Source organism: Amblyomma americanum, chromosome 10 (genome assembly GCF_052857255.1).
Source record: "Amblyomma americanum isolate KBUSLIRL-KWMA chromosome 10, ASM5285725v1, whole genome shotgun sequence".
Taxonomy (NCBI): domain Eukaryota; kingdom Metazoa; phylum Arthropoda; class Arachnida; order Ixodida; family Ixodidae; genus Amblyomma; species Amblyomma americanum.
Window position 1 is genome coordinate 19,130,379 of NC_135506.1, and position 144,179 is coordinate 19,274,557.

At 44.7% G+C, this 144,179-nt stretch overlaps 1 protein-coding gene across 2 annotated transcripts; it reads left to right on the top strand.

Moving 5' to 3' along the window:
* The first annotated feature begins 30,636 nt into the window (after positions 1-30,636).
* Positions 30,637-109,053, top strand: LOC144106611 (glycine receptor subunit alpha-3-like). Of its 2 annotated transcripts, none has more exons than XM_077639458.1 (9): positions 30,637-31,496; positions 82,108-82,244; positions 94,632-94,738; positions 96,100-96,167; positions 98,375-98,601; positions 100,436-100,518; positions 102,388-102,522; positions 103,179-103,555; positions 105,589-109,053. In XM_077639458.1, exons 2-9 carry the CDS (start codon positions 82,165-82,167, stop codon positions 105,772-105,774), a joined length of 1,263 nt encoding a protein of 420 aa, XP_077495584.1. In that variant the 5' UTR covers positions 30,637-31,496; positions 82,108-82,164; the 3' UTR covers positions 105,775-109,053. The 2 variants fall into 2 exon arrangements, with proteins under 2 accessions (XP_077495584.1, XP_077495585.1); XM_077639459.1 differs by having other exon boundaries at positions 94,635-94,738.
* Positions 109,054-144,179: the final 35,126 nt, after the last annotated feature.

Consider the following 144,179-nt stretch of genomic DNA (forward strand, 5'->3'; position numbering starts at 1 on the left):
TGAATTGCCATGGTAGTCCGCACAACTGCAGTGATCTAATGCCAACGGCATGTTGTTCAATTTCTATTGCGGCTTTATATTTTGCTTTGCTAGGCCGCTACACTGACATCAAAACCAAATTATTCATTTTCGTGCTTAACTCCAAGTTATCGTATGCTGCATTACGAAGCGCATCAAAGTATCTTGCTGGGTGAGTTGGTTACTGGACATCTTAGAAGAAAAAGAGAGCAAATAGCGCTCGTGTGTGTGAGCCCAATGCTTCTTCCTCCCGCCTTTTTCCGCTGGCTGTCTTTCTTGTAAGATGCATTAGGAAGGGTGTTTCTCAATGTTGAACATATTTTCAACCCTTGCTATCTGCCAGAAAAGTTTATATTCAAATGCGCCGTTCTGAAAAACGGCGCTATGGAATATAAAATTTTGCAGCAGACGGTACCTCTGCTGAAGGTTTTGAGTCAGTAGCTACTTTTTGCAAATATTTTGGCCATGTAAGGTTCCAAGGAAACGTTCGAAGGAAAACAGCAAGCTTTTTATCTTTTTACATAATGTCATGAGATACATTGTATTTGGGAAGTTGGGAGCGCAACATTAACTTCAGATTACAAGGAATACAAGCCGGATAGCTTTAAGACAGTTACTAAAACGGCAGCAATTAGTGGTGACTTAGATGTGGCAGGTGCGAACTAAGAAAGTAAGAAATATGCAATGTTATAGGCGCATTATCTTTCCTTGCATGGAGGCTCCGGTAATAAATATCCACTTTAAGCGCCTGATTTATTTTTTAAACGGCTAAAAGATGTCAAATAGAATGATATTTTTAGCTCGGTTTGTAGAAAGCTCTCTCTTTAAAGTTGTAGCATCCACTACTGAATTGTTCGTGAAACGCACCAGAAAACAGTTTTTAGGCGTGTGTCGATCTACGGGATTTTTCTTGCAACGTACCCTCAACTTAAATTTCATATGAGATGAGACAATCTCTTCAATATTAAAAACGCACTTTCTAGCGCGTGAAGAAATCATAGGAGAGAAAGTGAATTTTGAGAAAGCGCTGAAAATCACAGCTTCATCCAGATGGATATAAAGTTAGCTTCTGCAATTGCGGGTTTTTTATAGCCGTTGACGAGTGTAGCCTACTGCTGTTTCACTGAAGCATATAGCGAAGGTCAACGACCCATCTTTTTCCCTAAAACCAGCACGAATCCCGTGAAGGATACGGTATCGGTCTTGACCCGAAGCCCCGGACGGCGCACAGGTTTATGTGTGGGGTCATAAAACGTAATTCACTGAAAAAAAGAAACAAAATAAAGTGACCGATACTTGTTTCCTGAAAGCAAAGTTCTTGCTGTGTCTGTGCTATCTCAATGTTCACTCATGCATGATCGGCCGTCCACGTCTAGGTTGGGCCTATCACAGCTTGCGTCGCTTACTCGTTCTGGTCCAAGAGGAACGACTTTCAACCAACGCCGCAAGTTGAGGCACACACCAAATGGAACACTTCTTTGAAATCAAGTTCACCACTAGAAAACACAATTATAGTGGTCGGAAGATATGTAATGGTGCCTCTGTGGTAACAAATCACCGATTATATAAGCGTAAGGTCGTCGTCATTGGTCACGGGAAAATAATGAGATCCATATATATACCCCGAATCACGGACACTGCTGCTACTGGCTTTCTAGGTCTCAAGAGTGTCTCTATAAAAGAAACTATATCTCAACAAAAAGAGGTTTCAGCGAGCGAAAAACTGGCTTAAAGCTTAAAGGGCAAGTGGCCACGAATCGAAGTTGGCATGTGTAGAGGGTTGCCGCATTATAAGAAAAAAATATACTTTGTTCAAAGGGAATAGAAACTCTTCAGCCTATAAAGATAAAAAGCAAAATACAGGTATTGCTACTGCCGAAACGTTATTTCAAGCAAACGCCAATCTGTAAAAGCAGTTATGGGCACATCAATTCTGCACCATATTACAGCATTCCAGCTCGCAGAAAAATACCATATATGTTGGAAAATTTGTCCTGCAACGTGAGATCTTATATTTTTGTTTTTACCTTAATCCGAGGGTCAAAACCTGCTGTTCTGCATACACACAATACAGACTGGAGTTAAGTCTGTTCAGGGCTTAAGTGAACTATCTGGTTGCGCATCACTAGAAAACACAAGCATTTTCAGTTTTTGCATACACAGAAAAAGCCGAGAAGCGCATTTTTTAGCGGTAAATAGTTTACGAACACAATTTTTCTAAATATAACTAAAGATTCCACAATAACAATCAGCATATCCACAGATCTCTCTTCACCTGGCTTGCATTTTCTCTTTGCTATGGACGTTTTCTATCACCAAAACGTCCCCTATAGGTTTTCTTTACAAACTTAACTACTCGATGAGAGCGGTATACAAGGTTTAAAACAAAGAAAGAATGAACCATCATCATCAATATTTTTATAATGTTACCCTACAATATTCCAGAGTGGTCTTCGAAACCTATATATCGTTTGTGTCTGAACTTTCATTAGCACTCCTCGCATGCAAGGTTTTCTTTGAAAGCTCGTTCCAAGCTGGTGTTTGCAGGGCGAATATTTTTTCACATAACATACAGACAACAATGCTTGTTCAATGTCTTCAGATTCTAAGTAACCGGCTCTCGGTCCGTTCGCATGAATTAGGCAAGTGACTAAAGAACCCGCATCTGAGTGGTCTCTATTACAATCCAAGAGTTGTTCTACAGAGAATTTGGCTTTGCGTGTCTCGATTCAAGCTGATCCTGTTAAACAGCCACTTGCCCCATGTTTCGCAGTATTGTGGGTTTTGAGGATGAAAATTTAAAGAGCGAAACGCGATGTTCAGTGAGCTTAATTTCTTATTTTGTTCGGAAGTGCTGATAGAAAACACTTTTTGCTGACCAACTTTGTCATATAGCGGCTGTAAACTGATGTAAGAAAATGCATCAAGAGAGAGACAGTTTATTGACGGGAAAGGAAGAGAGGTTGGACGGAAAAATGAATATCCGGTCCGCTACTCTGCACTGGGGAAAGGGAAGAGGGGAAAAAAGAGGGTCACGACGCTGATGGTAGGAGGCAGATGAAGAAAGACAAGTCACATTTTCTAACATTATAAACGCGAGTCAAGGCCGATGTCGCTTAGAAAGCATGAGAGCGCCCGCGTTCACTGTAAAATTTTCGAACTCTCTGGCAAAGCGCCTAGGACCAAATCATTCGAGAGGGGCCTGCTATCAAAATACTTAAAAATGCATCGTTATTTAAATCGTAGAGGCGATCATAGGTATGCTTGTTATAATACGTTTTGCGCCAGTTATTGAAAAGAGAACGTGCGCCCAAATGAGAGTGTTCAATCAGAAATTGTTGCTATTCGTACTTTTCCCACCAGGAAGGTACGAAAGAGGCACTAAAATCTATACATAAGGGCAGATCATCAGCCGCTATTCGTCTTTTAAGTGGACGCTATCTCTTTTGTTAGAACCAGCAGCTTTTTTCGCGTCGCTTTGCGATGCCTACGATATAAAGACGTCTTCCTAAAAATTTTGAAAAAATCTATAGAAAAGTTTTATAAAATAAGACTCGAGATATAAATCAGACAAGGCAGATAACATTAAAAAATGGCTGCGGCTTAGCTCAGCTAACCCTGGTTATGCAAGCGAAAGCTTAACCGTTCACAGATGTTGCACACACATCGAAACTGATTAGACATGAAAGGTTCTCGTGGCCGAAGCACAGTCTGAATGATGGACCATGTGGTTCCTTGCGCGTTCCGCATTACGAGAACTCACTTCCGGCGGCTCGTCAGTCTCCGCCGCGGCTGCCTCCAAGGATCGTCGCTGTTTTCTTTCGGCACCTTTCGCTCTCCGTCGAGCCAGGCGAAGCTCCCGCTCTTCACTGGCTTTGGCTGTCCGTTTAGCGTGTTCACGCTCCCTATCGATTGCTAAATTCCTTGCACGGTTAGCAATGCCGACCGCGTGATCACACTGGGCACAACATCCCCGAGTACCCACTCTCCTGGACGTCGGCTCCGGCTGACTTGCTTCGTCTATGGCGAGACACTTGATAGGCAGCGTGCAGCGGCCGCGAGTCACGTGGTACGTCACGTGGTTACTTGCGCAGCTGCGCTTCTCCTGTAGAGGTCATTCGTGCAGACACGTCAAAATCGGCGCCACTAGGCTAGTAAAACTTTCGCTTTAAAATTCCACTCAATACAAAAAAAGTAACTGATTTCGTAAGAGTGTCTTGGAGAAGGAGTCAATTTTTTTATCAACGGAGTCTGCACATAATAGCTAAGTTAATACATTTTGTGGAGACGCGAACACATTGAACGAGCCAAGTGAGCCTTTGAACAAAGCATGCTAAACGTTTAGATTCTTATGTACGGAGTCGGTCACACTTGTCTAGAGCGCTTGAATGGTGTGCTGTGGAGAAAATTAAATTGAACCTTATCGCAGCCGCTTTGCTGGGGATAAGGCACTGGTGCCTGAGCGGTTCACAACTCTATTAGGCTGCTCTCCAACGCAATTATTATCAGTGAAAGTCAATACCTACTTCAGAATTTCGCTTTTTTTTTCACCGGGTGGCATCGCTCGAGCGTTTTAAACAAGTTTAATCGACTCTGTACTTGTAGCCGCCGCGGTGGCTGAGTGGTTATGGCGCTCGGCTTCTGGCCCGAAAGACGCGGATTCGATCCCGGCTTCGGCGGTCGAATTTCGATGGAGGCGAAATTCTAGAGGCCCGTGTTCTGTGCGATGTCAGTGCATGTCACAGAACCCCAGGTGGTCGAATTTTCCGGAGCCCTTCTCTACGGTATCCCTCATAGCCTGAGTCGCTTTGGGACCTTAAACCCCCATAAACTAAACTAAACTATCTTATGTACTTGCGAGCGAGTGATGCAGGCTACGAACGAACGCTAACGAAAGCTCGTATTGTATGCCTGCACTGACCACTTAGCGACTCCGCGATGCCCGATGATTAATGGGGCGCTGAAGGCGACAAAACTTCCAGCTGCGCCCACTTGGCCCTTCACCATAATCTCTACGAACCTATGCGGTCATCTGAGCGTATTTCGGAAGGTTCCGCAATATGCGGATTCGTCGCTGAGAATGCGAGGAACGCTGCGTTAAATCTGCGAAAGTTGTTTCACCTCGGTGTTTTCCTCTACGATCAAAGGGGCGACGTACGGTTGGCGTCTACGATTAGCTAACAAAACGGCACGTGTGCTGGAGAGAATTAGGCTTGATTACATACAGCTATAAAGTCTACTCTGAAACAAAGAACGTGAAAAGAACGTGCAATGAATACAAAGAAAGTGCAATGATTACAGGTCTGGGCTGCTTATCGCTGGAGCTTTGCACGAACATGAGCTGCGTAAGAAGGCTTGGGCTGCGTTTCGGCACTTTCTGAGAGAACGTGACACCATTTCGCGCAAAAAAAATAATTGCTCAGCACAAAACTGTACCTTGTCTAGACACATTATGGTGTTTGGCTGGCATGTTGAAATGTTCGACTTGTGAAGACATCGGATTTCTTTGAGCTCTGAAATAGCTCTTAATCAAGCTATACAAGCAGCTACCCAATCCAACTGTTGTTTATAGGTAAAACAAGCTTATGGCAGAGCGAGAGCGAAGTTATGACTCACGCTATTCGAGTTACTGATAAATTCGCTCTCGCCCTACCATGAGCTTGCCATCCCAGTTAGCTCAGTTGGTAGAGCAACTGCTCCGGTAAAGCGGTTGTCTCGGGTTCAAACCTTGGACCATAAGAAATCTTTCTCCAACTAAGAAGTTTCTGAGAAATTTGCATAGTTTTCCCTTGTAGCCGTACGGCTGCACTTGGGTGGATTCAGTGGTTAAAAAGTTCGCTTCCATGAGTTGTATCTCCCCCCAACGGTGTGTTCCCACCGCTCTTCGTTGTCGTTCGTGCATATATTACAGTTTCCCGGTAAAGCGCATGCAGCCTTCATTTTCATATTGCCTTTTAAATTTGAGGCAAAATCTAGCTCCATTGCATGCGTAAAGTATCGTTGAAGCTATGATGTGAAACTACGTTTTCAGCTTGTTACAGCCTAGGTCTTATTCTTGGTGTCGTCGCGTTAGCGCATCATAAGAAAAAAAGCCGTCTAAAATGCTAGCTAACGCCTATAGCGTAAGCGCTGCTTTGATTTTGAGATTCAAGCTCAAGTATTTCCTTTTTTGTGTGTGTGTGCCGTTTAGAGTGCCATAGAGAGCAGGCAGCAGTAGGCAATCCCCAGGTTGTCTCTACTAGTCCAGTTCTAGTCGCGACGTCTACTTTGCGTCATTTACGGGCACCTTGCACTTATTTCCTTCGTTGTTGGAAGCAGAGTCACACAGAAAGATATCTCTTTTTTCCTTATTTGAACCGATGTTTCTTTTACCTATTAGCAGAGCCGGTTCTAAGTCAAAGGAGAGCCAACGCAATCTTGCTCAGCCTTGCAGAGGGACTCGGTCCTATTGACGGTGGGATGAGTCTCATTTTGTCTTTAATGACCCTGCTAGCTTCCAATTCCCACATTACAGGAGCGGGTTCAAGCCGTTGTCTGAAAAGAGCTGTGCCCCAAATAGCCCCATTTTCTCTGATATCTGCTTTAAGCGCCTGCTTCTACACAACCGTTGAAAAAGAGCACTACCTTCATTAGAAAGCTCGCTTCAAAAGACACGGTGAGAATAAAGAAATACCGGAGAATTTTTAGAGAACTGGGCAACGATTTCGTCCATGAATGGTCTTAAGGCGGGTAACGATGATGGTGATGATACGGATCTTTCGTACCACTCTAAAGTTTCGTTGTGGCCCAATCTTCTGCAGCAGAGCATGGACTGGGTAAACAAACTTTGGTTAATGGCAGGTGCACAGCATACGCCCCGAACAGCTTAAATGGCTTTATTCTCGTCAACTGGAGAGTAAAACTGTTTAGAAGCCATCAATTTCATAGCCAAAAGATGGTGTCACTCACTGCCGTAACACTACTCTAATGCACAGTTCTGACTAGGAAGCATCCTGGAAGAGTTGTTAATTGCTCATTTCTATTTTCGCAAAACCTTGCGTCTACACTTTGAGTTTTTGTTTTCTTTGATGTTTGATCACAGATACTCAATCCACTCTTTCTGAACATGAATTCTCCGGCACCCACGCAGTGGAATGATCATTTCTAGTAAAACTACTGTAGTTAAATTATAGCAACGAAAATTCCTGCTTTTGAATGAGCACACCTTCGAGGGAAGTACGCCTGGTTGGGTCTTGAAACAGACACTTGAGAAGTACCATTAACCAATATATATTTTTAACCCAACGTTGCGAGACCAACTCGGTCATTTCTTCAGTGATGACTGAAGTTGCAGCCAGCAGCACCAGGGGACGCCCTTCACTTTCCTTTTTGTTAACACGTGGTGAAGTCCATTAACATGACTGTAGAGAAGCGTTCCTGGAGTCCTATTCACCATCGCCTTTGTGAGCCGGATGTGTCATTTCTCAGCATGACGTCTCTTGAGTGTATTATGCTTCATGACCAAGACACTGTCCTCTACGAAGACGAATCTGTGGTCATCGCTCTCACAGTGTTCAGCGAGGGGGTTGCCTTCAAAATTCGTTCACCGGACGTCATTCTTGTGTGGGCTGATTCTGTGATAGAGAGGTTTTCGTCTCACTGATGTATGAGGCCGGACACTTGGAGCATGTGATTCTGTAAATCATCCCGTTTTGCCTATCTCTGGAGGCGCGTTCGGTGGGACGTGTTAGAAAGCAGCTTATCGTTGAAAAAGGATTGTGAGACCAGCAGATGTGTTTTCGTAGAATGCGTGCCAGCGCCCCACTGGCGCGCTTCCCGTATGGAAGCACAATTCCAGCGCGTTTCTTTGCTTCCGTGATGACTAGCCTCCCTGTCTTTCAAGCCTAATGGCGGGAAACGCAATGAATAAGCCCATTCTAATGTGGAGAGCAAAGTCCCTCTGCTTACAGAAGCGGAGAGAAAAAAAAAGAAGCAACCATGCTCGCCAATCTGCAGAAGAATGGCTGCACACGTGGTTTTATTCAACGCTTTTTCCACCAAGCTCGGAGGACACGAAGGCCAGTCATAACGGAAGCAACGAAGCGCGCTCACATTGTGCTTCCATACGTGAGGGGTGCCAGCGTAGCTTTGGCCTGCATTCCTCGAAAAGAGGACATGACGTGTCTCACAAATCTGTCTCAACGATCAGCCGTTTTATACCACCACCCTAATACTGCGCCTCCAGAGAAAGACAAACGGGTGCCATTTACAAAATCACATTCTTCAAGCGCATAGCCTTATAGGCAGAGCGCGGACGCTCCTTCTTCTAGTTGCCTGACTTAGGCTGGTTGGCACATGCGCCCCAAATTTCCCTCAAGGTGCTCCCTTTGCTCGGGGCTACAGAGAACCAGCGCCACACATAGAATACCATAAAATTTGCGTAACTCACAACCCCTTTCCCAGCCATTGTGTGTTCTCATTCTGGCATTCAGTGTTTTGCTCTGGTTACTTGTAGCGGTGAGGTAAGTAGAAAAGTCCACCACGAACTTAAAAAAGATGAAACTAGCAGTATAACGACGATTATTGCGGCCTTATATTACCAACTCTCGCATACGTCATCAGATAGATGGATGACGTGAACTAGTGAAGTTGCCAAGTAAATATCAATTCTGTGAGTAAACTTTGTCTCCATTACTCATAGGCGCCGTTTCGAATTTGGATATTTGTAGCGGGGCCATTAGTACTAGGCATATAGGTTTGTTATAAATACGAGAACGCGATTAGCCTCGGGGCTGTGGTCGAAAAAGTGTGACCTTTTCTACGCAATTTCAATATTGAGTGTATGTGGTGTGCTCAGAGCAAGGTCCACTTGTGCATGTCACGTGGTGGTGCCCGTGTGACATCATCTTCACCGCCCCTGCAAAAGGCGTACCAAACAGTGCCTCTTCCTTGAAGGCATAGTCGTTGCGCCATAGCTTGTGTGTTTACTTTGTGGACGCCCTTGCTTAACATTATATAATTTTGATCCACCCATTTTTCTTTATCTAAGAACTTTCTGTTATCTTTCTCCCAGTGCATGGTAGCAAATCCAAACCTTCTTAACATCATTCTATTTGTTTCTGCACCATCTCTAATTCACTGTAGAGATATTTATACTCATAATGTAACAGCTAAAGGCGAAAATAAGATTTAAATGAAGATGAAACGTCCAAACACTAGGATAGATATTGCTGTAGGGTAGAAATCTTGTGCAAGTATTGCCCGTAGGGAACTTTCTACTATAAGAAGCCGTTGCTTTATTATTTCTGGCTTGTCCCTTGCTGTTTGTTTATGTCTGAAGCGTTATTGATAACCCAATAGTATTGTATGTAAAAAAGATTTGAAATTGTTGACCGCGAATTCAGGCAGAGCCAGCACAGAATTAGTGGCAGTAACTCTTCGCAAGCGACACTCTACAATTTCGAGCGTAGAATCAGTTCACTGATGCTGAAGTAGGACAGCTCCGTATTGCTGCAGATAGTTCTTTTTTTGATTTCGGATGATCTGTCTGGTTCATTTATAACTTCAGCAATTTAGGGGAGTTTTGTTCGAGCTGAGCATTTCACAGTATTTAAAGTTGAGGCGTTTCCTTCGCGTGTTTCACTGAGGGCAGCAAGGAAAGTAATGATGTAAAGAAGCAAACGCGAATAAGAAAAACAAGTAACCACTAGAAACGAAACACCGTCAAATTTATACGTTAAAAGAAATTCATTTCTTCCACAGACAAGAAATCTCGAAGTCCATCGGTTGACCAACGTGCTGCTAGATTCATGCTTTTCGTCGGTCGCATCAGACATTAAATATATAGTTTTATTATTGTTTTGAAATTTAAGCAGTAGTTTTGAAATATCTGATTGATATTATCTTCATCAAGAGGCATTGATAATGCCTGCATGATTTAAGGCGGGTTGCTATTTATTTTTTTGTATAAGCGTTCCAACGAATCATTAGACCGAAATGAGATAATGGTAACTCATAGGTTAGTTTGAAAAGAATCGTTTAGACAGCTCACAAAACCGGAACAGCTGTCATGTAAACATTGTGCCAGGCGACTACATTCCCTCACATTCTTTCTGCATTTCGAAGCAATCTCAGTTCATTCTTTCGAATGCTTTCTTTTTTTGTGTACGCTAAAAAATACATTCAGCTAAAATGGGGGCATGAAACTGCTGGTGCAAAACAGGAACTATCCTGAACATGCGTTTAAGGCGTCGGCATTCTGTTGCTTACCGTTTTTTGCTTCGCGCACATAAAAGCTGGTTGCGTATCAAATGCTGCAGAACCTCAAACTGGCATTCCGCGTATAAATTGCGATTTGCAGGCAATCTTTCAGTCCTGTGTGGTAGTAAAACTGACGGGCGACGGTGCCACCACTCAATCTATTTTTTATTGATCTGATAACAACGCTTTCGGAATATCCTGCATCACTCAATCGATTGTCTACTCTTTCAGTACACGACGTTTTTTTTGTTTCATTGTTATTATAAAAAATACGCAGTTCATTTGCGTGTCTACTGCCATTAGAGGCGCCTTTATCGCGATAGAACAAGATTGATCGACGTATTGTCCCTACTGCCAAAAGCTGCAGCACGAAATCACCGTTCTCGCCCATGAAATAAAGGCCCTGGGTGATGGATGAAGTATAGACAAACATTTGCGTCCTAAACAGTCGGCGACACCAGCTTCAGTTACCGTCACATCATTCAAAAGCAAGCTGTAAGCTGTAGGAACTTTTAAAGTCGATGCGTACAAGAAATAAAGAAAATTTTTCGATGAAGTTGATAGATAGCCCTCAAGAATACACCTATGGATGCTGCTGTGACCTTAGCACATGTCTGCTCGCTGTCTATATTTAGATATTAGTTTGGCGATGTTTGCCTTCAAAAAGCAAATTCCGTGGAGTAAGATAGCAGAGACAACAACTTTTGAAAAAAGGGTACCAAAACAATTTTCCATGTCTAAGCCAGTCTTTGTTTTGTGTACCCGGAACCAGGATATACTGGGCGGTTCACCTAAGTGGTTCTGCAGATTTTAAACATTCTTTTTGATTTTTAAGAATGCTTTTATCCACATAACTTTGATAGCGATGTAATGCATCAGAATATAGTTAAGACGTGCTAACTAGTAGGCTTGTTAAATAATGTTGAGTACTTAGTTTTTTCATTATTACTGTTAGTCTCCTTATTCATTGAGAGGCGTGTAGCCTACTGTAAGTTGAACAGAGGCACTGTAGTAGGTTGCAGGAACATTATGCGTGCTGTAACTGTTTTAATCTCGATGGACAATGCAAAATACGTTGGTGTGTTGCGTGAACTCTGTACTGTGTGAAGATGACCCCATGTGGCTGAAATTATTCGTGAGCCTCTCACTAAGGGCGCTCTTTATCATCAAATCTATCCTGATTCCCTGATTGCATCCTTCGAAAAAAATTTCATTTCGCTCGATTGCAACGGTAAACCTACCGCCAAGATTCTATTTTGCGCAGTTCTGACATATTGTTCCTGAAAAGCAACAGAAAGTCATAACAATGAAAAATAGGAATGCGAGATTCGGATATGGCTTGCTCTTTAACCCAAAGTACCATGCAAAGTTCTTTTTAATATTTTGAAAACACATATCTTGAAGTGCGCAGACATGTGAAGAAAGGAAACATTCATTTTCATAATGCATCGACATCAAATCCCAAGATCAACAACTAATATTCGCTGAAGGAAAGGCCACGTTATACATCTTAGACTTCGAAAGTTTTATTGCCGTTGACATATGCTAGCATACTACGCTATCAGTGAACCACCTGAGTTGAGCTCAAAAAACCCTTCTCCATAAAACCAGGATGTATGAAGTGAAGTTGATGGAAGCACTCAGACTCCGAATCTTCATCCGAGGTTCCGCTGGCGGTCGTAAAACCAGCGTTAAATCTGAAACAAAAAGTGAAAAAAATTCAGCTACCTGGCCTATGGAACCTGCGGTTGGGATGACTGTGTTCGGTCAACCCTGAGTGATGCATGAACGGCACGCTACACACGCGTCTTATCGATTATAGCGTGCCTCGTATTCGTGTGCTGGTCCGAGAGAGACTAGCGAAAAGCTACGCTAGAAGTTGATGCACGTTCGAAATGTGAGGCTTCTCACGGAACATCTCAGGTGACAAATAAAATACAGCATGTCATCGAAGGACCTGATCTATCAAAACACGTGGGCCCCTAATGGCTGCCACATACGAATTATGTGCTTCTTTCCATGCAACGTACCCTAGAAGAAAATCTTCCCTTTGTCATAAGGGCCCGTGTAGGGCGCCTGATTGGTTTAGATGATTGGCGTCCATTTCTCTGAGAACAATATACAGTCGAGCATAAAATGATGGAAATTATATTTGTTGACTTTACAATTCACAAGCATTCGCTTTTTATAGCCATATTACGTCGAACACGTGCGATGGAAAAAAAAGTGGCAAGACTTGTACATTTCTTTTGCATACATTATGCACAATCGCTCGATTATCTTCTGTACTGCTTGTTAAATTATATTCGTGGCCATAGTGCCGAGAGAGAATATTCTAGTAGCGACGTTACGGCTCTGCAACATAATTTTGAATTGAACGATGAATTTTGGGGTGTATCAAAAGAATTATACACTGCGCAAGTTGAGGCCAAGTGGTGCATATTTATTTCAAAGTGTGCGATAACATATGAAATGAAAGTAAGAAATTGAGTTCATATTCCTTATATTCTTTTTTAGGGCGCAAGGGTATCACTCGGTTAGCATATTATCCAAACCGATCATTTATTCATTATTATTTGTTATGTAGGTTACTCTCTTAAACCTGATAACTTTGATAAGCTGATTTTCAGCATTTGTTGGAAACCGGCCATCTTGACAATATATGTAAGCTTTCACGATGTCTGAAATATACGAGTTGAATATTGTTACGAGCTGAGTTTCATTAAAGTGACACGACGATCGTTGGTGGCCTCTGAAACTACCACAAACCTGAACATCGCCTTCCTAACATTGCTGCGAAGCTTGGTACGTTTGTTTGTTCACGCTTAAAGCCGCCGGCACGCTACTTTATCAATTCCTTTGTGGCGCGAGGTGCGACCAGTTTAAATCTGGAATGACTTTAACAACACGCAACTGTTTTACATGGATCGACACCCTTGTAGCTGCTTTTGTCGCATTATCTCGAATGCCTCAGGCAGCTTCTAAGAAAGAGGTGGGGGAATCCAAAAGATATCATTTAGGCTCGTTTGGACTTTACTTGGCTCGTCTATCCTCTACGTATTTGCCACCTCTATGTGGCGTCTGATGGAGCTGCTGGATAACGGAAGTCCTTTTGTACCTAATGCCCTAGGAGCCACCGAAGGAGCCAAAAACGCCCCAAGAAGCGAACACAGGGCAAGCCACCAAAGCCGCTTCGACCGAAGGCAACCTGCCAATCAGCCGCCGTCTACAAAAGCTCCACCCTGAACATGAACTCCTACCGGACTGTACGAAAACCCAAAAGGAAGGCTGCTTCACAACGACAATAATACCACCAACAGCGTCACCTCTGGTTATCTTGCAGCGTCACTAAATGCCGCTCGTTTTGAACGGCACCCCAGGCGAAGCTGCAGGTCTCTGAGTTGAACTCTGCGGGTGAGTAGGGAACTTGAACAACCGGGACGATGCTATGAAGCTTGAGAAAATTTTATTTGCACGTCATGGAGCTGCTCATGCGAGGTACGGGAACTACCAAATGTGCGTCATGAGTTTGGACATATTGTCACGGGTCGTTCTCACGACGCGGGTCGAAGGCACGATGGGGGACCAGGACCACAGGAGCAGGCGCCAGAAACAGGCCAAGCGGTCGCGGCAGGCTCATGAGCGAGTTCTCCCGAGCTTCTGCCTCTTCACCGTCGATCGGCACCCAGCTGGTTGAAGATGACGTTAAGTGAAAAATGAGGGAATAATATTAACACACACGACAATATTCGCGAATGAGCTCTTGAGGGGTTTTTGCGGCTTGCTGTGCAAGGAAAGAGCTCAGCTACAGCTCCAAGCTCGGGTCCAGCACACGAATGAGACAGTTAAAACGTACAGCCGGCTAATCTTACGCTGCCGTGCGTGACTGCCGCGTTTTCCATGCTCCCGCTGCCTAAGACGGAGCAAACATACGAATATATCAAATCTAAACGCAGGCTCACAAAGTCCATGGTTACTATTGTGCTTTCCGAAATTTTGCTTTGTCGTAAAGCTCAGGAGCGCAGAAAAAAAAATTAGCAGTGGTTAAGCTCTGGTTAATCCTGGAATGACGCGATAGCTACAGCTGGCCGAGTGGAACTTGGTCACGTGACCAACCACGTGACGAACCATGTGATCAGCCACGGCGCCGCGCCGCCGGCAGCTGCTCCGCACCACATGCCCAACCACGTGACAGCTTGGCGGCGCCGCCACGCTGGAGGCTGTAAATGCTACCGTAATGTAGCTATCGCTACAAAAGCGGCCGTCGTGCACTGTAGCTAGAGATTTGTCCGGCTGTACTTCGAAGAAGGGCGCGCCTGTTCCATCGCGCAGATCCTGGAACGACAGAAGAACAGAAAGTTAACCTCGTGGTATGGGTGTCACAGAGCAACTTTCTGCCAGAGAGAGAGAGAGAGAGAGAGAGAGAGAGCCAACCTTTACTAAGGAAATAGCGAGGATGCCGACATCTTGGTCCGCGTCCCTAGTCCGGGATGCCGCAATATCCCGCCGCCTCGCGAGCTCGGCGCGCGAGGGCAGCTTGTGTCGTCGCACTCAAGCACTTGAGACCGAAGGTCTCTCAAGCCTCTTTAGGAGAGGGGGGGAGGTCGGGTGAGGAGGCAAGTGAGGACTGTGTTGAAACGTCCACATCAAGGGGGATAGAGAACAGAGCTCGCCACAGTGTGGGCACAAAGGATTCACTTTCGGGTCATAACGAACAGCCATGGTGGGACACCAGTAGTTGTTCTAGCTGTCCCAGAATGCGTTCTTCTGCCTTCGACAGCCCCTTTGTCGGTAGAGGGAACTGGCCATGCCAGTGTTTTTAATGGTCGACGATTTCTCGAAACCACAGGAACGGTCGGCTCGACTCTTCTCTGCCCGACTCGTGTGTGGTCCCCCTACCATGGTCGCATATTTTTCCACGGAAGCAATTATTCTCTCAAAAATCCTCAGAGCTTCGGACGCGCCAATGCAACCACACAGCCCTGTGCTCCTCAGACCACCTGCTAACAACACCTACCATGAAATGCAACTTGAGGGAAATTATACGTGAGGTCGTTCTAGAAGAACTTCGCCGTGACCTGTCGGCACCAGCGCAACTTCAAGTCGTAATCCTGACGGTTGCTATCCGTGAGGAGCTACAGCAGGGGATAGCTTTGCTCACCTGATGGCCAGGACCCAAGAAACCATGGTCATGACGCGCGCAGCCGCGGTGCGCGCCCAAAGCAGTCGCGTCAGCCTGTACCAAGAGCTTAACGACCCACTCCGACGACCACAGCAATCCAACCACCCTGTCATGCTTTGTAAGTATAAATTCATAACCTGTAATTATAATTCTTGTCAGTACATTGTAGAGCCAGGCCTGCACCTGTATTACCGAAATACAATTGGATTTTTTTTTTATTCTTTGCGCTCCCGTGTGAGGGCCGACTAAGTTTGTCAGTAGCTTTATGTGCTCTCAAATTTTGCATAGATACTTTTATCCGAAAAATAATAATAGTGTTACTGAATAGCAGAGATGATTGTTTAGCGGGAGGGGATTGCCGACCCACGCCACAATCAAACAGATGGGTGAAGGATATACGTGGCGCGAGGTGCCAGCTTGCCGTTATGATGATAAAGCAGTCTCTTTTCTTTAGCCCCACCGCTTGGTGGGGCTGACTCCACCAAGCATTATGGTGACATTGTAAACAGTAGGCTGACAGGAAACCATGCCTTCACTATTACGAGTAAACAGACGGAGGGTGGTGGAATGCTTGTTAATCTTTATTTCTGGTAGACATTAATTTAGCTGCGTTTTTTTTCGCGCTTTTCTCGCGTGATTTTAAAATATTTTCTCAATGACACACACACACGCACACGCACACGCACACACACACACACACACACACACACACACACACACACACACACACACACACACACACACACACACACACACACACACACACACACACACACACACACACACACACACACACACACACACACACACACACACACACACACACACACACACACACACACACACACACACACACACACACACACACACACACACACACACACACACACACACACACACACACACACACACACACACACACACACACACACACACACACACACACACACACACACACACACACACACACACACACACACACACACACACACACACACACACACACACACACACACACACACACACACACACACACACACACACACACACACACACACACACACACACACACACACACACACACACACACACACACACACACACACACACACACACACACACACACACACACACACACACACACACACACACACACACACACACACACACACACACACACACACACACACACACACACACACACACACACACACACACACACACACACACACACACACACACACACACACACACACACACACACACACACACACACACACACACACACACACACACACACACACACACACACACACACACACACACACACACACACACACACACACACACACACACACACACACACACACACACACACACACACACACAAAAAGCCACCGTCTGGCTGGAATCCTTTGCCGAAAATGAGTTTGCTCTTGAGCAAGTCAGCAAATAAAAAAACATGGACTTCACTCTTTCCACCCCTTAAAGTAGATATGAAGCTAAATAAAATGTACTTATCACCATCACCAAACTCTAAGAAGTCTTTGCAGGCCTCGCGACGGATCAAAATTATTTGATGCCAACTTGACAAAAGGCAGGGAGGAAAACAGGCGATCCATAAGATGGGGACTAAGTAAAAAAAGAAAAACACGAGCTAGAACTGGTAAATAAATGCTCGGAGGACGCAGTGGTAGCGAGGAGGCTCGTAATAATATGGTAATTTCGGGAAGCCCAACATGAGCGCATTGCTTTGGCTTTGCGAGTGAATCCTCTCGTCGGGGCATCACGCTCGCTGCTGTTGTCATCTTGCTGTTGTTGTTGTTGTCATCTTGCTTCCGCTTCTGCCAACTTGGCGGGAGACGCTTCTTCCTTTTTTCTGAAACCAGCGGGAACCATTTTCTCTACTAAGCACAGTAGAGGCATTTTTCTTAGCTTTTTCCGCCGTTTCTGGGCTCTTGTCACGTCCTTTATCCCCTGCGCTGCTGTAAAACTATGTCACACCGACTTGCCCAAGCTTCTACAGTATTTTTATTATTGCTTACTTGACTTCTCGCCTATATCATAGCCCCTGTGCTTCGAAAAGATGAGCAAATGCTGCCTTCCCATAACAGAGAAGCATGCCGTGCACATTCCAGCCAGAGAAACTTTCCACACCCAACGAAAACAGAATTTCGACGCACCTGGTTTCGAAATTGACTGAAATTTATTGTGGAAATGAAGGGATCAAAACGTATGCATCATCATATTTACTGCGTGCTCAGGTCCAGGTTGGTGCATGATTATACGTTATACCAAGACCTCGCACGATGCGAATACAATCCCAGCTTTTACATCGTGGGGAAAACTAGCTATTCAGCGAAAGAGATGCGCACACAGGACCGAAAAAGGGGACTACTATAAGGTCGAATGAAGCACAAAGACTTGTCGGTGATTGATATTTTATCACCTGTGCAATATTTCGTCTAACACAGGCCGTTGAACTCTTATTGAATTCTTAACATTATTTTTGAACTCTTACTGAACACATTATTGAACATTATTGAACTCTTAGCACATAACGCTGTTTTGCCGAATAGCTCAAAGCATTTTTTTTCTGAATCCCACGCCCGCAGAAACCTAATCCTCAGCAAGTTAACTTTTTGTTTTACACGACTGCCCTAAAAGCTCGTATATTTTTATTTAGGCAGGCACTCGACTTCTGCGAGCCACGGTAGCGCCGGAATTCTTGAACCTAACACGTTAAATTAGTTAAACAAAGAACAAAACGGCCCCTACAGCTATTGATAGTAAGCCTGCCAACCACGGGAAGAAATTTGAGTTCATAAAGTCTTGGGTATTAGTATTCGGGATTATATTCATAGCTTTCTGGACCTCTAGATTGAATTTCTCTATGGGCAATAAAACTATATTGCTGTCGTGATTCATGACATTATAGCCGCATACCGCCGGCTCATAGAGGCAGTGCATTCTCGGGAGCTTGGAATGTTTGGGGCTCTACGGAATAATCCTAGGTTGTTCGTGCCGCAACGGCGACAGGTAACCATGACAATTAGTAGCGGGTAATTTGGGCGTTCCGCCAGCGCCGTGCGGTATGAGGCCTGATAGACTTTACGCATTCCAGGTGGCTATACGAGGCACTGCTGCTATCCTCTTTCACGCACAGAATACTTCCGACATAGTTTCGTTTACGGGCCCGGAAACATCCGCGCGGAAATGCTCCCTAAGGGCGGCCTAACTATACTCGTTGTACTTGCGCCATCTTTCGGAGAATCACTGCATTTTTCCTATAAGTTGGCCCGCAATGAAATGTATGCAGCAATTAGCATCACTTATCAAGGGCCGCAAATAATTTCGCATTTGTCGGTTTCATGAAATGTATAATCACAATTTACCTAAATCCACCAAGTAAATTCCACGAGCACCAATTCATTCCCTTTCTGATGACCACCCTCACAAAGTCAGAATTAGTTGATCTGATACTGTAACACCAAGTAATATAATCCTGAGACTTGCACAAAAAGGAAGCGGGTTGTTTGATCAGCGATGAGCATACACGTCACAGTTGTTTTGAAAATGCTTTAACGAGTTAATATAAAGGCAATTTAACAAATTTCTCAAAATAAAATGTGATGTGTAATACCATTTTTGTCATGTTTGACGCATGATAGCTTTAGCTGGTTACGTGTCGTAAACGCCAGCACCCCATCACTGCACAAAACTCGTCATTTTGTAACACAGCGAAATTTCGGCACTTGCAGCACTGATAATTCCCCGTTTGCATTCGCAAGTCCCGCTTTCTCGGGAAAAAATTTTGAAAATTGGAAAATTGTAAAATCCTCTGACGGAAAAATTAAAGGTCATGGTCATGATTCTGATGTGTAGCAAAATCTTTCGTTTGAAGTGCTTCGATCAATCGCATCTAACAGATAAGGCTGCCATAGAAAACAAATGGGGTACGTTTTTGGCGATAGCAAAACCGTGAATAGAAAAAAAAATACAAGACTGCCGTCGGGTGATGGGCAGATATATTGACTGTTTAGTTAAAACTTACATTATATGAAAAAAATTCATTAATAGAAGATTTCGCGCTCGAAAATGCTTATGTCCAGAATTGCTGTGCATGTTCCTGTGCACTTTGCGTGGTGTAGCATCTAACGTAAAATTCTGGGAAGGTTTTCCTTTCCATATCGGACTCTTTTTTCGTTACTGTAATATTTTTGTTATATGTGCCTTGCTTGTGGCAAGTACGGCGTTCAACCCACAGCGCCTACATGTATCCGCCGACTGCTTTCAACAAGTGCCCACTTTACACGCTTTTACTCGACCTGGTGATCAGTTTTATACAGATAAAGTGCTTTAGGAAATCGGTCATTATCACCATCTCCCTACCCCCCCCCCCCCCCCCCCCTCTATCGTATTGCCGGCTAGTCTAAGGGAAAATTTTGGATTAGGACACTAAAGCGAGCACCAGCTATTTAGGCTATAATAATAATAATAATAATTGGTTTTTTGGGGAAAGGAAATGGCGCAGTATCTGTCTCATATATCGTTGGACACCTGAACCGCGCCGTAAGGGAAGGGATAAAGCAGGGAGTGAAAGAAGAAAGGAAGAATAGGTGCCGTAGTGGAGGGCTCCGGAATAATTTCGACCACCTGGGGATCTTTAACGTGCACTGACATCGCACAGCACACGGGCGCCTTAGCGTTTTTCCTCCATAAAAACGCAGCCGCCGCGGTCGGGTTCGAACCCGGGAACTCCGGATCAGTAGTCGAGCGCCCTAACCACTGAGCCACCGCGGCGGGGCTAGGCTATGTGCAAATTCAGAACCCATTTCGCTTTCCTTGACACATTGGAGAGGAAAAATTAAGTTCTATGGCCTCACTTTTCAGGACTGTTTCAATTTTCGCGATGCGGACAAGCCTATAACGTTGCTCTTATGAAAAAAGAGGCAAGTGCGATGTTCTCTGTGCGTGGTTTTGGCTGAGACCATAAGTCAAGCCTTTGCAATTTTTCGAACGATTCAATGGGACGATCATTTTGACGATAAATAAAGTTTATAATTCACCCCAAAATACAAAGCAGCTGCTCCACGAGAACGAGCGACATAGAGAGAGCAGCGTTCGTGCTTCCTCCTTGAGTGGAATTCATTGTTTCGACCTTGACCTATGCAGTGCACAAAGAAACAACAAACAGACCGGCTTTGAGTAGATGCAGGGAAGAGAGCTTCGGCGCATGCACAGTTAAACCGCCCCATATCTTGAGCTTAAACTTGCGCGACATTTTCCAGGCGAGCCCCCTAGATGCCAGCGTTTCTGAATTATGTCCACAAAGATTCATTTTGAGTGGAAACTTTACTTTGTGAATATATTGGCCTGGTGCTTAAGATTCACCGCGAGCACTGGCGTTTTTAATGTTGCAACATTTTTAAAGAACGCGATGCGGACGCAGCAAGAGGCGCGCATTTGCTATAGAGAGCGCTGTGTTAGCTAAGTGCTGCATTTTTTCCCCAACACCGTCTTTGCCGAGATAAAAAAACACAGTCGAGCTAAATTTTTTGACATCAAACAAAAGGCACATTGCAGCCTAGTATTGAGAAAAACGTCGGTGGGAGCGAAAGAAGAAAAAGAAAGAAAAATCCGGAGGTTAGAAGGGCATAACCTTTTATTTACCATCATTCAGGGAATGAAAGAAAACAGATAGGAGACTACTTAATTCTTCTCCATAGATGATTTTACGTCAGTAGCAAAAATAATTTTAGGTTTGCTTTTGAGGAGGTGAATGCAGACGTCTAGGACTTACAAGGCGCTCCTAAATGATGGATACGATATTTTATCTAATATCCAACGAAATTCATTTAGCTAGAGACCTCAGCATTAGAGTTAGTTGTCGGTCATCTTCTGGGCGCTCATCTGAGGCGGAGGTGGACAACAGTGATATCTAGCATCGAAAGATTTTTACTGAATCATTGAAAGAATTGGGAAGGAAAGAAAATACTTTGTGGAATCAATGCAGTGTGGCATATACAACTTATGCAATCAGACTAGGTGAATAAACTTGATAAAGAAATCAAATAAAATATACGCAGAACCTGTTCCTGTTACCACTGCGGAGAGAAAGGTTTCTTGCAACATATGAGTTTATTTTTATTCTATAAGTACCGGATATTGTTTTTCGTTACCTTAGTACTTTCCGCCATTTAACTCACCACGTGCACTATTTTTAGCCCTTAACAACGCCAACATCTTGGCTCTGAGCACCACTTTTGCAAACCTGAGGCAATTATGCGCATATTAATTTCTATAAATTTTGTCGACTCAAAAGGCCTGAGAGCAAAAAGAAAAAAATTCTCAGGCAAAGCGACTAATTATCAGCCCCGTTATGTCTGGCATTTCAGCCGAATAAATTAATTTGGCATACTCGGGCCCACTTTCTTGCTCAAAATAAGAAAGAAAACTGTGCCGGTTTACATTAAAAAAAAAAAAACGTTTTTGAATACCGCTTGAACTGTGTTTTATTATCTGTGATAATTCCTTCATTTTGTTCGACCTCTCGCCTTTTCCACCTCTTCCACTGTGGCAGTTTGAACGGATTTTCGCCCTAGAAAACGAAAATTACAACGTTGAGGGTATTTTCTTACAAAAGAGCGGTGCTTGTGACTGAGAATCAAACTTAGACGTAAGAAAATTATTTTATTGGAGGGTAGTGTGGTAGCTTTGGCTTGATTATTTTTCTCTTACTCATTTATTTTACCTCACCTTGGTAGCTTCGCGAAAATTTCCCGAATTGTGCTTTCCTACTGCAGAACAGCAAGGCAGAAACAGTCACATGTCCAACAGAAATAGTGTCGCGAGGAATTCAAGACGAATGCTAACTCATGCCACTCAGGTTTGCGGCTTGTGCTGCTTGAGTGGGAAAAGTCGCGTTTTTAGTATCACGAATTGCACATCTAACCGGCTCAGATTTTACAAGCCTTTGCATTTAGAAGCTACCTGCGTTCTTCTTTACATATCTTTTGTTACTTCGTACCAAGAAATTATTGCTAATTTGTCATGTGTGTGCACCCCCAAACGGTAGAATCCCAAGCGTTCTTTAGACAGAACTTATGTTGAACTTATGTAATGCTGAAAATGTGATTTGCCTAATTTACTCAGGGTTCTTTTTTTGAAATGGAAGACCAGTTTTTTATGTAGAGAAATTCTAACGTCTTTGAAAGAAACCTACTTCATTTAGCGTTCTCTGTCTGAATGAGCTGTTTTTTTTCGCATTCGTCAGCGGGGAAGCCATAAAATGGTGTTCAAGCTGTTGTTTGTGCACATGCCGTATATTTGAGTACGAACGATGATTACAAATTTTTAGGCTGGCCCTTTTGTCGAAGTCATGCTTCCAAGCGGCACGTCTGTTGAGGTTTGTAAATTTTGAACTTTTAACACGGTGAATAATGAAAAATGTTTCGATTGCTTTTCCGCCAAACGTTTTTGGTAGCCAGGCAGATTATTGTCCACATCACGGAAAGTAGTTTTTCGAGTTGATGCATGACTATTTTCAAAATCAGAGCGCAAGTACCCAGAAAAAGAAAAGAAGACACAGACGCAGCCACGCTTCTTCTGGTCGCCGCGCAGTGCCACATAAATGCTGCGGAATACAGTACATTCTGTTTCTCTCTTTCTGGGGAAGAGAAATAAATAAGAGGAAAGGTAGGGAAGGTATGTGCCATCACTTTTGAGGCAACAACAACGACAACAACAACAAGACAGCACCGCATTAGCCACCATTTTCACTGCAAAGAGAATGAAGGAAGGAGAGATGGAAAAAAAAAACAAATTTAATCCGTGGCGTCAAGGCAACGTACTTATGGTCTCTCATGCTTGGTTAACAATATAAAAGATTCGCTGTGCCCTTTCATAATCCTGTCACACGGCATTCCTCGAAGGCCTTTCCAGCAAAGGCACCTTTTTTCACCAAAGGAGTGAAAGCTTAAAGGAGCAGCGGCTTAGCTACACGGTACAGCCCAAAGGTGAAACAGTCGTTCAGGCTTAGCACCCGTTGCTGTGCTCGAGCCGGCTGAAGTGAGTGTTTTGAAATTAAGGCGGGGAATTCTGTTGATTCGATTACCTCAGACAGTTTTTTTTTATTCTAATTGCTTGCTTGAAAGAACTGCAACAGCTACTCTTATCAGCAGCAACAGGTTTTGTGTATTGCCTGGGCCACCAGGGGCACTCGGTGTGGCTGCAACACTTTCACTGTCTTGAAATCTGGGCATAAAATATAAACTCCCGCAGAAAAAGCAAAGCCAGACACACGCTTCGTGTTTTTAAAAGATGTTTTCAAACATTGTTGGCTGCATATCTTTTTAATTGCTTTTACTTTTTGGCGTTGGATGGCACTGCGATGGCAGGTTCTCTAAGGCCGCGCCTTTGGGCTACAAAGGTCTCTGGCGAGCGCCTTTGCCTCCAAGGCCCTTAGCGGCACGCAACATTTGTACCGTGTAGCCGCACTCCTTACGCCTTTGGCTATAAGGACCTGATTCTTAAAGGACTTTGCGGTGCCCCCGTGACAGGGTTATCAGACAAGGGCTCAGGACTGTTGGCATTAAATATCTAAATAGCGCTTTTATTGGGTTCTGTAAGCAAGAAGGATATTTCAGCTCCAAACAGAATCTTCATGTTTGTTAGAAGAAGCCGTACTGCCTTGAGCGAAACTTCCTGTCAAAAAGGGGGCAGTGGCAAAACGCAATCGCACTCAATTCTTCGCATAGCAACTGTTACAGGGAATGTTACAGGCACAACACATATTGCATTATGCGTTCGGGAGAAAGAGAAAAATAACTCTGCTTCGAGTCAGCTCTACGCGTGGAGGATATCTGGAGACAGAGCCATCTAGGTTAGCCTGTGCATAAGCGGTTCCGATGGTTGCCAGGCTTCCATGCTAATGGGCAGGTCACAACTTCCTTGTGTTGACAAAATTTGTAAATACAATGAAGAGCTCATGGGTCCTGTTTCATAACCCGTGGACTGTGCGGTGCCAGTGCAATTATTCCACAGCCGTTCATTACAGCGGCCCTCATAGCCCATGGCGATGTGTGACGTTAAGCCTCATATACCATATACAAAAAATACGGTGTGACAAGAAATAGTAACAAGGAATTACGTCAGGCCACTGGCAAATTTCATACGAAAGACTCTATGAGAGAATGACACTTTTGCGTATGTTTATATTTGCAATAGAAGTTTTAGAAATTATAACGCGCATTTTCATTGAAAGATTCACTAAAGTACGAAATGAAGTTGTAGTCGAGAAGAAAACGAACACAGTGTTTTAGTACTTTCTGGGAGCCTGTCTCAGCAGAACTATTTTAAAATTCTTTTTTATTGATTCTAAGATCGGTCCTCTTTGGCGTGCTCATAGTAAATCTTTCGCAGGCTTAACTGTTCGCTGGAGATGAATTGTTCTAACTTTTTTTAAAAGGAGGTAATTCAACGCACAATAAGAATAACGAGAAGTACATTTCAGTGCTCGTGAACCTCGATTTCAGCTGGTCCCTCTTTTGCTGCCTGAATTTCTTCTGTGGCAGTTATGACAGACAAATGTGTGAATGTAGATCTCTGTCAAGTTTTTTTTAATTTTTTGTTTCGTGTAGATACTACACAATAGCAAGAAACTCTGGCTCCTACTTTCTTTTTCAAAATACATCGAGCAGATCAGGCGATCGTTGGTACCGAACTTTCAGGCAAGAGATTGCGCAGTTCATTGGTCGAGAGTAGTGTGAACGTTGGCTAGCAATTCGCAGATGCTGCACTTTGATCGGAAGAAGAAAAGAAGTGGAACAGGAAAAGCTATAAAATATATTTTGCTTTCATGAAAACATGTAAAGAATAAGCTAGTTCAGTACATTCCCTGTGAGCCACTTAAAACACAAATCGCTCTTGACCCCGAAAAAAATTACGCCTTGGTACTGGTGCAGGCTAGCCAAAACCGTAGTGTAGAGATTTAGCTAATGTCATCAGGACTCTTTGCCTTTAGAACAGGTACAGTAAATCACTCGCGACACTCTTAAATGAGGCAAGGAGTGTGAAGGAGGCGGCGAGAATTCTCCGCATCCTACCATAACTCATAGCGTCAAGAATATCTAGAAGGTCATTACACTGCTAAAAAACACATCGTATGACCAATAGAATTTTTTACTAAAGCTGTACTTGATTTCTTAGCTTTATTGGGGACCACGCTGACAGGAACATTCCGGTCGAAGTAGCGATCGTCGGTTGTTTACGTATTTTGCTTGTAGTTAATGATTGACTGAATTTATTTGCGTAGAATAACTTTGGATATCAGGCTTATAATATGTGCACGTGAAATGCAAGACACACTTAAATACGAGTGTTCGTCCTGCGGCCATCTCAAAAGTATTTTACACGATTTGTTGAATGGCTGTTTTTTGATACCTGTGAAGTATCTGGCCGCAAAGCGCTTCTTTGCGTTAACTGTGCAAGACCCGAGCATAAAAGCTTGTTGGGCACTGAATTGAAGTAAGCACTTTGCGGCACACGGATTTTAAATCTGCGCAGAACATTGACGCCGGCTATGTTTCGCGACAGCCATCGGGAATGCAACGTGGCTAAAGCTCCAATGCGACAAATTGAACACCATTGTCTCTGGTGTCAGGAAACTGTTTGCCTAGTCAAAAAAGTATTCTGTGCGGTGGATTGGTTTGCCCATACTAATATTATAATCACTGTTAATTTGCCTGGCTGCCTATCAACTTCTTTTTGTATTTTCTGACGTCATGCAGAAACGTGCTTCTAAATATGAACGTCTGCAGTTGGAGTTGTGACAACCAAATTTTTCTTTCATAGCCCAAATTTCTGTGCTTACGTATTCTGCGACAAAACAAAGAAAAAAGAAAAATATTTTATACTTTTATAATTACCACTGCATGAACGCCTAAACACCCCGCCTAGCCAGGAACTATTCACTCTAAATGGCACCGCTTTACCAAAATTGCCTGCTTTTCAGACTGAATGAAACGGAGACAAATAGTGTGGATTCCCAATATCCTTCATTTAGAGGGGGTCACAGCTGCCATTTATCTGCTTTTGGATTTTTTTTGCATATCTATAATACTACTAAGCCAAGGCGCACAGATGGCAGGAACTTTTGACGATGTAAATTACGCTAAAACGACGTTTCCTAATGCATCTCAAGCTTTGCATAATAACCTCTATCGACTGAATTTTCTGCTAAAAGGCTAAAGCTGCAAGCAGTTTGGAGTGAAGCGCTTAGGATGTTATGCCTGAGGGGTTCCTTCCGTGCAATTTTCAGAAGGTTCGCACTTGGACGCGAAACGCAGATGGCTTCGCAGTTTAGGTTTCTGGTTTCTTAAAAGGCTTTCCTAAGCGGATTCGGGTATTTTAGCACTTGCAGGTGCATACTAAATGTGTGACTTGAAACTGCTGTTGAGTGCACTGCCTCTCTCTTTTGCTTTGCTCTAGGTTTTGAAGGGGAGCTTCTGTCAGTGAAAGTTGCTTTAGCAAAACATGTTTAAAAAAATCAATACTTCCCTGTATGTGGATAACAGGCCTCATGCGAAACGAAAAAAAAAAGAGTGCATTTTACTCACTTACGAATTTTGAATCAGGAGTCCAGAACTTAGTTTTTAAGTTAGATAAACAATCGCATGGAAAAAAAAAACCAGTTTTGCTCAATCTGAAGAGTGTAACCCCAAAAAACCTCACTGGATGTTTTGATAATGCAGAGCCGATGTTTTCCGACATGCTCACGAATGACTTGAACTAATGCGAGGTTCTCTACCGCTCTATGTTCCTTAAAGAGGTTGACGATTTGACGCTACATTTATATAGGCTGATTAGGCAGTCCTGTCAGATGCCATCGTTACCAAAATTCTTGCAGTGGGTGCGTACTTCGAAAAATCAAGCATGCATTAGCAGCCCGGAGGCATTCAGTTTCCGTCATAACGAGGTAGCAAATGGTCTTACGTTTTCGCCAAGTAACCCTGGCGGTGGTTTTTAAAGCGTTGACTCTATATGCTCCTCATCATCAGTGGTAACAGTAATGAGGTGTGGTCCACAACTCTATACTGCAAACTTATCTTCCCTAAATTTACAGTTTGGAGCCTTCAGCTCCACCCCTCGTAGAGGTCAGTGTAATTCCTAGTTCAGGACGATATTTATTCCTTTTCCAACAAACTGAACATATATATGCAAAAAATATGTTACAAAAGTAGCCGCACTAACTGTCGAGAGTACCTGTCATAACATCATAGGTCTGGCAAAATGCAAAAACTACCACGTGCAGTAAGGGTCGGAGTTTTTGGGGTCTTTTTTTGCGATACTACTCTTAGTGAATATGGTGTTCCTTAGTTCAATTCTTTTATTATGTTTAGGAACAGCTGCTTTAATATAACATAGAGCCTTAAGCTCTATCAAGTGCCTAGTAGCAGCTGTCCTTAACGACTTCCATCGCTACCACTGCCACCGGTGCTCGGACCCGGTTTCTTACCACCATTGTAAAGAGGTTATCTTCGGTTCCATTATTTTTTTTTATTTTTTTTGAAAAGTTTGAAAAGTATTTATTTGAAGTGTGTTTCATACACTTCAGGAAGGAGGCCAAAAGGCGTGGTGCCTGACGAGGGCCTTCCTCCCTGGGGGTAAGCAAACTGCACTCGGCACATACACACACAAAATAAACAAATACAATAAATGTAGCGGTCGCCATTACACTTGCTGGCATGTTAAAAGAAAAACAAAGGAAAAACTGTACAACAATGTTAAGGTATTTGCATTTGCAATTCCAGGAACTTCAAAGCTTCTAACAAGGCAAGCTGAAGATATGTTTTTATCTGTCCTGTCGGTGTGACTTCAAGGTTGAACATTACAGTCCGCTTCAAAAACAGGCCTCTGAATTGTGCAGTAAATAGCTCGCAGTTGCAAAGTTATGCATGCTGGAAGATGGATATTTTTATGTAGGAAGACTGCTGTCGTCATTTGGCAGCCACTCAAGGAGCGTGCCGCTGAATAAAATTGATACACACGTGCGTTAAACGCTGGTGCTATATAGAACTTTCTTATGCAAAATATTATCTCGCAATTTGGGGGGTGGAGGGGGGAGAGGAGTAGGGCAGCTCATACATTAGAGCTACCTTTAGTCGATTGCACATGGTATGACGCTGCGCATGACAATTTCGGTTTAAAATCTCTAGATATGAAAAACACGCGTCGAAAATATATTAAGAGAAAAATCTTAGGTTTTAAAAAACGCTGGTTTTGAAAGCTCCTGCTTAAAGCGGGTGCAAGTGATTCTCACAAAGGCGTCAAGGTATAGGATTGTTTCTTTCGGCAACGTTTTTCTATTTGCACTCACGTTGGGAAAGGTGCATGCCGAAATCGATAAACCATTGACAAAGAGTCAGGCCACCTCTTGGCGCCGTTCTTAGACACCTACATTCCCGAACCCGGTTGTGCGTAGTCTTTATTATCCGGGACAATATTCAAATGAGTGCAAGTTATGTCACGACAAAGAGGATCTCAACCATATTTTTTTTAAAATGCCCTCTTGCCCCCCTGGAGGGAAAGAAAATAAAGTCGATTGACCATTGGGTGGCTCTTCTACTCAGCTCCGATCCAGAGATTCAGACAAAGGTCGTCCAACTGGCCGCAGACGCCACCAGAAGCCAGGATCTGCTGGGCGTCGCTTAGGCGAGGGGCCTACAGCCCCTCAAACTGTTCGAAATAAAATTTTACATTCCAATAGGCATTTCTCTCCACACATCAACGACTGCCTTCTGTGCTGACAACGTTCCTAGGCTTTCGGCCACCTAATCAAAGCAAAGTTTCATTTAGCTCGATATTGAATACGTTTGAAAATTTATATGTGCTACAAGGATTTCATTAAGTTCAAGGCACATTCAGTAGTACTAGCTTTATAGCTGTAACCTTAGAAATAAGTGATGATGTCGAACGATGACAGAATAAAAAAAAACGCTTAAGGTGTCCTTACTATCGGTAATCAATGCAAAACAAATATTGGTAAGGACTAATTCAGTTCTTTCTCGATTATCATGTTACTGCCGAGCCTACTCATCTCGTAGGCAGTTGCCTGCCAGGGTGACCAACAGAGACCAGCGCCAATACACCTCATGCAGGTTCCATCTGCAGCGCCGTAGGCTGAAACACATTTAAACTAGTATAGACGAACACTTGAACTGCATGTAACGAATTTAAAAACTGTAGCACGTGCTTAGAATTTCGCTTTGGAATTTCATCTGGGCACCACGAAGAAATGGCTGTTTCGCATGCCGAACAATAAGTGACGAAGAAATCCACATGAAACTCTTTACTTGTGGAAAGCACGGTGTTTTGCAAGAACTGCCACCGTTGTTATTAGCGCAGCTTCGTATCAACCGTTTCGTAAACCCAGTTACAAAATGAGACCGAGTCGAGGAAAATCTCCTTACTATTGTTTCTGACGCATCAGGAATAAATTGGACAGCAGAATAAGTTAATATCTTCTACCGCCTTCCACATCTGCCGACGCACGAAGGAAACTCTATGTTATAGCCGAGTGCACGACACGAATGTAAACGGCGAGCGTGGGAAGAGGAGAAAAATTATGTTGCGGAGACCAGGCGTGGTTCTCTAGACGTGAGCTACCGCCCTGACCAGCTTCTGCTAGACATTCGCACAAGCTGTTGCTATTCTCCACAAAAAAAGAAAAAAAATCTGTAGTGCTTCCCATCGCTGGAGTGGTAGCACCACCAGCGGTATATGGGAGCCGTCGCTGAGCCGTACCTTGCCGTAATTAATCGCCGCGCCACGCACTCCCATTTCATTTCTCCTCCCGCGACGCACCGCAGCCGACTCACCTCCGCTTGCTAATGTCTCGCAAAGCGCAAGCGAGACTTGGCCTCGGAGTGTACAAAGAGCAAAAAAGGCCACCGTCACACGGCGAGAGGAAAATTCACTGCTCCGCATCTCCTTTCCCTTTCCTTTTCCTTCCTTTCCAAGTGCTGTTTCCTCCTTCCGACTGCTTCCCGCGGACCGCTGCGACAGCGCGCTCCTCTACCTTCCCAACCATCCCTCTTTTTCCGATTGCGCCGTTCCCTCTTTCCCGACTCTCTCTTCCCTTTCTGCCCTCTCCTCTCCCCTGACGCTGAGCGAAGCGCCGCGCGCTGCGGTGATCCAGTCGGGACCGGAGGCGAGTGCGCTCATAGTCGGTCCGGCGGCGCAACAGTGCGGAGGGGCTTCGATTAACTCCTCTAGAACTTAGCATTTGGATATCGTTCTGTGCTGCCGCTTGTCGCCGGACGTTTTGAAGCTCACATTTTGGATACTTTGGATGTACTCCTTGCTTCCTCCTCGACTTTGTCTACATTCTACTTAGTGTGCGCTGCCTGACCGACTGGATGTTTGTTTGCAGTGAACACTTGTGTCCGCTATCTCCTCGTTAGACGTTCAAGCATCGACCGCACCACTCGCTCTGCGGAGTGTCAGGAGCCAAGCTTTCGTTGCACTTTTGGCAGCGCGGCATTTACATTGTGAGTGGGAAGATTAAGCTCCTCTCTTCCAGTTACGAAACTCAAAGCTCAGCATAGCTTTTCTTTCCCCTCTGCATTCCCGGGAATGAAGAAGAAGCCCCCCTTGACCCATCCTAGATATCCCAGGAAGACCCCTTGAGAAAGACCGGCATTCGAGAAAGACTACGGAACTCTTCTAGCGTTGAAACCTGTTGCGGACGGGAGACGCATTAGTCGCTTCTATCTGTGCTCTTCGGTTTGGATTTAATCTCACGGTACTGTGCCGTAGTGAAACATAGTTCGAGACTGTAAACCATAACCACCTATACGTGGATGCAACCAACCTCGTTACGCGCCCTGAGTGAAAGCGTTACCAGTGAATAATGAACTGTGTTTCGACGTGCGAACTGTCCCGGATTTCGAGGCTTCCTCGGTTTTCTATTGAAGCCAGCTTTCCGGTTGAAAAAGCAGCCCCTGTGTGAACGCTTTGAAGAGTGCTGGTGGTTTTTGCAAGTGTTCTCGGGAGGGTAAGCACAAAATTTTTCTTCTCCGCTATTTCGATACTGTCCGTGCATTTTGGTGTTCAAACAAATGCCAAAATTTGATAGAGCTGATCTGAACTATTTGATGTACTGGTGTGGATAGGAATAAAAATTAAAGACAAATAATTTTATGTGATAAATTATACGACAAACAAGACAGTATCCCGAAAGTTAGAGAGACGTGAAGTTTTTAATTCAAGTAATACGTGACGTGGCTTGGCCAACATTTCTCAAGCTATGTTGGCCGAATGCACAATGGACGGCAATGAAATAAACTTGGTTTCTCCAGGCAAACTTCAGAAGGTCGTCGTGATATTCTTTAGGTAACCATGATGAGGTTCCGCTTGAGTTTGTTGGGCTTGCAGTGAAATGCGAATATGAAGAATGATATTGTTTCCTTGAACCCTCTGCCTAGATTCTAACTTCAGCTTTGTTGAATGTTTTGTCGACAGCTAGAATAAAGACTTAACTTGATGTCAGGATTGTAATTTATGTTCAAATCAAGTTTTAGTCTGTAGATAAGTGCCGAACAGAAACATTGCAAAAAGTATCGTCTATGTTACTCCTTCGTGTAGTCGTACTTTATTAGTGCGCTAGAACTTATAATGACAATTAACCATATTTCAGCGTTGTGTATTTGTTTGTCTGCAGCCGGTATTGTGGCAGGCTGTTCATCTGCCCACCGTGTCAGACGGCAGTTCATTAAATCTTGAGGTCTTCGGGAAGCGCAACGTGCACAGCACCTAACTCAAGTCCCACTGGTATCAGCACCTGCCATAGCACTTGTTTTGCGCCAAGGCTCACATGCCCATCGGGTGGCTTACATGCCAAAGTGTTGCCGGTGGGCAGGTGAGCAGTGGCACAAGGCAGGTGGTATGGCAGGTGTTGACATGTCCTCCTCTCACTTTTCCATGAAAGAGCACACCCACCAACAACCACATTAACCTAGCAGAGCAGCGCAGCACCGACACATCATCCCAGAGCGCACATGCGAATTTGGCCGAGTTACCCAAACCGATTAGCATTTGTTATGCTTGTCCTCAGGTTCTTACGTTCAGGTCCTTGAAAAAAATTACATGAGATTGAAAAAATAACTATTTTTGGTAGCCGATGCCAAGCTGTGATAAAATTTTATGCATGACCATCATTGATTGAAAATTTTATCCCCCACCACATGCTAATCAGTATTTAATATATCCCATGCACATCAGCGTATTTCAACCATTCAGTATGCTTTAAATATTCCCACAAGCAAAGTTATTTTTATGTCTGTCGCTAAAATGAAACAGAACAATTTCTGGATCTATTTATTTTTATCTCCAGATCAGGTAAAAGAAGGCTTAAATCAAAACTTCTTTCAAAGCAGTTACAAATGGTAGTACTTTTTGTGAGCAACTGGTCCGGTACAAATCCCTGCATTGAATGAGTTATGATAACACATTTCGTTTGCTAGATATCTTAATCACAAAATAGGCCTGGGTTCTAGTTTTAACTCGCCGTAAAACAACCAAGAATATTTGCATCTTACACAAACCAAAAAAAAAACATAAATCTTTACATGACATAATACATTAACGAATTGTCAGTTTATTTCATCCACGGATGGGAAAAATACTACCCTGACTTGAAAAGCACTTCCTGCAAAAACACGTTAGTCGTGGTCGACAGAATTGGTAACGTTCGTTCGGCATCTTATGCTCTTTTTTTCCCACAACGAAAATTTCAGGCCGAATTGGAGAGGTTAAATACCAAGCACTAAACTGTACTACTCCCGAGCATTTTGCTCCTTCTAAAAATATTAATACGTGCCTTTTGTTTTTCCTGTCTCTTTACCTTCACACATTTCGCGCACTCGCGTTGCAGGTGGTGCCAATTGAAATAACACAAGCAAGAAGAAAACCTTTCGTGAGCGGTGAACCCCACGCTAAGCCAGCCATGTTTATATTACAGTGTTAAATTCTACTTACTTTCATTAAAAGGTGTATGGTCTCATGAATACTTCCAACATAGCTACAAGGCCGCTTTCAGAATTATGCGTGAGTAGTGAAACGCGCCCATTTTTTAAACTATCAGAGCATTAGTTACATACCCAGAAATTGCGGACAAGCGCGTTTTTTATCGGGAGGTTTCATATGAATGCAATTTTTCGCATTTCGTAAAATTGCACTATGGCAAACAACATAATCTCTGATCCATCCTCTGGGCATTGGTAGTTTTATGATATTTATTGTAAAAAACGCACCCGATTGGCTGAAAAAGCATTAGAGGAAGGTTTTTGCTACATGTCGGAACGCTGGCCTATTCCCATCATTATGTTCATAACAGTATCTTAATATATTCCCCGGTTGCCTCAGAGTTAAAAGTGACGTCCAAGAAAGATATGTCATGGACATAGGCGTTAACTTCAGAAATTTATTTACAAAGCTGCAAGATCACAAGCTGCAAGATTAATCGCGATAGTATTAGAAGCTTTGCTTAGCACTCTGTGTGTAACTTTCAGCAGATCGTCAAGCTTTTGAGCAATACCCGGCTTTTGTGAGAACAAAATTCCGGGTACAGCCTGTCTTCTCAACTCAGCCGTTTCAATGCTTGCTACGAAACTGTAGATTCCACAGCGAACGCCCGTGTCTTTAATCGCAGGATTAATTACGCCACACACTTAAGTACAAAGACGACGCTCACGAGTCAGCTGTTGCATCTAAGAAGTTCAATGGCGCTTTGTGTACCGGGTTGTCATTCACCGAAGCGCACTTCAGGAATTTGAATATTAACGATGATGCGAGAGCACCACGACGCTTTCGAGTAAGCTTCCTAAGAACTCAAAGGAGTATTTGCATATGCAAAGGTTCTGGCTCGGTAATGTCATCACCGTGGCTTCATACTGATGGCACGCCGTCTTGTGAAATGTGCGCAGATATGTCGCAGGATAGGGGCTCATGTATTGATCCCGAAGGCTTTTTCGTATGCGCGTGCATCGCGAAACGATGTAATTAAGGGCACGCCTAGCCTTTGTAGAGATTATTCCATATTTTTAAAAAGCAGAGCGATCTGGGAAACATTTTCGCGAAAAATTGCTCTTAGATTGCAGGTTTGTTGACAACCATGCCAAGGCATTCTCATCAAGATCATCAACTTCCCACTTAAAATATGTTCATTGAAAGCGTGCCGGTGGAAGTTAGTATGTAATAGAAAAGAGACATGTTATTAAAATAAACCAGCCAAATTGACGCACAGAGGAAAAGTGAGAAGAAGATATGAAAGAGGCAGCCTCCTTCCTATCTTGACAGTTCTGTTGTGTGCATCGTTTTAGCTGGCTTAATTTCTTAATACAATGCACGAACTAGCAAAACAACGTGTATTACAAAAAATATACGCTTAAACCACTCTCAAACATCGCTGCTGTAATGCTGATGTGAATAGCGACGTTTAAGGCGCAAAGTTTACATTTTGTCTACAATAAGCTCTCCGTACCACTCGCTCCAAACAATGTGCAACTGCCCGTCGGCGCACCAAATGTAGAAACTGGCCTTAAAAAAAAACAATTATCTGAAAACTGACTCCAGGGTTGCCCTCTGTATATACTTGTTCTTTTCCTCACTCTGTTGTGTCCCTTCTATTACGATGCGTCACAACCCTAATGGCTCCTTAAAATTTACGTTGATCTGGTTAATTCTTGTCACGTACACATGAGAAACTGCACTGTACAACTATTTCGTAGCTTTTAATGAGATCTCCTATAGGACCCATTTTCTTTGCAAAATGTTAAGGCAATATAAATATAAATGAAAGAACATGACAGGCGGTGGTCTCTAGAAGAGAATTTATTTCCTCCGCGCACCCGAAGTTTGGTTCACTACACACGTGGTATAAAGACTAACTTGAAATAATTATATTGCTTTCTTGTTTATGGTCACACACTCAAAAAGTCCCTGCATTTTCATTCACGAGTCTTGGCGGTTGCAGAGCAAAATTCGCATGCACGAATCTTTGAAAACTCTTCTGGCAAATTTGCGTTGGGTTGGTTTGGGTGGCGATTCTTGCGTTCCTAACAATCAGATCAACTACGTGGAAGTCGTTCCCTTACACTTGGGTGGCAAGATACTAACCGTCAGAAACAATATACTAGGCGTCACGTACACTGCTTATTTATCGCTGTCATCCTGAATAGCTTAATATACCTGACGCAACGCGTCAACTCAGATACAAAAGGTGATGTGTGGAGCTTTTCCTCCTCGCCAGATCTCTCCCTGCAGCGCCGCGAGCCATAATCAGCGATGCAACGAACCCTCAGCGGCGTTGCAGAGATTGCACCATGTCGTCGTACCCAGGAATCAGTACAGCTGAGCCTCTCATGCCGAGAGCGGGGCCTCGCGCTCGGTGTCATAAATCAAAGAAGGTTCCTGCGGCAGCTTACGACACGAGGCTCTTCTCGCGTGGAATCTTGGAAGGGAGATAACGCGTATGCGCTCCCGGACTACGCTCTCTTAGCACGCACTGCTGAAGATGCCCTTTATGCCGTTGACTCTATGCTCTCGAGCATCTCCTGCTTTTCTCTCGCCCCTCGCACTCACTCATCGCATATTCCAAGCGCATGACCTCTATACTCACTGCAAGCGCATTCGCTGGAAGTTGGGCCGGCGAACTTGCAAAGTTGAACGCGAGCGGTAACAGTGCCGTTGTGCAGAAGTTATGAATATGCATTTTTCCGACCCGGTGCGGGCTTGTAACAGCGAAGTAGTCGCGAGCTATGGGCGGCACACATTAGCAAAGTGCTTGGCTAGGCGCAAGTTGCGACTTCAGTACGCGAAAAATGTGATATCGTAAGCAAATTGAAACTAACGCACATTTCGCCCGAGGGAGTGCAGAGAAATACGCGCTTGACTAATTGAATTGCCATCGGCCAACTACAATCCTATTACGACGGTTGGAGAGATGCAAAATGAAATGCTCTCGAAATAGGTGGGAGTTAATTATGAACACGAGCTTTTGGGCAAGTTGGGTGCTTCGCTTGGACATAACTGCAGTGGGAGAAAAAAAAAACCACATAGGGAAGAAAACACTCAAGGCACAGACAAACGCTGCTCTTTAATCTATACAGATGGTGCAATCCAGTACTTGGGCCTTTTGATGAGCGTTCCACGAATGTTCTGAGGCAAGTCGGCCTCACCTAACACCGTGAACAGTAGGGTTTTTCCGTCCTTATGTGGTTGCCTTCTTTGGCGCTGCAGTTATGTCCAAGTAATTGATGAAACCTCGCCATCGCATCCTAGACGTCATACGCGGTATTTGACAGTCATCATGCCAGAAAAAAAGAAAGTTACGTCGCTTTATGCGTTTACGCAACCACCATGAACCAGGCAGCTAGGTGGTGCTTGCAAGTTACGACATCTAAGTTACACCGTAGTTTACACAAGCAGGAAACATAAAACATGTGTCCCAGGAAATATAAAACTCGGTAAGTTGCCTAAATTACTAATGTAAGGCACTATATGCGCTGGCTTTCGGTTTGCTTTCGGTTTGGCTAAATCTGCAATATCAATGCCAGCAATTTAATGGATACAAAATGACAAATGGATTAAGACCCCTGTTCGCGGTGACGTATAAGGCACATGCTTTAATAGGCTTTTCCTGTGCTCCTCAGAGCATCATTAGAGCATTGTCAACGTTTTGCCTCTCATTCATCAACCACCTTGTGAGTGATGATAAAAGAAGAGAGTTTTCGAATTGCATTAAATAAAATCGAGTTGTTGTTGTGGTTAAATGTAATTTTGAGAACGCTAAGTTATTTTCGGTAGCATTCCATATGTCTTGCGCCGCCGCATTGGCTCAGTGGTTATGGGGCTTGGCTGCTGACCTGAAAGACGCGGGTACGATCCCGCCCGCGGCGGTCGAATTCTGATGGAGGCGAAATTCTTGAGGCCCGTCTACTGTGAGATGTCAGTGCACGTTAAAGAACCCCAGGTGGTCCAAATTTTTTGAGCCCTTCACGACGGCGTCCCTCATAGCCTGAGTCGCTTTGGGACTTTAAGCCCCTATAAACCATGAATCATAAATAATAAAACAAATGTCTTCTTGGCCCCCTTTGCGCGCAGTTGCATTGTTTTCGCAGTGAGTCGAGAACAATTCAATACGTTTCAATAGTTTTCTCAGTGCTGCAGCAGAAAGTCTGTTTCATATTGGTTTCCAAATCCAATTCTCCGCCATCGTTGCCTTTTTTCGCCGTCAAGTGACAGTTTCTTATTTCAGTGCTGCTTTTTTGGCCACAGGAAAATATTAGTCACGAGAAATTTTGCTAAACATGCAGCTTCATGCCCTAAGGAACAATTTCAAAAACTAATCCTATATTGGAACGCCAATCATTCATATGCGCATATTTCCATGTTTCTCGGAAGAACTAACAAATATCGGTGAGTATCCTCAATCAACGTTTTACTTTTGATAAATCGCTGTCTTCATTTTCACATTTATACCTAGCACTTTTTCAAAGTACACTGTCCATGTAGTCGAAGAAATTATCCTCACATGAGGAAACACGATAAAACCTAAATAACAGAAGTGCTCATAATTGGGAAAGCATACTCTTCAAGCTCAGTTCAGTATAGCAGATTCTCAGAAAATACCCATGATGTCTTTTCATGGTACATCGTTGTGTTTTTTTAACACCCTGGAACTACTGAGATAATAATTGTTGATCATGTGCTTGCTGCTGCAATTATTCGTCTATACTAGTGTACATAATGTAGTGAGAGCCAGATTCGCATTTCTTTAGGCTTCGTTAAGAACCAAAATCTATGTTGAGGTGCTACAAAATCTGGCTCAAAGTGCACAGCAGTAGGCCACGAAATCAGCCGAGGAGTGTCAAGAACAAGTGCGAATAGTTAGAAAGAAAAGGGGTATTCGACGCAGGGTTGTTTATCAGCATCTGAGAAAAACAGCGCTCGCAGACAACGGAAGAGAACAAGGACACAGAACTGCGCTGACTAACAACTTTATTTTGGGAAGGTAGCCGATACGCACCTTTTATACAGAAAGAAACTGGAGGGAGTGATACAGCGCAGATATCAGCAAAGTGCAAACACGGAAAGAACACATCACATACGCCACATATTCATATCGTCACCCACAACCAAAACCGCAGCCCAGACAAGCGAAAAGACTGCTTGATCAACAGTCACTAAAGAAGAGCACGCTTAGAAGAGTGCAGGTTCCGCACTGTACGAGTCCGAAAGAGACTCCATCGGAAAGTCATTCAGACTGACGTCGTCTGCGCGCCTTAGCATCCAGGGTATTATTCCCTCGAAAACCACCTCGACGTCCAGCACCATTAGCGCGACGTTCCAAAGGATAGGAGTGAGTCACCACAACCCACAAGTCTTGGCGCAAGTCCGGGCCGCGACGTCCGAGACGTATAGAGAACACTTCCCCTTAACCTGACAAACCGCAGCCGTAAGGTTTCTTTATTTACTCTTCTTGGTAGAAGCGCCGTTCCCCAGCAGAACCAAAAGAAGCGAATGCAGCGACAGAAGAGAGAACGTCTACAGAAGGTATCTGCCAGGAATGGTGAAAAGCTTGAGTTGTCGGAGTGGGTCTCTTAATGCTGCCGGAGGCGACATCAGCGCGCGGGATTCAGGCGACGTGGCCACATGGCGACGATGGTTCGTTGATGGACCGGAAAGTTACGGCACACAAAACGAACAGAAAGAACCGAACACTTTGGCGCACAGTGTCTGGGCTGCCACTGACGTGAGGCATTCGCTCTGAGGGACCACTGGTGCCGATTCAGGAGGCAAAGATTTGATTCATTTTCTCTTGAACCAGCGCAAAGGTAATGACGTGAACGCGTAAAGAACTCAAAGTAAGAGCAGTCTGGACGTGAACAGTACGCCGTTCATTGTCGCATCGGAGCGCGTTCTTTCTTTGTGCCTTTGTCATTTCGGACACGAGCCATTGTGTATTGCGAACATTAAAAACCGTGACAGTTCCGGCGCCAGCGTCTTTATGTCGACGTGAATGACCGCTTGTGAAAGTGAGTTTGGGTTCAGTTCGCGTGACACAAGAACCAAGATAGAACAACAATGCTCTGGAGCTTGTTTGACCGACCAATAATATCTACGCCGTCAGTCATTGTACCAGCAAGAAAGAGTTAGAAAAAAAGATTCCGGAATTGCAACAAATAGCACATCGTTCAAAAAAGTGATTACAAGGTTGCATTGATTTCATAAAGGCCGCGGACAACCCCGGAAAAGGGGAAGGTGAGAAAAGCGGTCCGCAGCAAAATTTAGTGACTGTCAGCTCCACCAATCTTAAAGAGAGCCAAGAGTGATCATTAACCGCGCAGTGAGAAAGATCCAAACGGTATTTTTGTCCCGCAAAAACGTTGCTTACGATTCTACTATTCCGTTAGTACATCGATCTGGTATCGAACCAAGGGAGCCAACGATGGGTAGTCCAGCTCCTCCTGATATAAGACCATGATTACTGGTTGAAAATAGAGCGGATGTGATTTAGATGGTGGTCAGGAAGAGGAAGCACGTTCCCAACAAGGGATGAACCCGTCAATTGAGCATTTCTTTTCTCTCTTCATCTGGGCAATCTCGTTTACTTTAATCGCAGACCTAGGCTCTTTCACAATTCCACATTGTCCTACACTTTTGCGGGGTTTATTCAAACGGGATAAAAATACGTTTTAGCTGCAAAAAGCCGCTAATGATACACACAAAGTGTCTACCAAAATATCGATTTCTAGACGTGGCCCCGGAGGACTCAATACAATGGCGCGAACGATGAGTCCCCCAAGAAAGAGAAGCCAAAAGTTCCCCGTACCACAGTAGCGAAAGTTCATCTATCCCCATGAGATTTTCACCTCACGTTTCCATATATATATAAAAATAAAACAAACAAACAACTTCGCGCTGATTTCTCTCATTTTTGGCGCAAGGGGTGTTTGTAGCATGGAAACAGGTAAGCGATGTTATAAGCCATTAGGTTTGACAGGCACTGTATACGTAGATTACAATGGGACTAACAAAAAAGAAACAAGAAAAATGTTTCCCAGCCCGGGCACTATATATAGGAAAATTCGCATTGCCTAGTTTTTTCGCGAGAGTAACGTATGGAGGTAGCTGGATGTCTGGAACTATCGTTTTCTGGATGAGGGGGACGTTTCCCCGCAGCCTTAAAATGTTTTGCAGCACGCATCCGCCCTGCACCGTACCCAGCGTCTTTTCACATCACAATTCATGCATATTTTCTCGAGCGAGCGCACATTGTGCATTGCCCGGGGATTCGCCTCCCTTACCGCATTATTCGAAACTGGAGGGTTTCCGTGGTGTTCCATGCAATCTAGGTTTCTGAGTCGCTCGGCCCCAATGTTCTACCGAGAATGTTCCGTTTCATATTCCCCCGCCAGTCCCCAGACAAATCAACATGGTTTCACATAGACTACGAAGGAAACTCGCTTTTTCGCTGTTTCCTCAGAATCTCTTTTTATAGGACGCAAGCCTTGGCGGCAATTTGTATCGCAAAAAGTTATTTTTGGTTTGCAGTTGCTACCTCTTGCTACTTATTTTGGCGTTGTCGCCGCACTCCTGGAAGAGATTCTTTTTCCGCCTTTACATTCAGTACTATAGATAATACACAAAGATTTTTTGAAGCGAATACCCGGATGTAGACAAAAATGTTTCTCTCCCAGTTGAGGCATATTTAAGTTGCGGCATTCTCTCATTTTATTACCAGCTGTCGTTTCCGTTTGTTAACTGTTCGCTGGGTATGTTTTTGTTGAATAAAGAGAGCCGTTGTTTACACTCGCGGTATTCAAGGTTTAAAAATGAGTACCATGATCAAAACGTTTTTGTGTGAATATACGTAGTGCCAGTTTTTAGAGCAGTGACCTTCACAGTAGCAGTTCAGAACTTAGTGGTCGAAGTTAAGGGCCAGTAAACTTTATATATCAGCCATTGTGTTCGAGCGACATATCCAAGATTTTGAGGCCGTCGCGGTGGCTTAGTGGCTATTGTGCTCGGCTGCTGACCGGGAAGACGTGGGTTTGATCCTGGCGGCGGTGGTGGAAGCCCGTGAATACGGAGGCTCGCGTTTTGCGCGATATTAATGCACGTCAAAGGACCTTTGGTTGTTGAAATTATCCGGAGCCCTCCACTACGTCGTCCCTCGTAGCCTTAGTCGCTTTGGGACGTTATGCCCCATAAAACCAAAGCCATGCCAAGTTTTTGTGCGGTTTATTTAAGCAAAGCTTCTACTAAATTGCGTTTGCCCCGAGCGAAGCGACTATGATTTGCGAGCACAGTAAATAACAAGGGTAGCTTAATCAAACGAATCTTTCAAGGATATAATTGCATCAGAATTTTTTTATTTCGTAACGGTTAAAGCGACTAAGCCTACTTCTCTGCACGCGCAATAGGTCATTCGATTAAACGTTTGTTTGTGACCTAGCGCTTCCACGTCTTAGGCAACCACCCTTATTGAGCTCTATTTCCATTTTAGTGCCTCCATTTTTACGTACAGATGAAATCAATCTTGTACTGAAAAGCACCTCGCATGTTCCCGAGTGATAAAACGAGGTTTGTTATGGTTTGGTTTATGTGAAGTTAACGTCTCAAAGCGATTGAGGCTATGAGGAACGCAGTAGTGAAGGGCTCCGGAAATTTTGACCGCACGGGGTTCTTTAACATGCACTGATATCTCACAGTACACGAGCCTCTAGAATTTCGCCTCCATCGAAATTCGACCGCAGCGGTTGGGATAATGAATAATATTAACTGGTTTTTGGGGAAGGAAATGGCGCAGTATCTGTCTCATATATCGTTGGACACCTGAACCGCGCCTTAAGGGAAGGCATAAAGGAGGAAGTGAAAGAAGAAAGAAAGAGGTGCCGTAGTTGAGGGCTCCGGAATGATTTCGACCACCCGGGTATCTTTAACGTGAACTGACATCGCACAGCACACGGGCGCCTTAGCGTTTTGCCTCCATAAAACGCTGCCGCCGCGGTCGGGTTCGAACCCAGGAAAACCGGGATCGAACCCCCGTTTTTCGGGTCAGCTGCCGAGCGCCATAACCACTGAACCACCGCGGCGGCTTAATAAAACAAGGAGAGCTGTTCTGTTAGAAAACTGTTGTAGAAAGGTTTAGAATCCCAGGATGAATCAATTTTAAACATGGAGCGTCGAAACGATAATGTTTTAAGGCGAAAGCTTTACTGGCCACGAGCTTGCGATTTCGCCTTGGCGGTGCTTTGAGGACGCATATGACGTCAGAACGCGCCCCTCGCCGCGGATATTTCTCTCTATCTCTCGCTCCCTAGTGACTGCTGCGCATGCGCCACTAGTAGCACCAAGCCACAGGTGTTCCGCCGCTGCGCAGCACAGCACCTTTCCTCAAAAACCAACTTTCAATTTTCAGTTTTCTCTTTCTTCTTTCCCTCCCTCCTTTATCCCCTCCTTTACGACGCGGTTTGGGTGTCCATCAAGATATGCGAGACGGTTACTGTGCCATTTCCTTTCCTCAAAACCAAACAAACAAGTGAGCCGACGGCGTTCATAGAGTTCATTGGTGCTGACAATTTTGCAAACGCCGTTCATTTTCACGAACGGAAAGACGCACAGCCTGCTCCGTGGGTCAGTGGAGACCTCAATCTCGCTTTCATGTACGTGGCGTTGATGTCCAACTGCAAAAACCTGCTTCGATCGCGTTCCGTACACTGGCTAGGCAGCGCGCCCTCCCTGCCACACTGAGAGGTGGCATGAAGTTAATGGTTGATTGCGAGAGATTGATCACCAAATGAACGCTGAAGTCTAGCTATTGCTGCAGTGCCACATGTCAGCCGCAAAGCTTACAGCGTTAATGCGGTCAGGCTACATCTCTCTCACCACCGCCACATATATGAAAGCAAGAATGAGGCGTCCGAATATCCAGGGAGCCAGTTATGCACCCTTTCTTTCCTCCAAGCCACCGCCGTCTAGCACATTGTCAACGCCAACGCAAATGAACGCCGACATCTTTCGCTTTGTATATCCTGGATTAGCTCAGCTAATCCATATTAACTTTTTCCTCCTCGATTTTGTGCATTACTGAATTTTACGAGAACCACTGAGATATTTCATATCCACTATGAGCAAGAAAAAAAGGCCAAAGTCCACTCGCCCGTCCCGTCTTCCTTTTTGTGCTTTTAATTACCGCTTAAGAATGAATTACCAACATTGATTTGTTTGGTTGGCTTCGGGCGAAAGGAAATAGCGCAGTATCTTTCTCACATATCGACGGACACCTGAACTGCGCCGTATAAGAAAGGTTAAAAGAGGGAGTGAAAGATAAAAGGAAGAAAGATGTGCCGTAGTGGAGGTCTCCGGACTTATTTCGAACAACTGGGGATCTTTAACGTGCACTGAAATCGCACACCACACAGGCAAAAGGAAATGGCGCAGTATCTGTCTCACACCTCACTGTACACCTGAACGGCGCCGTAAAGGAAGAGATAAAAGAGGGAGTTAAAGAAGAAAGGAAGGAAAAGGTGCCGTAGTGGAGGTCTCTGGGATGATTTCGAACACCTGGGGATCTTTAACGCGCACTGACATCGCACAGCACACGGACGCCTTTGCGTTTCGCCTCCATCGAAACGCACCCGACCGCGGCGGCCGCGTTTCCATGGAGGCGAAACGCAAAGGCGTCCGTGTGCTGTGCGATGGCAGTGGATGTTAAAGGCATGCCCAAACATATTCTCTGCAATGTGGATAGTCGAGAAAAACTGTCTGAACTATTTCATTTCATTGTATTTTATTACGCTCTAACGCAGAATCAATACAGTGGGCAGGGGAGTGGAAACGTAATGTATAGCAAGATTGAACGAAGCACAACAATCCTAAACCATAGCAGAAGTCAATACGGAACACCAAATTCAAGCGCAAAATAAACAAATTCATGTAATAGCAGGACGAACCCAATACAAGAATAAACGGCGAAAGTAAACAGACTGGTGGAACACCCACAAGCGGAGCCAAGAGGGTTCATCAAATAACTGCCCATGCTCTATGTAGCCATGTTTGAAAACAGTATTCAGCAATTGTGCGTGTAAATCAAAACTCGGTATCTAGTCCAGAAGGTCATGTAGGAGGCTGAATTCGGAAAAATATGTCGATGCCGACGACAAAGCTTAACACGCGACCAGGCTACCTCTTTGTGAGGGAATAGAGTTTATAACGCTTTTAACCTACCTACTCTCATCCTTCCTCTGATAATTTTTTTCTGGCATCTAATATAATGGTCAGAATGCGAACAAATTTTCTCTGTTCAACGTACAAACAGCCATATTTCAGTCGTCTTCTCAGGCAACATATGATGGCTAGCCGCCATTGGGGTTTACCTACCTCCTTATACTTCCGTATATCGCTCCTTTGCAATTGGCCGCACTCTTTCCAGTCATCATACACCTTTTCAGTTGCCTATCCTCGCTGAATGTGGACTTTTTAAATACTCTAACACATTAACATCCGCTAAAATAACCTTTCCCTATTCGGTCGTACATAGAACATCGTGTCGCCAGCGCCGGTTGTCGGTGGTATTGACGCTTTTCTGTCCTATCGAAGGTGGAAAGCATAGCGAGGCGAAGCACACATAAAGACCGAGTGTAGTATGCCAGGTTTCGAGGGGGCTCAGATGACGTGGACGACGGCCAGATCTGTCGCGAACACCTGTAAGAGAGAGCAGCTTCGGTCGGTTTAATCCGGGCATTATTTGTCACCGTATAACGCTGGCGTGCGGCCCACTCCACGGGCATGCCTGCTCTCGGCTGATGGCAGCCAGCCGTGCACAAAGCAATAACGACACCGCTACGCTCCACCGTCTTGTGTACGGTGCAGCACCGCCGATACTAAAGGAAATAATTTGGCCGCTCGTTGTTGGAGGTTCCCGTAATGGTACAAGTACATGCCTAACTATGGTTGGTAAACGCTAAGCCCCGTTTAGACATTCTCGTCTCATATAATGTTTACTCTACGCGAGAAATCTATGCAATAATACATTCTGGAAGAGCTGTTTCATGAAGAAGGTGTGACACAACGCCAGCTCCGAGGTTTTTTCTGTACTGCACTCTACTACCAAGACACAAAGTGTCTAGCCGCCGCGGCAGGTTAACGTTCTCGCAGCCTGCATTTCGAGCTCTAAATTCGCAGATAAAGGACTACAAGAAGTGTGACGCAGTCGCGACTTACAACAAAAACAATGAAGCGCTCGAGATTGAGCATGTTTGCGCTTTGACGCTTTGTGCCTTAATTTTCGTACGTTTAGCGCTGCCTGGCATTAGCACGTGCGACGCGCTCAAGAGGCGACGCGCACATCATCGAGCTTCGCTAGTGTGCTTTTCCTTTTGTTCATTTCATTTTAGAGACGCGTTTCCGTCGGGTTAGAGCCCAAGACCCAGAACGCGGAGCACAACCCTTGCGGAAAGCAGTGAAATGCAGTGCCTCTTCTTGACGTATCCCAAGGCACATCTGCCGATGGCAGTTCACTGTCCCGCAGAAAAAAACATATTCATGAAAAAAAGGACGAATGAAGCTTGCGCACAGAACTAAAGGTACATTAAAGGATAGTAATACTGCACGGTCTATCTCATTCTTGTTCGGCTGTTTTTTATTTGTCCCTCAATATGCTCAGTCTTGGTCAAACGTCTTCAGCCTACACGATCTATTTTGAGATCTATAGGGGGACATTCATTGCACCACAGGAAACCAAATGGCATTGAAAGCTATGCCCAGTGTTGTCTCGCCTCATATAAATTACACAGGCTGATGTCTTCTGGAATTCCGCTAGACCGCTACCGCTACCGCTTCTGCTAGTCCGCTACCGGACTAGCAGTCCACCTTGTAGCCTGAAGTCTTTGGAGGTGTGGTGTACAGTGGGGGCCATAATAATACGCAGAAGACTTCTGCACTAAAAATCCTATTCTGACTTTTGTAGCAAAACGTTGAATGTTTAACACAGCTGGTAGGCTTGCGTACAAGTCTAAGAAGCCTTCACATTTCCTCCACGCTGCGCGGTAATAAAGTTGAAGTGCAGACGCGTACTCTATGATTTTGACAGAAGATTTATGTTGAAACTGGCCCTCTTCGTTTGCTCGCACTCAGTTCACTTCTACTAACCGCCCTATAAACGACTTAATCATTCATACAATATCTCTTGTTGCGTTCAGTAACACCTTCGAGCTGAGAACAGAAATATAGCAGCGATTCCCCATGGCGTGTACGACAACAAAACTTGCAACTGCGTGACACCAATGCGGAAACCTAACTAAACCTGTAAATTTAACAAATCTCGGAAGGAGAGGAACTGGCACCTTCCTGTATGCCCGTCCGGTTGCCCAGTACTTCAGCAAGCGACATTTCTTTTCGGCTCTTGAGGAGTCCTTCCGTAATCTGTGAAGATTGGAAAACATTCTTGGCCTCCCGGGCATCGGTTCCCAACTCCTTGGGAAACTCACTTCCCGAGGAAGAATGAGAAAAGCTACAGCGAAATTCTTAGGCCCCTCACGAGAGCCATGCGCAGCAGGTTCTCCAAGATAACGAAAACCACAACTGCAGACCCTGGCAGCAGAGGAAAGTGGTTGGCCGGAGCAGGTAGCTGGGACACAGATGGTCAAAAATTGTTTCTAAACGGAAGTCCCCGACTCCCAAGGGTAATCAGTGGGATTAAACATTTCGGTCTTTCCATTAGGTTTCTCTTTCGCTCGTCTTTTTTTGTAACTCTGGGAATAGCTTAACGATAACCTCAGTAACCAGCTTGTTTATGTAGAACGTTCATTTGGGCGAGTTGGTATAGTTGCATCTTTAGTAAAACAGCGCGAACAACGTAGGACAAGATGAAGGAGGACACAGGACGGGCGCCCGTCCTCTGTCCTCCTTCATCTTGTCCTACGTTGTTCGCGCTGTTTTACTAAAGATGCAGCTTGTTTATATAGGGCGTCTGCTTCCTCTTTTGGGGCTAACTGCACAAAAAGGCCTGTCTTGTAAAGACGACATATGCGGTCTTTTGAAATTATAAATTATTTATTGACTCGAGTGCTGGACTGGAAGAGTGCTGGAACGATCTTCTCACGTGGAGAAAAAAAAGGACAAGATGGCCCCCGAAAACTAGGTATAAGAAGTTACTCGGTGTCATGGTAACAAGCTCACAACATTCAAGTTTTTTTCTTATCGAAGGTCAAGAGACCGAATCCAATAATTCGGTCCTCGAAGTAGGTTTAATGAAATTTCGAATGTCACGTCGCTGAATGAATGCCTTCTTTATCCCGTCAAGACCATCTTATGTGGCCTATCTGTTGTCCTCTACCTTGCAACCGGAAGTACCAAAAAAGTTGATCTGAAAAACTTTTTCATCATGCAGTAATGTTTAGCAGACTTTTTTTTTCCTCTGAATTGCTGTTTCGTGTCTAAAGGGTCTCCTTTAAGTTTTTCTTAAATGCAATAACCACTCGACTTTTAAACAACGTAAGTCTTAACAAAGGCACTTGCTGGCAGTATATACGGTCAGTTCAGAAAAAAAAACAGTCGCAATGTCATGTTTCTCACCTCTCTAAAAACACTATTTCTTTCTGTGTGCTGCAAATGAGATATTTTTGTTCGCAGATACATAAGACATGTTCAATGTCTATTTCGTCCTCTAGAACAGATATAAGCATGAAATGCATCTATGAAAAGCTATCCCGCATTCTTGAATGCCTCAGAAATTAGTAGCCGCAGTCTCGGGGTCGGCGTTATCACCCACTTTTCCTGTCTGTTCAAGCGAACAACAGCGTGCTCAATTACCTCAAGTACAGCTTTCTCCGACACGGCCTTTAATTGTGAGGCCATTGTGAAATATTCTAAGACACTGCTATATACATAGTAGTAATGATGTGAAGAGTCTAACATTCCTGTGCGTAGCGAAATCTTGCTTGCAGTTTTTTTTTTGGCCTCGCACCGTATACTCAAGACTGCTGTAAGATACTGTTATGAAGATATACATGTGCTATGAAGATATAGATGTGCTTAGCGAAATCTTGCTTTTAACGTTTGCCCTGCGTTCTCACGGAGGAGGTAATCCCTCCATATCAACCACGGAGTACGTTTTGAAAAATAGAAGAGAGCTACAAGTGTGCCAGCGAGGGATCTGCTTATATAGCTATGGTCATAGTGTAATCCTAAGATATGAAAAGAAAATGAATTTATAGCGAAAAATGCGTTTCTCCCAAATTTCTGAGTATGTCGTCGAGTATGTTCTAATGACGATCCTCGTGACCAGCCTCTGCCACCTACTGAAGGAGTGGAGGTGGCGTTTGTAGAAGTTACAGATCGTGATCGCGGACAATTGCGCGACCGCAACCACATTTATGACCGTTACATCGACGTGGCATCATAGCAGCAGTAGCGGCGATGACGTCTGCATTTCAATGTGCACGAAGTGCAGAAATGCCCGTGTAATGCCTGTGTATTGTTTACCCGCCCCAGTGTCTCAGTGATTAGAGCGCTCGGCAGCTGAGCCGAAGTACCCGGGTTCGAACCCGACCGCGGCAGACGCGATTTGCTGGAGGCGAAACGCAAAAAGGCGCCCGTGTGCTGTGTGATGTCAGTGCACGTTAAAGATCCCTAGGTGGTCTAAATTATTCCGGAGTCCTCCACTACGGCACCTATTTCTCTCTTTCTTCTTTCACTGCTACTTTCCTTCCTTCTCTTAGCGTGCGGTTCGGGTGTCCACGGACATATGTGAGACAATTACCCCACCAGTTCCAATTTGCATTTTTTTCCGTGCACTGTTAGATGTCGGCGCATGGTAATAAACCCCAAGTAGTCCAAATTAGCCCGAATTCCTCGACCGAGGCATGCTCTCTACCTTTTTTCTTGAACTTTCTTTCCCATCCCTGCCCTCACGGCACGTTGGAGGTGTACTGCGACAAGTTAAACAGATACTATGGCTTTGCTTCCTCAACGCCAACTAATAATGATAATTGGGTTTGAGGAAAGGAAATGGCGCAGTATCTGTCTCAAATATCGGCGGACACTTGAACCGCGCCGTAAAGGAAGGGATAAAGGAAGAAAGAGGTGCTGTAGTGGAGGGCCTCGGTACAATTTCGACCACCTGGGGATCTTTAACGTGCACTGACATCGCACAGCACACAGGCGCCTTAGCGTTTTGCTTCCATAAAAACGCAGCCGCCGCGGTCGGGTTCGAGCCCGGGAACTCCGGATCAGTAGCCGAGCACTTAACCACTGAGCCACCGCGGCGGGTAAAACTTATTTTTCTCTTTGCATCAGCGGTGACGAAATAACGAAAAAAAGGTGACGAAGATATTGAAAGCATAGTACGATATGACCATCGCCGAATCGAGTCTAAGTGAGCTGAAAACGGAGCTCATCTTGTGGCGACACTGCCGGTTCAAATCCCGCTGTGTTGAAGAATTTTTGACGTGAAAAAAACCAGCGAGAAAAGACGCAGGACCAGAGGAAGGCGCACACAGACTGTCGCCGGACTTTCAACTGAATTTATTAAGGTTCCACCACATATTTATAGCCACTACTGGCGCAGGCGCACATACATGCCACATTGAACAAAGTCCGGACGTCATTACTAGCCAGATAAAAAATTCCATTCTTTGTCAGTGAGAATAACAGATGGGTCGCTGATACAAACACGCTCGTTCTTTTTTTATTAAAAACGCTTCTAACAGCTCGCGCTCGTGCCTGGACTTCCCGCGGCCGATAATGGTAGCATTGTTCTGCAAAGCTCAGCAATTTTGGCACTCCTTGACATGTATGGCCAGGTTGCTCCCTGTACCTAAGCGCAGCGTTCTGCCATGTTCCCTGAGTCGCTCGTTCAAACATTGCCCCGTCTGCCCAATGTAAATTTTCCCACAAGAAGTAGGGATAGAATATACTACCCCCACAGCACACTTCGTGAACTGTGTTTGGTGCTTAGTTTTGCAGGCAGGTTCTCGCTTGGAGCCGGAGATTCGGACGCAAAGGCTGGAAAGCTTTCGGGGGGGGGGGGGGGGGGGCGAAAACGCCAAATTCACTCCAAATGTTTGGGGAAACCTTTTTCAGTCCATGCGAAATTCCGTAGTGGTAGGGAATCACCTCAAAGTTCCTAGTCCTCTCTGTTGGGTGCTTTCCAGCCTTTGCGTCCGTATCTCCGGCTCCAAGCGAGAACCTGCCTGCAAAACTAAGCACCAAACAAAGTTCACGAAGTGTGCTGTGGGGTAGTATATTCTATCCCTACTTCTTGTGGGAAAAGTCACATTGGGCAGACGGGGCAATGTTTGAACGAGCGACTCAGGGAACATGGCAGAACGCTGCGCTTAGGTACAGGGAGCAACCTGGCCATACATGTCAAGGAGTGCCAAAATTGCTCAGCTTTGCTGAACAATGCTACCATTATCGGCGGCGGGAAGTCCAGGCACGAGCGCGAGCTGTTAGAAGCGTTTTTAATAAAAAAGAACGAGCGTGTTTGTATCAGCGACCCATCTGTTATTCTCACTGACAGAGAATGGAATTTTTTATCTGGCTAGTAATGACGTCCGGGCTTTGTTGAATGTGGCATGTATGTGCGCCTGCGCAAGTAGTGGCTATAAATATGTTGTGGAACCTTAATAAATTCAGTTGAAAGTCCGGCGACAGTCTGTGTGCGTCTTCCTCTGGTTCTGCGTCTTTTCTCGCTGGTTTTTTTAACGTCAACATGTACCAACTCGCCCAACAATTCACGCTTCTGAAGACTTTTTGTTCTTGATATTATAGGGACTGGAAGTTTCTTAACATTGCCTATATGTCAGTGCTCATGTTCAGCGTAAGGTTCTTAATTATGTTTGGCTTCAACTTTCAGACATTGTTCACCTTAATTTGCGGAGAATGAGAGCTAAAAGTAGTTTGTGCCTAAAATTCAGGCATTGTATACTGTCTTTCACATTAGCATTAAGGTCCGCATGTTGAGAGCTCTCACAGTGATGTTGGGGTGCATTTTTCGGTGACTTTCTGCGTTTCACCTCCACGAACGTAGCGACTGTTTTGCCGAATCATAAGCATTGTACTACAGTGGTGGTTTGGGCTTGCTGTTCATGTTGCATGGCTAGAGGGATCATTAAGTTGGAAGGAATTATTTTTTTTTTTACTGCAGATGAAATTAGCCGGTTATTTTTTAAAGATGGAAACATCGGCGATGCCTGAACGAGAGATCCAGGGCTAGAATGGTCAAAGAAATTACCGTTATGTTCTGAAATTTTTTTCAGTATTGTGTGCACGGGCTGGAATGCAATTGAGTAGATTCAGAAAGGTCAGACTATCAAGTACGAGTAAGGAATGCAGTTTCCGGTAAACCCTACGCCACGCCACCCAAGAGCAAAAGCCTTCAAACGCGCCTCAATGGCTTAACGATGCAATGCTGTGTTTTGAAGTGAATGAGCTCCTCTTCACAAGCTTTTTCTATGGTTTTGAATGAAAACGCCAGGTAGCCAAGTGAGTCATTTTTGTTTCTTTTTATTTTTGACAGCGGACAACTTTTTGTGGAACAATGAGTGCGCAAATAATGTACTCGTAGCAGTGTACGCTATTACTAACAAATGTAGAAAAGCTCCTACAATGTTTTTTGTGTTGTAGGTTTACTGTGTTCTGTGTTCTTGTGAAAAGCGTGCAAACTGGAAGGGCATAAAACAAATAAAACATCGGTACGGCGTTCGAATTTGAATTTTTGAAGTGCACACACATGCCAGAAGCTGATTCGGGCAAATGGGGGACTGATTCGAAAACAGTGAAGTGAGCGGTCTGCGATTATTCTGGTTTCAACTCGGCTTTGATACAGGTATCATTATTGGACGTATTATGATACTCTCAGGCAGCTTGAACCTGAAAAACTTATTTTTTTTTTGCTATTAGGTCTCGGCACAAACATCAAAATTGGCCTTTCCTTACTAGAGTAGGGAGCCCAACGCCACGGTAATGTGGTGTTTCCCACAATAAATCAGCCTTGTTTTTGTGCGCGGAAGCGATATCATAAAAGCATCATAATCTTGGACACACCACTAAGGTATTGACGATATTGCATGAGCAACATGTGTAGGCAGGACAAAAATTCTCATCGGATTTAGTGCTACGTGGAGACTGCGCATGTCCACAGATGAAGACTGACGCTACCTTTTTTATGTGCAAGTGACACGGCCTGGCAGGAAGGAGACGCTTAGAATGTTTCGTGTATTTTCGAATCAACAGTAAAGGTGCTGATATAAGCGAACTCTGTCGCAATGTAACCCGGTTCTCAAAGTGTTTCATGCCAAAACGGTAGGGTTTTTCATACTTACTCCAATTAACCAGGACTTTAATTTCTACTGTTCTCACGGAGAGCAGAATAGCTGTGTTATAGCGCCAAAGGTCTGTTTTCTTCAACGAACAAGATTCCCGGCTGCGTAGCCCTACATAATGGTGACTGTGAATTAATTTTAATTGAGCAAAGAGAGCTTGAATAAATAGCCCTGCAGGTAGCGTTAATAGTCTGCATGGGGTGCGCTTAAATATCGACAGGGGTTTACTGCAAAGACGAGCCCCACGCCAGAGAAAAGTTTGTACCCGCTGAAAATAGTGGTTACCTGACGGCCCTTGGAATCGATCCCAACACCTGCCCCACATTATACGAGCCGCTGCGTTGGCTCAGTGGTTGTGGCCATCGGCTGCTGACACGAAAAACGCAGGTTCGATCCGAGCCGTGGCAGTGGAATTTCGATAAAGGCGAAATTCTTGAGGCCCGCGTACTGTGCGACGTCAGTGCACATTAAAGAACCTCAGGTGGTCGAAATTTCCAGAGCCCATGACTAAGGTGTCTCTCATAGCCTGAGTCGCTTTGGGAAGTTAAACCTGCATAAACTAAACCGAATATTTGCGCTTCTTTTATTTTTTTTGAGGGAAGGAAATGAGGCAGTTACTGTCTGTCTTATCTTGGTGGACACCCGAACCTCGTTGTGTGAGAAGAGATAGAGGGAGTGTCAGTGCAGGTTAATGAACCCCAGGTGGTCGAAATCTGCGGAACCTTTGACTAAGTCGTCCCTCATAGCCTGAGTCGCTTTGGGACGTTATACCCCATAAACCATAAAACAATATTAGACGCATGATCGAACAAGTAGGCTAATGCTACGGTTGAGCCTGACCATGAATATGAAAAAAGTACCCCTCATCGCACAGGTAGCGCTACGGCCGTATCAAAGCGCTTCTTCCCTCCTTCGGTTGAAGCCTTCGCCTGCACTTTGTAAAGCGTAAACCGAAGGCGCCCCATAATCTTCCTGCCTTGCTTGGCTTCCGCGCACTTTCAGAACGGTTCATTGCGCGTCAGCATCTGAGGAGAAAACTTGGCGTCTGGCCACGTAAGCAGGTGTGATCGATGGCAGCCACTCCTTAAGCTGCTTGGGCGATTTCAGGACGTCGTGTTTGCTTGGCAGCGTTCTGTCCAGGCGCCAACATAATCCGCCTGAAAGTGCTCGCTGCGACGCAATTTGCATAAGCTTGGTTGCTTCCTCCAGGCTCGGTCACCCGTAGGAGCAGCTTTCGTCTTGAGCGGAGACCGCCAACTTTCACGCTCATCTTGTGCTCTGTAGGCTGCATCCTGCCCTCCATCACGGGTTTCGCCTATATCCTTTCCCTGCGCCGGTCCACGGAGGGCCGACGTGTTTGTTTACTCCCGCCAGCTCATATCCTCCTCGGTCTGTTTTGGCTCGCTATGGTCCTGAAAGAAACTGGATCCGAAAGATATAGTCCCTTCTATATGCAGTGGAGCTACCCAGATGCAATACTTTTATCGTAAGATCCGCCGTTGCAACGCTCCAATCTGCAAGAGACATATCAAGAATGGCCGAAAAAATGGCCTAAGTATTGTACACTAGATACTCAAATTAAGAAACTCATCTAAAGGTTATCTGCAGTAGATTTTTCCTACAATATTCACAGGCAATGAAAGGCTTTAGATGGGATATAATAACAAAATGGCAATTGTTGTAATGCCCCTTATCGCTAACTGGTCAGGTTACCTCAGGACACTTGCAAACCTTCCTTTAGGGCGCAAAACATGTTCTCGCTTTGAGCGGCTTGCTGTGTAGCACCTAAAATTAACGGTAATGAATATTGTCTGTTACTGTATTTCATTGTGGAAGCCTTTGTAGAACACTAGGTCATATATTAAACGGGTCCTGAAGTGATTATGATGGTGATATTCTAGTGCTACAGATGAGTAGAAGCGGCCTTTGTGGGTATTCGTGTCAGACATAAAATCCTTGCGTGGACCTGATAATTCGTTATGAAGTTTGAAATAATACAGCCAGTATTAGCTCACAGCCGATCAGGGCGACGCTTAATCGTGAGTTATAAACCGATCAAACCCGATGACGCCAGTGGGCAGTATGTGGGATTAAAGGGACTCGTTGGGGTGCTGTCCAATCAGCTTTCTTCATTTTCTTTTCCTGGCGCGTCGGCGTGTTTAAGTTTATGAGGGCTGGCAGGGATATTGTTTTAAATATCTGATGTCTTCTGTACTAATAAGGTTGGCCTAAAAAATTTCTTGTAGCGCGGTGATGATAGAACTAAAACCGATCACTCGTGCTCTGCACTTTTACTAACCTGAGTAGATATCATTTTACTTTCTGTTTAAGTATTTACTTCAAGAACAGCATGATTTGCGACTTTTGCAAACATCTCGAAAGCACACAGCCCTTTTTGTTTGACTTCAGTTTTCAGTAATCATTACCGCACGTATTTTATTCCACGCTGCTTTTTTGCCTAGTCTTCTCGCCAAGCATTGGCTACGAAAATGTGAAAGAAATTAAGGGTGTAGTTTTCGTTATCACTGGTTCCCCTTCCCGCCTAAAAAAAGAATCCGCCATAAAATACATTTTTTGTTCTTCGTACGAGAACGTGTAGGCAGCTACCAGGACAAATATAAAGAAAAACGATACTGAAGATTCGTGAAAGCCTAAAGTACCTGGAAGGGAGACCTCAGGGTTTTCAATTACGGCGCAAGAACTCGCGTACGCTCGCTTCTGCATAAAGACCAAGACAAAACATCTAGACAATAGGATTATATGAAAAAAGGTTAGGCCGCGCGCGTACGTTTATTGGCCACCTGCTCAGGCAACCGTTTTACGACACCTGCCATACTTCAAATGATCACCGAGCCATGGGTGTGGTCTGGGGCTAGCACCGGTTAAAGGTAGCTGTTAGGGGAAGCAATTCGATGTGAAAGCGCAAAAAGGTACGGTACTTTTGAAAAAGAAAGGCATGCCGTCTATATCACAGTGTTTGGAGCTTTTGTGCCAGACTCCTCGTTAAAACCATCGTAAACTTTGACCTTACGATGTTTCGCTTCAGACTTGCCGGCATGGTTTTCTTTTTCAGAGTTGGCTAACTTTGAACCGTCTCATCCCCATGAAGTCCAAAACTCCAGCCCCCAGTACAGCCCGGCGAAAAAGGAATACTTTTTCTTCAAGACGCTACGCAACAAGTGCACACCCGCTAAGCCAATCAATCAATCAATCAATCAATCAATCAATCAATCAATCAATCAATCAATCAATCAATCAATCAATCAATCAATCAATCAATCAATCAATCAATCAATCAATCAATCAATCAATCAATTTATTTTTCGCATGGAAAAATACAGCCGGCCAGGACGGCAGAATAATGGCGCGCGCAATCGTGTTACTAGAAGGGAGAGCTCAGTTCTTTTATAGCAAACAGCTGAGCGGAAACCTAGCATTCTTCGGCGCTAGTAGTCCGTGGTTCATGCTCCAATTCTCTGTTACCTAACCTGGTCGTGATCAGGTCAGTGCCCGTCCAACAGAACACAAACAACCGACTTCAACACACCGCTGTTTGATGCCATTCTTGCTTAACTATCTTTAGTTTATTTCTGTTCTCTACTCTTACACTCTCTGTATCCCCCTCGTCAAGTGTAGTTAACCACATAGGCCACTGACTGCTGGACATTTTTGCCCTTTATTTTCTTTTCTCTCTCTCTCCGTCATGCATTCCGCTGCCAAATTTTTGGTAAATCGGTTCAAGATATTCGAAATCTCATTTGAACATCCTCGGGCATTTTGGGGTCGCCACTCTTACAATCATCCATGAGCTGACTGCCATGTGGCTTACGAAAAGTGTAAAAAGTTAGTGTCCGGAGCTTCGCTATACAAACTGAGAGAAGGTGTGGTTTCAACGTAGACCATCGTCAAAAACTTGCCTGTTCTGCATGCTACACAAACGCCTTTCACAATTCATTCCTCCCGCGTTCGATTAATGAATGGAACCACCTTCCCGAGGCTCTACTGTATATAACACATATTTCGCTGTTCAAAAATTCTCTATTAGCTCATGCTGATGTTCCCAATTATTCATTTTTTGCACGGCTTAATATTTTCTGTTCGTTATATTTAAGTTTGACACCGTAGTATGTATGTCACTGTTTTTCTTTTATTCCTGTAATTTTATGCATTACACTCCCGTCTGTAATGCCCGATTCAGGTACTGAGCATAATAAAACTAACTAACTAAATAAATAAATAGAAACTGTGGATATCCACTTTTGACGCACACTGGGGAGGCCGCATAGACTTGTCTTTACTCCAGCGACGTCGAATCTAACGTATTAGTTTTTGAATGTAGTCTTTTTTATATACTTGGCTCACATATTTAATTAAAGTTCGGGGATTTAGAAAGTTTTTCTGTAATCGCTAAAAATTCATTGATCCATAGACGGAGAATGCTGTTTTCTTTTCGTTCAAATCAGTGGTGCTCAACTTCCTTGTGCTTCTAATACAAACTCGCCCTCAAATGCTAAATGCTGTCGTGGAATTCGTCTGCTCAAGGAACCAGTTATTTTTCTGTATAGTTCGAAACACATTACGCGTCACACCTAGTTATTTTTTTAAAGTGGAATGTTCTATCTCACATCCAACGAAAAGCGCACCATTCTTCTGGTAGCAGAAAACTATTTGCCCGCTAAAATCGCTCCCATTACTCGAAGGCCAACTTTCTGCTAAAAGAGTTTCATGATTACTTTTCTTTTTCAACCTTGGCGGGAGTCTCATTAGGCAGTGTTCACGGCGCTATGCATAAATCGAAATCGCGTATGACACTGCTTTCCATCGTTTTTCACCGATAATGCAGACGCTTTCTTCGTCCCTACTTCTGTCTCTCTCTGCCCGGCGGTGCGGGCTGGAAATTTAATTTTTTGTTGCTATCTCCCAGTCCTCTCTATTATATGTGTCCCTGTGCTTGCATTTTACTACCTCCGTATGTCGATGCGGTGAAAGAGATAATTTGCTCGTTCTACTTTTTCTGTCAGTGTTATGTGCTGTGGTTTGAGAAGCAGTCGCCGCCGAGGGAGGGCCAGAACAAATGGAATTTCGAATGAAATGCCAATAGAGTTCACGTTCACTTTATATCGAATGTTAAAAACGTCAGTTTTAGAAAAGCGGTAAAATAATCCTGGGTAGTATTTGCAGCGCTTCTCCTTTCTCTAATACGTTCGGTTTTCTTCTTTTCACCGGGGCTGTGATTCGCGTATTTGAAATTAAGAGAGGTTCATTAGTCCGTCTTAGACCATTCAGGGAGTGTACTCAATCTGTTCGTATTTAGGCGCAAAAATCTTTTGAAGTGAGCCCACAATTTCAATATCGCGTCGTCGCAGGGCTCACGCGGTACGCTATATTTGCTCTTATAGAACACAAACCAGACAAAGTAAAACTAGTCTTGTCATTCTAGGATTTCGACTAAGAAACTTGGTTTGATATATTTCGATCGATAGTTATTTGAGGGATTTTCTACGGGAATAAATCAGAGCCCTTCGACTATAGCAGTAATGAACTTTACTCTTGAATTCGTGTAGCTAAAATCTGGCGATCTTAGGCCAAAATGTGGAGTGCATCAGATATTCATGCCACATGTGGTGTTCAGAAGAATTGCTCAGCGCAGCTCAAAGTGACAGTATACTCAAGGCGTCAATGGCTGGTTGTCCGGCTTACATCTGGAGCTACTCTTATAAAAATGGTATATAGACAATCTATGGACTTCTTATAAACACTACTGCGTTCCTATAGATATTTCTTTTTGTCTATTCATAGTCTATACACTGTCTATAGACAAAAGTCTACTAAATATGTACGGCCATAAATCTAAGATCATCTATAGACTGTCTATAAGATTTGTATTGCCATTAGACTTTTAATTTGTCTATAGGGACTCTATCGAATTTATAGACAGAAGTCTTCGGACAGTCTGTAGACTGTGTAAAAAATTTTTGTAATGGTGCAGTGTGTTAGGCTCCGTTAAAAGACCACTGCAACAGAAAGTTATAAGCCAGAGCTTCGTGGCTCTTCTGACAGAGTTCTATGTTTGGAATACAAGTTGCGCCACCATAAGTTTCAGGAATAGGCCAGTAGTTTGTTAGCAATTAGTTTCCTATGCAATCTTTCATTTTTGCAAAGGTCATCATGAATCAAAGAACGATCTTTAAGTAATATTGTTAGATGCTGCTTTTAATACCCGCAAGGTTTCAAAGATATCTATTTCTGCAAAAGTTTTCTGAGCCCCTTTGCCCGAGTTGTAATGTCGTCGTTGTAGCAGCCTTACATCTGTCATAAACAAAAGATCAATGGCACGACGTGATGAGCTAAAAAGCGAAATTAAAACAAATGTGCCATTTCTTATGCAGTGAACCGGGCTGAGGGTTCGCCTTGTACAGTCAGCCTAGAATTAAACGAAAACAAGACAACAGAAGTGGCAACACAAGTGCACCAACACATTATCCCCTGAAGAGAACATACAACTGAGGTTGATTTACACTTCTAAAGGACCGTTTCCGCGCCTTCGATATGAGATTAGCCTCACCCAATATTGTGTTTCCCCTGGTTAAGAGCTTCCTAATTTGCAGCTCGTTCTTCAGTTGTCTTCTTCGCGTTTTATTTGTTGCTGGTAGTACGCAACATAGAGAGTCTGATAAAAATCGTAGTTTTGAGCGTTTATAACATAATGTCGCGTGTTTTTAGCTTGTGTGGCATAAATTTTTGTTAAATAGAAGTTTGCTACCACTAAGAGCTCCGTCAAAAAACATTTGGTTTATTTGGAATGGACAGTTCTTACAAAAATAGAAGCAGTAGTCAGAGATGGCCGCCATGGTAAAACTTTTGCAGAGCCCAACAGTAATAGTTTAAGATGCTGACAACGTGCGGGTATCACTTTTCTATGCCAACCGAGATGCGTTACTCACATTGAACTATGCGCTGGCATAGCTCCAAAGAACGAGCTGATTGTCCAGAGTTTAACCCGTTTAAAACTACCTGGCTGCCTCATACATTATTGAAAAATATGATTTGATAGTAGTCTTCAATTTTTGTCATTTGGCTCTATCTATACAAGCGTTCGTTCATTTAGATTTGCTCCATTACGCCACGGCCACCTTAGTATTTCGCTGAAGGCAGTTACGTGAAAAGAGAGAGGATGGAGCTTAAGGTTTATTTCGGCAATCACCAAGAGGAAAAGAAAATTAACAAAACACTTATTCGCCATTATATAGCGGCATCAAGGCTGCAATTTCAACTTAGTAATCGCGCAAAGTTTATAGAGTCAAGGCAGTGAGTTTCAGCTTCAGAATTGAGACTTGCAGAGTTCTTAATTCGTGTAAATTTGCGATATCGCTAGTTCAGTGACAGAAATAGTTTTTGAATTGATTCCTAAAACCTCATTTCACGAGCAGTGGATTCCTGGCTGAAGAATCACGGAGCAGCTTTTGGTTATCGAGAAAAAAAGAGCGCTTGTTCAGAGTAACAATCGGGTCGATAAAAAAAGGGCATCACTGCCCAACAAAACAAACATCAAAAACAAAATGCCGACTCCGGTTGAAGGCGCGTGACTTCAGAGAACTCAGGTTTCCCACAGGTAATCCAGCGCAAAAATGGCGCTTTATACTTATATTTGGTACAAGCTGAGGCAGTCTTATCAACTTCATCAATCTTAATCACGTGACTTCGCGTCGCTCAAATGTCCCATGGGCCGATTCCTTCCGGGTGGGAGACAGTGCGTGTCTCATGATCGTTCTTCTTCTTTTAAAGATGGCAGGTTCAGGAAGTGTTTTGCTTTCTAACCGTTTCCTCTCCTGCAGGATAAAAAACGGTGCCCCGAATTGCTTATTCCTTTTAAGCCATTGTCATCGTGCTTGCTGTTTTAGGGAGCCGGAAAACCTGAGGCTTTTTCCCGGGCGCTTGGGTAGATTTAGTTTGGAGCAAGCTTAGCATTCTTTATTATACTGGAAACGTTATCGGCGCTTTGGTCGAAGGTTGTCATAAACTAGAGTAAAACGACTCTAGGGACAACATCGCTATAGTGCAGAACCAACTTGGGTCGCGACTGTTCGAGAAAGCAAACTTATTATAGGGCGCCTTTCTTTATAGCCTCTATTTCTAAGGTTCAACCCCAATATTACGCTTGCTCATAGAGCTAAACTGTGGTCCTTGTTTCACTTGCACAGTGGCATCTCTTAGCTTCATTATGCTCGTTTGCATATTACGATTTTTCATAATGTGAGTCTATAAAATGGGTCCAAAAACGGAACAGTCAATCATAGGTATGGAAGGACAAAGCGAACGCTGAAAAAGAGGCAGGGGAAAATAAAATTTTATCTCATAATCAAAAATAAAAGGCTTGCCGGTAAGATAACCATCCCATGGTTGGACAAGCGGAGACGTATTCATCTGATTTTAATCAAGGCATATACTGTAGATATTGACACACACTGCGACTATACAGCTGCGATCCAGACTGGCGAACAAATATCTGCCTAACGGCAAGGTACTAATAAGAAGGCGCGTTGTCCGATGGGTGTGAGGCTACTTTCTGCGGTACAACAAATAGCATCACTTATTTGGCTCTAAGAATGGCAGAAAATGACTGTTTTTGCCAGAGCCGATATTTCAAAATGTTGGATTGAAGCTAACTGAATTGCATAATATGTAGTTGAAAACACAGTATGTTATCCTTTGAGTGCTTCTGAATACAACCTGTCCTCCCAGTGGCAGCGTTTGTCACGACTACATCACAATATACCCCACGCGCACGTTGCATTACCAGACAGTACTGCTGTACCCCACGATGAATGCGTGATGATGCTACTGCTATCGTCTCCATGGCAAGCTGCGCTCTAAAGCTTCAGGGTGATAAATTTGCCTCATCGCACAAGGTACGCCATGTTTTCTGAGGCAATTAACTCACATACAGAGTTATTGCCTTCTTGATTGCCTTACTACGTAAACGCGCCTAGTCAACATCGGTCGCATTCTTGCTTGATTGCTCTTTACCAACGACGTTATTGCTAACGCCGAATTTCGCTGGAGCACTGAGAAAAATTGCGTTTGTTCAACCTGTTCTGTGATCCAACTGAGCCAACTAACTCTTTTCGTCGCCAGGTACCTCCAGAGAGAGAGAGAGACGTCCTGCCATTACCATTTGCTTTTCTAGAGAGTCGCAGTTGTTTGCGTGCGTGCAACCGAGCATCTCCATTAAGCCTTCTTTGTGCCCCGCACTCTCTCGCTCACTCGTAGCTGCTTTGAACGGCGGGTGCTCCCTCCAATAAGCGGCGACCATCGCTGCTTACGACACAGTGTCTCGCTTTATAGCAAATCTATGTGTATTGCACTTTGATGAAAAAAACAAAAGCACATGACGGATAAATGCTGAGGAGGAGAGACAGCAGACAAAATTTAGTCTTTTTTATGTTCTGCGTTCTGTTTTTATTTGAAGTTCTGTTATCTTCCTCCCAAACTGGTCTACAGTATTATTCACAGATCAATCCCCGCCACCCCCCTGAAATAACGCAGCCGGGTTTAGTAGGCATACAGGCAAGTAGCAGCTGAAATCTTTTTCGAGATTTCAGCTCACAATTACATTATTTAGTATTGAAGGTTCGGTGCCGTGTAGTAACAGACAAAAATGAGGGCAAACTACTGATACACAAATTTATGATTCTCCAAAAGGTTCTATCTCTTGTCAAAAAGAAGGAATTTCGCTGACAAGCATCGAGCTAGAGGTTGTAATTTATTATTTAACATCAAAATTCGAACCCAAATGTCCGATTCTTATCTTTATATCCTACCTGGTTAAATACCGTTCATACAATGCCTACCAACAGGGTTCAAGGTTCAGCTCCGGAGCTGAACCTCTAGTGGGGAGTGCTACACTGACCATTTTATTTTTGAGCTCGACATTTTTACGCTCAACCGATTCCAGGAGGTTACCAGGGAACGCGGATAACGAGAATGAGTGGTGTCCGCAATCTAAAGATGGAGGATTGTTGACGTCTTGCACGGAAGGTTACAAGTAGTTGCGTGTATCTACGCGTGTCTTTCAGTTTACTTCGATATGTTCTTGAGTTTATTCATGTTTAATTTAAGAAGCACGTCTGCGGCTAGTGAAGAAGCTTATATATAAGAATGCTCAATGTTAGAGTGCTTGAAAGCATTTGCAAATTTTCTACGTGTACTGTGATTTGACGAAAGTGTACGGCCCAGGGGGGTCTGCTTCTGAGCCCTACCGCACGGGTCCTCTGATATTTTAGGTGACCTAATCTCAAGAAGGTGGAATGAACTTAAGTCCCCAACCCTCCCAAGCTTAGGACTGTCAAATATGCTTAACAGTCCCAATACATGGCTTGGAAGCAAACCCTATGAGCTGTATCTTTTTTGACGAAGACTGTACATTAATAACATTTGAATATTTTGAATATTTAAATACAGAAAACAATTATTACAGGCGAACACCGTAGGGTTTTTGCAGTGCAGCCGAAAGAAGCCACTGTGGTAGCTACTACCTCTTAGCCACGCAGGCCACAGTGCATTGAAACCGCGCAATAAACAGTACTAATTCTGAAATTGTTTCTACACACAAAAGCATCTATATGTGCGCTAAGCAGCGTATTTATTGTTATCTTGCTTCAGTAGCACTCACTACACTGCCTCACCTCGTTTTTTCCCGAAAGGACGACAGCACAAACACGAACGCTGCAGGCTCAGCAATAACCGAGTGTAAGGCGGCCACCCGCATAGCGCAAACTGAAAACGTGTACACAGTTGTCCGCCGGAAAAGAACTCGATTTTTGCACGAGCTCCGCCCGCATTTCCCTCTGGCTCCGCATCGACGCCTGCGCTCGGAATTGTTTGGAGCAACCACTCATATGCACCGCCAGCGAAGATTCAACACATGAGAAATGAGAACTCGATCCTGAAAGGGTCTCACGTTTGCAGCACTTAAACAAGCGTCATACTGTGAGCTGAGGTTGAGCAAAAAAAGGAAACGAGTGAGGAAAAGAGTAATCGGCTGTCTTGCGCACGGCGGAACCAACCACGGGCAGTCCAAGGGTTCTGCAGACCTCAGGTAATTAGGGCAACGCGCCAAAGCGAAAGGCCCCGTTTTCTTGCGCCGCCGTGTGGCCCACACAAAAACTCTGCATGAGTGGGAATGACAGTTAAAAGAAGATGGATGTGCGACCAATTGAAGGGTGTGCATAGAGGAAGGTGCAGCAATGGAAATACTGAAAAGCAACGTTTTGAAGGAAGAGGCGTCTGCTTTCTTCCTATTTTTTTGCCTTCTTAACACCTTCTGTTACATTCTGTTTATGTATTTGAGTTCGCATTTCGGAAAGCTATTTGCCTGGATAAGTGCAGGAACTGATCGCAAAATCGAAAAGAAAACAAGTCGGAAGAAAATTCGACAGAGGCACTTAAGACTGCTTACTAGTGGGAGTGCGAAAGAATGCCGTGGACACAAGACGTTTTGGTGAGGTTTGCGAACTGGGTTTATTTCAGGCGATCAGTCTTTTTTTTTTTTGGGGGGGGGGGGGGGGGGATATGACACCACCCACAACAAACGCAGGAGTATAACACCACCCGGAACGCTCTTCTACGAACGAACTAGTAATTTTTTTTAGGGAAGGAAATGGCACAGTAACTGCCTCACTTCTTGATGGACACCTAAACCGCGCTGTTGCATTACAATTTTGGCACGAAAGTCAGAGAAGTCCTACAACTGAAGGCTAACATGTGGCCGGTTCTAACCTCTTTCTCAAGCTAGCCTGCAACTTGACTAGCACATGTAAGCTATTTGCAAACAAGCAAATAACTTAAGTGTTAAGAAGAGAATCACGTGCGACATCCGGTATTTTTTGCCAGTAAGAAATTATCGGCTAGCGAACGCAACTATTCTTCTGTTGAAAAGGAATGCTTTTCATCGATGGAGAATGTTTTTCTCTGTGACGAGGAGGTAAGGAGGAAGAAAGAGGAAAGGGCGCAAGCACGCGCAGACGCTCGCGAGGCAGAAGAGCGGGAGGATAAAAGAGCTCGCGAGGCAGCATAACGGGATGAGTCTCTTTTGTGGTAACAGGCGCATGTCGCGGGAGGATATGAGGAGATTGGAAAAAGCCGAACGCTAGTAGACTGGGCGTTCACGGGTAGTGTGTATTGGTAGTCTTTGTGTTAGGTTTGTTTGTTAGTTTAGTGTGCTAGTGTTTGTGTCACGTAGGGTGCATTAAATCTGCGTCAGTGTGGGTACACCTGTCGCCTAGTCCATTATTTCGGTCTGAGTGTTTTCCGGGGATCCGTTACCGGCACACGTGATACGAGCTAACAGAGCGTTTAACGCCTCTGTAAACACCTGGCCAGAAGAACTCCTCGGTGATTCTAGACACCGTTTTGTGATCACCCTGGTGTCCGTCCATAATGACGTCATGTCCTTAGCGTAACACGGTCTCTCGCATATCTTTCGGTAACACCAGCTGTTGGACCGGCCTTCCCGAGCTAAATATGCCCTCCCTGTGCACAGGACCGTTTACCAATTGATATTCGAAAGATGTACGACTCCTCTTTCGTTTCACTTTTTCCCCAACTCTTTCAAAGCAGGCTTTCAAGCTCGGGTCTTCTTTTTGGTTAATTGCAATTTCGCCCGGTGTTACACTCAGGCACATCGTAACGAGAGTAGAGAGCGGACGCTGCGTTGTTCGGGCTTTCCCTTGAGCTCTTGTCTCCACTGCCAACGAGAAACTGAGTTCCCATCACCCGCCTGAGCTGTCGCGGGCCTTTCCTCCTCTGGATGTTCTTCAACGTCGAGCATCCTCCACTCAGGATCGGGGTCTTCGACACTTCTTGCACCCGTAATGTTCCCCAAGATGAGATCGTAGATGGGTTGGTCTACGCACTTTGCCACTACCTGCCCAGTATAATATGGCGTGGACACTGGAATCCTGGCTTCGGGAAGGTACCTTACTGTGCTATCTACCAGGGTGACGACCGACGCTTCCCCTGTAAGATCCTCGTCCTTCACCAGGCTTCTCCGAGCCAAAACCGTGTTGGCTCCGCAGTCTCTAAGCACCAATATAGGATGGTCCCCTATTTGCCCAACCACAACCGGCATTGCTGCTTTCGACTTGGGTGTTCCACTCACCGCCTCATTTTCCAGCGGCGTTTGCTCTCCTTTTAGCTGTGGAACTTCAGGTGGTGTGACAAGTTCTACCCGTGAGTCAACAATGCATGCAGCTCGGTCCTGCGTTCTATATAGGTACTCATCCACAGTATGTACTCTCATCTTACAACCTTGACACACAACCTCTGTCATTTGGGCAGCGCTGCAAGTCCGACAGTCAACTGCATGGTGTACCACCTTGCCACAGAGGAAACACCTCCATAGGCTCTTGGTTTTGTCGCATCTGTCTTTAGGGCCTTTTGAGTTTCCTCCTTTGCCTTGCTCATATTTCTCACCCCTTGAGCCTCGAGGAATTCGGTCTGCAGTGTCGGCAAACTCTTCCAATGAACACAACTTTCTTTCTTTCAAGGGTAGCGCATGCTCTTGACTGCAACATGCTAAAAGCTGCTCTGCCACCAGTTTGTCACGCACCCCTTCAAAACTCTTTTCTGTGTTTGACATATCAAGCCACCTGTCAAAATAGTTGGTCAGCGTGATGGAAAACTACTTGGCGGTTTCACACTCTTCAGGATTTTGCGGTGCGAAATCTGTCGCGAAAACCCTCTGCCGTAAGCCTGAATCTTTGGAGGAGCGCCTTCTTGACTTTCTAGTAGTACATATAATCAGCAGCAGGCATCCTCCGAAACACATTCAGCGCCTCCCCGACTAAGCACAAGCTCAAGGCCGTGGCCCATTCACTGCGCTGCCAGCCTTGCTCCAAAGCTATCCTCTCGAATCGTTGCAGATATGCGTCCAAAAAATCATCTCTTTTGTCATCAAAAGAGGCCATCAGCTTTCTTGAACAAACTCTGGCTGGTCTTGGAATATATTGTATCCACTAAGGAACGCTGTTCATCGTCCGTGATCTCCTCATATCCACTCACGACATGCGCCTGTTTATACAAACGAAACTCCTTCTTCCGTCCTATCCTTCTTTTCTCCCGTTTATCTCCTTTAGCCTTCCGCTCTTATGCCTCGCGAGCGTCTCCGCGTGCTTGTGCCCTTTCCTCTTTCTGCCTCTTTGCCTACTCGTCATAGAGACGCATCGCCTCTTCCTTGTTTAAACCTAGCTTGAACGCCAGTTCCAACTTTGCTGCCAAATCCATACTTTCTGCCGTCGAGAGTTCGGAAAGGTCCGGGACAAAACAAAAAGAAGCAAGAAAATGAATCTGGCACAGGCTCGCCACTTAACTACTCTGCCATCTGCGGAGTGATACGCAGATCAAAGAGTCCACACGTATTTTTATTTCCGTGGACCTATTTGCGGCTATGCTGTCTACGACTTAAACTACTTATTCACAGAAACCTAAAAACAAAATAAAAGCGAAAGCGAAGCCGCCACGGGACTGGCTGAAACGCACTGTACGCACTGGTTGATTCCACCTACCTCCAGCATTGAGTTCAAAAAAAAAAAAGAAAGGCGGGAGCCGGGACGTTTAATCCGATTTAAATTAGGGAAATCGGCCTCACAGGTCAATAAGTCGAGGTTTCCAAGGATGCTCGTGTCATGTATATCGAGTTTCCGCGGTAAAAATACGAGTTCTGATTCCTCTTTAGTGCACCGTTGAAGTGCACTAACATCGCACAATACACAAGCCTCTAGCATTTCGTCTCTATATATCTAAAGGAAACCAACGCGCCCGCAATCACACACATCCCCGCGCTTCGGGTCAGCTACCGAACACCATACCCACCGAACCAACGCGGCGGCTGAACGCCTGCATATGTTTGTATTTGTGTACGTCAACTTATGAAGGTTCCCCGGAGTCCCCTATATATATCTTGCGACACATCTCGTCGAATAGAAAAGTTACTAAGCGTACACATTTCATGACAAATCGGAGCGCTATGAGCACCAGCTCCACAGCTCAAGGTAGAACTGGGTGAGTAAGAGAGGCTTTCAGCTTTGTTGGCAGCATAGCGCTGCTAAAGATGTGTGACAAGGGCTTTTCAGAAACCTCTTCTGCTGTCCGCCAAGAGCTTCGCAACAGAGCAGGAGTAGGCTACTCTGACAGCGCCACTGTAAACAGATCGACTTCAGTGTCGCAAACGCGGAATGGCCTTTTTTACATTTGGAAGACCTAGAAGGCTCAGCGCATCGAGGCGAGAACAAAAAGGAGTTCTCCAAGGGTGGTTATAAAACATCCTACGCTTACGCAAGTTCTCAGTGTACGGTCTGATGTGGAGGGCCGATCTTAGAGCGTCTCCTGACAAAGACACGGACAGTGGAAGAAATGTTCGGGCGGTAGGCAGACAGCACGCAAAGCGTTCAGTATATGGACGGCTGAGTGGAATCTCAAGTTGAAAGCCGACGCTGTAGAGCGCGAGGGCATTCAAGAGCTCAGGAGAAGAGGTATTCTGGCGGCAAAGCTTTCGCACGACGAGGCTCGTAGGAAACAGCCATGCTCAAATAGAACGAATGGGATCTCTCCGATGACGCAACATTAAACTTGCCTTCTTTATAGTTTTTTACGTATATATCTTTCTCTCTTGCTGCTTACTTAGTGTCATGGGCTAATTTTTTTTTTGTTGCAGGTGAATCACATTCTTTGCAGTTTTGTCTACCGTTTCCCTATTATTGTTCAGGATACCGTGTTTTTTTTACGGTCTAGTGAACTGTTGTTCACCTGCTTTCCGACGTCAAAGCTTCTACATGAGGAAGGTCTATATTTCAAGGTGCTTCGCATTAAGTATTGTAACCCGCTTCGCATGGTTTAATGAGAACAGGCTTAACAAAGAGCCACTGAGATATCTCATATGAGTGACATGGTTTATGGTTCTTAGGTTTGTAGTTTCTGGGGGCTTGACGTCCCAAAGTGACTCAGACTATGAGGTACGCCGTCGTGAAGGGCTCCAGAAATTTCGACCACATGATGTCCTTTAACGTGCACTGACATCGCACAGACCACTATCTTCTGGAATTTTACCTCCTTTGAAATTCGACTGCAACGGTTGAGATCGAACCGGCGTCTTTTGGGTCAGCGGCCGAGCGCCATAAGCACCGAGCCACCGCGGCGGCCAGTCGCATGATATATTGAAAAATGTATCTGTAATAATTGCTGAAGGCAAAAATAAATGGCCGTATATGATAGCCAAAGAAAAACAAAAAGGAGTACCTACAAAAGCTTGGTTTCTTTCAACGTATGCGATGATCTACAACAAAGTCCTGCGCAGAGAAAAAGTGTAATGTGGCAAAAAATAAAGCAGAAAAAAAGAATACAAAGGGCATTTCGCACTCGCACAGAAAATGGCGCCGCGTGTGGCTTCAGAGTGTGGAAAATATCAATAAAGTTAAATTAAGGTATTTCCCTAAGTGATGCTGATTTGATATCGCGAAGTAATTATTTATTCAAATCCGGTCACCATTTACTGCACACCATTTACTGAAATATATTCACGTAAGAAACATTTCGCCAGTTCTCGAGAAATCGAAATGCGTGAAGACTAAAAATCTCTTTTTTCTTAAATATGCGTCAACACTGCCTCGAGCGGCTTCACTATGCGATTTTGCTGTGGAAAAAAGGGCAGTTGGGCTGTCCTGAGTGGCACATTAAAGAGAAATATTTTTGTTATATTCGTAAGTGTATGGTGGCAGATTAAGCAGAATAGAAACGAAGAGCCAAGCAATATGAGAACCTTATATTTCGCTATTGAACACAAGTCATTCTGACGAAGCACAACAAAAAATATTGGCAAGCAATTGCAACAGATAAAGCAATGAATCATGATGAGCGCTTCGACCCAAAACATCCAGCTCTAGGTGAAAACTTTCACAAGCCTCAAGTTAGGAAGTGTAATACTTTTGATGAGAAATACTTTTTTTTTTGTGCGGGAGCGTTGCCAACGACCCTAAAAATAGCAAAGCGAAAGCTGGCACGCAGAACAGTAGCGTTGCTTAATTTTGATTATTGTCTTTTTTCTCAGCTTTCTTTTTTTAAGATCAACTTTATTGCTTCCTTAAAAATTTAAACCTAAAGAGCAATGTTGATTCAGTTAGAAACGGCTGCAGACCGCTACATTCTCTTGTTGTTTGAAAAACAAAAATATGGCGGGTTCTTTTTCAGTTCGGCGGCACATCGTACGCATGCTAGTAAATGACTCTGGACGTTATTTTGAGGCCATATTGTTTATTTATGTGCGACTTGCTGGCCTTCTATTTCGCGTCTGAGCGCGTGTCCTTCGAGCGTGGAAATCTGCGCTGATCAAATCTCACCCATTTATCCGCTTTCCAATCGATTGTGCTTTGTTTCCGGGTCTTCAACAAATACGTCGCCGCCGGCACGTGCTTGTCATTCCGGCCGAGCTTCACTGAGCCAAAGGAAACAAGATTACCGATGAGGTATTCTGCGAGTGGGCGAAGTAGATAGGCAGCAAGGCCTGGCTCGGACACAAAGCTTCTAGCCTTCACTGCGCAAAAAAGGAATTAAAAGCGAAAGTAAAGAAACGCGGGAACAAGACATTTGGATGCTGCTGTAAATCTGCTCGCCCAGCCGTCGTAATGTGGAAGCGCTCGTGAGAGCGAATCCGCCCAACGTCGCTAGAGTAACAAGAAACCGGGACAGAACGACAGAAGGATAGAGACGGCTAGGAAAAAGCATATAGGCAAAACAAAGTAATATTAAGTGAAGTGATCAGACAAAGATAAATATGAAGATATTCGCTATGAAAACGCTCCACGCGTTATCCCCTGAAAGATTTACACGCTAATAACCTCATAATATCCTCGAAGAGCGATGGCTTGAGGATGAGAGTAACGACCCTTATCGGTGACGGTTCTTTCGATTGTTTTCTTCTTTTTTTGCGCACTAGCTGCGCGTGGGACGACGGGATGAGCAAATCGTTTCGGGAGAACAAATTACCCCTCACGGCATTCAGAGAAAAGGTATCGAGCTGAGCATCCTTCTCACCCTAACGGCTTTTCGAGACTCTGAGGGGCAGTTATGGCAGAGAGCCGGCCAAGTGTGAAGGTTATCGGACTGCATCCCATTGCTCAGCTCGCGGGGATCCTAAAAGAATTCCTTAATAAGGGTGCCTTGAGTCGTCCATCTATGTACTTCTTAGGCACACTAACTGGGTAGCGGATGGCGAGGGCTGCTCATTACTCGGCTCATTGCGCGGATTCGGTAACTCTGCTTCTTCACGGCTTAAGAAATTGGTTAGCGCACGGTCGATCTTTTAACGCGGAATATATTTTTTTATGTTCAGAGTATTAAACAGTATAAAAAAAAGAACAAAGAAGATAAATTGCTCCCCCCCCACCAAAAAAAAAGAAAAGAAAAAAAAACCCTCGAAGACAGGATGGAAGGAGAAAGCGCGAAGACAAAGCTGCAATGTGTGTCTATAGCGCTCGCAAATCACACTGTATACTTGTACTGAGCAACCGAAGCCGAAAGTACTGGCTTGCAGACCAATCAGGCACATATCATGGAGGTCGCGCGGAATAAACCAAGGTCCAGAGATGCTGCAATGATGCTGTCGCAAATGCTGCGTTGCCATTTTTTATATGATTTCAACTCATGCATCCTTGACTTTCGAACTTCTGGCCTGCTGATAATATGGTTTCTTTCGGAATGATTGAAGTAATCTCTGTAATGCTGTAGTTTATTTAATATTTCAATTTAAATATTGGCGTTTAGTTTATATATAGCATTCTATAGGGTCTGGTGAGGATGAACCATTTCAGTAAGACAATGTCCAGGCTTCTCGTCAAGTTAAAAGCGAGTGAATTAGACTTTATCACTCACAAGCGGCCCCCTTGTTCCCAATAAAACTGCCAATCAACATTCAAGAAAGAGGGTTATATTACGGTTGGCAGTGCTCTTTATCGTTGGCCAAAGGCTGCAGATTGTATTTGTAATGTTTATTTGTTCATGCTCAGTGCCACCGACACGCGGCCTGTACATTCTGTCTGTGGCGCGAGATGCACCCAGCTTTCTTTTCAATGATCATGTCCACGCGCAAATGGTTCTGCGTTTGTGATTCGCATAATTGCTTTTTGTGCCTTATCTCAAAAGTTCTTATTCAGCTAGAAATTGAACGCGCTTTCGACGATCAGCCTTGTTTCTACGCCACCGCCGAGCTGTTCAGTTTTTTGTGCGCTAAATTCGGCCCAATAGTTTGTTTCACTACTGCGTTAGTGTACTGGTATGTTACTGACGGCGTCTGCACCAGTTCTTAATATGACGAAGTCTGCCATAAGTCCTGTGCAGCACTTCAGGCATCTTTTGGGCGATTAAAAACTGCAGGTGCTGTCGTGGGAAGGTGTTCTTTTCGCTTGGCACTATCACTGCATGTGCCGAATTTATCTTATGTTAGTGGTGTGCACACGTCCCAGTGGACACTAGGGCTTCATACGCAACCAGAAAAATTCAGAGGGGGGGGGGGAGGCAATTTGTTGGCCTAAAGTGCGGTGAGGCGAAAGCCTTTAGCGCCGTGTTGCTGCTTGTGTCATTGATGTATGGTTAAGATGTTAAGTACAGAATTGTGTGTGAATTATAAATGCTGGAGACACTGGAAGGCGTTTGGGAGGCAACCGTACGTCTGATTCGACGCCTTTCCGGAAACAATCTCCAGCGCCCTAGACAAGGATAACTACATGCGCATTGGCAGGAAGTAGCGTAGTCGTTAGCACCCTCAGCTGTGGAATGGTAGGATGGTGGTTCGAATCCCATCATGCACGATGATTTTTTTCTTATCCAGTTGCTAAGAGCGTAACGGACGGACGGACAGGCTCGTGGCCGCTAGTATGAGCCATTAAAGTCTTTCGCGTTCAAAATCAAATACGTTGGCTATTGTTTTTGACTGTGACCAACACTTTCAGGTGTTTAACAACGTACTCTCAGAAATACGGCTCATGTGATTTCAGTTCATTCAGCTGCTACCTCGGGGCGTACGCCTCAGAAAATTGAAATCATAATTTGAATTTTGAATCCGTGGTACAACAAACTGATTTTCTCTGGTCGTCAGAAGTAGCGAAAGTTGTCCTACGAACCACTGCAGAAGTGATATTTTGCGCCTAGTACGAATAATAGGTTATCGCAATCCCCATGCTTCCAGAGCATCCTGGGGTCGTGGCCACAGTATTCGACTGCCCTGAAGGCCAAGAAGGCACTGTTCAGATTCCTGAGAACAATTGGCTTGAGGGACCATCTGTGGCTGTCTCCCTGGCTCCCTATCTCTTTTCCTTTTCAATCCCCCATCCCACTTCCCCAGTGCACGGTAGCCATCCAGAATGCCCTTCTGGTTAGTATCCCTGCCTTCCCTCTTCCTCTTTATCTCTCTTTTAGTTGAAAACATTATGAGGACGCTTAAGCCACCTTAACAGTGCATCGCGATAGCGGTGTGTTCCAGATTCATTACAAACACTTTTGGTTCGAGCTCTCGGACGCAGCCCGTTTATGCTCAACCAGGGGCAGCTCCCAACCCATGCGGGAGCCGCCACATCTTCATTTAACCTTTGCTATTGTACTATGCAAGGAAGCCATGCGTTCTAATTCAGGCTTTCTCCTGCGGTTGCCCACGTGCTCTTGGTTATATACTTACTTGCGCAGCGATAGAAGTTGATGACGACATCTAAAGCACAGCGCCAGAGACTGCCGGTTAAACGCGTGGGATGTTCGGCTGCGCAGTGGTCTAACACAGCGGCCAGAGAAGCTGATCTGTTCGTACTGCAGCGGGTTGGAATTCCGCTCGCAGCGAAAAGTGTTTTAAACCAACTTATTAAGTCATCCATCCAGCTGACACACTCAAGCCCTCTGCTACCCTTGCCCGCTCGGGTTGCGATGTAGATATTGTCACAGCCTCCGAGCTTCTGTGGTCAGGATGGATTTTCAAATCTTGTCGCGCGCTTTCATTCGTCCTTGAATGTCGCGAGGCAACTGTGACGTGATAACTGTCTCGATCTATCAGAGAACTTCTCCGACATTGGCGGAGTTTTTGTGTGAAGACAACTTTAGCGCTATCCTATTATTATCGCCACGAAATTGTTTGGTGTTTGTCCAGGATACACAGCGCTACCTGGTGACGTCCAGTATGCCTGCCAACGAATAAAAAACCACTACGATTCCCTGTGCACATCCATGCACGCTAAGTACCATAAAATCTGGATTGTCTAGTGCTTGGTCCTGATAGAACGAGATGGCGTAAATACTCTGCCCGTTCCCTGTCATCATGCCGTTGGAGTGAAAGGTACCTTAATTATTTATGTCGCGAACCACCCGCACCAGTACTACCACCTTTATTAGTACTGTAACTAAACATGCAATACGTCCTGCCACCGATGTATGACAAAAAAAACACACTTTGCTGGCTGATGCGGATTTTTTTTCTTGATTGAACGGGTGGTTGGGGATGCGAACACTGCTCTCGAGTTCAGTATTTTTATTTATTTATTAAAAAACTGCCAAGTTCGGTTGAAGGAGTTGTGGCTCCTTCGTTGCAGTGGAGTACGCTTCTCTTGCGAATTCCTTAGGCTGTATCGCAGAACATTTCATTTCAGGCTTTGCTCTCGAGAATATCAACACACCACAAAATCCAGTAACACGGGGTACATATAATCCTATCGGGTTTAACAGTGTCGTGATTAATTAAACTTACTATCGCGCTTTACTTATAAGGGAACCGCTAGGCACTAGGTCATGCAAATAAACGGGACCGGTGGGCTCTAGTTTCACCTTGACGCTTTCTTTTATTCTACGTACATCATCTGCCTGGCCCTGGAAGTTCTTTTAACCGCACAAGAGATGTAGGTTGCGCACCATGACACTGTTTCCGCCCTTGTTTTGACGACAACCCCAGACGCATGTATGCTAAACTGCCATGACTCTGTGCGAAACGATGTGCAACAAGTAAATTCACCGGTTTGTAGATTAATGCACCTCGCTGAAATCTTTACAGACGGCGCTTGCAAAGACGCACAGCGCACTGATTCTTTAATCGCAAGGATCGCACTGCCGCAGAGTTCATGCTGATGGTGAATAAAACACTGCAGAAGGGTACGTTCTTCTCCAAAGCACTGCTGTCCCTTGGCACGAAAATAGGCTTGACTCCAAATCCCTCCGCTCACCCGCTATGCGACGTTTGTTGAAGAAAGCACTAACCTGTTGGCATCCATATGTGCACGGCACAACTATTTAATCGATGAATAAACTGACACTGTCGATGGATAAATCCTGAGCACGGAAAATCTCACTGAAAAAGCAACCCTTGAAGCACACTTCAACACACATTCTTCGACGCACCCAAAGGAGTGCCAGCCGCAGTAGCCGCCGTAACGTGTCGTTGTTGACGTCATGGCAAATTACGCAAACTTGGTGACTTTGCTCTAGTGAGACGTAGAGCCCTGGGGACCATGGGTTATGAAAATGACGTAAATACTACCCTATTTGGCAAGAGATTTGAATGCAAAAGCTGCGGAAATTTTATTGTGATTTTCTAGAAATTTGACGACCTTTGCATTCAGAGACATACATTTCAATGGTGTTTCCGATGAAAGATCAATCCATACTTATTAATTAGGAATTTCGATTTAGTATCTCTATGGAGGTGTAATATAAAGGTATAAAAGCACTTTCTTGCAGAAAACTGCAAGAAACAAGCGACTAATCGCCTAGCCGTAGCCATAAAACTTCGCAGGATTATTCGAAGGGAAAATTGGAAGCCGTAGTAAGATTCTTGTGCGCAAGGCTGCTGATTACCTTGATGCGACACATTTTAGGAGGTTGTGTTTCGCCTGCCGCAAAGTTATTCATCTACCCTTGGGTACACCCTTCAGGCAACTTCCCATCCATCTCATTCCGTGTTGCCTGAGATTAAGGTATCACAAAGTTTCTAAATTACTTTCAACACTTTTAAGGCCGACAGGCTGAATAAGTTATCAGTATCAACAAAAGAGAGATCAGTCTGTATCAAATAAAGGCGTTATAAACTTTGCGCACGTCACTGAAACAAGAAAGGCATTAGAAAATTTGTTCTGTAGAGATTAGCACGCTGTAGAGATTAGAACGTCATGGGTTATGATTTTTTCACGTTTATCTTGACAGCTAATTACACTGATGCACAAGAAGATTCGTGCTCCCCTCTTAATCTGGTATGAATTTTGTATGTGTCTGGAGCTGGCTTTAAAATCCTTAAATAAAATATATGCACGATACAGCATTTACCAAGTGCAGTAAGATATGACAGAGATATATGAATAATCTTCGACCTTCCTAACAGCAAGAAATGAATACCCGAGCTCCGGTGCTCTCCTTTTTTGTTACCACTGGAAGTAAAAGAAGTATAGACACCCAAGTTTTGGGCGCGTGTTTTTTTGTTTGTAATGATGCGTAATGCATTAATTAATATACCTGGATTACCACATGGTTTTCTTCTACGACAACTAAACAATTTATTATCGCATTTCTTTCTTTTGCTGTGTCAGTCTTGGTTTCAACAGCCGAATTACGGCTGTGACGTCAAAGTGTGCTTACAGGTCACGTGACGAATAAAAAAACTGCGATATAATCGTTGCTTCCACATTCGTTGTCATTCTGGCTCTTGAGCAAGGCTGGCTTGAGCATTGCAGTAAATTAAAACGATGAAGCAGAGGTTATATGGACATTTTTTTATGTCTCACGTGACACAAAAGTACACTCTGACGTCACAGCCATCGTTCGGCTGTTGAAACCGAAATCAAAACAGCATGGCAGAAAAATTTCGATTATAAATTATTTAGCAGTCGTAGGCGAACATCACATGGCAATTCATACGCAGCAGACTACTCCGCATCATTGCAGGGAAGAAAACATTCCACCAAAATTAGGCGTCTATACTCCTTCAAGCAATGAAGGCAATATTATTCACTGACAAGAGACTATCTCATGTCATTAATCGTAAGACGGACGTGACGCCTTCTTGTGAAAAGATGTCGCCTTGCAGATGAGGCATGCAGTAAAGGCAATATGGCCTGGTTGTTAATGTAGTCACCGCCTTGCAGATACGGCATGTAGTTGTGTGTTGTTTGTGACTTCATTGCGTGCCCAGTGACTATATACGTCTTCACGTTCCAACAGGCGCCAACGTGACCACTCATAGGTATCGCATGCGTAACTCGTAGATTTCGGGACACAGCGATGTCATGTGTTCTAGTGTAATAGACTGCCTTCACCGCACCTCATGATGCGGCACTATGTTGCCGTGCATTCTTACTTTGAGGCGGGTAACTCCACTTCTTCGAGCCTCCGCGGTGGCTGAGTGGCTATGGCGCTGGGCTGGTGGCCCGAAAGACGTGGGTTCGATCCCGGCCGCGGTGGTAGAATTTCGATGGAGGCGAAATTCTAGAGGCCCGGGTGCTGTGCGATGTCAGTGGACGTTAAATAACCCCATGTGGTCGAAATTTCCGGAGCCCTTTACTACGGCGTCTCTCATAGCCTGAGTCGCTTTGGGACGTTAAACCCGAATAACCAAACCACTTCTGTGTGGCTTAAAAGATTTCTTTTTATGATGTCACAGTTCCCTCCATAACCTTTGTATGCTGTGTAGGAAAGGAAGTAGCGTATGCATCAAAACTACTTTTTTATTCATGTGGCTCACAACAGAGTAATGTTACAAACGTCGTGGTTCAGCCGATGGCATTGAAACAGAAGCCTATGAAAAGGCCTGCAGAGCTGGAAGAGAACAGCCCGATCTTATGGTAGCGAAATGTTGTGTAAGAAAGTTGGAAGATGAGAACGCAGGTAACAATAATGAAAGAATACCAAGTGTAGGTTCCTATTGTTTGTTGCGCTTCAAATTAGTGCTTCAAAGAAGCGAAGGAGATCACAAGCTATCATTTACCGCTTAAATAAACAAACGAAGAGAGGTGATTCCTCCACCGTTTCAAACTCTCTCGCGATGCCAAAGCAGAGAACAAAATCGTCCCAGTGTGTTTTCAAAGCTTCGCACAAAGAGGGGCGTGCGTCTGACAGTGGCCTTTCAGCTTCGATGGCCCTTACGAAAGAAGCTGTTGTTGCAAGAACCCCTGAAGGAGTAGGGGGCCTGACATACTGCCTCATTTCCAGAACTTGTGGTTACGACATGCCGAGAAGAGTGAATATTCAGTATGCTTCGATGCGTTTTTAGTCTTCTGTGAATGGCTGCGATTTGAGGAGTTCCCGCAACTAGAGCCCTCAAAGTGTTTCAATAAACCTGTCTACGCAGCTTTTTCCTCTTAAATTTTGCCGCAATAACAATGCAGTGACTCCGTTTTTAAACAACTATTTCGAAACTGGGTACTCTGTGGCAAATACTGCCTTTTCCTCAAAGCAGAGACATTTGCTTTAAAAGGTCGAAGCATAAACTCTTTAACGGATGTTTGCCAAGGCAAGATAGGCTACCTTTAAAATCGGCCTGTGTGGTTTAGTATTTAACCTTGTAGGTAGTAAGTTGGGCTATCTTAAAGCATAGCTGCACATCTTCCGAGCGATCGCGTCTTTGCACATTTAAAGCCCGTAGTAAGGGTAATTTTATATGAGGTACGCCGTACACAAGATCGTTTTCACGAGCACAAGCTATAAGTAATGACTATAAGTGGCTTTAAGTAGTAGTGATAAGTAATGGCGCACCATTTGCCTGTTATCTCCTATCCATATTGAAAGCTACTACCTTCGATGGCATGTTTATGTCTGGTTTTATAACTGCTGTTCTTTCAGATCTTTGAAGTATTTTCAATCATGCATACTTACACTGCGTTTCGTAACTATACATTACACGGAAATTGTCTTTCACCAATTTTAGTGATGTATAAAATATCCATCAAAACGTGTTTTTTTTGTGTTTGTGTGTGTATGCTGATCAGTATATGTATATTGTATGAGCTGCTGTTGCCTATGTAAACAAGGGGGATGCGAGCCTGTCAAGTTGCTGTTCAGTAGCTTTTTCTTCCATCTCCCCATGTTTTGTACAAACATGAAAATAAACCGTATTCGTATTCGTATGTCTAAAACAACTCACGTTGGAAACATTTACCACTGATAGCAATATCAAATAAATTGTTTACTAGTGCGAACTTCTAATAATCGTCATTTATGCAACATCAAAAGCATGCAGCCCCGTCTATTCTAGTAACTTCCTGGCGCATATCTAGCCTGACGTGGAGTGGTGGAATGCGATACCGAACTAAAGGAATTTTTATGCCTAGGGTCGCAATTCACAGCACTTCGTGGAAAACACGCGAATAAGAATTTATTTCTTGAGGAATGAGAGAATTTCCTTGCTCCACCGCAACGTTCAAAATGAAATTTTGGCGCTTGATGTATATCAAAAAGACCGCATCGGTCTCAATATTGAAGGCTTTATAACGGAGCGTGGAACGCTATATCCGCGTTCCCGAGTATAGCCCTTCGTTCGTTTTATTGTTGAGCAAGCGAAAAGTTTTGTTTTTTATTGCAATTTATGCAGTTACTATGTGTCCTGTGCATATTCTGACTGCCGGCATAATCTTGTTTTGGAGTTCCAGTATAGCATTTCTTTATACGGTTGTGCTCAAAGGTTTTCCAATCCAAAGAAATTGCAGTAATAATGAGCCGATATTTCAACAATAATTTCACAATCTACCTTCATAGCTGAGCTGATTCTCTATGACAGTAATTTTTTATAGCGTTGGCAGGGCACCGACAGCAGCCGAGGAAAATTAGTGCACGGGGAATTAAATTCGTTCCCCTCAATTGTTCGTAGATTATCACAGTTAGAATTTTCGCACAAAGCTATCAACGCAAATAAGCTTATTTCACCACATCTTTCTTACCCCGCTCTAAATTTTGTCGGCCTCAGTTAGTGAGAACAGATAAAGTAGCTGGCAAAACCGTTTTGTGCCTAGATGTTCGCACTCTAGAAAACGAAGTTCATTAATCCTTTAAGCAGCTCGTATCTTCTAGATGCGCGTCTTTTAACGACGCTGTCGCAAATGCCTCTCTGCTATTAGAAGGTATCGTTTACACCTCTGATTGTTTGGCGGTTCCTCTTTTATCCACTTCAACGTAGACGGGGATTTGAATCCTAGACAAATTTTCAAGATGACCTTTTGATTGAAAGAAGGAACCTGAATTAATAACTGTTTTCGGACGTCGGCAACTGACGAGTCATTTTCCGCCAGAATAAAATTCTGCTTAATAAGTTGATATTATGGATGCTTTAATAAAAGCCAGCAGAGCCTTTTGTGAGCACATAAATTTTGGTTCTAATAAATTTCTAAAAGTCAACTAGTCAAAAGATAGAAAATGACTAATTCGAAATGGGCTTCTTGGTGGTGCTGCCGTCGTTGATCATCTGTTAAGAAAATAATGTCTTTGAGTATCATTATGTGAATGGATTTCGTCCATGAGTCAGTCCTCCTGCGTGATTGTGGAACACCCAAATGGCTACGCAAGACTCCCTCCTTGCTTTCGCCAGGGAGTGTAGTCTCTGGCACCACGTATAACCGCTGACTCTCCCCCTCACCCCCTTCCCCCGCTTCTCATATTCCCTTTAGGACAAAGAGCGATCCAAGAGAATGAGCATACACCTATAAGTTTCATTCATTTTGTGCTCTAGCGCTTCGCGAGCATTAAAATAAGTCTGGGTAACTAGAATATTCGCAGTGCACTGCACACTTGTCGCTTTTAAAAATTTTGCACCCGTTCTTGGTATCTGTTGTAAACAGCGCGAAAAAGAGGAAACAACAAGGGCCAGAACATTAGGGTTTTTTGGTATTTACAATATTAGTGAGCATTTATTACTTTTCCTCGGCTTCAAAATGCTGATTTAAAAGTTTGAGGGCGTCGACGACTATTGAGAAATTTTATCAGTGTTTAGTAGTTTCTCCACGCAGTGTATAAAGCTCGAGCCTATAAAAAAAGACGATAGCATTCATTTCTGTATTGATCAAAGTATAAAAATGAGATTTCCAGCCAGTCTCTCAGTAAAAGCAGAATTACAGCGTAAAACAGAATTTCAAGCAAAAAAGAAGGCCCAATATAGGAGCACGGCATGAAGTGAAGAGAGAGACGACGAGAGAATCACTGTGTGGAGGTCCGTTTCCTACGTTTGCGGAACTGCTTTCGTTGCGAACAGCTCTCTGAGGAGGACATCACGTCGCGAGCATGTCGCAGACAAGCTGTGCCCACCCAGAATTCAGGAGAAGGCCCAACTGAAACATTCACGCGCCATTTGCTGCACACAACTTCGAATGCCTGATTGAATATTGATCTTGGCAGGACTATACGACGCAATGTCCACCCGCTCATTTCTGTTATCTTCTGCAAGCCACAGACATTAAAGAGCACTACTAATTTAGCCGAATTCGGACCGTCTCTTGTCTTTGTCACGGCGAGATTAAGTCCTGGAAACTGTGGCTCGGTCTCTGTATTGAAATCTTAGAGCTGGATGTTTACGTCAGAATTCTGGTTTTGAGTGAAGTTCAAGCGCTTGCTACGTTGCTCTTGTGCCATCCTCGGTAAAAAGTAGTTGCTGATGTAAAGGCGTTTTCGTTTCGCTTATAATACGACGAGGAAAAAAAAAGAGAAGAAATCGTATCTAAGAAATCGCCTGATGTAACGCCGCTCTTGTTTCGCTTATAATCTGATGAAAAGAAAGAAGAAATCATCACTTGAGCGTTACACGAGAAACGAAATAGCTGAAAAGACACGATCAGGATACATGTAATATCGCGATACAACTTTTACGTGAACAGAGTCTCGGGAGAAAAATTTAGTTTGGCATGGTCATTGAAATAACTTGCCTGAAATGTGCCAAATTATGAAATCGTTTTTCCATTGGTAACAACACCACGCGACTGGGTCAAGTGGGAGGGTTCATTGATATCATTAGCCTACTTAAATCCACTCTAGGATGAGGCTTTCTCCACACCCCTCCAAATAACCCCTTCCCGTGACAGGTGCGGTTTTCTTATCCCCGAAAACTCCCTGTTATCACCCGACCAACTCACTTTCTGCAGCCCCATTTTGTGAAATGTTTATCGCTCTCTTATTGGCTGGCAAATTTACGCCATAAAATTTTCCAATAAGACAGCGATAAGCATTCCACCCTTCTTGAATGACTCACGCGCCAAATGTTACTCCGTTTTTTTTTCCAATGTGCCGCAGGATGAGGCCAAATTCCAGTGCGCCGGCCGAGCCAGATGCGGCCCCCCTCCGGGAGACATGAGCCATCCTGGTCGCCTTCCTTGGAACGGGACACTCGCACTGTTCATCGCCGCAGCAGCAGCAGCCTCGGTCTCGGCGTGAGTATCGGACGTGTGTCGTTATCGGGAGGCTGCCGTGTTAGGCGCAACCTTGGCAGGCCTTGACAGGGGGAGACGAGTGGTTAGAAAAGCGGGCTACCACGAATTCCGTGTTCCCAGATTCAGCAGGGCTCGAGCCATAGGCTGATTTAGAGTTTCCGTTGAGAGAATAACGTTCGCGCTTGCCTTTCTTCCGCGCATACAGCTCATACGCTCCAGCCTACACTTTGTGACGTCACGGAGCGACCATTAACGTCTTCAGAGTCTAGTCCCTGATGCCTGTGTACGGCTCCACGTCTATCTCGAATGGCACCTCTCCCCCTCCGCAGTCGGTTGCCTGTCCACGTGCCTGAGAGCAGGAGCACATACGGCGGTTTTTAGCCGCATGACATATCACGTGGTACAGCTGTTACAGCTCTTGCTGCAGAACGATTGCAGCATTGAAAAGAGAAGTGTTCAAATTTACTGCTAACTAAAGTAACCGTGGCCTGTGTTTTGAAAACTCATCGCTAAAATTAGCCAGTCACTTAAATTAACTAAATATCCCATCGCCATTTTGAGAACGATTGCTAGCATTAACTGTCATCGTCAGAGGACTGCGCGGCAAAAGAATGTGGTGATTCAGTTCAATTCTATTTATTTTCCAGATAATTCTGGCGGCTGCCTGGACTAAAAGCTGTAGGTATACAGCTTGACGAGGCCCAGGCAGCCGTTACACGGCATAGAAGCAGACTTTGTTGAGAACATTTACATACACACAAGGGAAAAAAAAATACTTTTTCAGAGCTACATTAGGGGAGCTTTCATTATGCGAGGATGTTCATTTCGCTAGGAAATAAGGTTACTTTAGCTAGACCCAGTAGTCCACAAGATGGAACTCTGATATATCCGTGTGCAAGTTTTGAAACCAGTTTGAAGGGTTCGAGGTGAACATAATTAGCTTTATAAAGCAACTAATTTATTGAGTACCTACTTGTACCACTAAGAGCGCATATTACAAATTATGCGGCTAGCAGAAAAAGCGCATATTACAAAGTACGCGCTTAGAAGAAAGGGACTACTCGAAAACACCTCCCGGACGAAATGACGGTGCTAATCTAGTATTTAGTTTAAGAGATATGCAGGCCACAGTTTTGAAATTTTGTACGTGAAAACTATCTTCTCATCTATAAAGCTGAGGTGAGCAAAAGATAAACAGTGTTAATAATAAAAAAATAAATAGCTTTTTGTATTGAGCTTGTATACAATTGCCTCTCTTTTGGTGGCAGTCTTTTTCACATAAGAACCAATGAGTGCCTTAATATGTATTGTTTTTCACTAATTCCTTTTAGTGAGATATTTTAGTGCATCTAGAGCAAATGTGATCGATTGTCATGAGATTCGCAAAAATTCGCTTTGGATATGATTGTAACGTTCAGCCTGATGTTTACACTTCGCTGAATTATTTACGCTCAGTGCGTCTACAAATGCGTTCAAGCTCTTTCAACAACAATATATACTTCAGGCTACTGGGATTCTCAATAAATGATGCAGCGAGATGCTTTCCCGCAAACATTTTCGCCGCATCTTCTCTTCACCTAGTACAGCAACGCAGCAAGTGTTCGAGAATAAGTATGTCAGTAAAGTTTACGAGCGCCTACTTGTGCGAGAAAAACACAAGCGGACGAAGAAGGTCTAAGTTACGTGTGTCCCATTCTGGCGGACCCATTCTCTGAAGGCATTTTTCCTAGTATTATCATTGCCGCTTGCGTTCAAAATGCGCCGACGTGGAGAAAAGTGCGCGTGGGATTGGGAAAAGCTTTTCAGGAGCGGTGCCATTCCTCGCCTACACGGCTGTGTTCTCTTCCTCGATAAACAACCCTTCTTCACATCATTCTATTTATTTCTCATAACACTATTGTTGCGCCCACTCCATCTGCGTATGTGTACGCATACAAAAATGCCCTAAGGCCGGCTATAGGATTTTGGCCCAAACAGCTATAAACCTTTCCTATTTCTATCTATAGCTGTAGATACAGGCAGATATATTTTTCTATAGAGAGCTTAAGACAGTTGTATGGTTCCAATGCTATATCTTTAGTGGCATAGATTTTTCAATAGCTGGCAACAAGCACCTCTATGAGTGCTTATAGACGTTCATAAAAGGCCATAGACGGACATAGCTATTTCCACAGACGCCCATAGGGCGTTTTTCTATGGGTAGTACATTGATGCACACAACTTTATATAGAATTTTTGAGAAGAAATTGTGAAATGCGCGAAAATTTTCTAGTGATAGAATGGGATAACGTTGCTTTTCATGAACGCTTTCTGTTTTTGATATATTGACCAATAATTCTTACTTAATCATGACGACAACATTGACTATAAGAAAGACACGAGAAGAGATAACGTGTGATAATGAATTCTTCAATTTTTAGAAGAAGCCCTCAAGACTGAGCAGGTTTGGATTGTTTTGTAACACATCATCTTTCATAGCCACAAAGGCACAAGCAAGAGCAACACCGACAGTTGTGCGAGAAATGTGGTAGCGTACCCGCTCACTCAGAACGAAAGGAAATGTTGTTTCTAACTTGACACCAAGGTCTGTTTTATGGCAGTATAAAATGCAGATGCTTCTTGTTTATCTCGGTACGACCAAATATTACGAGGTCAATGCAAAAATAAGAAATAAAAATATTGCAAGCTGTTGGTATGAGTGTCCACCCTATCTCCAGGTAATACCAAAGTAGCCTGGAACATTGGCAGTGCTGACGCACAAACATAAGACGACCCAGCTATCTCGCGTATTAGTCAGAAATCATAATTTTTCTGCATTACATTATATCTAGAATTAAAAAAAACATGCATCCCACTTAGATATGCTAGCACTCGATCAGGCCATGCCAAGATCCAACACAAGACCTGGGCACCTGCAGCTCAAAAAGAGAGCCTGGCAGAGTGAAGAGAACCAGCTCTATCCAGAAGTTTTTGTACATCAGCACTGTTTCACCAAGCCTCCGAGAATTCTTTTTCTGATGATGCCTTCACTGGGGACATCAGAAAAGGAATGATTTTTATCGACCCGCATTATGGGTAATGATAAATAGAAAACTCTGAACTCAGCGCCGGTTCAAAGAACGAAAAAAAAGAGGACATTTAAGAGCTACTAACAACTAATGTTTATTGTAAAAGAGATGAATAATATACACTCGGTCGGCAACCAGGAGCGCATGCGCCTCCCAACACGATGCAGAATGCGTTACTGATACAAATTCAGACATCATGGATAAGAACAAGCATTGGTATCTGTTACCTATCATTGTCTTCTCCAATAAACTTCCGCTTTTAGCAGCGCTTGTCCTCCTTCTTCGTCCCTTATCGCGGTGCTGTGTTTATAGTCGAGAAATGTACCAACTAACTCGACTGTCCGTTTTAATATTAATTGGTTTTTGGGGAAAGGAAATGGCGCAGTATCTGTCTCATATACCGTTGGACACCTGAACCGCGCCGTAAGGGAAGGGTAAAGGAGGAAGTGAAAGACGAAAGGAAGAAAGAGGTCCGCAGCGGAGGGCTCCGGAATAATTTAGACCACCTGGGGACCTTTAACGTGTATTGACATCGCACAGCACACGGGCGCCTTAGCGTTTTGCCGCCATAAAAACGCAGCCGCCGCGGTCGGGTTCGAGACCGGGAACTCCGGATCAGTTGTCGAGCGCCCTAGCCACTGAGCCACCGCGGTGGGTACTCTCCGTTTTGCTAAATAGAAAATGTGCGCTTTCACGTCACGGCACTTTCACGTCAAGGCGTCTCGCCACCAGCCTCTTACAGCATCAACAATGCTTCGTTAGCTCCGGTTACCTCGTATAAATACCTCGGTGTTCATCTGACATCAAATCTGTCCCGGAACCAGCATATTACATACATTACTGGAAACGCTAATCGTATGCTTGGTTACATAAAAAGAAACTTTTCGAATGCACCCATTTCAGTCAAACTACTTCTTTATAAAACATTGATCCGTTCAAAGCTTGAATACGGCGCGTCGATATGGGACCCTCGAGCTAAGTCCCTTATATCTATTTTGGAAGCTGTTCAGAACCGTGCCGCTCGTTTTATCATCCACAACTTGTGGGGTTTGACATGGGGAGATAAGTAATTTCTCCCCACTCAATCGCGGCTGACACGGTTCAAAGCCGCCCGGACCCCACCCCGTGATCGCGTACGCTACCGAGCGCTCGCCGACCACGGCGGGCCTTGCTCTGGGGGAACAAAGGAACGACACATTGGCTGACACAAACAGGCATTTATTGCTACAGAAACAATAACGCCAGCTAGCAACAAGGTACGCTAATGAATCGAGGGCGTCCGACTCACCAGCAAGGTTCCGAGCGAATGTTCGCCCGCGCTAGGGCAAGGGATATAAACTCCGCAGGCCGGACGGGACGAGTACGGGAGCCTGTCTCCCCGTCGCTTCTTCGCCCCGTCGGCGAAGAGCGGAGCCCCGAGCGACGCGTCCGCTCAGGCTCATTATCCCGGCCGAAGAGAGGCCATCTCCCGCGGGCGGGCTTCAGCAGTCTCCCGCGCAGCGACGCTGGCGCCCTCTCTTGCCAGTTAATGTAACTGGCAAGGGAACGCGCTCATCCTCGGGGTGAGACTGCTGCTGCACGGTGCCTCGCGGGAAAGCAAACTCATGGGGCTGCAGGGCAGGTCCCCACATCCCCCCAACCTTAAATAGACCCACGCGCCTGAAAGTACATGCTATGGAGGAGTCTCCTGGTCTTCATGTCCTTGAGGCACGTCTTGCAGCTGAGGTCACGCCGACAGCGTCCACGCAGACTTCCGCGGTATTCCGAAGGCGGCGTGAAGGTCTCCGCTGGGATGACTCGTATGGCCCGCGGACTACCGTGTCCGCAGGCCCGCGAATCGAAGGCCGGTGGGAAAACTGCAGGCCAGGATCCTGCAGTAGTCGCCAGGGCAGCAGCAGCCGGAGGTGACTGCTGACTGGTCTCGCCACAGCTGCCCCGGATGGATGCGGCGAACAGGATACAGGCCGCTCCGTCGCAGCAGGTGGCAGCGAGACGATGTGCACCGGTCAGCAAGCCTGGGTGGCTCCACCGGATCTGCAAAATTGTCGAAACGCTCTCGGCGTGCCTTTAACGTAGGTCACGGGAGGGGAAACGGCATCCGCAAGGGCCTCGTGGCACAATGCCTAACTCGCTAGCAAAACGTGTCGGCGGCTGTGCAAACGCAAAGTTCGAGTGAACAAAGCCCTTTTTTGAGTTGAACGAGACTGCTCAGTTCGTGCGAGGTTACAAAAAAACGGACGGGCAGCAAAGTGCGCCCCCTCTCAACGTCACGGTCCGGTGGTCATGTCTCTTTTAATGTGGTGCAGGCAGCTCCGAAAAGCCTCAGGCCTAACGACCACTCCGACAACGACCGTGACCACAACAAAGACCCGAAACGGGTTTTGTGCGCGCAGCCGCGAGGAGACATCAGCTTTGTGGGGTGGTCCTACCCCGCTCACTGCACAAAGCAGCTTCTGAGCGGTCGGCGCCCACCGTATCGGACGGTGTCGGAGCGCCCGGTGCCGAGCTGCAATACCAGCGAGCTCGTAGCGGCACCCGTGGCCCCAGGCCACCCGGCTCCCGGAGCCGCGACTCCCAGAGTCGAAAAAGAGATAGTAGAGAAAATATATACAGAAACTCGGACCACCCACGCGGCTTCCGTACTCACTCGCTTCGGGCTCGGCGACTCCGCGGGCGCTAGGCCTCGAACTCCCTCGATGCGGACCAAGTCATTCTCACGAAGAAACTCCAGGGGAAAAAAAATGTGCTGAGCATGTCGAAAAGTTCAAACATGCTGCAGCGCAATACACCTCGCACTCAAGAAAGCATGCCGCAGGTCCTAGCGATCAAAATTCACTCTAGGCCTAGCACTTGTCAAGTCCGGACAAAGAGCGTTCCTCGAACCGAACCGACAGTCGTCCAATGTTCCAAGAGCAGGCCCCACGTTGGGCGCCAGATGTGGGGTTTGACATGTGGAGATAAGTACTTTCTCCCCACTCAATCGCGGCTGACACGGTTCAAAGCCGCCCGGACCCCACCCCGTGATCGCGTACGCTACCGAGCGCTCGCCGACCACGGCGGGTCTTGCTCTGGGGGAACAAAGGAACGACACATTGGCTGACACAAACAGGCATTTATTGCCACAGAAACAATAACGCCAGCTAGCAACAAGGTACGCTAATGAATCGAGGGCGTCCGACTCACCAGCAAGGTTCCGAGCGAATGTTCGCCCGCGCTAGGGCAAGGGATATAAACTCCGCAGGCCGGACAGGACGAGTACGGGAGCCTGTCTCCCCGTCGCTTCTTCGCCCCGTCGGCGAAGAGCGGAGCCCCGAGCGACGCGTCCGCTCAGGCTCATTATCCCGGCCGAAGAGAGGCCATCTCCCGCGGGCGGGCTTCAGCAGTCTCCCGCGCAGCGACGCTGGCGCCCTCTCTTGCCAGTTAATGTAACTGGCAAGGGAACGCGCTCATCCTCGGGGTGAGACTGCTGCTGCACGGTGCCTCGCGGGAAAGCAAACTCAGGGGGCTGCAGGGCAGGTCCCCACAAACTATGACCGCGCATCAAGTGTCACACTAATGAAAAACACTTTGTCACTGCCATTACTTTCATTGCGCAGAAAAATTTCACAACTCTGTCTTTCATTTAAGATCTACAATCTGAATCCTGTTTTGAAAAACGTTTTGCTCCTTCCGCCCACCTATGTTTCATCGCGCATTGACCATTCACGCAAAGCGGGCGTTCCACCTTGTCACACTACCGCTCGCTTAAATTATTTCATCCCAAGTACGTCATCCGAGTGGAATCACTTGCCAGCAGATGTGGCACTCACCAACGATCTCGAGAATTTCAAAAAAAAGTTAAACGCCTGCATTTCTTGTTCATGATATGTGTGCCCTTCGGTTCGCAGTCCCACATGAACTCTGTTTTGTTGATTTGTAGTTTTGTGATTTGTTAGTTCTTGTTTTCTTCGTTCTTTTTCCGCAGCTTTTCATGGATGTGCACAATTCCTGAATAATGTACAACTCAGTGCAGTGCAGTATGTATGCTGTAACCCGTCAACGTATTTTAATTTGCTGTTATCTGTGTTTCTTGTTCCACTCCCCTCAATAATGCCAGCTGGGCCATGAGGGTATTTGAAATAAATAAACCTTCTCATTCGCCGTGTGGCAGGCTGCAATGCTACAATCTGGAAAAATTGTAGGACAATGCTGATTGTAGTACTTGAATGTTTCTTATTCAGTTCGCCGCATGCGTGTGCGGCAGGCGCGGGCTTCAACCCCAAGTACCGGTAGGTACCCATCACCGATACATGGGCTAGTAGATTTCCTTAGTCGTTCCGCTCGGCTTATCTGGGGGTGAAATTCTTAAAAAATTGTGTCTTTGAGCACACCTTGCGCGGACAAAAGTACATTGCGCCATGGTACCTTTTTACCGAAGCTGCACTTACGCCATGAAAAATTGTCATCGTCATCATCACTTCGTGCACTAGCTTAATGCTGCAGATGGCAGGATTTTAGGAACGACGACGACCTTTTTTTGGAGACCAAAAGGGGGCTAACTAATCGTTACTAGGTTTGAAGTTTTCAAATCATTTGACGCAAACTGAGCCGAGCGGACCAAACAGGCACTGCTGTTTGTCCTGCCAAAAAAAAAAAACAGAAAAGAAAGTTCCTCGTACCCTAAAATCACAAAACCACCGCAAAATCAGTGCTCCGCTGGCTCCTTTCACCCTTATCGCGGTTGAACATCGCATTTCTGGGCGGCGTCATCACCACACTACCTCATGGAGCGCGCCGGATCGTAGTAACTTGCTTCAGGGCTCGGCGTGCCTGTGTGAGTTGCTTCTCGTTTTGGCTTTGGATGAGCGCACACAACTCTGAGGGGGAGGGAAACAAATCGTCCGCCTTCCTTTCGTTCTTTCGCGAATACACGTATACGCGTACACATGCGCTCTCTCTCATTCTCTGCTTCTCCAAGCGCTGTTCTCGCTTCACCTCCTCGCATCTCGGCTTATCTCACTCCAGCAGCCAGCGCAGAGTAGCGCGACCCCTGCTTTCGCGGCGAGCGGCTGTGCGCAGCGAAAAACCGAGACAGCGCACGCTCGCCAAGCAGGCCGAGATAGCGCGATGTACTGCGGACTACCCACCCCTCTCTCTCTCTCTCTTTCTCTCTCACCCTTTCATCCACGTGGCTTCGGTTCTATTCTGTGGGATTTGAAAGAGTGAAATTGCACATGTTCTACCACTCTGCATATCCTTGTGTTGTGCACTAAGGGGGATGGGACGCTTCAAGCTGTGTGTGCCTTTTCCCTCCCTCTCTAATATGTGTTCATGCTTGCAATAAAGATCTATCTACATATGCTTCAAAGCGGCATTGGTCAAACGCACCGAGAAAAACGCACCTCACTTGCTGCTTAGTTGCGAAGTGCGCAATCGTTGGTAAGTTCAGAGACATTTGCGCTTTAGTGCTGTGCTGCGATAATCAGGAGGAAGTTAAAACAGGTTTAGTCATACTGCGACTACTCAGCTATGCTAGATGTATGATATTTTGGAACGCATCCGTAGGAAATTGGCTACACAATATTTTTTAGAGAACGTTTCCAGTTTACACGTGGCTCCTTTAGACAGTGTGGCCCGAGCGCCGAGAAAAATTCTGACGGGGCAGTGGCTCTTTCAGTGTTTTTCGCATGTTTATTTGCAAGGACTATTGGTATTGCAGTGTGTGGTGTGCTTTTAAGTTTAGCGGGAAGTTGACTCCGGCTTTGAGATGTCCTGAAATGCGTATGGAAGGCGCTTGAAGTCTTCTCAGAAACTAATAAAACGTTTCGTTTATCATCATGAACTATTTCTTGATGCAGACTTCAGCAAATGAACTCAATATAATAACCTGCCTTTTTTAATGTTTGACGCTCGCCAGGGTTGCCTGTGTCATGATAACGACCAGTTCAGATTTTCGCAATGATTGCAGTGCCTGATAACTTTTACACTCAATAAACGCCATATCGATGGAGCAGAAGTGTAGCGGAGCAGTCCACTGAAATGGAATAATGGAAGATTTGCCAGAACGTAACAATAGGTAGAGACTGATTCACTTTATGAAATTTAGTTGGCATTAGCAGATTAAATTAGATAGGAATTAGCAAGCAAGTGTGAAACACCCGTATTCAGCTTCCGTATAGAATAAAGAGCGAGTGAGATAAAATGAGGGAAAATTAAAAACGAATGGTTATCAAGAGATTCTTAATTAGTGTTGGAGACCTGGGGAAACTGTTTGGTCGGGCACAGCATATAGCTGAATATATCAGCAGTTACATTTTTGCCTTCTTATCTGGTTGTCCTTCTTGAGATCTGCTTCAGTTGGTGTCTAAGCTGTCAATAATTAAAATCTTTAGTTGTGTTTCCCAAGCATGGCATTCCTAGTACCATTTTAATGTTATGATTCAAATTGAATCTCAACAAGAAAAATTACATCTGTGGATGTCGGACATAAATTTAACGGATGCATGACTAGAAAACCGAGTTTGTTACGACTGCAAAAAAAAAAAACACTGTAGAAACACGCTGACGGCACCTCAACTACGCAGCACAACCATGGCACCAACCAGCGGCTGTGTGTGAAAGAGAGAAACGCGAATAAAAGAACGTAAATAATTCAGGCAGGCGAAGAGAGGAAAATACAAATTTTTGGACACTTTAATTTTTCTCAGTGGTGGTTTTGACTTGCCAACAGTCGTAAGAATGCCCTATTACGCGCAAAGTGAAAGTTTTAGAACTAACTTAGGGAGGCATGCAAGTTCCGTTGCTTTCTTGAAGAGACTATAGCGGGCAGGAACGAGACGCTGATGGGAAACGTGCATCTGTGAAACGCTGCCAGGCTCAACTGCGCAGCCTGCAAAATATTTTTCGCAGACTACCAGGAGCGCGTGGCCGGTTTTGTCTGAGCTGCGCGTGATAATGCTCCGAGATTTGCGGAATGTCAGAGGCCAGGGAAGACGGGACGTCTCCGCGATCCAGACTCTTTCCGCAGTATGAATCAATTCTCTCACTGAGTCCTTTGTGCGAAGAACTACATCCGCTGACTCTCCGCTAATGGGTCATTGTCTGAGACTGCTCATTCCCGCATACATCGTCTCTTCATGCGCCGCGAAACTGTGATGGTCTTGCAGGTCGTATTCAACGCAAGCACGTCGCGCTCACGGGGTGTAACGACTGTTCGCTCCACCAAATAGTCTGATATCTAAGTGGTAGGCCGTTAGGACTGATGCACGCGTCGGCTGCCTTGGAAAAAACAAACAAAAGAGTTCCGTCTTGTGTTTTTTTCTTTAATGTTTACCCCTCATAGCTCTATAATCAGAAAGTCCATGATTAAGTAATAATGGCATCCCATAAATCATCACGATACAAAGACTAAACCTTACTGGACAATCGAACTTGTGTCAGTTCTTGTGGCACTGGCAGAACATTGTGAGACGTTGAAAACGAACCTGATCACCTTGCGGCAGCGTTGGTTCAAATACCGCTAGGAGCACTGGAATTTGTTTTTTTTTTCTAGATACCATATGAATGGGTAATTTGGCATGAGCAGGAGGAACTCCAGGCTTAAATTGCACCATCTTCATCATCACCAGCCTGACTACGCCCACTGCAAGACAAAAGCCTCTCCTATATCTCTGTAATTAACGCTGTCCTGTGCCAGCTGCGGACACCCTGTCCCCGGCAACTTCTAAATTTATCCACCGACCTAATTTTCTGCCGGCCTTCTCCTGAAATCCAGTCCGGTACCCTTAACTACTGATCCGGAGTTCCCGGGTTCGAACCCGACCGCGGCGGCTGCGTTTTTATGGAGGAAAAACGCTAAAGCGCCCGTGTGCTGTGCGATGTCAGTGCACGTTAAAGATCCCCAGGTGGTCGAAATTATTCCGGAGCCCTCCACTACGGACCTATTTGGTCCTCTCTTCTTTCGCTCCCTCCTTTATCCCTTCCCTTACGGCGCGGTTCAGGTGTCCAACGATATATGAGACAGATACTGCGCCATTTCCTTTCCACCAAAAACCAATTATTATTATTACCCTTAATGATAATCTGTTATCTTATTCTTGATTTCGACTAGGATGTCATTAACCCTCACCCACTCTGCCCTCATCCCTCTTACTGTCTCTTAATCTTGCATCTGTCATTTTTCTTTGGCTTGCTCGCTGCGTTGGCCTAAATTTAAGTTGAAAACTTTTTTTAACATCAATGTTTCGACCTCCACGTTTAATTTAAACGGGAAATGAGGACAAATACACTTTGTTTTTTACTGATATGGTAAATTTTTATTCAACGAAATATCGTTGTAACAGAAAAGGCGGCTTCAGAAGCTAGAGAGCAAAGTAGAAAAAAATCGTCGCCATCACTACTCGATTTCACAAGTGAAATGCTTTCTCTTCAAAACTATGGCAACCCGTTCGTTTCCGTAGCAATGTCATGAGATTAAATCGACTTACGTGAAGATTTACAAATCTAATTTTTCTGCTTTTTAATCAGTATTTACCCGCTGGACAAACTTCAGCATAGTCAGAAAGAGGGAGGCAATGAATTTTTACCGAGAACAACATATAACTTAAGCGGTCCTTTTTGACCCTTTGGCTGCATTTTGTGCTGGTATTTGGCAGACGACAGGATAAAGCTTGCTTCTTCACCCAAAATTTACTAACGAATTACTAAGCAGTGTTTTTTACTGATTTCTACGGTCGTTCCTTTGAACGGCGCCTCAACGCCGAGATGAAATTTCAGCGTTCAGAGCAACTTCTTTTTGCTCCCCGAAGCACACAGTTAGTGCAATTGGTCGCAAACACAAATCCTGAAGCATCAGTCTGCAGAACTTAAAAGCGTGTTTTTCATGCCTTTGAGTCTTCCACGCCGTGCAAGAATTCCTTCGGAATATACCTAAGATACCGCAATATTCTTATTGTTTTGGGCTGTAAGATGCATGTTTCGTTTTAAAGCATATCTGTTATGCAACCCAACATTCCCTCGCGTTGGCAGTTGTGGCTTTTTTTTAAAACTACATCTTTAGGTTACCACTTTCTGTAATAGATTTTGTTGTATTTCTGCCGTGCACTCTGCAACGTTTATTTGTCTTTAATAAATTTACTGAAGCTTCTTTAAAACACCTTTCGTACGTCTTGCTTTTAAGCGCATATTTACTTAGGGCTCTTTAATTGTTTTTGGGAATTGCTTCTGACGCCAGTAAAAAACTCCGTTGAGGATTTCTCAGACACAAAAAATGCAATGCCTCGATGTATAAACTAACCGAAGACTTAGTAAATTTTCCCCTTTAATAAGTTTTCTCTTTCAGCAGCTCAAACTGGAACAGCATGGGGAGCGACGAAAACCTGGACATATCCTCCATTTTGCCGGCAAATCCGCAGGACTACGACAACCTCGCGCCTCCGAGGGAACACGGTGAGCAGAGATGATAAATCTTGGGTGCTAATTTTTTTCTAATCCAACCTACCTACCACTAAGTTATTGTGAGGCTACTCCTCTTCGTTTTAATTACATTAACACTTGAATAATTGCAACATAATAAGGCTTATAGCTCTGCGAATGCTTTACAACAACCAAATATTCGCTGTTCACTGTGTTATCGAGTAAGAAAAAGTAAGATGCATTGATGTCCTCGGCAAACCCGATCTAAAGTTCGGTTAGTCAGCATTAATCAAAATTGAGTTATATTTGCATCTTCACACAAATGTACAGAAAAGAATTTTCAGCCGTAAATCAGACTGTTCTTCTAGATGTGTTTTCTTTTTCATGATCTTTCGCACGGGTGTCTGCCAAGTGACTTAAAGCTTTATAACTTGAAAGTTACAAAAGAAACAAGGAACAACTTCTGCTAACTTAAATACACGCTCGGCAGAATGCGTGTTCAGAATAAAGTTGTGAATACTGCCAAGTGCCAGAAACTTGAGAGGTATTTGGCCACATTAAGCAAGAAGCTGATTGAAGCCAACTGGAAAGGCTGTTCGGAGCATCCCTTATGTTGCACAGTTTTCGAAAACTGATAGTGGGTGCACAGGCAATACTGTCTGACTTCCAGTAGCAGTTACGGTGCAGAATTAGTGCATTTCAAAACGTCTGCAAGAGGCTGATGTGTCTTGTGGGGTCTGGCGAGGATTTATCGGAATGTGTCCTTGTAGAATGCCTGCATTAAAGCCGTTTTGTAGCGAAAGCTGCATTGGCCACGAACCCGCACTTCCGCCGCGCTCGCATTCCCACAATGGTCGCACCGCACCCAGTGACCAACCACGTGACAACAACTAGCCAGACAACCAGACTAACCTAGACTTGCAATCAAAGTTAACCAAGGCTAACCAAGCTATGCCTTAGCTTTCGCTACATATATCCTGGTATAGCCGAGCTAAGCCACTGCCAATTTTTTTCTGATTAGCTTCAATTGTTGCCGAAACCTTCATTAAAGCCTTCCCCTTCATTTAATGTTCCAGTGCTCCCTTGATTAATCTATACGCACATCGCCACCTCAGTTAGCTTCGCGATGTGTCTATGATATGAAGAAATTATTTTTGAGAATCGGGTGTTGCATTGATGGCTTGATGTAAAACATTACAGGACTCAAAGTATTTCATATGTTGATGTCCATAACCTGTTTCATTTCAAATCATGATCACTAACACAGGATAGAAGTACTTCATATTTGCGCAGACTTATTCCGGCCACTAGCAGCTAGTGTCGTAGCCCTAGCAGGCACTTAAATATAAACATTTGCTTCTAATAATTATAATGGGTCCATTTTTTTATTGCAGGGAGGGCAACGTCCGTGAAGTTTCATGTCACCGTCCTCAGCCTGGATTCTATCGACGAGGGTTCCATGGTAAGAGGCACTTCGTGTATGTATACGTGTGATCGTATGGAGCGTAAAAGATAAAAAAAAGAAAGAAGGCATGATACCTCTCTCTGTGCCCTTGGTTTTTCGGCGCTCTTTTTCATAGATTGCATTTAAAGACGTATTGCCGTAGAAAAAGGTTTTGCTTGGTTAAGTATTCGTCATCATTGTTTTCCTGTGGTGATTATTGCAGCAAGGTTTCTTTATGAGATAATTCGCAGAAAATGGGGACACATATGAAAGGAGTTCAGGCGAGATTCGAACTATTAGGGAGGTTGAAGGAAAAAAAGTGACAGCACTTTTTGAAGACGGAACCGAGAACGAGACTGACACCTGCGCTAGGGTGGTTCCAGCGTTTTATGAATTGAGAATGACTATCACCACTCCTGCACAGTTTGAACTCCACAACACGACGGACTATAGAAATGTTTGTCTCTTCGCCATGGGAAATAAGACAGCAGCAATAATGTGGTGTGCATTGCGACGACATGAGGGCAGTCTTCCACGCACTCCCACTCCGCCGATGCAGCGTCTGGGCCCGCTATCCACGGAGGGTGTTTGTGATCGATCGGAACAGCAGCAGAGATGATAACAATGCGTACACACTCAGACGCTATTTATTACACATGGAAATATCACACAGAGTGGACCAGACAGCTACAAAACCTCAACGGAGCATTCCTTGAAAGTAGAAGACTCCGCAAGAAGGGCTTCCGACCAGACAGGCAGGGTTTACAACTTCGGCAGAAAACATTTGCACTCCGGAAATGGAGGCCAGGTCTTCCCGTGCACACCGCATTCATGAGGCGAAGCAATTGCCTCGCGTTTGCCGGGGAAGGCAGCGGGAGCGTGCGTTTTATTCGCTGCCTGGAACCGGATGTCCGGGGGCTGGTGCGATGGATCTCACCGTGCGCCTGCCGCTACAGGTGACGAGAGCGTGCGGCCACAGTCGATCGTGACGCTGGCCGGATCACGACTGAGACTCTTGTCAGCTTATGTATTATAAGGCTGATATGTTAGCCTGTTTTAAACAGTGCACGGCCAGGAAGTCGAAATTTCCAGAGCCCTCCACCACGGCGTCTCTTATAGCCTGAGTCGCTTTGAACATTTAATCCCAATAAATCAATCTACCAGGTACTTAATATCGGCCTTGCTGCATAATCCACCTGCACTGACTGCGCTGATGTATCTCTAGCGGTTTGAGAAAAAAAGGTTTTGCGGCTTCAGGTTTGTATGATTCAAAAATATCACACTGTATTTATTTCATTTCTTTATTTACTGAGAAAACATCCTGGAAAAGTCCCACTGCTAAAACTGTGGCTGAAGCAGAAGCCTAACGAATCAATCAAAATTGGTGGCGCTTCTAAAGAGTGCTCGTTTACATAAGCACAGCAAATTAGTAGAAACCCGAAATTAAAAAAAAGCAAGTCGCCTAGATTCACAGAAACCTGGATAAGCAAAATAAAAAATTGAAGCAATACAAAAGCGAATAAGGAATCGTCAACAGTGCTCGCACAATGATGAGCGATAACTACTTTGCATTAGCCTCATTGGTAGCATTCTGAATTTAATATTCTCTGCTGGTTGTCACCTATTCTATGTGCTGAGTAGCTGAAGGTAACGCGTGTGCACATGCTGTGCTGTTCTATTTTGAATGGGTTATCTATCTGAGAGAAAAATATTCGTTTTTTTTTCGTTTTCAGTAGTCTTTGGACTCCTAATTTTTGCTAAAAGCATTGAGTGTTTATAACCTAAAAAATTTACTCAAAATGTGCTCCTCTAGGCATATAGAGGCTAAAAACGTACGACCTTTACCATGTGAAAAAAAAAAATTGCCATACTTGTCCAAACTTTGTGCCCCAAATCCAGCGTAAGAAGATTAAAAGCGAACCGAGGGAGAAAAAGTCCTTAGGTCTAGCGAAAAATTGGGCAGAAAAAGCAGTAAAACGCTGCTAGCGATTACTATGTTTCCCTCGTCTACTTAAAACTTCAATTTAAGTTTAAAGTCGGGAAGGCCTTAAGTTATACAGCATTCCTCAGTACATAACATGTCCTGAGCTCAATAATAAAATAGGCGCTGTTGAATTAAGTGCCTGGGACTACTTGCTTGCGACGGTACATTCTTGAGCTGTTTTCATTCGCTATTCCTAGCAGACTGCTCTCTCAAATCCGGGTCGGATATGTATTTCACGCAGACTTACGTAGCAGACATCTTCATGTCCCAGTCATGGCACGACCACAGACTGCGGCTGCCGCGGAATATGACGTCCAAATACCGGCTCCTTCCCGTGAACTGGCTGCACCAGATGTGGAGGCCAGACTCTTTCTTCAAGAACGCCAAGCGCGTCACGTTCCAGGAGATGACTATACCAAACCACTACATATGGCTATACGCGGATGGCAGCATACTCTACATGGTCAAGTGAGTGTTTGCACATTGTGTGTCTCAACGAACAGTGCATTACTGGTGCTTTTCGTTACGAAATTAGATAGCAACTTTTAGATGTTCTATCTCATGGCAACGAGAATATACACCGTAATTCAGCTAATTATCATTTCATAGAAAGGCCATGGTTCGGTGGATCAGATGAAATTACTGCTGTATTTTAATTCATATTTATGCATAATGCTGTGCTTGAGACAAGTACATGAGGACATTCTCTTAACTGGTCGAAATGCCAAGAAAATAAGAGTTTTATACATCGCACTGTGATGCCAACCCGCCAGCTGAATGGTTTAAATGCCCCGAGTGCCTATTAGGCATTGGTCAGAACTCCAAGTGGACAGCCCCGCTTGGACTGTTCAGATTGATTTCACTACACAGCTGCGGCCAATGCTGCAATGTGAAACAATTGATTGTGCCATCATAGGATCAAATGTTCCAGGAAAGGCGAGGCCACGGTTCGGGCGTGGAAAAAAATGGAAAGTGGTAGGTAAAAAATTCTTACATAGCCACCCGCTTAAAGCTTGGAATAGCACACGCTCTCTTTTTGCATAAAGTTATACGAGCTGCAATGTTTATGCATAGACACTACAAAGCAGCAGAGAGAAACAGGCGAAGGAAATTCAGCTCAAATTTATTTCCCCTCAAAACACGTGCACGAGTCACAATTTATTGCAATTTTAGCCGCGAACAATTGCCTACATTTCACTCATATTGATGAATCTTGTAACCTTACCACCTTAATATATTTATAAGAATCTTACAATTTCGCTTTGGAAGCTGTGCATCAAAGTACAGCCCGAGAGAATCTTTACAACTGTTTACTTTAGGCATTATGTGGTAACTTTGGCGTCATTTTTTGTGCAAACTTGAAAGGAATATTTTTCTTTTTGTTGGTATTTTAGTAGTCATTTCAACCTTGGAGAATTGTATGGTAAGTGCACAGTGCCGAAACTTGAACTCTGTTTTTTTAAATTATATTATGTATTTCACTGAATACTTGACCAAACAATAATATGCTATGGAAAATTCTTACTCCCAGAAGCATCCTGGAAGGCTAAGCAAGGTTCACACACTGCTAGTGCTAGAGATTACAGTTTCTTTAAGGAGTTGTGGAAAAATCAGTCCAGTTTCATGATAACCTCAAATGGCATACGTGTTTCCCTAGAAGAGGTAGGCAAGGGATGGAAAACATTTAAGAGATAGGAAGTGCATATCTACGTATTGCATTCTTGTATTATTGAAAAGGCTGACTAGCGGTTCTCTAAGACCATGGAAGGGAGCTGCCGGCAAGAGTGGCTTGTGTAAAAGAGAGTGGAGTAGACCTAATGCGAATGTTAGGTCGTGGATTCTTTAAAAGGCCCTTTGCATTCGCTGACTTCATCTTTGCTTTCATGAGCATGAGCACGCTCAGCTCTTCAATACTCAGAGGGAGAAAAATTATTGTGGGACTATAAAAAGAACGAAAAATAAAGTGTCCCTGCCCGTACCAATAAGTATAACGGGCTAAAATACTCCGAGGTAGCTGGAACATAGTATATAGTTTTGTGTAGCCGCAGTTGCGCGAAATAGCAACACTTCGATAACGTCTGAATAAAATCTGCCTACGCCGCGCCGTACAAATAATTTAGGAAGAAATTTTACAGCGCATTATGGACTGTAAGCAAAAAGTTATAAGAAGCGGTACTTTACCAAGCGGGACAAAATATATGTGGTTATGTGGCTGCAGTGGTCGGTAAAGAGGGCCTTTAATTTCGATTCGCAAGCCTAAATAGGATCCAGAACTCGACACTATTTTTTGTGTCCCGCGCAGGCTCACGCTACTACTTTCCTGCGCGATGAAGTTCGAGACGTACCCACATGATACGCAAGTGTGCACCATGAAGATCGAAAGCCGTGAGTATGCAGATTACATGCCTTTGGTGCATTTTTATTTGCTCGCCTCCTTCAAAACATATGTGCTTGTCTCATAAATATTATTTTATTATTAAATGACTGACGGTGTCGCAAAATATCGTGGCTGAGCATGCGCCAGACACATGCATGTGTTTTCTGTAGCGAGTGGCCACAAACGCTTATTGTCCGGGCAATGTCCATCGACATGCACCGGACAATAAGCGTTAAGGGAAGATTTTGATTTTGCTAAATGCGTCTGCTTCATTGGAGCTCTAAGCCTGTACACATTTGTTGTTCCTTTAAGGCACTTCATAGTTACATTTATGCAGATAAAATGGACTGTTTAAGAAGTAGATTAATTTGAGCACTCTCTCGTCGTGTATTATTCCCAGGGCGTAGTAGTTGTCCGCGTCTGGCTTTTATAATAATAATAATAATAATAATAATAATAATAATAATATTAATAATAATAATAATAATAATAATAATAATAATAATAATAATAATAATAATAATAATAATAATAATAATAATAATAATATAATAATAATAATAATAATAATAATAATAATAATAATAATAATAATAATAATAATAATAATAATAATAATAATAATAATAATAATAATAATAATCACTAGTACGGCTTACCCTTTCGAGAGCTTTTACAGCGTTAGTCTATTCTAGCCACTCCATTGCCCTTTTCACTGCAACACAGCCGCCGCTGTGGCTCAGTGGTTATGGCGCTCGGCTGCCGGCCCGAAAGCCGCGGGTTCCATCCCGGCCGCGGCGGTCGAATTTCGATGGAGGCGAAATTTTGGAGGCCCGTGTGCTGTGCGATGTCAGTGCACGTTAAAGAACCCCAGGTGGTCGAAATTTCCCGAGCCCTACACTACGGCGTCTCTCATAGCCTGAGTCGCTTTGGGACGTTAAACCCGTATAAACCAAACCAAACCTTTTCTCTGCAACAAGCGCAGGAATTCTGGACAAAACCGTCTAGTTTTCACAGCTGCCGCCAAATGCCGGGGACACTGAACAACCAGAATCACGGCGAAAAGTTTTATTCTGCAGTACATGCCACTGATTTTCTACGGCCATAGGAAATGTTTGGCGTGAGCATGGATAATATTTCCCCGGTCAGAGCTTGAATCAAGGGCGATGTGGTGGCCATGGTAATCACCTTGTTCTCGCGGAATCTCTCGGGACACTCTAGCGTTCTCGCGATATCAAGATTGAGATCTCCCATTTAAGTTCGTGGCCGGCAACGGATGGCGCTAGATGCTGATCTCCAGGAAAGCTGTGCTTGTGTAGGTGTTGGTTATATGCGTAATGGCTGCATTTCGTATTCGCCTTTTTACATCAGACGAGGAGTTCTCTTGAAATTTTTGTTCCCGTACAAATATTTCTTTAGACAGTCCATAGACTGTGCACAGATTTCTGTCTATAAAGTATATAGAGTCTCTATAGACAAACCCTAGATAAAAGTCTATAGACAATCAATAAATTTATGGCCAAACACTTTAAGTAGACTTTTGCCTATAGACAGTGTATAGGCTATGAATAGACGAAAATAAATACAGGAAGGCAACAGAGTCTTTAAGAAGTCTATAGACTGTCTATAGACAATTTTTGTAAGGGTTCTGGTGAAAAAATAAGGACTATTTTGCATGCAAAAAAAACGGTTACGCAGAAGTTACCGCTTAGCGCGGAAGAAGAGGAGCTTCAATTTTCCAGACGGGTTTATCCTTGAAATATAGTAAGGTGAATTCTTTGTATTCAAAGTCAGTCTTAGTAATGCCAACGTGAATCTCTGGGGCAGTTCAACGTTTAAACCAGATTGACATGCTAATGAGAATCTCGCTCTTACAGTGTCGTACACGACAGACGACTTGGTGTTCAGCTGGGACGACAACGTGCCCTTAGTGGTGGATGAAGCTATCGAGCTGCCACAGCACAACTTGGTCGAGACTGCGCTCAGCGACTGCACGACTGTATACTCTACAGGTATAGTAAAAACAGGATCGAATAATAGCTCAAGTATTTTATAACAGCGGACAGGATTTTTAAAATCAGTGAGCTATATACAGGACATGTATGGCACCATAGCCGTCGTCGTAATCAGCACTTGAAAAAAAAAAAGACAATGTCAGGGTATATTCTGCGAATTGCACTGAACGGTAAGAAACCAGAAGCATTTCAGAATAACGAACATGGCGCCCACGGTATTTCTGTTCACGTCAATCTCATGAATCATGCTCCACCTTTTATCGTGAATGCTGCCATGTTTAAGCCACGTTCTATCAGGCCTGTTGAAACGAAATCATTCCCTTTTCTGGATGTTATAACAATTTAGCACATACTTGGTGCGGAAAGGATAGGCATATGGGTTTCTTAGAAGCACGAAGTTAAGAAGGATGGGGGAAGCCTCAGGCAGCTTGCCAACAGTTCGACAAGAAGGCTTACCTTCGTTTAGTAAGATGGATATACATAGTGCGCAATGCAAAAAAGAAAACAACTGCGCATCTACCTCACCATGCTTAATGATCAACATAGATATCAAATTTACGAAGCCACGTTTTTCATAAGCTTAGAACAATACGCACTAATACACTCAGCAGATGCGGAAATAAACTTTTATCCTTGCGTCTTTTTCCGCCTAGGCAACTTCACCTGCATTCAAGTGACCTTCACACTGAAGCGCCGGCTCGGCTACTACATGTTCCACACGTACATTCCGACCTGCCTGATCGTCATCATGTCCTGGATATCCTTCTGGATCAAGCCCGAGGCTGTGCCGGCCAGGGTGACGCTCTGCGTCACCAGCCTGCTCACCCTGTCCACGCAGCACGCGCAGTCGCAGAAGTCTCTGCCCCCGGTGTCCTACATCAAGGCCATCGACATCTTCATGTCCTCCTGCACCGTGTTTGTTTTTGCCTCGCTCATGGAGTACGCGCTCGTCAACATCCTCATGGGTGAGACGGACGAGAGCCTCGTCTACCGCAAGGCCAGGCCCGTCAACCTCGCCGCGAAGGTCACGGTGAGCGGCACGCTGCTGCAAAGTCACCTTAACCTACCCAATATGCTTCAATATACAAAAAGTTTCCCCTAACATTTTACACAATTTTTAAAAAAGAGGCGTTTTGAGTTAGAAGTTTGCGAAGAGCGGTTTTTTTCGGCACAGCATTGTAAGGGGTGTAGTACATAAGAGTACAGCTGAGACGTGGTAACTAGCAGCCTTTTGAACTAATACTGAATAGTTAACTTTTTAACTATTTCTTTTAGACTGCTTAATGATTGAGAGGCATGTAGCCCACTGTAAGTATTATGCGCATCAGTCCATACTATTTTGAAAACGTGGTTACCCTCGGCGCTTTGGCCCAACAAATTTTGCTTACATCGCGCCAAAATCCATGCTCTTTCCAGAAGCTTGCAGGCAAAGCAACCGCTCTAGTGCCCGTAACTCGTAGATATAGCCAAAATTTGTTGGTCCACAGCGCTGAGGGTGACAGCGTTTCCGAAATTCTAAAATCTTATATGGATATTAGTTACAGTGTGCTAAATACCTCTTAATAAATAAGGAGCTTACAAGTAGTAGTTAAAAAATTAAGTATTATATATTCGTCAACCAGCCTACTAGTTAGCAGGTCTCAGCTGTTTTCTTGTATACTACAGCGCTCATAATGCTATGCCGAAAAAAGCGCTCTTCTAACTCAAAAGGCCTATTTTAAAAACTTGTGTAAAGTGTTAGGTGATGCACCCTGTAGACTTCTCACAACCAACCCATGAGGAACATGCCCACCTTAAATCACACTCGTGTTGCCGCCACCTGCAACGTACTATTTCCTAATTCAAAATATGCACTTTCACTTCGTACTCGAAGACAACGTGGCGCCGGGGAGTATGGGTGCCTAGAAAAGACAGAAGCAAGTGCTTGTCCAGGAGGGACGTGTTGAGTACGGCTTAGGCTGCTTTGAATCTGTGCCACCTGGAAAGCTGTGGTCTAGGTGGCCCATTCCTGAAAAGAAGCTTGTGTGTTGATTTTATCCTAATGTATGAGCTGCGGTTAAGCCCTCGCAGGTTCTTTGGCCACAGAGAGGAGGACAATCTGAGCCACTTTCTTTAAAGAAGTCGAAGCTTGTAGCGTTTGATCTTACCCTAAGAATGTTCGCTCCTTTAAATGCTACAAGGACAAGCTACGATGCATAAGATACTATGAAAACGCCGAGTAAAACAAGGTGCAAGGGGCGAGAGTTTATTTATGAGCACTCAAAAATAGAACCGTGCAATGTGTTCATTTCCGAATGTTTATTCCCTTGGAGATCCCCTTTATTTTTCGTGCAGTTTATAAAATGTGGAATGTTGTCTACCGAGTTGTAATGAGAGACTGCGATGGATAAGCAACAGCTATAATACTAAGCGAGGATGGGTGTCGTCTAAATTTCAACCTTAAGGTAGGAAATATCAAAGGGAAGTGAAAAAAAATGCTATACGGGTATGGTTCCTCGATAAAACGTTTGACGAGCGTAGCATTTGCAAGTTTTCATTGGACCTTACGAAATTATTTTCACCTATTCTCTTCCATGCTTGCATAAATGCGGTCAACCTGGTCGCGTTAGCTCACCCAATGAGATGCGTGGCGTAGTGCCATGACGTACGAGCAGGGAGTGCTCTCGCAAGCGACCGCTGCGCCCTACTAATCTCTTTTCGCCTGTTCTTACCTGATTCTTCCCCGGTGCGGTTTCAAAGTTGCTACTTATCTATTTCTATACTTCCTCCTCACCATGTCGCATGCAACACCGGCGACATGACTCCGAAACCCAGGGGCAGCCGTTTCACGTTTTCGCGGTAAGAAATGTGGATAAAAAATAGCGCAGCTGAATTCATATTACTCGGTCAAGTTAGAAGACGTAAGCGTCAGTGGCAACCATGCAATTATTTTCTCGATATGCAGGGTGTCGACAAAAACTTAGCGAAAGCTAGCGATTACGATTACGGCGCTTGTTGCGACCTAATAAAGATAACCTTTAGTGTAATCATTCTTCTTCTTTTGTCTTCTTTTCCTGATTCAAGGAATCAAGGCGGCTCTCCAACGGCGCACCTACGCAGAAGATTGAGACAGCACCCTCCTCAAATACAGGGCTACCGCGTCGCCGTGACCGCGCCTTGCTTGTGGACAAGATCTCCAGGGTAGTCTTCCCGCTGTCTTTCGTCATCCTGAACACCGTGTACTGGTCAGTCTACCTAGACTACCCCTGAGGTACTGTCGTGTGAGGATGAACTGCCTCTCGGTCAAGCGCCCTCAGCGAGCAGTACTTTTCACGCGACCAACAAGGACATCAAGGACATGGAGGACAATAATTCCCTTCGGCCCATGGGCAGATCACCAAGCGGACGACACCACCTAACTCATGAAGGGCCGGGTGCAGGACCTATGCGAAGAACAGAGCGAAGAGCTGTCTACTAAACTGAAAATCAGGAGAGGCTACTTGGCTTTTTATGACGAAGTTTAATAGTGATACCGTTGTCATCACTTTCCACCAGCTTCTTCACTATTTCTTGGAGCAACTGGGCCAAATCCAGGATTCCTGTCAACGTTTCGGTTGTGTTAGCACAGATTTCAAGGGGATTTCTCTAGTCCAGCGAAACCGGACTCGATGTGAGTTACGAGAGCTGTAACTGAGGATCCCGTCTTCGATGGAGTACGACGTACTACGCATGATAGAGTTTCTTCTGTGATCGTAGCGACGGAACATTCTCCTTTATTCTTGACAAGCCCAACAAGTCGAAGTGTGACTTTTACTTGCGGAAACGCCAGTGAAGGGCGATCAGCGGAAACAGTGCGTTAAAGAAAGGAAGAACAACCATCGAGATCAACTTCACACAGATGTTCAGGGGATCAAGAAAATACATCTCTCGGCCACAGTTTTAGCACTTGCAATGTAAACATTACAGGACGCCAAATTCTTTGGAAGACGCTGGAAAAATTTCGTTGTCGTTGCGCACTTGCTAGAGCTACAATTTCATCATGAGGCTGAACAAATGTGGCATGAAACGTTTATAGGGGCCACTAGTTCGCAAAGCATTGGAGTGCAAAAAATGAACTGTGGCTAGAAACCTGACCGTGGACCAGTTGAAGCGACGAGGGTTGGACAGCGGGGACTTAAAAGCCTTCATTGAAGACAGCGACGATAAGGAACTGGGTGCTCCCAATATTTCGCTGCTTGCTTAAGGCCTCCCAGAAATTTAGAAGGACTCCAAGTGTGAAATATGAGTGCAGTGTACATGGACATTGGTTGTGACGTATACGCAGCGATTACGTGGACAGACTGCTCACAGCTATTGCTTCAGCGGGAATCGCCATGACTGTCGTACACAAGGGACCGTGCCGTGCTTGTATGAAACCAAGGCCTGATGGTTAAGGGGGGGAAGGTGTGTGCACGTCTGCGTACGTGAGAGTTTCCAATTTAACTTACTGTAGATATCTTGCTCTTATTCTAGAAATTTAGCTCTCGCAGACATTCTTGGCGGTAACATAGTCGTCAGGCTCTGTAGGTGAACCTAAGAGGTGACGTCAGTGTGCATGCATGCTTTAAGAGCACCATGTTTTTTTTTGCCAGCATACAGTTTACACAGAGTAATATAATTAACGCGCTACTTATAGGTATGAACAACAAAGGAAGCATAAGTTACACAGACAAACAAGACGCAAACTATTAACTGATTTTACTGCAGGGAAAATTCTCTTTATAATAGCGACTGAGAAGAAGAAGGAAATGAAAAACAAATCAAATATGGTGCCGTCAGGGTGCTGACTTCACTACTATTCATCTGTGGTTTATGGGCATGCGCGGATGTTCTGGGGCTTTCGCTCCTTTAAGAAGTTAAACATGAAAAACCAGCTAGAACCACTTGTAGCTTTACATACATCAAATTACTCAGGCCCCACCATTATTACAACGAGCACTAGCTTCGAATCGTTGCCTTTCTTTTTATTCACTTCAAATGTAGCGGCGCAGCAAACCCTTTCAAGATCTAACACTTGGCTTGCTTGACTATGATAGAAGCAATAAGGACATAATAGCACTCGCTGATCGCGCAACGATTTTCGAGCACCCTTGGTGGGCAAAGTTGCTGTTTACGTGTTCACAAGTCACGCTTTCCATAAATATTAATGTGGCCTCTGTTTCCTGAACTCTCGTTAATGAGACTCAACCACAAGATTTAAAAAAAGTACTCATCTAGTGAAGATGTCAAAGGGACGATTTAATTTTTATACGATAAGAGTGCAGAGACCGGACAAGGCGCAGTCAGACAGATGGAAAAATTCAGTGCGAAATCTAAAATCAAAGATTTACTTTTTTATAAGAAACATGCCTTCTAGAAAATTCTACTACAATAAAAATATCTGGCATTAAACCGGTGCTCCTGCGAAGCAGCGACTTCAGTGATTTTTATTTGAAGATTGCGTTTCAAATCCTGAATATTAAAGAGTATCCTAAATTTAACTAAATGTGGGAAGTTTATGATGTCTGTTGAATGAGACTGCAGCTTACACATATCTTAAAGCGCGATGCAAAGCATGCATTTTTTCCTTTATATTCTTCTTCACACTTTCTCTGTCAACCTACCTCAAATATTACTCCCTGAGTGCCCTCTTAACCTTAACTGACCGAAGGACATGTTGAATCCGCTTCAAAATGACGCTGACATGTCTAAGAATTGATATCCGTTTAGAATTCAGCACATCACAGCGCCCTTCAGGTGGAAACCTTGTGGTTGCAGCACCGACTGCGTACAGTGCAACATTACTGCACCTTCGTCAGTTCCGCCAAGGTGCTTAACGATAATACGTTGTGTTTCGCTTCACATGCTGAATACATACTCCGTAGTTACCCTTACATGACCGTCTCAACCCTTTAACTCATACAATTTGCATTAGACGCTGGAGTGCTGCGCACGTATTTAAGTGACGTCAATCCTGTTTTCATTTGCACGGCGCATTTAAATGTATAGTATTAATATGCTGCCAATGACATTTAAGAGAGGCAGAAGAAATTACCTTTTGAAAATATTTTCCGCTAAACATTACTAAGATGATGAGGGATGGTAATTTGAAAAAGTTGTTCAGTTTTGACAGCTATGGTGTACAGAACCAATATTAATATAACTCCTTCAGAACCTCGTTTAGTGTCTACTATCAAATTTTTTCCGGGACTTGAGAAAAACAGAGAGCTTGCTTCAGTTTCGTATTGCGCCCAAAAGCTCCAAAATATGGCCCTCTCGTCCATGCCGCGGTCTTGGCTTTTAACTTGAACGATTTTACACTGTTAGTGGAGTCAGCGCGTAGTCGCTAGAACAAACGCACACCGGTACGCGACCATTTCTCATGACTTTCGACGTCACAAATACGCCCGGCTGTGCAAACCTCACTGTCATGAGCACAGCACAGGTGCGAACGGAAATCAGTTTTAGGCCACTCTGGCCGTAGATGCTCAGTTATTATACGTCATAAATAAAGCTCTTTTTTTCTTGTTTACGCTTGTGCCTCACTGGATGATACAAACGGACACCATGAAACTACACATCACAAGGACTGCGCTCGCGCTCCGCGCCGCAAAGGCCCATGCTTCCGTTGTTTGCAACCAAGGAGCTCCATGAAGATAAACTGGGCTTTGCCTTATAGTGCTGCATAGTTCTAACCGTTTATTCGGCAGCAATATTATGCGAGAAATATTTCTTACTTAGTTTATTTTTTCCTCCTAGCTTTTCGTGAGCGCATCGGAGACGGTGGGAAAGAATGCTACATAAATCGCACTGCAATGGTCCGATGCGGTAGTTTTAATTACTAAGGTTAGGTGGGAGAGAAAACGTGTGAAGAAAATACTAGCCGTAGCAAACAAACTCCGACAAAAGCTACGGTTTACTGCCTGGTCAGTATAGCGATTGATGTTGACTTGGTTTCGCCAGGTGACTGCCGGTTCACACTAGGAATTAGGTCAGTATAAATAAAAGACAGTAAAACTGAGTTATTTAAAAGGAAGGTATTGTTACAAAAAAGTGAACACTTGTTCTTGATTGCTTGATATCCTTACATTGTTGACACGCATGTATCGGGAAGAAACATCGTAGATAATGAAGAGGTGTCAGTTAGAATGCCTCGCAACGCAGTGAGCTAAAGAAAGGAAGAAAACCGGGTTGTCAATAAGAGAGAGGAAGATATCAGATTGGGTGAGGAAATAAAAGAGAGCCAATGGTATTCTAACATAAAACAAGAAGAAAAATGGACATCAGCGCAGAAATTCATTGCGCAGAAGAGATAAACGATGGTCCTGTGACAAACAGGGTGTTTTCTAGGGTAAGGTAATTGTAGCAGGGGCGGCAGTAAATCAGGTGGGTAGAGCAGATTGCGAAGTTTGTGGGCACAATGGGACTACAGCTGTCGCCTGACTAAATTGATTGAAGATCCGTGTTAAAGGTATTTGTAGCGCAGTGCATGTAGCAGGGATGATGACGGTCGTCATAGAGGGGTTGCCGAGACTTGTAAGATAGAGAAGAGGGCATCAGAGTGATTCTGTACTACATATTAAAGTGCAACAAATGCTTGATATCTTTAAGTCAACATAGGTGCGCTAAGCTGAGGCATGAAGTGCCCGGTAGATCTTAGATGTGATTGTTTTTCTCCGGTTTCGAGACAGCCTGATGAAAGGTCACGGAGGCGGGTACATCTTTAGCAAGCATCCTTGACAGCCGGATTTCTCTTAGTTTTTGTCTGGTTTACAATGAAAAGGAAAAAAGTATAAACATTTCATGGTTATTACAATAGCGGTAATGCGGATGGTGCGAGCAAGATGGTTCAATTCGTTTTTTTATTTAATTCTTTATTTTACAGGCTACTGCAGGCTAACTGCCGAACCAGGAGGGACTTAAAAATATAAAATACCAAAATGCATGGAAAACAAAATTGTACAAAACAAAGCAACATATTCGATACACCGGAAAGGAATTGTGGTCGCAACACCTGAGTGATATCAGCATGAATAAAACCGTCCCTCAAACACACAAACAAAAGCTTGGAGACAGTTAAGACTGAAACGCGATAGCATTCCTTCGTGGTGGAGCACCCGCTGATTTAGATGGCACATCAGCATTCAGGGAAGGCACAGACTCGGAAGATGCGTGCGCCAGCTGCCGAGCCAGCGCCGTGCATGGCGAAGGGGGTTTCAGTGGGTGCCTACAGGATGGCGCTACAACTGCACGCCAAGCTCAGAGGAATTGTACTGGCAACGCATGGCACTCGCTTAATTCTAACATCTCTAATTTACATGCTCATAATTACTTGTGTATGCCTCAGTACAGATCTCGAAGATACGTTTCTAAGAAATTTTAAGGAAAAAACCAGCGGAAGGACGCAGACACAGAGAGGGAGTGTCGTCCTGTGTACCTCTCTGTGTCTGCGTCCTTCCGCTGGTATTTTCCCTTAGAACTATGTACCAAGTGGCCAAGATCTCTGCCCTGCTGTTTTTAAGATACCAGTGCATTCATCAGACGCGCCTTTAACCATGTTCAAACAGCGTGGCGGAGAGGAAGCGTCCTCGTCTCGAACGCCAGAAGCACTGGTTCAATTCCCGGTTTGAACACCAGTTTTTTTTATTTATGAAGTGTGCGTGCCCATAATTTTTACGCAGTCCCCGAATATTTCGGCGCATGGGCAGTATAGGGCTGTGCCAGGCACGGCGAAGTCAGCTTTACATGGCGTAGAAAAGCTATATGTTTTCAAAAAGAGGCAGGAGACACAAAACACTCAATTGCAATTGTTGCAATTCTTTTCAATGCTGCTTCCAGGCATCAAAGTGTGGTGGTGGTAGTGGTTTTATTAAAAATAATAGTAAAAAGGAAGGAAAAGATTTTTGCTAGCCCCGGCATCTGCCATCGATACTGAAGCACCTGAGCTGGGGCAGCGGAAATGAAGGACAGCAGGCAGAATGGAGAAATGAAATGAAAGAGATGAGGGGACAGGAAGAGAGGATAGGGGAGAAGTAATATCTACAAACTATTTACACAATAAGAAATGTGTCCAGGTTGTGCGCGTGATTAGTTCATTTTAGAGGAATTAAATCACACACGCGCACAGCACTGTGTTGGTTACAACTGGAGTGGGGCGTCCAGTTATTAATCGTTCAAGGTAGAACTCGCGGAGTGTTCGGTCACTGCGTGTAACTACCTCACGGAGAACATACGGGACGTCAAGTCCATGTGTTCGAGGAATGCACAGAGGCTCACCAAAGTTCGCTCACGAGTGCGCGCACTGCCCTGCGGCCACAATAGCGCCTTGATGGAGTCCGGTAGTATGCCCTACGCCCTATAGGCCGCGAGCATATCGCGACGAGCATCGGCGAACGCGGCACAGTGAAGGAGCAGGTGTTCTAGTGTTTCCACTGCACCGCATCCGTCACACACATCACTCGTCGCGATTCCGTGCCGCACCCGTCGTTCCCCTGGCCATACGCAGCCAATGCGCGCGCGGAGGATCATTGCGCGATTGCGTTTTGGCAGGGTTACCAAAGTGCTTTATGGCTCGAGGGATGTGTTGGCACGGACATGAGCATGTTGTTGAGCTCCTCGTTTGCAGGGAGCGTCCTGTAAGCGTTCATGTTCTGGTCTACCCGCGGCATGTTCGTAAGCGGTTGCAGCTTACGCGCAACGTTCCTAGCACGGCGCTCCGCCTCGGCAGACTCCACAGGACATCTCTGCCACGTCGACACTGGTGGTTTTGCCACAACTGCTGCGTCTGCTACTGCGCAGACACACAAGTTGCCCCCCCCCCCCTTCTGTCATTTCATGATGTTCCGTTGGGAGCTGTTCCAAAGGCCTTCAAAGCAGCTTTTTCCAACATCCCGCCTCACGTAATGACAAAAATTTTTTGCGAGGCTCCGCAGAAATGGGGTAGTCACGTGATCGCTGATGCTTGTGATGTTGACGGCTGCCGCTCGTACACAGAGCCGAGCGAATCCCTCCATAACCGGAGAAATAAATGCGGAAGCTTTAAAAATAATAAAAGATTACTCCCTGAACCCACACCATTTTCTAGAGCAGATTTACGTACACCGACTATACGATAAAGGAATCAGGACAGAGAAAATGCGTAATTTTCGCAAAAAAGTCCCACACAACAGCGAAAGAAGGCCAAGGGTGAAGGCGTAGCGGGGAACTCATTAAGCGAAAGCCTTTTATGATTCATCAAAACCCGGCGCTGGCGGACAACCCACGAGAAACGGGCCGAAAACCCACGTGACCTCATGACGGCGTTATCAGTACCGACATTATCAGTTAAGAAAAAAAATTCTTCCAAAGTGGGTTTCGAGCCATGGTCGCGACCATTCACTGTGAAGTTATCGTGGTCAAAATGAAAGTGAAAATTGATTTTTGGGGAAAGGGAATGGCGCAGTATCCATCTCACATATCGGCGGACACCTGAACCGCGCCGTAAGGGAAGGGACCAAGGAGGGAGTGAAAGAAGAAAGAAAGAAAGAAAGAAAGAAAGAAAGAAAGAAAGAAAGAAAGAAAGAAAGAAAGAAAGAAAGAAAGAAAGAAAGAAAGAAAGAAAGAAAGAAAGAAAGAAAGGAAGAGGTGCCGTAGTGGCGGGCTCCGGAATAATTTCGACCACTTGGGGATCTTTAACGTGCGCTGACATCGCACAGCACACGGGCGCCTTAGCGTTTTGCCTCCATAAAAACGCAGCCGCCGCGGTCGGGTTCGAGCCCGGGAACTCCGGATCAGTAGCCGAGCGCCCTAACTACTGAGCCACCGTGGCGCCAGAATCGCAAGTCATGTCATCAGACTGGGAGTAAAGCAGAAAGTGGAACCGCAAGGGACGTCATCATACCGGAAGTGGCTTTAGCTAAACGGGAAGTGACGCCATGTTTTATGGGTACCATTGAGTGTTATCACACACACATGCACACGCACACACTCTGAAGGGGTTTCACTGAATGGGGCAATTAAGGCTTACTACTTAAATGTCGTCGTATTTATGCTTGAGTTTTTCTGTAAATCTCGGCATACAATAAATTTATGAGTCCTCCGCGTATTTTGAGTCCTACTGCCGATGTCGATGAAGCTACTACAGTTTCCTGGTCAACGAGCCTTGCTGATCAAAAAATGGCCAGGCTTAACCTGGTTAAACCAAGAATGCGTTGCATATCTCGATGGAGTTCCGTGATGCTCCGTTGACTCGATAGGCTATTGACTCGATCGCCATTGAAACTGCCCGTGTAGCAGCGCTCGATCGCCTTTGAGTCGATAGACTATCGGTTCGAGGGCCCTCGAAATGCCCGCGTGACAGGGGTATAAGACTGTCCCGGCGAAGGAGCGCAGCTCTTTTATACATATGCCGTGACGTCAATCAAAGCGCAGCGCCCCTAGCGGGAAGGGCGGGAGTCAGGTGGCGGCTGCAGCCGCGCGCGACCGCGCGAGTTGGGGCCCAGCATTTCCTCCGGCTGTCGTGACGTCACGTCACGTGGTTTGGTGGCTGTCCGGCCGCGCCCAAGGGCTGAACTGAGTGGTTGCAATATGCAACGCATAAAAGAGAGCATCATATCACATACGATCGCTCTACCCCCTTAACGACCCCTTTTTTGAGGTGTTACATAATGGGTGTGTTTTATGAAATGCAGGAGTTTACAGCACTAAAAAATGTTAACGGGCAGGTTATGGAATCGATACGGTGGGTGAGGCCGTTCCATTCGGTTGCTGCTTTTAAAAAAAATCAATTGATAAAAGTACTCGGAGCACGCGGAAGAGTAAGACCGATGCCGTTCGATCTTGCAAAACTTGCAAAACAAGACAAGACTGGCGAGGCGACAACATTAGACAAGATTAGACATACCTGAGTGCAATTTTGAAGATAATATATGCTAACGTCGTAGGTGTATAGGAATTGAATGAAAGCTGTGTCGCTGTTTTGATGAGCGTCGACGGCATTTTGAAAATATGCTTAATGAGGGTTAAAAATGGGTGATGTGTATTCCATGCGCATAAGCATTGAACTCGTGCGCATAGAAAGCGTATGTCGTGATAAGCCAGGATGGTAGACCCCGGAAAGGGTTACTCCGATTGCTTATGTCTTTCTGCTCCCACGTTCACTCCTACGCACTCATGCATTATTCCTGCTGAATCCGTATGCGGGCAACTCGGTCCGTACTTTTTACCACCTTTACCAGGGGCCGCAAGGCATGGCTTCGTGCTGGAAGATTTTTGAAATTGTAATCCGGGGCGTATGGAGCCAGCGCCCGTATTCGCCTTTTTTTTTGTCATGATTATGCGTCTTGATGCGAGACATTTCTTTTCACCTCTCATCATTTCTTTCTCTCTTTTCCTTTCGAAGAGCGGTGAGGAAATGTGATGCGCCGCAGACTGCTCTACATGTATGAAGGGTTTATTTTCTATCCTCTATTAGAGCTAACTCATTGGAAATGTTCCCTAAGGCATATCTCGTCTCCATTACATTTGAAAAGAGCACAATCAGAGGACTGGTGTCGAACTGCGTCTACTGCAATTTGTTCTTCCTGCTTCCTAGGAGAAATTAAAATTAAGCGCAACTGAAAAAAAGTTTACGCCCAAAATGGTGCTCAAGAATTCCCTTTACCGTTTGGCGCAAAGCACTCCTTCCTTCTTAGCCAACTCGTCTTGCTCATTATTTCGTAGTGTGATGCTCTTACTGAAATATGTACAAAATATATAAATGAACACTGGTACCTGCGAACCTCAGTTAATTGGAACTTCTAGCTCCATGGAAATCGACACTTTTCGCCGCAAAAAAAAGGTCAATTAAGAAGATGGGTGTGATTTTATATGCCGCTTATATTCAGAACGAAACATTCCGTTTGTGATTCCAGTAGTTGCGTACTTTGTCTCCCTGTTTTTGCGTAATATTATATGGAGCCCATATAGGTATGGTATCAGTCATACGATAGTATTTAAAGTGCATTTACGATATGAACAACACAAAGAGAGGCCGAAAGAGATACGTACTCTGTACGACATGTTGCGCTCAGTGCAGAAAAGAAACATAAAGCACATCGAAATTGTATGAAAAATATGCGGAGAGCTACGGTTCTCCGTGTATATCTTTTGGCATCTTTTAGTCTCTCCAGTATCTCTGTGTTTAAGTGTGTGTGATCGGATTACCTGAAAATGGTACAGACTGGTTGAGGCGAAGTCCTGGTCCTCCTCTGTTTTTAGACAGTTTTAGCTCTGCGTATGCAAGTTCTTGCGTACGCAAAGCGCTACGGCGCTGCGTGCGTTACGCTTTCCGCTCCGAAGTATAGTTTTAGTTAGCCGTGCTGTAGCGTCCCTCACGCGCACGCGTAAACAGTAGCGCCATCTAGCGACAAGACGTCAAAGCACATCAACGCTCGGTTGAATAAAATTTCGTCTGTGATTATTGAAATCCAGGGTGAGTGGATTGCGAGCCTTTTTTTGTTCACAGATGAAAAACTATGCAAACAGAATAAAATGCAAGAACTGGCCAAAAGATAGAAAACTGCTTCACCAGGTGTCGTTGCTACGAGGAAAACACATTGCAGTTAGTTAGGCCTAGGAGCTTGAAAATCGGCAAATAATCTGAAAAACAGGGGCTAGTTATCGCTTATATCGCTACGTGTGGGCAAGAAGAGCAGGCGAAATAAAAGCGAACCGCCACCATTTGAGCGAGCTATTGAGTCGGAGAACCCAGCGGCGACATGTATTTATTCCGAAGCGGGCGAGCAGGGCGCTGCCATTTTGTCAACGTTAACCACGCAAGCCAAGCAAGCGCCGCAACGCAAAGTCCGCTGGCTAGCGTATGTACGCAATACGCAAGGCTTGCGCTTGCGTTCTGCGCATGCGCACTACCGTCCCCGCAAACTCCTTGCGTACGCTATGCCGTTGCGTACGCACGGCTAAAACTCTATTGATTATCTTGAGCCGACTTCGTTTTCCTTCGAGAGTCAAGATGTAAAGTCGTCGCGGTAAGAGTTGAGACCACTGGGCAAGAAATAAAGGGGGAACTTCTCAACATCCCGTACCTCTCGGTGACCAAATAAGTAGAGTGGCCATTGTAACATATGCTCCACAGCTCCGTGAGGAAACAGTTTCGGACGAGGTCAATCGGAGGCACACTACCGCCGCAAGCACAGAAGCGCGAGCGGGTTTGAAAACAGCATTCATGTTTTACTTGGTGTCACAATCAATCGCAACGTTTTGTGAAGCTGCCAATTAAATTCTTGTGAGCTAGGGATGAGCGGTAGACAGTATTATGCGCGCTGAAATGTGCGCCGCTCAAAAGAAAATAATAAATGCGTGTAGCCATACATTTTGCAACGGGAACGCAAGCTAGTGCAAAGGAAACGGCCAGCACCATAGGTGATGAAGGCACTTCGTCCCGTTATTATCAATTCTGAGGCAGTTTTGTTTTCGAGTATTTTAGGCTGCTCAAAAAATATATATATATATATATATATATATATATATATATATATATATATATATATATATATATATATATATATATATATATATATATATATATATATATATATATATATATATATATATATATATATTATGTACGGCCTCTCAACACATTAATCCTTCGCCTACTTTTTTAAAGGCCTTTAAGCCTGCGATTCATATCATAACGATAGGGCCGTTAAAACTAACTCCTATATCCTTGTTTCCACACCGGTGGTCGTCTATCTGCTATGAGCTATATAGCAAGATTCCCGCTTCTATTTCCATTTTTCCAGCAGTAGCAGAACCACTTTTTGTTTGGAGTGCAAGTAGGTGGCTGGGATCTGCCTCTGCCAGCAGTTTTATTTTTGCTTTTTGTCGGAACGGAATCAGGGCTCAGCGTCAACTATTTATGCGTGCACACATTCTCCCCTATGCGTGCTGGAAGCCGCTTACGCTGTTGCATTCCTAAAAGCATTGTCTAGAAGCCAGCAGCCGCGCTAAGTGGTCTGCCCTTAATACCTAGGCGCTTTCACTGGGTGCGATGAAAGTAGGAGGCATGTTTTGTTTTTTTTTCATCGATCCTCTCTGCCATTTGAGGCCGTTTTACTCTCCACAACTTCACTGTGGACGACGACGTGGCCATGTTTGACGGCAGTCACCATTTCCGCTCGCACATATATTTATAATCTTAAGGGTGCACTAAAGAGGAATCTGAACTCGTCTTTTTACCGCGAGGAATCTAACTACACGTTCCGGTCAATCTTAGAAACTGCGAATTATTATCCTGTGCGGCCGATTGCCCTAATTAAATCGGATTAAACGTCCTGGCTACCGCCTTTTTTTGAACTCCACGCGGTAGGTAGGCGGAGTCAACCATCGCGTGGAGTGCCTTTCAGCCATTTCAGTGGTGGCTTCGCTTTAGCTTTTATTTTTTGTATTGTATTGATGTATTTTGGGACATTTTTTAATTAACAAAACACGTTGTGGGGCTAGTTGGTGAAGCATAGTTTCTCGAAGTTCTTTATAGCGCTACAAAAAAACAAGGACACAGCGCCCGTCCTGTGTACTTCCTGTGTTTTTGTTTTTTTGTAGTGCTATAAAGAACTTCGAGAAACATTTTTTAATGTTTGGCGCAATAAATTATTATTATTATTATTATTATTATCATTATCATTATCATTATTATTATTATTATTATTATTATTATTATTATTATTATTAGTAGTAGTAGTAGTAGTAGTAGTAGTAGTAGTAGTAGTAGTAGTAGTAGTAGTATTTACTTTTTTAGGTTTCTATGAATAACCAGTTTCAGTCAAAGACAATATAGCCGCAAATTATGCCCACGGAAATAAAAATACACCTTGACTCTTTGATTTACGTATCACTCCGCCGATGGCAGAACGGCAAGCAGCCACGGGACTGGCTGACGCGTTGGTTAACTCCTCATACCTACCGCGTTGTGTTTGAATAAAGAGGTGGGAGCCGGAAGGTTTTACACTCCGAAGAATGCAACGCCTCACCAATGTGCTTCTCACCAAAGTATGAGGTGAATCAGTGTGGCTGATTATTCAGACCAGATCTGTAGTAGAGGTCCTTGAACTTTTGCAACCGCAGCAAGGGCAAATCAAAATAAAGGCAAGAAAAACAGCAATGAACACGTTCTAGACCATCGGGACAGTGACTTATTCGCGTATACTGCAAGGTGAGCAAAGTTTCGTTTTTCCCATTTTTTTTCATTATTTTTCCCGTACACGTGCCCATGTTCTCTACATAACCACATCTCATTGCACAGAGCACGAATTCCACTCTGAGTGGCGTTTAATCAAGCCGGAGTGGAGACTGGGTGCCTGGAATTAATTGAGGCCTGATTGCATGTGGGATGCGCGTGCCTTCCTGAGCACGCGGGAGATCACCGGAGATCTAAACGCGGCACGGATGTAAGAGGGAACACTTCGCAATGAACAAATGAGGAGGAGGAGCAGGAGGAGGAGGAAAAATGACAGGGAGATAAACGTGACGAATAGCCGGTTTGCTACCCTGCACGGGGGGAAAGGGGTGAGGGGAGAAAAAACATACGAATGAAATCAACGTCCACTTCGCGCTAGTGTTTTCTACAAATTTCAATGCAATCGTCCAGGTAATTTGGGAAATGTTGTTTTGCAACTAAACAGTCCGTCGCTCATTTCATGCGGATCACCCTCCCTCCCCTTTAGCGCGCGTGCGCCTAACCTATCTTCCGTTCGCTGCTGTCACAGGTTTTCGCTGTCTGATGCAACCGACATCTGAAATTAGCATTTTCTTCAAGGGTGCCGACTGATTTGGGACTTTTTGGTAGCAATGAAGTATTAAAATTCTTAAAAATATTTAGATTTCCGGCAACGTTCTTTTCATATAAATAAACGGCTTTCTGAAAATTATGTTTTTTGCCGCGAAACCAGAAGATATTATGTTAGAAGCAAACGACTGTGTGTCTCCGGCTTCAAATTGAACAGAGCATTAGAAAAGACGAAGCAGTCGGGGCCTGAGTAAAACAAGAATCGTAAGTATGCAGACTGTGAAGGGTTAATGTGAGAAAGAGGGAAGGATGCCCCGGCAAACGACTGAAACTTTTGAAAACAAATTACGCGCAGCACGGCATATTGCTCTTAAAGCGAGTAACCTTACTGCTTTCAAAGCAGTCTAGCAATTAAGAAAAAAGGGCTGAAATGAACGCCGGAGCAATAAGGAGAGCAAAGAAGGCGACGTACCACAAATGCTGCCGGAAGATAACCGTATGTGTTGTTGTTTCAGGTTTCCGCATTCATTTCCTGTGCCTCCGCAATCGGTTCGCGCATAACAGTGTAATACTGTGTGTTCCCACTCGAGAGCACTCAGAAGCGCTCCCTCAGGAGGGACTCTTCTCGCTATTCTTTGGGGACGCTCACCCATGTTGTCGTCGCGAATTCTTCCCTCTCATATTGGTTTTTGCCCTCGCTGCTTCCAAGCTTTTCCGGCAAACTCGCCTGCAACTGGCAAAGCAAGCAATTAATCTTCATTCTTTTGTTTTTCCGTTGCTTCTCTCTTTCTTTGTTTCTTTTTCTCTTTCTTTCTTTCTTTCTTTCTTTATTTATTTATTTATTTATTTCCTTCTTTCTTCCTTTCTTTCTTTCTTTCTCTCTTCCTTCCTTCCTTCCTTCCTTCCTTCCTTCCTTCCTTCCTTCCTTCCTTCCTTCCTTCCTTCCTTCCTTCCTTCCTTTCTTTCTTTCTTTCTCTCTTCCTTCCTTCCTTCCTTCCTTCCTTCCTTCCTTCCTTCCTTCCTTCCTTCCTTCCTTCCTTCCTTCCTTTCTTTCTCTCTGTCTCTCTCTCTTTCTTCCTTCCTTCTTTTCTTTCTTTCTTTCTTCCTTTCTTTCTCTCCTTCCTTCTTTCTTTCTCTCCTTCCTTCTTCCTTTATTCCTTTCCTTCTTTCTTTCGTTCCTCGTTCCTTCTTCCATATTTCTGTCTTTCGTTCCTTCTTTTTTCTTTTTGTCTTTCACCCTTTTCCTTCAGACATCCTTTTTTATCTCATGAGTCATATCGGCTGAAACACGCATAGATCTATTTCCTTGCAGGAAGGGCACAAAGTTCTTCGGCTACGAAAAAATAAACTGTTTGAGCAAAGTGTTCGATGACGTATAGTGCAGGGTGACTGACAGGTTAATCAGCTTTTAGTAATTACGCATCTTACGCTTATTGGTTACTGGATGCCTACCGACAGCTTCGGGTGCGCAGTAATTTTTAAAAAATCGAAAGAGTTGACTGATTATGCAAGATTCGTGGGGAAAAACTAAAATCGGGCTGCGTACCTCGAGGCGATGAACTCCGCTCGGCGCTTTCTGCTTTTTAGAAGGCGACTACTTTGAACCCGCTATTGTTACATTAGTACCTTTCACACTGACCACTGTTTTTACAGTAAAGTAGGTTAAATTTGGAAGAGCATATTTTTCAATGTTCGTGTTCTTTCAGTATTTTATACTTTGTGTCTCAAGCAGGATTTGTTCTTTTTACCTTTTCTTGCTATCCAGTGGTTTGCATACAAATAACTAGGTCTCTTCTCAACTAAACCACTACATTTAATTATCTAATCTTTCTTGGAATTTTTATCCCAGCAATTTTTATTCTGTCTCCTGTCTTTAATTAGGCGGGCTCAGTGTTCTTGAAGATGGCATCAATCAGCGCGTTTTGTTTCTTACTCTTTGAAAACATTTCGCTGAGCCAGTCATCATATCAGCAACACCGAGAACGCTGATAATGATTACAGGAGCACACAGCACAGTCACAAGTGTTACAACGTGAGTGGTGCACCGTTAGCAAAACGGAGCGTCGAAAAGCGGCTATCAGGAAACACCAGTAAGAGTATCGGCTGCTAGGTCAGAGTCATGGCAGGGAGACCGTTCTTGGGCCAAAACCAATCGCATTCCGAGGAGCTGTATCGGTGCGGACTGTTCTAAAACTGTTTGGTGAATGCCTTGGTCGCAGCGTCTGTGTCGACTGCTGCCCTAATTCGCTTAACGATTCCGTCGCTCGCTTCACCTCGGCCGCTCGCGCTGCGTGGTAGTGGCGTTTAAGTCTACTATCCTGAAGCGCCGCCGTTTTTACCGCAGGGTGTTTGCGTCATAGTTTCCTTCCTTCGAATTTCGCTGCCCGAATGCCGATTTTTGTTGCTGCTTGCGCGGCAAGTAAGAAATGATTCTTCTCTCTTTCTTGGCGTTTACGCTCGGAACTCAGAAGGGTGCTTCGTTTTGCGCATGGATCAACAGGCTTTCAAGGATCAAATTTTGCGTGAAAGCTTGCTGCACGTTTTGCGTTACCGACCGAGCCGACGAAATTACAAGTTATCTCAGAACTGCCTTCTACTTAGTGCCGACTCAGAACACCGAGTCCTTTGACGAGCTGTAAGAGCCAGAAGCCTTTCCCCGTCAGGCAGACACAATTTTCTCCGACCTTCCCCTACAGTATCAGTGAGCGTTGGGGATGTTTACTGCGTCAAACTCCTTTTTTTAACAAAATAAAAAGGCGCGGAAAACTATCGGATACGGTAACGCCTATAAGAATGCAAACTATCGCGACTTCTGTGAAGTGAATTCAGCAACCATAACTTTTGAAGGGATAAATTCAATACGCCATGTAAAGCCGATTTCGCCGAGTCTGGTACAGTGAAATATTCGGGGGCTGCGTAAAAATCACAGGGCACGCATACTCATTGAATAAAAAAAACGACGTAAAAGCCGGGAATCGAACCAGGGCCTCTGGCGTCCCTGGCGGAGACTCTTCCACTCCGCCACGACGGCTCCTTTTCTTTCTCTTTATTGCCTGTTTCGACAGTTTACAGCAGATCACAAACATGTTCTGCGCTACATTCTCAAACATCAAGAGCGGACACGCGTTTCACTCACGTGAGAAAATCAAAACTGTTTCAAAGAACACAACTCATCCATCCACTCGATAGCTTAATCTCCAAAACATAGCTCCTTGTACACTTCACGCAGCTGAAATATGTTTTCTTTGAAGTAATCTCGGACAGACCGCGCATCTTCATCGCAGTGGCGTACAGCCATCCTGCTTCGCCAAATGTTTTGCAGGCCAAGAAGGAAAATTACATGGTATTTATAAAGATCCGGCTCAACGTCCACGAATCGTATCCCATGCGGCGTCAAGGGTAAGTTTTTCGTTATTGCAGGCATCCCAAAAGAGCAGCGCATCCCAGCAATCAATAAAAACGCGTTCTATTGACTCTGGTTTGTGACATAACCAGCAGTCAGCACACCACGGTAAAAACAATCCCTTATCCTCCATCCATGTTTTAACTGGCAACATACTAGAGTGCAACTTGAAGAAAAACGTCTTCGCACCCGCTGGCACCACCATTTTCCTTAACGTTTTTGAAACATTTCCTCCTTGGCCTCCACTATACAGAGATCGATATATTGGCTCAGGGAAGACTCAATCAAGCAAATCTTTTAGCAATTTCTTTCGCGTGACATTTGAAAGGTATTCCAAACTGAACCAAGCATTTAGAAACCGGAAAGCAAAGACCACATCTTTCAAAAATTGAGCTGTATCGCACCCCGTCTTCAGTAGAAACAACATAGTTTGGCAAAGCCGAACATAGGCTCACTTGAATAAAAGTCCGCAGGAAAGGGTAGCGCTGATCTCGAAGAAACAAATCTTGACACCACCTGCCTCAGGTACAAATGTGGCAAAGAGAAACCCCCTTTCTCAAACGCAGAAATAAGTTATCACGTTTAGTCCTCTTTCATGAGGACTGCCAAACAAAAACTTCGAAGAGACGATGAAACTTTTGAATGTTAAGTCGAGAGCCCGAAATACCTACAACAAATAGCACAGTATTGAAACCAGGTATACACTACATGTGTTTGCGCGCGCTAATATAGACAGCTCCTTTCCCGACCCTTTCTGTGTACGCGTAGACAGTTCTTGAATATTCTCCTTCCAAAAGTCATCGTTATCTCGATACTTGTCAAGAGGAACACCTATGTACTTGGAAGGGACATGCGGCCATTTTACACTTGTTTGAAACAAAGCCACTGATGCCCAGTTCCCATGCCAAAGGCCCGAACATTTGTCCAGATTAACAACGCTATTGGTTACATCACAAAACCTGCGAACAACTGACATCGCATGTTCTATGCTCCTGTGATCGCTACAAAAATTGCCACATCATCGGCATAAGCCAAGACATTAATTTCACGTTCTACTTGTTCACATACCACGACGGCTCGACGTTTGAAAATGAATAAAGGCGCATCTAGTGAATGCACGGGTTTCTTAGAAACGTATCTTCGAGAAACGTACGCCGGAGTATAAACGCGCCTAAACAGAGCCTGCGCTTAACCGCTAACCAACGTATTCGGTGGCGGCATCTATGGAAGCCACCGAAGCCCCCCGCACACTGACTGAACAAAAAAAAAAAAGCCGAGGCTCGGAATCGAACCAGGGGCTCTGGCGTTTGAGGCAGAGACGCTACCACTCCGCCACGACGGCTCAAGCATTAACCATTAGTAAGGGCGCATCTAATGAATGCACTCTTCCGATGCATATGTCACCGAGCTTTCGCTACGTATATCCTGGTCTAGCAGAGCTGGACCACCAGCATTTTAAAGGAACAAGCGTATAAATAGGGCTGCCAAGACGCCTTACATGCAATAATGAGTCGTGCCAAAAATTCACCGGTAATCCTAGGAGCCCTCATGTGGACAAAGAATAAAGACCATTTAAAGTGTTTGCGACACACAGGCATAATTTTTTTTTTCTAATTCCGAAATTGCGCATCAGTTTTACTTAAGTTCGTGCGCGCTAAAAGTGTTAAGCAATGACCAGAAATACACTGAAGGCAAATAAAAATTTTCTTTTGTGCCGTTAGTCTTGCGGCGCGAAAAAATAAGGTTTCTGCGGCAGCCAAAAAAATTTTCTGTAGATTTTTGACGTAACACACATGTAAACCCACAGAGATTACTGGCAATCTTTAAGAGTACACGTGGCCACAAAGCAACAGCAATGAAAACACTTTGGATTTCATTTGCATATGTTCCTGTTATTGACATGTAATACCCCGAAAAGCAGAAGAAGCAAAATAAAAACAATGCCTAAAGACTGGAAAGGAAATGAATTTTTTTTGCTGATACTTTTCCAGCCCGGCATCTGCATCGCACTTAATGCGCTTCAGTTGTTCATGAAGGTGTTAGTTCATGGTTTCTAACAATTACGTGTAAGTTCATATTTGTGATAATCGAGTTAATGCAACATTGCAAATCGTTCTAAAAGAGAAATAAAACGGCACTAATTATGTAAAAAGTATATAATCAAAAGGTAAACCTCTTTGAAGAACGATCAAGCGCAGCTAGACCATGGTGATTGTTTCAGCAATTAGGTTCAAACGTGTCACAATTTGGCAGTTTTGAACGCATAATTTATGTGAGCAGAGGATTGTAATTAATATTAATATGTAGCCCCTTTGCCAAAATATTCATGAACGGGAACGCTGGTGATTTATATCCAAGGAGCCCTTGCACTCAGTATAGTAGCCACAGTGTTCCGAAAGAATTAAACTAACGAACGGTGGCAGCACTCCAGTCCGTCAAAACAAATGGTAATGGAGTAATTGCCTTACAACAGCGAATGAGCCCGAGGCACAGAGTTTGTAGGGAAACGTCGCACTTCTCGTCCATGCATTTCTTAAGGTGCTTGGAATGCTTATTGTCTTTCAGTATTTTTAAGCTGTAATATTTACCGCAAATGTAACACCCGATACAGTTCTTTCGCTTGCATTTATGTTTTTTTTTTGTAGCGCAGAAACAATCTCAAATTTCAAACTTCAAAGACTTTATTTCTTCCTTACGAAGAAAGAAGAAGCTGAGGCAAACGACCTGTAGCGCCTGGCAAGGCCTCTGCTTCCTTGTGCAGTTTGCAGTACAGTGCAGCGGTAAAAAAATAATATGTTACAAATCAAATAAATAATCAACTTATAAGAGAAGAAAGCAAAGAGAAGGAGGCTCGCACATTGCATGAAACGTGATCACAGTGGAGCAACAAAAATGACATAAAACCAGACTTCGCTTGGGCACAGAAAATAAATAGTTTAAATACACAAGACTTTTCTACGGTAATTTTATTCTCGATTCAAGCATTCGTTTTTTCTAAGCGCTAATAATGATGCCAGCTTAAAGAGAATAACTGTCTTTGGCAACTTATTTGTTTGGGTTATGGATGTTTAACATCCCAAACCGACTCAGGCCATGAGGGACGCCGTAGTGAAGGGCTCCGAAAATTTCGACCGCCTGGAGTTCTTTATAACGAGCACTGGCATCGCACAGTGCACGGGCCTCTAGAATTTTGCCTTCATAGAAATTCCATTGCCGTGGCCGGGATCGAAACCGCGTCTTTCGGGTGAACAGCCGAGTGCCATAACCACTGAGCCACCGCTGCGGGCTATTGTTATGTACATATGTCGTTATACCTTATTAGTATCTATTAATTCTACTTCGGTATTATTGCCTAGTGAAAAAAAGTGGAGCTAATCCTACTAACTGGAAGCAAATAACTGAATATAAGGGCCCCCTTACAGATTGCCTAAAATATAAGCAAACCCCGAAAGCTGTAAAAATGTTCTTGTGCTCGGATATATGCAGAGAAAAACGTTAAGTTTCTGTCTAGCGCCAAATGTTTTGTATTGTGCTCTCGCAATCTCTCGGAATGTCATCAGCAATAATTTCCTACGAGCGCGTAAAAATATTCTGGCAAGGAAACTGTGCAAGAACCCGCAAAAGCAGGACAGGACGCGGCGGAAAATTAGAGAACATCAAAGGTGGGTACGCCGGCCGTCACTGAGAATGGCCGCCACAAAACCGAGCAGCTCACTTCGATGAATAAGAATGTGGTAAGAACATAATTAAAAACCGAAGCATTCGCTTTTTGCGGAAGGCAGCACAAATAATCTTTTCTCTTTCAGTTTATAACCTCTACGCTCCATGGAGAAAAGAGACTGTTTCCCGCCGGTAAAATGCTCGAAGCCCATTTGTCTTGGGAGTTAATTGCGGAGGACATTCCGTACCGCATTTTTTTGGTCTATTTGTGCTAAAAATGCAGGGTAAGGCAGCTAGCCAACATTATATATTTGAAGAGTGATTAAAACCGTATCATTTTCCTCTACTGCGTTCTTGGCGAAAAGTAGAATAAAAAAAGACGCCCCTAAAACCGGTATGCTACAAAAGGTTGAGAAACCATGACAATAGATATGTAGGTATCTGCTTCCATTTTATTCTGGAGTTTATTTTTGATAAGGGGTAGGAAGCAATTCCGTGCAGTACGCACTAAGTAAGTGGGCAGCACTTTGGCGCGTGCGGCGGAAAGCAGGTATAAGTGGCTTTGCGTAAGCCGTTTGAGTACTTGAAGGTAAATTTAGCGATGTGGTTCAGGCTTTTGGTGCTCTATTTCAGTTTTCGATTTGCCTCACCGCGAATAAGTTTTTTAAGGACAAAAATTTTCAGGCTAAGGACATAAATTCGAGGAAGTCGAGTTCTTGCTAACCGGTAAACAGAAGTGTATAAAAAAATGGCAGTTCTTAACGAATAAAGAACACAATTGCCCAAGGAGGTGAAAACGTGAAACGAGCAAAGTCAACAGAAGAATAGAAATGAGTCTCTTAGGCATGAGGCTGACGTGCCTTACTTTCAAATAATGATGCGGGAACCCATTTTGGCTTCTGAAGTGACACTTTTTTGCGCGAGAAAATCACTGCTAGATGCTGGATTCGACCTTAATGGGCTTTATCCAAAGGCAACACAAACGAGTGTTTTCTTTTCTCCTCTAACAAAATGCAGCTGCGGTACCCCCAATTGGATACAGCTGTTGTGGGCTCAGCTGCCGATAACAACTGCTCTGGAGCCACTATGGATGTCTGAGAGCGGCTGTTTTCCCTCACTCAGCTCATCAACTGGCTGTTGCACTCTTGGGATTGTCCCAATTTCTGATTATAGTCAAACATATGTAGGTTGCTGTCCATGCATGCACTGAAGAGGTGTCCAGGGCAGTAATTCATTAGGTTTGTATACAGTCCATTTTTCACATCTCTGAAGGTGTGCACAGAATATTGCTTAGGTGCTCCTAAGAAATCTGACAGATAATGTATTGACACGCATTGAACATCTTTTATTTCCATCAGCTAATAAAAAGAATACCTGGAGGGAGGTAAAAGTTTTCGAACATATTTTGATTATTTCTCCACGCCGGATTTCGCTGTAATTGTCGGGTGTGGCAGGCCTAGCAAGAAACTATCGGAATTCACTAGTTTATTGTTTCGCAAATCAATCGTTCAGCGCTTCCTATCACCTATTGTTCTTGTAAGCACAAGTTACCATGAGCAGAAAAAAAAGGGGGGGGGGGGTGCGTTTTATACTACAGAACTCCGCTGAATTTCAATACTCTTTCGCTCCTTATATCTTTCTTCGAACCCATAGGGTGTCGAATCACGGGCTTCTTGAGTAACACTGCTGCCTTTCTTTTAAGGCAAAAGCCTTTAATGGCTAATACTCGCGGCCGTGGATGGCTCTGTCCGGCGTCCGTTACATCCAGCAACTAAAGCCTTACTTGCCTCATCAGTGTGCGCTGCATTTGTGCGCCCTCAGAAACTGTCTTCCTCAACTGTGAATAGAATGACGTCATCAGCACTGTGAGTAGAAGAAAACCGGGGTCTAGGCCGGGAATCGAACCAGGGCCTTTGGCGTTCGAGACGGAGGCGCTTCGACTCCGCCATGACTTTTTTTCGTCATTGTTCCACTCCGCCACGACGGCTCATTACGGCGACAGCAAAGCTTTCGCCTTTACGCACGTAAGGCGAATTAAGTGTTCCCGTAATTTTTCTTCGAGTTCTATAATAAATTGTATTCTGCGTCCGCTACGCCCACTGCTTATGTTTGTGTAGATGATGTCGGAGTTTTATGGCACCGCACTTCAGCCTAACAACCTTCCATCTGGCCAGAGTGAGCAGCTGAAGGAGTTTGTTTGAACTGGTATCAGTAACTAACAGAGCATTTTATTCCACGCCGATAACACGCGCCGAAAAGAGAGCCATAATAAACATGACTAAAGAGCATCAGATGAGTAAACAGACGAATGTGTAAGTTGTGCAGGACTGGGCAATTTTATTCTAAATGCCAGAAGAAGACGAATACTACAGCTAAACTTTAGCTAATGTACATCATGAACAATGGATCAGTGCAATCATGAACAATAAATAGCTCGCGGCTAGTGGCACTGCCGCAAAATGATCGCCAACCCTGTAGTACTATTCGTTTAATGCCTCTTCAATTTCTCCTCTTTTTAAGCGTATACATCAGCGCAGCAGGCATCACAAAGTTGACAACGAAACAAACAGGCTTTTGATTAGATGAACTGACGCAATTTTTCTGCGACTATAAATATAGTGAAATGGACGAAAATAAAAAATTATTTATAAAATATTAGCGCAATTGAGTATATAGGCTGGGGTGATGTCACATTTGCACTTTAATCTTGCACCTTAAGAGCTAATATTTCAACCCGTCTTTGCCGTATAAAGACAAATGTACAGCCGATAATACGATGTCATGTAACAAGTCTGGGTTATTAATATAAGTTGCACTGCCTTTCGCGTTCATCTCTACTGCCTTCCCAGTTGGTTTTATAATTGGATTTCGCTGTCACTTTTATGGAAGTGCAGGCTTCTGGACGGAGAAAGTAGGTGGATGCCGAGGTGTGCCCACCGGAGACTGCTGCAGGCTGCATCCCCGAGTCCAACAAAGACACGCGCGCGCGCGTACAGAAACCTTCACACACGCGCACAATCTCGCACACACGCACACAAACATGTGCACGCACACACACACAAGCGTGCGCTCACGCGGGCACGAAGCAGGATTATATTGCTAACGCAGGAATAACGAAAGGGGCCGGAAAAGCTAGTGAGCGACCATTTACACGTATATCGGGCCGCGAAAGTATAACACGAAAGTAAAGAAAGCAAAACCAGCAGTGGTAGGTATTAGCCTTAGATGACGGGAGCAGGGTCAATGTAACGCGAATAGCTGTCGAGCTCGATTTTCTCAGCGGTCTTATAGCTGAGAGCGGACGCTTCGCATGACCACCTCTGTCTATAATTGATCTCGTTCGGTCCCTGGCCTGATTCCCTTCGGCTGTGCTCTTCAGAACGATGCATGCTCAGAGCAATAACGTAGCCAGCTGGGGCCTAGGATACACGGGCGTACATTCGGCTTGGCTTCACTTGGGAGTAATAGGAAATTCACTGCCAAGACAGGGTGTGATGAAAACACAATAAATATAGTGCCATCAGTTTAGCAGTGTTCCTACTTCATTAGTGAAAGGGCGCAGCACCCTACTGCATGCAATCGAGCAGGAACACTAAATCCCGGACGCCAGTGGGGACGCCAGCACACCTCACAAGAAGGTGTGCGAGCTTTTTGCTGGGCACGCCATCTAATGTAGATATATGGACTGCCGCCATGAAATTGAATGTTTTATGTTTCACAGTCTTCCTCATTTTGTAAAGCTACTTGGAACTTTGTGCAACAGTGGCGTCTCATAGAAATGTACGATCAGAGCGGGCTCTCTCCAGAAGTTATCCTGTTTCTTCCGTTCGACAATTTCCCAGTAGTGCAGAATAGTATGCGACACAAGTGCGGCCCCGACAAGTCCAGCTGGCGCTGTTTTCCGACATGTGCCCCATACGAAGCTTAACATACTCGCATGCTAGCCGCCGCGGTGGCGCAGTGGTTATGGCGTTCGGCTACTGACCCGAAGAAAAATGGGTTCGATCCCGGCCGCGGCGGTCGAACTTCAATGAAGGCGAAATTCTAGAGGCCCGTGTACTGTGCGATGTTAGTGCATGTTAATGAACCCCAGGTGGTCTAAATTTCCGGATTCCTTTATTACGGCGTCCCTCAGAGCGCGAGTCGCTTTGAGACGTTAAAGCCCCACAAACGAAACCAAACCATATTCGCGTGCTGTTTCCGGAGCCCAGTCGAAAAACACAACAGAAATGCTTTGTTTAAGTCGTCACAAAGTATTTTCTATTAACTTTATAGAACATTTATAGTAACAACAACATTTTTGCAGTTACTACAGGAAAACACTGCAAAACTACAGAAAAACTACAAAATAAACGAATCTCCCTTAAACAAGATGTATTTGATATTTCGTGCATACCGACGAAAATTTTTTGTGACGATTTATAACGCGTGCGATGAAAAATTTATTGCTCATTTCATGCGGAGTACATTCATAGCCATTCGGTGTTGTAAAGTGAAATTACCTATATAACTGGCTTTGTTGAGTACCGCACAAAGCAAGCCCCAAAGATTTCCCGACTCAAGCAGGGCCCGCCTGCAGTGTTCATACGGACGATGCGTCCGCTTCGGCGCGACCTAATTTTGAGAACCGCGAGCCCTTTTTCGACGAAGCTGGATCATGCGTGACAGCGCGCACGGTCCACTGAGACTCAAAAGTTACCCATTCTATTGATCGATCCTTGACTGACCTCCTTGCTGCGCGTGGCCGCTCCGAGTAGGCTGTGCTTCTTATCGGCGTTTTAAGTTTTAAAATCTTATTTCGCTGCAGGATCCTCTGGTTTGATGTTTAGGCAGCATGTTTGGTGTGACTCTCCGTATCGATGTGCCTTTGCCTTCATAAGGTTATGATTAGCGGCAACGGCAGAAAACGAATGTGCAGGACGGTTATCGGTAAACCGATCGCTGACAATATCAAGGGGTTTGCATCATGCTCAAGAGAGTGTTAGGTAAGGAATAACTTTGAAGTAGCTCCGACCACACTTTCTATAGTCTTAAGACAAATACGCAGCCCCTAAGGCTGTCTCGCATGGAGTGGAAGGAACAAGAAAGTCGCTGAGCTCAGATTCCTAGAACTCTCTATCTTGTTTGACCTGCAGTAAACCAAAAGGACATACCTTAAGAAAGATATAACCAATGTTTCTTCATTCACTTATTTTTCGAATGTTGTGCCGCAATGACTGCAGGCACTATTTCTGGCAGTTAGCTTCATTTTTCTACCCTTCTCTCGACCTCCGTTTCTCTAACACTTGGCTCATCACCATTATCAACAGTAGCCTAAAAACGCCCGCTGCAGGAGAGAGGCCTGCCTCCAATTAAACCTGTTATGTGTCAGCTGCGGTCATCCTTCTCGTTGCAAACTTCCTTATCGTCTCCACCCATCCGATTCTCTTACAGCCGCTGCTACGCTTGTCTTCCAGTAAAAGTTGGTTACCCTTAACGACCATCGCTTATCTTGCGTTCGCGTTATATGTGCTGCTCAGGCTAATTTCGTCTTTGTAATTGCTACTAGGATAACACTAACTACCGTTGTTTACTTGGCCCAATTTTTGTTCTCATATTTTAACGTTTGCACCTATCATTTTTCTTTCGACAGCTAGCTGGATTGTCCTCAGTTTAAGTCGAACCCATTTCATTGGTCTTAACGTTGATCCTGCTATATAGCTAGACATATCAGGTGATATATGTATATATATTAAAATAAAATAAGAATAAGGCACTCTACTGCTACTTTTCCCGGCTTCAGACAGGGAGAATAGGCGACTAACACTTTCAGAGATTCGAAATATGCACAATACATTTTCTTGGGAGCAATCAGCATGGCCAAGACGTTGACATTCAATTTCTTCTGAGAGTTCCTTGGAATGACTGCATGTATTCCGGCAGAGTGTAGGTTTACACAGAAGGACAATCAATCAATCAATCAATCAATCAATCAATCAATCAATCAATCAATCAATCAATCAATCAATCAATCAATCAATCAATCAATCAATGAATGAATCAATCAATCAAATAATTGATTATTAATCAACCAGTTAATTAAAAGGGTGCGCGGATACCTGAAGGAAAAGATGAAAACCGCAAGGAACTAAATTTGAAACGATTCCAATAATTTTTGCCGTTCAAAATTAGCCATCTTCACCTACAACAATTCTAAGGAACGTGAAACGTAAATCTCGTTCGCTTTCGTTGAGGGGTCGCTTAACAGAGAACTGAACCATCCACCGCACTACTGAGGCAGGCGTGCGAAGACATCATCTCCAGCTTTCGGTAATAAGAATTTCACTCTGCACGAGCTGCTCTCTTTTTTTTCTTTTTTTTGGTGTCGCTAAAGTCTTGAGTCACTCACAGTAGTCGTAAATTAGACTAAATGTACTCTTTTAAATTACCCATTTAGACTTTCAACTTTACTCCTTACCACTGACCAATCCCTACGTAGATTCTAGCAATCGCGCAGTTAAAGCTAACCCTAAGGCAGGCACAAGCGTGCGGGACATCGCTTAACGAGACGTCGCTGAGCTCACCACCAGACTGCCAGGTCATGCGTAGAGCTGAATAAAGTAATGAATGCAACAAGACTCACGATATAGCCCCTCAAGAAGTGAACCTTCACTTTATTCGAGCGCTATGAATCATGACAAAGCACCAGTTTAGCTGTGCTGCATGTTGGTAAACTACTACTCACGTTAGTTGATGATAAAGTGATGTACTGTTCGGCGGCGCTCCTGACAGGGCAGATAGGCAGGCTTGCGTCGGAATCTGACTGCTTGTTGAAGCTTATTCCAAACGAAAGCGGAAAATGTCTGCCGTAGTGAAATTACCACCCGTTTCATAATTGTGAACGATGAGACATCTTTATTCCTCAGTGTTAGTACTGCTGAAGGCGACTTATTTCGTACGACAATGTATTGCATATCATTTTATCTTTGAAAATTTCAGCCGTCGCAGCCTTTTCGTCATGTTCAGAAACTAATGTTCTGCAATAAAAAAATGCCATGAGTTTAATTATGTTTGGACTACTCACACCAATGTGTATGCAACGCTGATGGCAAAACTAAATGGCTACTTCAAGCCAGACATAAACCCCTTACGTAGTTCACACGTATCATGCGTTTATTTGGTCGCAATAATCTGATCCCCATCAACGATTCCTACATAGAAACAGAGAAAGCAGACTTCGAGAAAATGCATGCTTTGTTTGGCAGACAATCTGGTGCACTGAAAGCTAAACAAACTAACATTTTTTGTTGTCCTCTACTGTCTTCTTAACAGGCAGTCTGGTGTGCAAGATATGCATCGCACAATTTGCCGAGGCGTTCAGTTGCCTTTGCGATCAATCGCTTCGAAGAAATTTAAGATCAGTGCGCCGCCATCCTTTCTCTCGCGCTCAGCACACCACTCAAATCGATTTCTGTTGTACTATATTGCGGCCAGCTAACAGCAAAACGTATAATACACCCTTTTTTTTCTGCCTTCACAACTCAAGTTTCTTTCTTTTTTTTTTATTCAGTATGCACTTGACTTGATAAAAGGCTTCGGGTATTATGTTCTTTAATGATGGTTTCGGCACAAACAAATTCTCGATTTGAATTTGAATCAGAGTTGAATATCTACGAAATGTTGCATTAAACGGGAATAAATTCCACGTGGTAGTATTTAAAAGGTTTTTTCACTTAACGCCCTTTTACGTGAACATTTATTGGCAGTCATTACATTAAACAGTTTATGATGCAGCGCGGATTTATTTTGTTTATGTCATGCGGCCGGAGCGCTGGGAAATTACATCGCTACAACGCCGAAATCTTTATTGGGTTGTTGCGGAGCCTAAATGTGTTATAATAGTGCGGATTTCAGCATATTTCAAGCATATTGTCTTGAAGCGAATAAGATTGAGGGAGGGGGGCGGAGGATAATGCGCGCTGTTCGCCTTGTGGCACCTCCATACTTCAGGTCGGTACTATCTACTGATTATGTAGAGGAACGGACGCAATTTATTTTTGAACCTTTATCTTTTTCAGCTTAGTTAAGGCCAGGTTTTGAGTGACCCCTCTTGCTGCTGCTTTATTTGACTGCGCCCGTCAGACGGAAACTTTAAATATTTTCCCTGATGTACTATTGAGTAAAATGAAAAGCGACCTGTCCACGGGAATTTCTATGGCCGAGGGAACAAACTACAGAGAATGTTTACTACATTCGAATCAGAGCAAAAGCACGGATTTGTACTATGCAGAAGGCGACGGTGAGCAGGCAGTGCCGCGGGACGGAGCCGATGGAAGTTAATGAGGACGACGCTCTGCAATGCACAGCGCGAGAGTGTGGTGCAGTCTAACATGAGGCGTGTTGGCTGCGGCGACAGTGTAGTTTTTTTTCTTTATTGCATGCAAATAGTGCCGAAAAGAAAAGTCTAAGTACGCTTACGCCACAAAACACCAGGCCACCGGACCTCTGCATAACCCCTCCTTCCAAAACATCAGAACTCCGGGAGGCACACACATGCATCTGGATAGGGGAGCCAGCTAGGCGGCTCTTGCAGGGCAGCATATACTCCTCGCACCAAAGCGCATTGTTCACTACGATAGCGTAGCGGTCTCACTGAGCGGCCCTTAAAGAAGATCTGTTCATGCAGCCGCGGGTTCGACTCCCTGTCATGATTACTGTTTCAATTTATTTTTCATGGTTCGACCTATAACTCAGCGGAAGGTCAAATTTGCCCGGTCCGCGATTAAAGCCCGAGGTCCCGTAGTGAATGAAGCTTTCACTTCAGTAAGCTCATCTTTGAGTGTAGCGGAATGTGCAGATATTGTGTGGCACGGAGCTTTAGTGCGATAATCTTGGTAGTGACACCCACGCAGTGGGTATTGGTTGATATTACGCGCATAAAATAATGAAAATTGGGGTTGTGGAAACGAGGAGGACGATGTGCCAATTAAGCGAATGAAATTTAATAACGTTTCTGAAGTTTGTGTATTCCAAGATAAAAAAATTCTGGTGCTTTCTTGCATTCGGGCTGCATATTTCATCACCAAAGGTGGTGTACACAATTGGCATATGTATCTTTTAAAAAAAGAAGAGGTTGTGTATTGATGAGATCATAATGGGGCCTTGGCAGTATAGCTTAATTTCAAATATGTGTTGGCAATAATTCCAATTTCATGGAAAAAATTGCTGTGCATTTTTATCCTTGAAAAATTGGCAAACATCATACTCTGAACAGAGAGCCTACTCCTTTTTCAATCCAGCACTTCTAACAAAAGCCTTGCTCACAGAGCTCGAGCACCATTTGTCGATGCTGCGCCAGTAGCTTTATTTACACGTCCTCCAGAAACGAACATTTAACGAACAAGCTCAAAGCTGACGCGGCTATTTCGTTCTGAAAGCCTGATTGAAAGCGATGTATAATGAGGTCAGTGGCCATTACCTTGTTGTCCTGCAGGTAGAATGATTATTTGCTTCCTTCAAACATTATTCTTTATTCCGTCTCCTATTGCGCCTTTAACAGAATATTCATCCATGTAAGTAGGTAAGCTGTTGATTGCGCCATTGCTTTTTCGGCCGATTGATTAATATTGCTCCGTGAGGGAAACACTGCTCGCCCATCCGCATTTGTATTGGTGCTTGCGTGAAAGTCGCCTTCTGGACTAGGCCACGCCCGAAAGCGGCCTAGTGGGCCCTGCTGTGCGACACTTGATCTCTACGCGAGGATAATCAGTGTTAGCGTTAGCGAATTTCTCGAGTATTTTAGTCCCATGTGAGCGGTAATTTCTCGCCCAGTTCCTTCCTGTCGGCTCTTCTTTCATAGAAGTAAAACGATCCCTCCATACATTATTTAGTGGAACATAGCTTGATTGCTCGAAATGTTTGCATGTTCTCAATACGAGAGATTTCTGAAGCGGAAAATGTTGCTTCTGCTTTTTCAAGCGAGAACAGATTTAAAAAAAGAAGAACCAAGCAGGGGCATATATCAGCTGCAGTAATTTTTGGTGAAAACACAGATGACAAACACAGGTAAACACGTACGCAATCGAATGTGAAAGCATCTCACTGCTGAAATTGCAGCGTCTGTTTAAGTGCTGAATGTTGTGCCGTAGTTTTACAATATTTGGTTCGACAAGTTGTAGTGCTGTCACCTCGTTGCTTTCATTTGATACCTTGATGTAATTTGTCCTTGGATCAAGCGTTCCTGAGACGCAGTTTACAGGTATGTCAAAGGTCAAGTGTTCCAGCGACGAAGTTTGCAGATACGCCAACACTAAATTTTTCTTTATTGCTGAAAGACAGTGTTCCCATGCCAATGCTGGTCTTCTTTAAAAAACAGGGCTTTTTGTGGGCTTTTACGGTGATAGCACAATATTCTGCACTCTGAGCCTGTAGGTCACAGGTATGAACGGAAAATCGCACAGCTTCCCAATTGCGCTATGAGAAGCGGAGAAAAGGAAGAAGTGAGGAGGAGGAGGAGGAGGAGGAGGAGGAGGAGGAGGAGGAGGAGGAGGAGGAGGAGGAGGAGGAGGAGGAGGACCAACGCTCTTGGGCAGGTGCGTCCGACATGTGCCCCAAGTAAGATAGCGGACTTGACAAAACCAGTCCACATCCAAGCTGCAGGAGAAAGAAGCATTGGTTGCATTGCGTTTTTGATATCTCCTTTGCATGGGCTGAACATTGACATTTCTTGATATGACAGGTCTGTCATAGGACTATCTTAGCTTGACGTGGGAATGAAGCCTGGATGCAGGGGTTACCTGTTATCTACTACGGTGCACTAGGTAGGCAGGTGTACTAACTTCTGTCTAGAATGTACTGGCCAGTCTGCCGCCCGAGAGCTCGGGGGGGGGGGGGGGCACCGGAAGATATGACTGCCAGCGGCTTCCGCAGTACGGGCGCTGCTAATTGTGAGTGCGCTAGAAAAGGTATAGCCTAGACCATAAATCTATCTCCGTATATAGCTATAGCAATCTGTGCGTATCTTGCAGGCCATCGGACGAGCGCGCGGCGCCTTTCTAGCGAGAGACGCGGTTATAGCTTTATTTTATTGATATATATTAGCGCACGTCATATTAACCAAGATATCAACTGACAATGTGTGCATCACAGAAAATGAAATGAAAATTTTCGCTAAACGATGTCGTATTATAAGCAAGATCATCGGCTCACCGGTGACTCGCAGAGATAGACACTTGAGGCATACCTCTCTAGCACACGCCCTATGAGTAGCGCCCTAAATCGGCGATTGTTTGCAGTGAATAGAAACAGCACTCTTTGTTCTCGTGGCGAGCTGCCGGTGCTCGGCACACTAGCCAGTATATCCTAGAAACCTTAGGTGTACAATGCAGCGGCTAAGAAGAAGACCAAAAGTTAATTATGAGAGTGGGACTGCAATTCTCGTGTAAAGTGGCAGCTTCCGGGAAGTGCTGTGTATAATGCGAAAAATCTGGGCTAGTCTGAAAAAGCAGACAATCGAAGCGACAGCGTTGAATATTTACCTATCCCAGGGAGGATTTTTTTTATTTCCTGCAAGAATGTTTCCTTAGAAGAGATATATTTGTGGTGATACGTAAGGCGGGAAAGGTTTATCCTAAAATTGAATTTCCATGCCCGCCAGCTGGATTAGTCAGTGCGTTATTGTGAATAATGAATATACTGAATATTGTGACACGACGTATTGCAGACCCCAGGAAACTAATAACCGGCTAATGTAAGTAGAATTGAATTTCAGAATGTAAAACTCTTCGCTTTGTTAAATGTGTCTCGTTTTATAGCAACAGCGCATACAACGCAAGAGACATGAAATTTCCATTTTTTTGGGGGGAAGCACGTTGCAGGTCCGCTTGTTTGCACTCCTGAGAACGATGAGCAAAATTACCAGAGCAGTGGAGGACGTGCTCACAGAGCAATCCCCTTGCAAGCACGTGCAACCTCCAAACTGTGCGGCGCGGATTATGACGGAAACGAAACCATTTGAGTCTTTCCGGCGCTCCCGTGTCCCGCGGTCTTTCCGCAGTCTTTGTTATCTCGAAAGAATGTATTTTGAATAGAGTCGAGATGCAGTTCACATACATAGCCGAAATGAAGATCTCCCCAATGTATATAAGGGATGGGCTTCCTAATGCTTTGTGCATTTTATAATTTGCGCCTGTCCTAACACCAACAGGCTTCCAATGGATTTCTTATACGACGACTGCAAGAAAGAAAAAGAAGCGAAATAGTGCCGGTGGTAATGAAATTTACAATCAATCTTTTGTATGATGAATATGCAACAGGTACGCGCGAGGAATCGGCTTTGACGGTGCACTGCCTGAAAAAACGAATTTCTAACTCTTGCCCCGATTACCCGACCAATGAGGAACATTCGTTCGACTTGTTTTAAGGGAGTACTTGAGCGCCTTGTGGTAAGTAAATGAAAAATATTAACAAAAATGAAATAGAGATCAGTGTCCGTGTCTGCGAAGTGATATGCAAAGAGAACCCCAGGTCGCTGAACGAACCCATTGAAGTTGTCGTGTGATACTCTTAAGGAGGAGCATAAGTGGCTCTAGAATTTTATAACTGCCATAAATGTTCAATGTTTCAACCAAAGTCATGGTGGGATGCTGAATAGGGGCTCATAAAAGGAAACATTGTTAGCCAAAAGGCAAGTACGGGACATTTAGCATACCAGTTCACCAATGTTGCTCCGATAATTGCCATTTTTGGCACATAAAAGAAAACCAAGACACGCCGATTTGCTTAAATTCGACGTTAACTAAGTGCAACAAAGTATTGCCTTAGTGAAAGCATTTCTCTCCTGCGTTCTAGTCACGCTTGCCTCGGAGGACGTCCGATAGGTTTCACTTGCAGGACAAATAGCTTTTATGCAGACGTTAACTACAACACCACGTTTTAATGAATGTATTGAACACCATTTTCTTAAGGCAGAGTTGTTTTTTTCCTTACATCTTCACCAGCGGCGACACACTTGAGTGGCAGGCATACAAGTTTCTAACTTCCGCCATTAATAGTTCTCTTGTTGAGGGCACAAGCAACGCATTCTAATGTTCCTTGATTTGAAAATTGTTAGGAACAAAAGTAGGAATAGGTACTACACTGACGGCATCTGCGCTAGTGCCATGGTATATGTTCTTTCCTTCGTTCCAGCTTCTGCCTTCTCCCTTGACGAGAGATATCTGCACCGCATAAGCCTATTCCCTCGAATCAATATATGGTTAAGACGGAATTTCTTGTAGCCTGTAGAGGACCACATTCGCTCAAGATGCATAACACGACATATTGTCTTCCAGTTTATGGATTCTTCTATAATGAACAGCTGCATTGAAAACAGGCGCTAACCGTGTGCACTGTGCTTCGCGCAAGCTGATAACTTACATGTGCTGGGCTCCACACTAATCGTTACTACAGCGCTTCATGAAGCTGGATAGAATAGGGTTTACAGATTTTGGGAAAGCTTTCTTCCTGTTCACAGTCGCCTTCCAGTGAGGCTATTCAAGTTTTGAGTACTAATGAGGTTTTTATGTACTATCAGCTTATAACACACGCTTCTCAGCAACCAGAACGAGGACAAATGACACAAAACGCAAGGTAAACAGGAGGGAGTAGCGTCTTTTGTGGCAACTGAAAGATCCATCTATCCCCTACAAAATGAAAAGGGCTTCTTTAGAGTTCTTAACACTACAGATTAAGAAACTCTTTCTTTCACGTATTTGTTGCGAATTGCGGTAACCAAAGCGGTCTTTTAGGAATTTTACACCCAGTGAGCCCAGATGCCTCTTTTGGCACCACACCTGTAAATATGCTAATGTTTGCCACGCAAATTAAAATTTTAACTTCGTGATCCTGGGCCTTTCGAAATTTTAAAAACAAGGAGCAAAAAAATCTGCGACCAAAATGCCTGACCAGGTATTTATTTTGACTTTTTTTCCCTCCTTTTATTCCACACGTACTGTCACCACCCTTAATCAGTTCTGAGGCGCTTCTTATAATTACGCAGGCGCTTTAAAAGCAGAAGTTTTAATTTTTATGCTTATTTTTACAATAGCTAAGCTTGGGTATTACGTTCTAAATTTACTTCTCATAAAATATTTCCTGAAGAAAAAAAAAGTGGCCAACATTCAGGTCCCGCTTCTTTTCTTCAGCGCTAATTTCCCTTTTTCAACCGATTACAAAATTGCACAGCCTAATTTCCGCAGCGCGAATTTCCTCGTGTACCCCTGAGCCCATTATATCAGTATTTGTGATGGTGACGCTAATAAATTTGAGTGGAACTGGGTGTACGATTGTCGTAAAGGTTTACAGCGTTAATCTTATTAAAGGCGAATCAATATTTTCTGCTTTTAATTGCGGTTATACATATTGCCACACTGCTCACATTCTGCGAGCGCCGCCATGCGGCCGAGCGGCATTATTGGGCTCGTGTGGGAGCGAAGAGGAGGACGTTCACGTTCGAACGCGCGCTGCTGGGTTCCCGACCTTCGGATTAAAAAAAAAGCCCTTTTTTCGTGCCGCCCTACGTTTGTCGGCGACATTTTGGTGGAGGTGCTGGGTGTCGTTCCATGAACGCTCACCCCGAGGGCAACTCTGACGCTGATCAGCGACGCTTGGACACAACACCCGTCCACAAAGCGAGCCGCCGCCTGCGAGGCCTACAACCCGAGTTCGGCCAACTGACAGCGCCGGTAAGGGCCATGACATCCACCGCGGCTAGCCAGACAAGTCAGCACTCCGGGAGTGCCCCGCCATTTGTCCTTCATGCACCTCGATCGCCGCCACCGTTCCACGGGGACAGGTTCGAGGACGTCGAAGACTGGTTGGCCAGTTTTGACCGAGTGGCGGGTTTCAATGAGTGGGACGGCGAGCGCACGCTGCGCAACGTCTATTTTGCGCTGCAGGACTCGGCCAAAACGTGGTTTGAGAACCACGAAGCTTCCTTTACCACCTGGGAGGCTTTTCGTCGAGAGCTGCTGGCGACATTTACCAGCAGCGAAAGAAAAGAGAAAGCGGAAATCGCCCTGCGCTCGAGATCACAGCAGCCGAACGAGGGCGTCGCGATGTTCATCGAGGACATGACGCGACTGTTCAACCGGGCCGACCCTGCTATGCCTGAAGCCCAGAAGGTACGACACTTAATGCGTGGCGTAAAAGAGCAGCTGTTTGCCGGACTGGTCCGTGACCCGCCACGAACAGTGTCCGACTTCACCAAGGAGGCAATGGGTATCGAGCGCTCTTTACAGGAACGGGGCGCCCACTACGGACGTCAGGCTACTGTAGCAGCCTCTTCCCAGTCCCAGTAAACGCCTACGTCGCTGCCCGCCGAGGACTTTCGGGAACTTGTAAGAAGCCTGGTGCGCGAGGAACTGGCGAAACTTCGCTTTGAAGCTCCACAGGTCAGCGTCGCTGCCTTTACGGACGTGGTCCGCGAAGAAATCCGACGAGTTGTGCAGCCACCCCCAGCTTCACACCCGGCGCCCTCCGTTATGACGTACAGCGAGGCGCTACGAAGTCCCGGGCCAGCGATGCGAGCCTTTTCCCCCATCGCTCCTGTGCAATATCTGCAGGAGCCAATCGCAACAGCACCCTCCGTGCCGCAGGAGTTCAGGCCCCCCGTGAGCAAAGCGCACGTTTGGCGTACGCCAAACAATCGGCCGCTCTGTTACCACTGCGGAGAGCCTGGCCATATCCTCCGCCACTGCCCCTACCGCAGGATGGGTTTAAGGGGGTGTTCACCTGACTCACCTCGACCACGCTACGGTGAAAGACCACGGGATATCGAACAGTACTTGGCTGAAAACGTGCAATTTTCGACCTCGCAGCGACGCCAGTCCCGATCGCCATCCCCAAGGCGGTTCTCTTCGCCCTGCCGCCCGTCATCCTCTGGCCAGTTCAGAGGTACGTCCCCACGTCGGGAAAACTGAAGACGGCGTCCTCTGGGGGTAGGACCGCCGCTGCCGCAGACAGTGAACAGCCTCCATCCGACGATTTTATGCGACGACCCCACCCGCCGACCTTAAAGACGATCCCACCGCCGACATCACCGACGACCTCAGCGACGACCCCATCGACGACGGCACCAAAAACCTCGCCGACAAATTGTCAAACAATTGTTTCCGCCGCCGAAATTCTTGTTGCCGCCGATGGCTATGACGTATCTGCACTCGTCGATATCGGAGCCGACTTTTCTGTCATGAGTAGTAACCTAGCCGCAACCCTCAGAAAGGTTCTAACACCTTGGCATGGGCCGCAGATACGCACAGCTGGTTGCCATGTGGTAACGCCAGTTGGCGTCTGCACGAGCCATATAAAGATCCGCGGTGCAACTTTTACTGGCTCCTTCGCCGTGCTACGAGAGTGCTCTAAAGAACTGATTCTCGGCATGGACTTCCTTAAAGAGTATGGGACGGTCATCAACCTGCACGAGCAATTGGTATCGTTTTCGACACAGCGAGCCGTTGATACCGACCCCGAGCCGCACAGAGCACCATTACGCATCTCTGATGACCACACAACGATACCGCCGAGAGCAAGCAAGTTTGTCACAGTCCAGTGTGATACCAGCTCCGGTACTCGGGGCATTGCCGAAGCGAATATGTCGCTGCTACTGTCTCGGCAAGTTTGCGTTGCTCGCGCCCTTGTCGACCTTGTTCACGCGCGTACCACGCTTTTAGTGACCAACTTTAGTTGTGAACCCCAACATTTGACGAAAAACACGGTGATTGCCCATTTTGAAGAACTTGGCGAACATGCCGGCCAATGTGCCTTATCAACAACGGCTCCCGAAATAGCTGAACAGGACACTGCAACAGCCATTAGGACCGACGTGAACCCTGACCTTCTGACCAATCAGAAACGCCGCGTGGAAAGCCTTATTGATTCTTTCCGCGACTGTTTTGCATCAATATCCAAGGTTCGCCAGACGCCAATAACTAAGCACCGTATTATCGTCGACAGTGACCAGAGACCGCTATGTCAGCGTCCTTATCGTGTTTCGTCGAAGGAGCGCGATGCCATCCGCCGCCAAGTTGCCTAAATGCTCCACGACGACGTCATACAACCATCTACGAGCCCTTGGGCGTCACCTGTTGTTCTCGTCGCAAAGAAGGACGGCAGCCTACGGTTCTGTGTAGATTATAGACGCCTCAATAACGTTACCAAAAAAGATGTCTATCCACTGCCGCGCATTGATGACTCATTAGACCGCCTCCGCCATGCTACCTACTTTTCGTCACTCGACCTTCGTAGCGGTTATTGGCAAATCGAGGTCGACGAACGTGACCGAGAAAAGACCGCCTTCGTTACTCCTGACGGACTGTACGAATTTAAGGTGCTTCCTTTCGGCTTGTGTTCAGCCCCTGCGACGTTCTAACGTATGATGGACACCGTACTAACTGACCTGAAGTGGCAGTCCTGCCTTGTCTATCTCGACGACGTCGTGATTTTCTCCGACACGTTCGAGGAGCACCTGAAACGTTTGCGTGCCGTCTTCGAAGCAATTCGTTCTGCGGGTCTGTCTCTCAAGCCTGAAAAGTGCCACTTCGCATTTCGGGAGCTCAAGTTTCTTGGCCACATTGTGAGCGCTCAGGGCGTTAGCCCCGACCCAGAAAAGACCGCCGCCGTTGCTGCATTTCCCCAGCCAACAGATAAACGAAGCTTGCGGCGTTTCCTGGGGCTTTGCGCCTATTATCGGAGGTTCGTTCAAAACTTCTCCAAGCTCGCAGAGCCGCTGACTCGCCTGACAAAAGACTCCGAACCCTTTTTCTGGGGCCAAGATCAGGAAAAAGCTTTCATAGAGCTTAAAGCCCGCCTCCAATC

What these genes read in the sequence shown, in the direction of transcription:
- LOC144106611 (XM_077639458.1), top strand. Translation starts at nt 82,165, where the DNA reads ATGAGCCATCCTGGTCGCCTTCCTTGGAACGGGACACTCGCACTGTTC. An exon ending in CTATCGACGAGGGTTCCATG is followed by an intron (nt 96,168 to 98,374) that starts GTAAGAGGCACT and finishes TATTTCACGCAG; the next exon opens with ACTTACGTAGCAGACATCTT. An exon ending in CACGACTGTATACTCTACAG is followed by an intron (nt 102,523 to 103,178) that starts GTATAGTAAAAA and finishes TTTTCCGCCTAG; the next exon opens with GCAACTTCACCTGCATTCAA.